This window comes from Rhinolophus sinicus, linkage group LG01 (assembly GCF_036562045.2).
Source record: "Rhinolophus sinicus isolate RSC01 linkage group LG01, ASM3656204v1, whole genome shotgun sequence".
NCBI classification, from domain to species: domain Eukaryota; kingdom Metazoa; phylum Chordata; class Mammalia; order Chiroptera; family Rhinolophidae; genus Rhinolophus; species Rhinolophus sinicus.
Genome location: NC_133751.1, coordinates 145345650 through 145467545, shown reverse-complemented (window position 1 = coordinate 145467545; position 121896 = coordinate 145345650). Strand labels below are relative to the sequence as shown.

General features: G+C 36.3%; 2 protein-coding genes across 2 annotated transcripts; one reads left to right on the top strand and one right to left on the bottom strand.

Annotated features, from left to right (window-relative positions):
- The first annotated feature begins 12769 nt into the window (after positions 1–12769).
- Positions 12770–18227, top strand: ERMN (ermin). The gene is made up of 3 exons (XM_019727179.2): positions 12770–13251; positions 13896–13988; positions 17225–18227. The coding sequence occupies exons 1-3, from the start codon at positions 13023–13025 to the stop codon at positions 17749–17751; spliced, it is 849 nt and encodes a 282-aa protein (XP_019582738.2). The 5' UTR covers positions 12770–13022; the 3' UTR covers positions 17752–18227.
- A 6629-nt stretch (positions 18228–24856) lies between these two features.
- GALNT5 (polypeptide N-acetylgalactosaminyltransferase 5) lies at positions 24857–66873 on the bottom strand. The gene is made up of 10 exons (XM_019727177.2): positions 64996–66873; positions 50685–50851; positions 48498–48617; positions 40966–41101; positions 40270–40389; positions 37922–38039; positions 36644–36967; positions 31992–32072; positions 28328–28489; positions 24857–25426 (listed from the first exon to the last, which is right to left on the bottom strand). The coding sequence occupies exons 1-10, from the start codon at positions 66447–66449 to the stop codon at positions 25286–25288; spliced, it is 2823 nt and encodes a 940-aa protein (XP_019582736.2). The 5' UTR covers positions 66450–66873; the 3' UTR covers positions 24857–25285.
- Between the last annotated feature and the right edge of the window lie 55023 nt (positions 66874–121896).

Here is a 121896-nt window from a genome sequence, read left to right as displayed (position 1 = left end):
TAACTGTGCTGATTCTTTCCTCAGCTATACTGTGTCTATTGAAGAGCCCATTAAAGGTATTCCTCATTTGTATTTCTATTCTTTTCTCTCTTTTGAAAAAAAAAATTATTCTTTTTCAGAGTTTCCATGTCTCTGCTTTGTCTCTCATCTGTTCTTGCATGTTACACACTTTTCCCATTAAAGCCCTTAACATACGCACATTAATGATGGATATTATATCATAAAATCCTTGTCTGTTTATTTCAATATATGTCATATCCGAGTCTTGTTCTGATGCTTTCTTTGTTTCTTCAGACTGTGGGCTTTTTGTTTTCTTCTTCATTATTTAAAGATGTTCAAAACAAGAATAGTCAAATGACTAGAGTAGATGCTATAGAGGAGATTCAACTATTAGACAGTAAATTTCATAGATTCAACTCAAAGATCCCTTCATCCCTGAGCATCTTTGGTTCTATGATCAAGAGGCAGGAACTCTCAGTAGTAATCCTGGCATTTCCATGAACTACTTATATACATTTTGTCAAGTTTATTCTTCTTTAGAGAAGAGAACTAGGTAAGTTAACTAGCAAGGTAAACTGCTGGTCAGTTAAACTATGAGTTGAGAACCTCTTCACTCCTCAGGACTACTAACTCAAAGAGAGACAAATAAAAACAGTTCAATATCATAGAGACGTACAGAATCACTCAAACCTAACTGAGGTCAGCCTATTTTTTTAAAAGTGTTTAAATGTCCCAATTTTCCTCAACTCAATACATAAACAAATGTTTTATTTATATATTAATGCCAGTTAATTTATTGAATAAAGAATCAGGAGAGGATAAGAAAGATTCAGTGACATACAGAGAAAGGATGAGAGAGAGCTGGAAAAAACAAGGGTAATTGGCAGAAAAAAAAGTTCTATTTTATTTCCTGACTCCTTTGCCTCTCTCATGCTTTAATTTCTACTTCATAAAACTCTTTTATGAGGTTCAAATTTTTTATCTATAAAAAATGGGATTTGAGTAAGATTTTTTATTTATTCATTCAACAAACATTTATGAAGTGCATGCTTGTTATCAGGCACCATGCTAGTTCTCTGTGTGTGATGCAAAGAGACAGTTCCTTGCTCACTCTAGGTTATCTAAGCCTATGTCAAGTCAGTGACAAGATGTCTGTGATCCTGGGCTGCTGGTATTACCTTGAAAGTTCATGACTAGACTCAGTCTGAAATGGTTTGCTTCAATCATCAAATGCTTGTGAAAGACTGTGAACACTGGAATGTTCCATCTGTACACATATTATTATTATCCAAAAGCCTGTGCAGAGAGCATGAGGGGTCAGATGTGAGAAAAGTAACAAATCAGTGTTGAACTGCCACCAATTTCCCCTTAAGAATGACTATGAGTTATGATTCCTGTCATTCTATTACTTGTTTTCCTCATCTCCCTCGGGATTTTGGATGGAAAAAGTGGCAAGTGACACCTTAAAATTGGTCACAAACGTCAGCCCTAAGCATACATTTTATATTCAGCTAGAGACTCTCACGAGAACATAGCCTGGGAGATTCTACCCATGAAATTATTTTTTAGTGTAGATGGTAAAAACTAGTTGTAATCTTCAGGCTTTTCAGTGCACATTAGCTCTTTCTCTCAAAACCAGCCTTGATAGATGTTACTAGGATTTCTTCATCCTTTCAGTCACTGTGAATCTTGACTTTTAGTAAGGATGGGTTGATTTTATCAGGCAGTTTGTTTTCTACATTAGAAATGCAAACAAGTGTAAAGGTTGTTGAAAGTTTATCCATGAACACAAGACTAAAGAATATTAAGAATGTGTGAAATTGAACACTGGGATATTGAATAGCAAAAGAAGTAGAGACCAACCTATTTAGAATAAACCTAAAAAAATATGATGGTTGAATGCATTAAAAGATGGCCTGTGACTACAATATTAGCCACCTTACTCCCCTGGGGTCTCCGTTAAATAGAAAAGCTGTCTGGGAAACTTGGGCTTTGCTTTCAAGGACAACTCTTTATTCCATGTGATTGGTTTTAATAGAGGGTGTTTAAGGGTCCTTGTGATTAAGGGCATAGGCTCTGGAGCCAGACTTCCTTGGTAGTGACTTTGATAAGTTACTTAAACTTTCTGTGCCTCAGTTTTCTTAGCTGTAAGATGATGACAACAAGAACACCTATCTCAAAGGACTGATGTGAAGACTGAAGGGCTATTAACAGCTCTTTGACCAATCTTGGTGCATAATGAGTGCTAGTGTTTGTTGATTATTGTTATCATTACTGTTATTCCCAGAAGTTTATTTGTCCTAAGGCTTTTAAGTTCTTAAGCAGTATGAATAATGAAAGAAAAGTTTTGTCCTCCAAGAGAGTTGCTACCCTTTATTGTCCCTTGTTTAGGTGTGTGCTGGAGGTTAGGAAGCATAGTATTGCTTATGAGAATGTGTACCAGAATCACGCTGGTTCTTCTTTATAGTGCATATTCCAGGCCTTGACCAAATCAGAATATCTGTAAGTATGGTCTAGAAACCTGTGTTTTAAATGAGGTGCCCAGAAGAATTGAGACCAATCCCTAACATTTAATTTGAAAAAACAACTGAGTAAAGCAAGCATAGCCTGCTTTTGCTAGTCACAGCAATGCGTACATTTCTAGAGCATATACTGGACACCAACCACTGAGCTCTCTGGATAGGGTCTTATTTAATCCTCAGAAGAGGCCTCTTAGAATAGCTTCCATCATGATTTCAGTTTTTCAGGTCAGGAATTGTGACTTTTATGGGTTCAATGATTTCTCCAAGACAGGCTAGTGAGGGGCCCACCTGGGTGGTGTGAGGTCTACCTGTCCTGAATCTGGTGTTCCTAAACAGGTCAAACAAGTCACATCCTGTCTGAGCACAGGCTCCTCCTCTGCTGAGGCTTTCGGTTTTGGCAAATCTGACCCAGAATATTCATCTTCAAATTAGTCAGGGCTGGCGTGGAAACCCCTCTACATGAAAAATGTATGAGCAAGTGAGTATTCTACTGAGAAGATCTGTCCAGTGAACAGCCAGGAGGACGGGTGAAGATCAGAACACTTCAAGAACAGTCTGCTGTAGGGCCATACAGCTGTGTTCACTTCATTTTCTAATTTAAACTCTGCCTATCTGCCAGTAGGTGGCGTCTTCTTAATTCACACCACAATTGTACACTGTAGGAAACCCAATATTTAGATCGTGAATCCCTAACATTTAATTTAAACAGATAAAAACAGATTTATAAAAGAAGGATGGAAAATGGATCAGGGATATGTTCACGTGAATTTTCCTGTCATATTCTAATGCCAGAAACCTTTAGTGCCAACTCAAAGCATATGTGCATAACACAGACCATGAATCAGGTGCTATGCTTACTCCTACAGAAGTACAAAAATGAATTACACAGTGCTTGCAAGGACCTGAAAATATATTCTTAAATTGCATTATTACTATTGCTCAGCTCTCACTATGTGTCAGGCACTGTACTATGTGATCCACATAAATTTTGTCATGCAATTTAATCTTTTAGACTCCCTGAGTTTCTGAAAATTAAGTAATTCGCCTAACTTCATATAGCTTTTCAAGGGGCAGAACTGAGAGTTGAATTGAAGTCTTTCAATTACAACATAAGGTTTTCTGGCAGTGAGGTTCGGCAATTGTACAAATAATAGTGCAAGGCAAAATAATGAGTTATCATTAAAACAACAAAAAGATCAATTGCTAAGGGGGCTAAAAGAAAAAGGCAAGTAGAACCTTTGGATAAAAGTGTCATGAGATACTTTGTAGAGGACATAATGTTTGAGATGGGGCTTGCTTGAAACGTGGCTCTGACTTTTGTAGAGGGAGTGAGGAGGATGCTAGGATGTGAGGAGGCAGGTATTTCAGACATGGGGGAAAGAATAAACCAAACATGCACATTGTGAAATCATGTCTCTATGGAAAAGGCCAAAAAAAAAAAAAAAAGAAAAAGAAAAAGTGGACATTTTTGGGTGATAAACCTGAAAAGTAGCTGGATCATGTAAGGCGTTTATACTTAATATGACAACAATGGAACAATGAGCAAAAGCTGAGTGTGTGTGTGTGTGTGTGTGTGTGTGTGTGTGTGATTGTGGCAAATAGAGAATCTTTTCAAAATTCATTTATTTGAACATGTATTATGAACCAGAAAATGTACTATGGGATTTACAATATTCTCTCAAATTGGAGGTAGGGGACAGAGGATTGGAGACTGGAGGTGGGAGATTGGTTTGAAGACTATTGACAATGGCCTATATGAACCATTTAAGAGCCTAAATTTACTTTATTGTGTAGACCTCATTGAGTGAGTGTGCTGCTCTGCTGCCCATGTTTCTCTGACTTGCACAGCACCTGAAGTACATTTCCTGTCTAACTTCAAGTACTTGGTGGTGAGTAAGCTAATAAAAAAATGGAGGTTTAAAGATATTGCTCCCCTCATCTAAAGGTCAGGAGTACAGCTGTCCAATATTCCTTTCTTGGATTCAACAGAAAGGCTTTACAAGAGATTTTAATATACCTGCAGATACATTTCGCTCACTGAGAGCATGTGAATTTTCCTGCTTTCCCCGAGACAAAGTTTCCTGAGCTAAATTATCAGAGGCATCTTAGGATAAATTGTATTTGTTCATGGTCACATCACTCTCATCTTCTTACAAAATCAACGACTTTTTTTTTCTTAAGGAAAAATGTGTTTAATTATTATGTTGCCTTTCTCCTCTTCTCTGAAAAACAACATGTGACCTTAAACTCCTAGTGACATTCAAAATAATTTTGGAGGAAGGCTGCTGACAGTGATTATTACTTTCATGCAGCTCTGCTTCTCCAGGAGGATTATAAAATGCTTTCAAATTACCAAAGAGTGCGTATGCATATACAGTTCAAAATTCTCTTTCTGTGGTTTTATAAACACCTGCACAAATTCCACTTCTATCTAGGTAACACTTATGAAGTCTCTGTGAACAGAGAAACAATTTTTTTTCCATTAAAATATGTTAAGGAAAATCCTACTGTATGTAAGAGAATTATAATTGCTTGGTTTAAAGCTCTCGAGAGCCCAGCCCATGGGGAACACTCCCTCATGTATCCAGGATAGTGTGTTTTTAAAATGATGGCCAAGAGAGTGAAATGATTTTATTTTGTGGGGCTCCTCCCTTTCTTACCTGTACCATTGCTCTGCAATGGTCTCATGAACGTGATTCATTCTCTACTGCATGGATTCATGTGAGAGATAGATCTATGGGTCAAGGTCTACAGAATCACCCTGTTATTTCGTACTCTAGGGTATACACTAGGGTAGCCATAGGCTTGTGCTCACACACTAATCCCAATCCAAGGTAAGGAGGGTGGAGCCATGGTACTCACCCAGGTGTGTGTTATTAGATGGAACAGATGCCACCGTTATTTGCAATGACCCCTACAATAAGCCATTCTAAAGGGTGCCAATGACTGAAGGTTTCCACCACCCTAGACTACAGAAGGGACAGGACTGAAGCCAAATTAGGTCTGAACCCCATGTATGTGTGCCAGTCTTGGGAACAGGCGTGTCACAGCCCAACATTGCCTCCTAGTGAGTAAACAAGAGCCTTTGGTGATTTAACTCCATCCATCTCAGAAGTCAAATTTCAGAGTTTGGCTTGGAAACAATCTATGTAGTTTCCCTGGATTAACTCATTTAGTATTTGCAAAATTCTAAGAGGAATAATATATGAGAATCTGCCTAGTATAGATGAGGGATCAGAGTCTCTTTGTATGGAGGCTATCTTAAGCTTTTTGTTGGTTTGTTCGTTCTACAGTCCTAAATTTCTATGCCCATCTTTCTGCTCAGTAGTGAACACTTGTTCCAGACTGGGGCAGTTGAAGGAGTCTATTCCCCTAGTCACAACAACTAGCTCAGGAATTTACCCATATCCCAAACTGGCCCAATGAGGGCCATCCCATGGACTTCAGCTAGAATTAATGGGAAAGAAATGCTCTAATTATAATTAGTAATTTTACATCACTAATTATCTTGGTAACACAAGATTAAGGTTGCCAGAGGAATACTTGCTATGGCCTAGGGAGAATTGCCTGGGAAAAAAGTCAATATACAGGAAAATAGAATGAGAGAGAGAGAGAGAGAGAGAGAGAGAGAGAGAGAGAGAGAACTTTCTGAAAGCCAGAATAATTCCCATGTCTGTGGAATTTGTTTTGAATGGAATATCTTTCACTTTCAACTAATGAAACATTTTATACCAAATAGACACCATGAGTGAGATGCAGATTATAGACCTTAATGTGGGATTGGATCACTGAAGAAGCAATCACAGTGAGAATATGCTCATCCGTGATTGTGAAGCTGACCACTGTTGCTATAAACCGTCCCCTTGAATCTTGATTCAGACCATTTCCTACTGAAAACTGAATTTTAGAGCACTTGGTAAGAAAAATATCAGGATGATGGAGGGTTTATAATTTTATTATAATTTTTAGGAAACTGCTACATTTTTCAGTCAAACTTGTACTGTTGGAAAGATGAGAGAGAAGAGAACACAATCTTATTATGAGCGGAAGAAAACAATCTTATTATGAGCAGTCTTTTTGGCCAGTAAGAAGCAATCTGAGATAGTTAAGATTCAAAAGTACATTATCACATAAATGTGGGAAACAGTGAATTTTCTGTCTTTAGCCAGTCAATGAAAATGAAAACAGAGAAGCAAGAAACTTAGTGTATTAATTTCCTATTACTGCTGTTACAAACTACCACAAATTTAGTGATTTAAAACAGTACACATTTATTCTGGAGGTTTGAAGTTTAAAATCAAATCAAGGCAGGGCTGTATTCCATTCAGAGGCTTCAAGGGAGAATCCGTTCCCACGTCTTTTTATGGTTTTACAGGTTGCTCATGTTTCTTAGTTCACGATCTCTTCCTTGTATCACTTCAACCTCTTGCTGTCAAGTCACATCTACTCCCTTGGACCTTCTTGCCTCCCTTTTATCAGGACTCTTCTCATTATTACAATAGATTTGATCCATAATCCAGGATAATTTTCCCGTTTTAAAATCCTTAATTTAATCACATCTGCATAGTCTCTTTTACCAGGTAAGGTAACAATTCTCAGGTTAGGGGAATTAGGACTTGGACACCTTTGGGGGTGGTCATGATTCAGCCTAAGACACTCAGCTGGAGATATGAGACCCAGAAAAAGACTGAACTCTCAGGTCCACCCAAGTACCTCCTAATATTTACCTTCCTCACAATCAAGATAACAAGGTTACCTGTAATATTGTTTAAATCCATAGATCCAAATAAGCATGAAGCCAACTCTGGACTTTCTGGTTAAATGATCTGTGTTAAATTCACAGAGTTTAAGATTCTTTGAATTGAGTTTCTGTAATCTGCAACCCACAGAGCCCTGAGTCATACACTTGCCTAGGGTCACAAACCAGCAGAACTAGGATTTTATTCCCGGTCATCTGATGCCTGAGTCCATCCTCTTCACCATTATAGCGGTCACTGATGATAATGCTCATTGATCCTCTATTTGAGGGGATCTCTTAATTCTTGGCTAGTGCTCTCCCTCCCCATCCCCCAACCCTTACTGTCTGGGCCACAGCAACTTACTTTGTGGCTTCTTTCGCAGTACACTCCCCTCTAATCCTCACCAAATTCTCAGCCTGTCTCTTCCAGTACTTTTTAAATGGTGTACAGTGACTCATTGGGAGGCTAGGCCCCAGATTCTAGGACCACAAAAAGGTATAGCTTTCCTGGGAGTATAAGAAACTCTTTGTCTTTAGAGAGACACTGGACAAGCCCACCCCGCCACCCCCAACTCACCTCCATGATTGGAAAGCATGCTTCTTGTTAGATGTAGTTGAATTTTCAAATTCTGTTACAGTAAGTTCTTAAAAGTCATGTGCTATCCATAGACTACATTCTTGGCTTCCTGAGAGAAACCATCCTTTATTTTGAGATCTTATATTGCTAAAATGACAGCTGTTGTTTCACACTTGGCATAAATATAAACATAAGGTACTAAGATAGCACAAGGTAATCAACTTAATCTAATTTATACCAGGTGGCAGGCAGTTACTGTTTTTTGAAGTAAAATACATGGGTACTGATTGATTTTATTGTTATAACATTTTATATTTCTGTAACAATTCATTTTTGCTGGGGTGTCCTTTCAATTTAAATGTTAATCCCTTAAGTGAACCAGTTCAGATTATTCTGTCTTTTCAGGGTCATTCAGTGTTGCACACCCTCTATTCCCTACAGAAGATTCTATGGGTATTTGGCGGGCTTTTGAGCTGAAAGTTTGCTTATGTTGCCACACTGGCTCGGAGAGGTGTTGAAAGTCCTGAGTTGTGAGGTTATTTGTTCACTTGACCAGTCTAAACTACATTTCCCAGAATTCTCTTTCCTCAATATTTTCAGAAAATAGAAAGGTGGACTAAAAGAGTGAGATTTGTAGGGCAGAATTGAAGCAGCAGCTATTTTATAGTTCACACACACTGTTGCTGATCTGCTGGCTCACTGCACAGGGCGGCACTGGGCCTCCAAGTGATCCACCTTCTCGTGGATCCTCCTTCAGTTCCTCTTGATTCCTGACTCATGATGAGAGGCCCAACTTCTCCTGGGGGATGCTCATACCACTAAGGTTAGAGGCAGTGAAAACTAACACAGGTTTCAGTTTGTCTTTGTATGTTACAGCTTGTTCTTGCCCCATACATCTGTTTTCCCTTCCAACTTCCTGCCCTATAGACTCAAGAGACACCTTACTTGACAATAGACTTATAGAGACAGTTAAAGCAGCACCCACAATATTGTAAGGTCAAATCCCTTCAGATAGATAGATAGATATAGATAAATAGATGATAGATAGATAGATAGATAGATAGATAGATAGATAGATAGATAGATGTGTCTATTAATAGTTCTCTTAGTGGTTCTATCTTTCTGTTTTAACCCTGATTGATACAATACGTCTGTCTCAACTATGGAAATCTCTGTTTATATATTGACTCCAAGCTGCCAGGATCAAAAACTGATCTTGTAAATTTATTTCTAGTTTTTAATCAGTGCTCATTGGCTGTCTGAACTGTAACATTAACTTGTGGCTTGTCTTTTTAGATATTATTAAAGGTCAAGTGCTTATGACTTTTCTCTAAATCTTGTTTCTGGACCTAATATAGCTTTAACATGAATCACTTGGCGTTTCACAAATGGAATGTGGATATTTACATGATTTTATTTTGATACTTTACATTCCCATGTGAAGATCTTATAATTATCATATTTTGTTATAGATTTGATAATGGCTACAATTATACAATGTCCTTTACTATTAAGAAAAATAGCTATGGAAAAAGACAACTAATCCAGTAAATCATCTGAAAAAAAAGGTCATGTTTCATGGAGTAGAGATTATGTAATAGTATTTGAATTAAGGATCATTAGTACAAATTATAACATACTTTAAAAGTAATAGGCTATTACAAACAATGGCAACTTACCTCTTTATGGATAAAATACCCCATGTTTTATTTATATAGTTGGATAGACTCATCTTGATGCTAAATGTATCTTGCGTTGGCAACTACTTGTAGAAAAAATAATACATGTTATAAACCGTTTACCTGACCTCCATTATTTTGTAGAACAGCATAAAAATACTGCTTTTTATAGAGGTGAACACAGTGGTTAGCTGATGCTGACGGAACTCTGGATCCTTTTTCTATCTTTCAAAATCCAAAATAATTCTAGTGACAGGAAAAAATGTCAAAGTATGGCGTGAGAAAGAAGATAATGATAATTTAAAAAATTAAACTCCTGTAGAAACGAAGCCAGAGGTATACATTGCAAGTTGCTATAGAGTCATAGAAATCTATGTGTAGGAGAGATAAATTAAACTCTCTAAACTCTGCTGTGCCCCTGAATTAAAATGCTTAGAAGTCTGAAGGGAACTGAGGGTGATTGAAGACAGGTCTTTGAGGCTAATGTGAGCGTTTCTACATTTGTATGTTTGTTGCTGGATATTTGGTAAGACTAGTGCCACTTCCTGCTCTTGAGTATCTCACAATCTAGTATGCCCCCATGTGTTCCTACTTTGGCCTTGGTTTCTGCTTCCTCCGATCTGATTCCATGCAATATTTTCTTCTTGCCCCAGATTTTGGGCTGTTCTCACTTCAGGTTGGTGGGGTTGACTGACCTGGCCTTCAAGCTCGAGATTCTGACGTTTGAATTAAGTGATTAATCCTGTCATTCCTAGTGGAAGGAGACCCCCTGGCCCTCCCAATCCTGTCCTCAGCAGCTGGTGTCTGTCTTGGGAAGGCCTTGATACCACCTCAGACACGCTGCTGACCTTTCCTGCCTATAACAAGTTATTGTACACCTTGCTGGCAAGGTGGTTAATTCATCAGGCTGGAACCCAGGGGGACCTATGTTTGGAGGAAACATCCCAGGGATGGCACTTGGTTTGATCTATGATGTAAACTATCATTAGTAGGCTTACTAGCTGTGTGACCTTGAACAAGTTCTTTAATCTTTCTGTGCTTTGCTTTTCTAGTCTGTGAAAAGGGGATAATAGCACCTACCTTACAGGGCTGTTATGAAGATCAAATGTGTTACTATTTGTGAAGCAATTTGAATAGTGCCTGGCATATAATAGGTGCTTTACAAATGTTTGTTAAAGAAATTAAGAACAAACAAATGAAGGGTAGCAGAATATGCCACCCCAAAATATATCTCTTTGGCCTAATGATTACAATGAGCCAATTATTTTTGAGAAACAATAGACACTGGAGAAGCTCTGAAAACAGAGCTGAGGATGTAGGGAAATTTCCCTTTTGTAGGAGAAATTGACATTTATAAAGAAAATCTCCGTTTGTAAGTGTGTCTCCCTCTCTGTACCAGGAAGAAAAGTATAACACTAAATCACAAGAGAATCTTACCAGTGGAGAAGGAACTCACTTAAATCTGCATAATAAATCAGCATAACAAATCTGCTTACCCTTGTTTACTGTGCTTTTCCTTATAACCCCTCACAAGGGGCCTCCCACCCACCATACACACCTTTCTTTCTTTTGTCTAAATACAGGGGGTATTTAAGTCCACAGCTTGGGCCATCTCAGGGAGTTACTAAGTTTACCTGGGTATATCCTATGTATAGTGGTACACATGTTAAAAAAAACATCTGTTCCTTTTGCTTTTGTCAATCTGTCTTTCATTATAGAGTCTCAGCCAAGAACTCAGAAGGGTAGAGTGAAAATTATTTTTCCTCTCCTACACCAACAAATAATTAGTATGTCGAGTAGTGAAGAGCTAGTGATGACGAGGGAGAAAATTCTAGGATGTATTAAAGATAGATGTCTTCCAAGTGCTTGAGAGAAGGTTGAGACCAGTGTTATTATTTGTCATTCCTGATATACACCTTAATGAACTCAGCCCTAGCTACAATTTTAAAGGTGATAAATTTACAATTGCTGTCTTACTTCTCTTCTTCTCTTTAGAAAAGATCTAAAATGTGTTATCTTGGGAGTAAACTTTATTCATTTATTTAATAATATATACATTTAATAATAATAATAAATAAATATATATTTATTTATATTGAGTACTTACCTAGTTCAAGGCAGATGCTACAAGGTGGGGACACATGTAATAAATTAACTAAGGTCCTTGCCCAGGTAAAGCTTAGATTCTAGTTGGTGAAAGAGACATTACACAGATATTATAATTATGCAATTACTTGTTTAATCACAACTGTGAAGAATATTCTAAAGGACAAAGATAATGTGTATCAGGATTCCTGTCTTAATCCTGTGGGTCAGGGAAGTGTCATTAAAAAAATGATCTTTCAGCCTCAGAGCTGAGGACGTAGAGGATCTGGTTAGGCCAGGGGTTTAGCCTTGTGGAAAAGAAAGGCATTTTGAGCAGGAAGCAGCATGGACAAAGGTTCTGGGTTCATTTTGTACCTGTGAGATCCAAAAAAGAAAAAGAATTGATATCTTCTTTAAAAAGCAATGTGTGGTAGGTAACAGATGTTTTACATAGTCACCTGTTTCTCCCAAGGGTAGACTGTGTTGGTCCTGTATAGTTTTACTAGCATGATGCAATATCAGTAGGGAATATAGAGAATAATTCTGATTGGGAGAGGCAAAGCTTCATGGAGGAAATTATATTAGGGTTTTAAAGGATGGATTGGGCTGCAATAGATGTAAGTCAACTAGAGGATAAGAAGCTATATACCAAATGCATTACTCTAAAACTAACGTTTTTGGTATTAGCAAGATGGCAGAATATTCTTTTTTGTTTTTTCTTAGGTTCCTTCTCTGGTCTCCTGAAAGCATACCATAGAATCTGCTGCCAGAACCACTTACAATAAAGTTGTCCTGTTTACAGGTTTTTGATAAGCTGTTTTTATTCTTTAATAAATAAGAAACGAAGCCATTGTCCCCTAAAAAATAGCTTAGGTTTTACTTGAACAAAATCTGTTTTGAAATGTTAAGCTGGTTATGCAGAACTAATATGCCTCAAGGTAGTCATTCTCTCTGGATTAAAGCTGTGGAACAATTGTGGCTCCTGTTACAAGGAAAATGACAAAGGGCCATTATGAAAAGGGACAAAAATCTCTTTTCCCAGAGGGGGACTGACAAGCTGAAAGTCCCCCTCTACAGGCTAACACAAAAGCCTGATTGCCTCAGATTGTTTGTTTATGTAAATCAAAATGCTGCCATTAATTCTGCAAGGAGGACGGCTAAGCAACAAAGAAGGTGGTGATTGGCCCGATTCTTGTTCATGGGCTGGTGGCAAATCTGACAAATCCTATTGCTTTTGTTCTAAGCTCTATCTGGGCACCTTTAGGGAAATAAGCTTGTTACTAAGTATTAAAGTCAATCATTTGTATTCTTAGAGTGGGAGTTGGAACTATAGGACTTGAAGACAAGAGAGCATATCTTACCAAAGATCTGTTCACTCACTTTCCCCAAAGCTCTCTCTAAATTGGACTCAAGTGTTCATCATGACAGATGTTCCAGGGACATTCAGTCAGGTTGAGTGTAATGGGGATACACCACCTGAAAATGGTCAACAACCAATCACTAAAGCCAGTGATGTGGATGACACCCCACCATTCTACCAGATAGAACCTAGTCTTGAAGATTTACCCACAGAAGGAAATCAGAAGAAAAGTGGAAAATTACAAGGGAACATGATGCTCAACTGGTCCATGGATAAGAAAAGTCTAAAAGGTAAAACATTTTTCTTCTCTTCAGTTTGCTTGATTTGATTTATAAACTCAGAATCTTTTGATAAACTTATGATAGGAATGAGCTCTATATCCTCCCACCCCTGTTCCTGCTCAAATGTGACCTCTTATTCTACTACAGAGCATAAAGACTAAACTTCTGCCTCGGGTCAAATACAGGCTTATTTATTTGATAGCTCTGTGACCACAGCGACATTCCTATTCTCCTAAAGACTTAGTTTTCTCAGTAGAAGAAAACGGAATAATAGTACCAACATTTGTAGGGTTGTTGCAAGGGTTACTAAGTAAATGTTGGTTAAATGTTAGCTACTGTTATTTATTATTATTATTATGGATAGCCTCTTTATCATTTGAGCAAAAGGAATTCAAAATTTCAACTTTTCCTCCTAAATATATATGAAAGTATCTGAATTCATGGTTCCATACCTTATATAGGTATTAAAGAAGAGTTACCATTATATTTATAAATAAAAGGAACCAATGAAAAATGAGCTGGGAGAGTGAGTTATTTTTAGTGATCATAATTAAACATCAAAGAATCTATCTAGTTAGAGTCTAAATTGATAATTTATTTAACCTTGAATTACTTAAATATTAAAATAGTAATCTTGTTGGTTTTTTTACCAGAAAAACCAGAAGAGAATCTCTTTATTGTTCATAAGGCTATCACAGATCTTTCTCTACAAGAAACAAGTGTTGATGAAATGACATTCAGAGAAGGTAAGAGGAATCTCTGTATTATACACAGAAATTATTTGACTGGATGTGGATGACAGTTTTTGCATGGGATGTGCTTGAGTGTGGTGTTGAAAGAGTTATTCAGGCAATGCCTTTAAATGCTCAAAGCTGCTATATATAGGCAAGTAAAGAAGTCGACTATTTGTGGGTTCCACCTTAGAAAGTACTCTAGAAGCTTCCAGAATGAGACTACATGGATTGGTGTAACTGATTGACACATTTTGACCTGACTATATATTTGCCTCTTAATAAGTTAGTCCACTGAATCAACTTTTCTTCTTGATTTATTGTCTCCAAATCTGTGCGATATGTAAATGTTTCAAAAATGGGTTTATTCTAAATGTTTACCATTGATATATAACTTAAAATAATCTTATAAATTTATTTGATCTATAAAAAAATTCTAGGCCTCTGACGCAAGCACAAAATGGTTACCAAATTCTTCTCAAAAAATCTCCCAGGTGATGAAGTTAATTTTTAATTGTGTTGTTTCAGAAAATGGGAGAATAAAACGAACACTGACTTTTAAGTGACTATATTATATTTCAAATAAACTCAAGAGACTAAGAGATGCACAATCTTTTAGACTTCTCCAAGGAGACATTATCATTCAAGTGATTTCCAAAGAAAGTGAAGGATAAAAATCAATTAATCATTTAATGCCTCTCTTGCAGCCATAAACATCTTATCTGAAAATTGAAGTCAACTTGTTAGACCTAAGCAATTTAGTTTAGTTAGGAGATTAACTGGAAAAATATTTAAGAGATTGTTGGTTGAAATATTAGAACATCACATAAAATAGTAGATATCAAGGAAGACATGAATATAATTGAATTTCCTGTGTGGTTCCACTTTGCCTTAACAACACTCAGGCTGTCTGCTGACCCTATGCAGTAGTCCACTGTGTAGACAGTTAAGGAAGACAATAGAAAGCAACAGCCATTGTCAGATTTCTTACAGTATCACAAATAATTTATAAGACTGAAGCCCCTATGAAATGAACTAACTAACCTCTTTGCCCTAGTCTTTCTGCTTCCAATGTAGCAAGCTCTCAGACGCAGGGGTCTCAATCTTCCATCTAGAGTCCCTTTCAAATTTCTAAATCAGGAAGTCCAATGGAGACAAGAGTTTTCTAGGATCTTTCTTTTTTTTCTTTTCTTTTCTTTTTCTTTCTTTCTTTCTTTCCTTTTTCTTTCTTTCTTTTATTTTTTTTTACCAAATAGAGAATGAGAGCAGTTTGGATTTCTAAAGTAGATGGTCTCAGGGTGAATTTTCCCTGAATGACTTCTGTTGTTTGGTGGAATGTATGTTTTCCTATAGTCTAGAGGTCCACATGTTGTTGTCTTGTACTTTTACAATGGCAAAGGGTCTCCAGAGAGAATACTCCTGGGTTGAAAAATAGGAAGATGTTAAAAATATTTAGGAAAAACTATAATTTAAATTCAAGAATTGATTTCATACATGAAAACTCCATACCCCAGTTATGAATATGAGCAAAAATATCCGTTTCTTTGGTTCTTGCAGAAAAAAAAAAAAGGAAACAAAATAAAGCTCAAGATGATAGCAAACATTCTAATACATATTAATTTATAATATAAAGTACATTGACTAGGCACCAATGACCTGATGGAAGCTGTGTACAACTATATAGAAGTGATAATCCATCTTTAGTTCTATTTCTTTTTGTAAGTTTACGATCTGATTCCTATAGTCGGGAAAATCAAAATAAAAAGAATGAAAAATCTTTGATTGAAATGAACTTGTGAGCATCTTTCAGTGAAAGTAGAAAATTGTGGAAGGGATGAACAAGGAGGAACATTATCTCTCACTCTAATTTAAGATTGTTATGGTGCTGAAAGGGAATAGAGAACCCAGGCCTGACAAGGGACACAACCCAGACAATATTTCTGAATCATGGGTATTACAGATTGAAGCTTCCTACAGAAGTCTTCTAGGGGTGAAATCCCAGAGAACAACCTCTTCTCTCTTATAATTAATTCCTTTTAGGGAGCTCAATAAATACTGTTGAGGATATGCTGTTACCATATTTCCCTGAAAATAAGACCTAGCTGGACAATCAGCTATAATGCATCTTTTGGAGCAAAAATTAATATAAGACCCCGGTATATAATTATATTTATATTTATATTTATATATATTATATTATATTATATTATATTATATTATATTATATTATATTATATTATATTATGGATATTATATATTATACATATTATATTATATTATAGTATAGTAAAATAAGACCGGGTCTAATATTAATTTTTGCTCCAAAAGATACATTAGAGCTAATTGTCCGGCTAGGTCTTATTTTTGGGGAAACACGGTATGATCTGTTTGCAAAGTGAAATTTGCAATGAATTAAGCCTTTTAAAAGTCACTACGTGGTACCAAACAATTTGAGTTAATTAATTGTCATTTGGGACATGTCTAAAACTGTAGGCTAATCTAGTACTATGTAGATATGATATTATTTTTAAATCTTGACTCTCTAGGAATTAGTGGCAGATATTAGTTTATATTGTGTGTACTGTGGTGGGCCTGGTGCTTTAGTTAGCCCAGCTCATGACTCCTGACCATCTGTGGTCCCCTGCTCCTCCTTCTACACATGATACTTTAGGACAATTTTGAAAAGCACGGTGACAAATACTGCCTGTGCTACTCTGAGCATGACCAGATGTGGAAGTCATTGTTGGAAGGAAGCCTTTTTTTCCTGTGAGATATTTTTATAATTTTCCTTGAGGAACGTGTGTGTGTGTGTGTGTGTGTGTGTGTGTGTGTGTAAAATATAGGTCCAAATATTTATTTTGTATATATCCACCCATGAGAGGCTAGACAAGATTTTAAGAAGTGTGTTTCAGGGAATACCAGTCTCTCTAGGTACTGTAGTCCACAACAACAAAAAATCCACAGTCAAATGAGGTTGAGTTGACTTTCTTGGAGATTTACAATATTCGTTAGCATTTTAAAGGCTTGGATAAATTCTGAAGAAGCTTACTTATCTGTGTTTACTGCAGTATTTTCCAAACTAATTTGATGGTGCAACCTACTTTATTGTGTAAAACATATTAGTAACCCACAGAATAATATCCCATAAAACATATGCAGGGGACTAATTGTCCAGACAAGTAATTTGGAGGATAACATCTGAGTATTTTGGAATCTCTGCACATCTCAACTACCAATTGATTTTGCTACAGGGCATCAGTGGGAGAGGATTCCTCTGAGCAGCAGTAACCAGGAAATAAGTAGACACAAGGAAAGGATTGCTGAACAACCTCTAGAAGAAAGAGAAGATGAGGGTAGGAAGAACAAAGCTTATCAGGCAACTGAGATTGAATGGTTGGGATTTCGAAAACCTAGCCAAGTTGATGTGTTGCATTCTAAAGATGACGAGGAGCAAGAGGTCTGGGATGAAGAAATTAACAATGATGATGATGATGACGACGATTGCAATGATGATGAAGATGAAGTTCGAGTGATAGAATTTAAGAAAAAAAATGAAAAGTGTTCTCACCTAAAAGAGGAAGGTGATGCAAGTGAGGACTCCGCACTGAGCAGCCCCAGTTCCCAACCTGTGACCCCTGATGAGCAGCCAACCTTCGGGAAGAAGAGTGATATCTCCAGAAGTTCCTATTCAAGATACAATACAATATCCTATCGGAAAATCAGGAAGGGGAATACCAAGCAAAGAATTGATGAATTCGAGTCTATGATGCATTTATAAACTAACTGAATCTGAGAAGTTTTCATGTCCACTAAAGCAAAAGCTAATTCTATTTTCCTGAGATGCATCTTTGTATGCCTTATCTGAGTTATCCCTTCTAAGGCTGTGGAAGCTTACTCTCTGTCTCACTGTAGAATAATGTGGAAATAACCCTAGACAGAATTCAGTCTGGTAACCTCAAATCAAAACCTTTAGATTGATTCTTGGACATTTACTTCCTAAAACTTCACTAATATGACATTATCGATAAGCACTAAACAGCCAGAACCCCTGGGGAATCTGGCATGATTTAGCTTTAGAAGGAGCAGAGCTGGGAAATGTAATCATGAAATGAAAGATACCTATTTGAAATCATTCCAATATTTCTTTTGGGGTCTTTCTTCCTGTACCTTGAGGGTGATAAAAAGTCTGTTGTTAAATCTTTCTTACTTTTAAACATGATTTTATAGAGTCTGTCAATAAACTTTTTAAAATACTCTGCCTTTCCTGTTATCTTCAAAAAAGATTTTAAGTGGTTTTCCTTGGCATTTACAGAGTGAAAATTCTGTATAGGCCTCCTTCCTTCGTGGTACCATCACTGAATTTTGTCACTAGGGGGGCTGAGCAATTGTCAGTCAGGAGAATTCTGTTTACTAAATGTTGGATTTATGCTCTCAAGATGAATTAAATCCATTGTGAGGTTGATGCAGGGAGGGGCTAGGAGATTGGTGGACAATGTATTGGATAGTTTTATTTCTGTGACTTCAAAGAAAATCTTGTCTAGCACAGTTAAAGTCATTAAGAATGAAAATGACAGCTTTAACACATTTTAAGAAACTGCCCCTATTATTACACTCTTTTATTAACAATATCTCAGAATAATTTTCTTTCCTTAGAAACCTGAGACAACTCTAATCATAACTGTATTAGTTACTATGAAAATGGAAATAATTATCTTAGAATATTTTCAAAGTAGATTGTGAGCTCATATTTTTAGTGAGAAAGCTCTGATAGTTGTTGGGAATATATAATTTACTGGACCTCAGCCCAAATGAAGATGCTTAAAATTGTGCTTGTGGAGTTTCACTCAAATCAATGTGTCAAATAACGTATTGAATATTTATGAAAAGGGAGAGTCTATATTTATATAGTCTTCATAGCTCCGTAATTTTTCATTTCTTGCTTCCATATATATTATCCTGAACTTTCTGTCACTACAGATAAACATTTTTTTGGCTGTGCAAATAAAAAGACAATTCTTTATTGTCTGAATGTAATACAGTCTTCATTGTACTATTCAACCCTTTGTTTATTTCTTTTTCATTTTGTAAAAATACCCTGGGTTAGCCTTTCTTAGATTATTGTTTATTTATGTGTAACAAATCCCACACATTCTTTCATTCTTCCTGGTCATGTGTTTCCATAGGATCATATACTATTATTTAGTATTTACAGGACTCAGTTTTGAATTTGAGATTTAAGTGATCCTTTTATTTTTTCAAACAGATATTTTGCAACCTGACCATCTAAAATTCTGCCACCCTTTATCTGTAGAACCTATAGATTTCATTCTTGACAATGCAAGTTTTCAGAATAAAGCCCGGGAAATCAGGTCTTTATTGATAAACTGAGGTAGAAGTTTGATGCACTAGGATAATTTGCTGTTTATGTAGATCATCTAAATCTTTCCATCTGGACAAACTTTTTATTCTTTTTTTTCCCCCTGGGTCACTGATGACCCCTACAATTTTCTGCTTAACTTCAAAGCACAGTATTGTGTTATCCATTATGGAATAGGACCATATTGTTAACCTACCATCAACAGAGTCTGTGCTTTGAATTATTCTGCAGAGGTTTGAATTCCTATGGAACTTGAGTAAGGTCAATGGTCTCTGGCCATGTGACGTGGTCAAGCAACTAGCTCTTATGGGGCACCAGCATACAGTAATCCTGGTCTTTTATTTACTTGGGTTAGTACTTTCAGTACATGTTCAATTGGAGAATGGACATTTAAGTTTTTCAAAGTGAAATAAAAGTCTTACCAAAAAAGAAAAAAGAAAAAAAGAAAAGAAAAGAAATATGTTTGACCATATGAGAAAGTCTTCTTTTAAAGCCTAAACTTTCATTGCTCTGTTTAAACAAAAGGTCTATAAAAAATAAGGTCAAAAGTTACAGCAAACATTTACCCATATTAAAATATCAGACAGTAACATAATAAATATGAATACCAAAACATGTACACAGCTCATGAAGCATGTGAAATGACTAGACCATACAATCAACATAATAAACACAATGACATGGGTAGAAATCAGAAGCAGAAACCACTCAGATACTTGTGAAACTCCAAATCAAATATGATGTCTCATAACTAACTGCCAATTTCAGGGAGTTTTGGAAATGAATGTAGAAAGTAATTTGAATTTTTACTTAGAAACTTAAAAATCAAGTGGTAACATATTTGATTCCTTCTTTATAATAACTTCAGTTGGTCAGAGGCAGAAACACTGGATACTAAAAAAAATTCAAATTGATACCAAATTCCTTTATATTCCATAGTTTTAATCTAGTTTTTCCATTAACAAATGTTTTCATGTAATCAAAAACAAAATTCACTAATTACTATTTTGACCTTTGACTTGTTTTAATGTCTGCTTCTTAGAGCTAATGTCCACTTCTTATAGTATAAAACTAGCAACATTTGGGCAGCTGTTTGAAGGAGAAAAATTAAGATATGTGCATAATCCTAACCTGAATAACAAGCATTTTGATTATTTAGAATTTGGTTACTCCTTTCAAATATGGCAAACAATACCCAGAGTGAAAATCCACCTGAGATACTTTTGTCCAGAAGACCAGGTGCAGACAAAGCTATGCATTTGAGAGTTAAAAATACACAAAAATATTTCTTAATTTTATTTGTAAGTAGAAACTCTTGGTTTTACTTTCTCCCAATTCGAAGCACAAAATATAGAGATTCATATTATACATATAAATGAATATATATGTATATAGGTATATACCCTTATATACCTATATACACATATATTTACAAAGACCTGTATGTTTTTGAATGGTCAAGTAAAGAAAATCTATTCATGCTATCAAAAATTTTAGCTTCAACATCTAATATAAAGATTTCACTCATATAGATATTTGTGACCAATATCCTTAAATGGGCAAATATCTACATCAATAATAAAATAGAAAGCCTCTGTTTTGAAAGAAATTATATGTTACTTATTTGATGATAACTATCAGCATTAGGAAATCAGCATATTAGAAGTTGCTCTATTTGTTGGAAAATGAGAATTTCATGCTTGTTTTTTCAAAGCAAAGACTCACATAAACTTGCAGAGACCCTAACTGGAAAGGTAACTATTAATCAAACCATTAGGTTGAAAACAGAGGCATTAAATCTGCTTAGTGAGATTTTTTTGTCTTTTTCCTTTCTTTTACACACAGGCACCACCAAAACCTGAAATACCATCCATTAAACCTCATCAGGTGTACATAATACTTTACATGGCTTATTCAAACCTGTTCATGAGATGGCTGTTTACCAAAAATAAGTATTTTCTACATTACCTTTGTTTAGTGTTCGTTTTCTCATTGCAAGACACTTTCACTTATAGCAATGGTTGAGTAACCTACGCAAAATTTGTTGCAAAAGCACTACAGTGACAATCTATATAATGAAGTGAAAGTTACAAGTCTTGGTTTGTGTTTTAAATTAAAGGATTCCTCAATTTTTTCACTTCCCATCTCTGTTCAAATTGAGAAATCTGTCAGCTTTGATTAATGGTTGGGGGAAAAAAAGAGTTGGTAATATTATTCACAGAAAAACAATCTCTCTATGTCTGCTTCTCACTCTTATATTTGTTCCAGGAAAAGGAAAAGAATGTATATGGCACTAAGTCAAGAAGATAGACCACTGCAAAGCATGTGGGGATAGTTATCCTTAAGCCTGCAGTTCAGTTGTTTAACTGAGAGGGGTGCAGCTTCTATTTCCTGTCTATACAACATCCAAGAGAGAAACCAAAGAAGTTTAACTCCACAATGAAGGGATTTTAACTGAGCTCACCGAGCTGATTGCCCTACATAAAAAAAACACACAAAAAAAACCCAAAAACAAACAAAAAAACAAAAACAAAAAAACACACAACTATATATATGAATCATGGCAGCATGATATAGTGAAAGAGACTCTTCTTTCCTTCCTTCCTTCCTTCCTTCCTTCCTTCCTTCCTTCCTTCCTTCCTTCCTTCCTTCCTTTCCTGCCACATATAATAGAAACTGGGTTTTATCTGTTTCTAGTTGGATAACGTTAGACAATCCCTCTCAGCCGTCCTCTTATCTGCATACTGAAGAAATTGAGACCCATCTCACTGAGTTGTGTATGACAGTGAGATAGAATGCAAAAAGTGCTGAGCACATTGTAGTTACTCAAAGATAATTAATTCCCATCTATTTTCCTTTTACTCCTTGTAATTTCCTTGTTTTTATCCAAGATATTGGGGCCTTCATCTGAGGCATAACTTCTTTCCTGTGTTTGAATATAGAAGTTAAATTAAAGATGTTAAAACAAATAAAGAAGGTGCTGTCTGGTGTACCTCAACCTCTTTTTCTTGCATGACAGCACCTTGAAAATCCTTCTAAGCCATTCAAGAAATCAAGGTTGACTGGGAAAATTGAATTCATACAGTATAATTGGAATCTCTGCTCCTCTACAATCCCTAAGGTGGTATTAGAAGCAAGGTGTTTTAATATCTAAGAGAATGTTTCCAAATTAGTGTGGTGAAGCTAACAGTACATTGTAATCATGGCACATGGTGGTTTTTGGCCCGGTGAATGACAGCTGATTGAATGTCAGCAAGCAAAATCGAGCAAATTTGATGCTGGTGATAAAACATGGTTGTACCAACAACAGCTGTGTCATCCTTTGTGGGGAGTAGGGTGGAAGCTCTGGGTAATTGTTGAAAAAGATTTAAAAAAATGTAAAACCAAAAGGCTCAGATGCATTCAGATGGGTTTGGTGAGTTAGTATTGATCAAATAAGCCCTGTAAAATATTATCAAAACTAAGCTTGTGTTTAAGGTAAGATGTATAGGCATTTTTTTTTTTTTTAAGAAAGGCAATAAGTTAAGATAATCCAGGGAAAACTCTGAAGTCCCCAATAACACAGCCCCCTACTGAAAAATTCAGGGCTGATAAGGACCCTAATGTGTCCCATGCAAGGGTTTCTCATTAGAATTACCAGAAGACCTTGTAGCATATATAACTGTGTTACTGTCTTCTGCAAACAAAATTTAGAGGGCAATGCTTAAAACAATGTTGGTAGTATATTTCACAATTAATCAATACTGTTAAGGTTAGGCCTATAAGATTCCTCACTAGTGATAAGTTACGTCTTCGTGTAACTGAGCAAATACATGCTAAAAGCTGTTTTTAAAATTCTACCCAAGAACAAACATGTGATGTATGAAAACAATCCTTTGTTATGTTGTTAATACAAATTCAAATATAGCTTCATGTAATAATTATTTCAAGGTAAAATCAGGAAGAGCGTGCACTGACCAGACTGTAGAAGGTTTTATTGAGGAAAACATTCACATTTCTTCCACTAATGTACCCGAAGTTAAGTGTATTCAAAACATATTTCTTCTTTTTCTGAACAAAGTTGAAGTTTTTGGTGGAAACTTTTGGGAAAATAACCTTACAAAATTTTTCAGTTACAGGAAGAATTGCAAGAGGCACCCAGCTTATTCAGTGTGGTCAGCAATTCAATTAGGCATTTGGCAACTGACTTGTGTTTTATCCTCCACATGGCTCTGTTTTGAAAAGAATGATCTCATTTTCTAATCATTCTCTTATCTCATCTTCAAAGTCAATTATTTGGAAAACAAACTTAAATGTGATGCAAATATGCAAAACTGTCTCTCCTTCCAATTTTCAGTTATTTCTCTGCTTGTGTGTAATTAATTGAGAGTTAAAAATAAATTTGAAATAGGAAGTCAGAACAAAAGATACCCACTTTTATCATCAGCTCAACTGAACAGGGTTTTTTTGTTTGTTTGTTTGTTTTTAATATTGTCAAGAGTGTAGCATGGTTATCCTCCAGAGACCCAAACTCAGCAAAAAGGTTTCTGCATCTCTTTCATAGAAATGCTGTGAAACAGATTTGTTTGGGGCAGTGGCCTGAGGCAACACAATGACTGTGTCTCTGAAGACGCAAATTCTGATCCTGATTGTCCCACGCACTGGGCTGGGAGTTTTAGGCAGGTGATGTGTCAATTTTCTTACTAAAATGAATGTAAAAGAGTTGGATTTCTAAGATCTCCTCTGATAGTCCCAATTATTGTCATACCTAATTAGGGACTTGATTTAGTTCAAAGAAATATTGGACCTTTCCCCACATTTACCAGTGTTGTCATTAGGTCCACATCTAGGACTTTATTAATTGTCCCCTTATAGAGGTGCCAGCTCCCCTTTCTTTTGGGGCCAAGTCTAGGGCAATTTTTTCTTACCTCTCTTCCACACAGTTGCTTACCTCATTCTTTTCCCTTTTCATTGTGTTTCCTTCACTTTATGTCTAGTTTGAAATCTTTAGAGCCCTTTTTTAACATACTTCATCCCTGTGAATGCTGCTAAATCAGGTAGTATTTTATGTTAAGGAACTTTTTTCAGTGCTCTATTTCTGCTTTATTCGTTTCAACGCCCCTTATTTAGTCCTGCGTTAGAGTATGTTTAATGATTAAATGTATTTTGGGTCACTACAGTGTGTTGTGATCAGCCTCTTTAATTTTGCCTTGTTTCTTTTTTAACCTCCACATACGTCTGTGACCATTTTTTTAAGTATAGTTTTAAAAGCACAGAATGAACTGAAACAATGTCCACATCTAGAACTGAACAAGCATTTGACGTCCTCACTTAAAAAAAAAAAATTCCACAGACTCAGTTTGGTAAAAAGTATTATGCAGTGACCTAGATCAAAACTCTGCCATCAAGGGGTATTATATCAATACTATTTCACATTGGAAGGTAAACGCGCATGTAGTCTGGAGGGATTTCACCAAGGTGAGGGCTGTGTGTTTACAAGGTTTCCTAGCCATAGGAACGCAAGCCATTTCTTTCTTTATTTTTATTTTTTTGGATGAAAAAGTACTAAAGAAAACACCAGGTGCACACTGATTTTAACCTACTTGGGGGCCAAAATAGCTGGTTATTATCAAACTCAATCATCATGAGCATCATTGTACTTCCCCAAGTACTTCTGTCTTCATTTTCAGGCACGGGGAACTTACAGGCTGAGTTTGAGCACAGGGCAGTCAGCAGGCAATTCAAAAGGCCACCTAGAGCTGCTGAAGGACTCCAGTCTGATGATGGACTGTTTCCCTGAGTTAACTTTTGATACCTGGAATATTGTGACTTTTCAAATCTTCCATTCAATGTTGTTAATTTTGAAAATTTAAACTACCCTGGGGAAATGCAGTCACCAAGTTCACTATCATTTTCACAGTGTCTAATGAGTTTACTAGATAACAACTGTTCCTCTTCATTCTTCAAAATACTTTTCAAATTTCCACTTTTGATATGGCTTCTTTGGGTCACAAGCAGCAACTTTCAGGGTCTTCTGAGACAAATTTCCTTCCAGGCATAACAACTGATGATAGTTTCCAAAAACAATGTGATTCACCTGGAGAGAAAGGGGATCTAGCAATGAGCCACAGACTGATTTTTGACAACTGAGTAAAGAAGTGGCAACCAATAAAAGAAAAGAGAGATGTTTATATTTTTGATTCTTTAGGAATTATCCTGAACTGAATGAATAACATACACAAAGGCTTTGGACTTTATTAAGTTTGTCTCTATCTCAAGCTAAATCCTCATACACAAAAGATAAATTTTCTGATCGTGTAGCTGATTACTACATTATTTAAAGAAAATAATTCCAGATGGCATTTACTATATTTGATGGATGATGGCTCCCTCACTGACGGTAAAGAAAAAACACACAAATAGTGAATTAGTTAATTTCTTAATTAAGTACATGACTTAGAATGCAAATTTGGAATATAAAGTGCTAGAAATGATGTATTTTATTTATGATCTCCCTCCCATAATCGGTGAGTACATAATTCCTGATGTCCAGAAAATTCAGATGTAATTAGGAAAAATATCAACGGTGTTTCAGATGTTCTATTATTACTTAATGTTCATTGATATCCTAGAAATGGTCAATAACCTACTTGCTCAGGGCTTTATAGTTTTTTCACTTATCAAACTTGCCAATTACCCAGGACTATGACAAAGATAATTATATATATATATATATGTAATACTTTTTAAAATTTTCAAATGTGTGACTTCATAATAATTTATTTTACAGATGCTGCTACAAAAACCCTTGTAGAACTTTGGAACTATGATGCTTGAGTATGTTCAAGGTTTTGTAAAGGAGTTGTCCTTGAGCAAATTCATTCTTGATTATCTGCAATGTTCGGCTGGTGGATTGTAAATAGGTAACTAAATAACTCGTCCCCAACCTAAGGACACTTGATGTAAGAACTAGTGGTGGAGGGGCATTCCATGACCCAAATCCTCAAAGCCACCTATGAAACTCTTTCCTTTTAGGTGGGCAAAATCCAGAACATTTGGGAAGGGCTGACCTAGAGAATATCTTTTAAATGCTGATTTAGAAATGTATAATTTTAATACTTCATTCATATCCAGGGTCAAGCTCACTATTACCCTTCCTCCTTCCATGAAGCTAACAACTCGTAATGCTTTCTAAAAGGAAAGACATACTTCTGACATTCCTAGTTTTATTCTCCATTTCTCTTGTTTTTAAGACTTACGTGTTTTGGGGGACTTAGAAGGTTTAGTGTGATAACTACCAAAATACTGCAAAAGGAAGAAAGAAAATTGTCAAGATATTCATCGCCATGAAATCTAGCAGTATGAAAAGGGGAACCCAAGACAGAAGGCAATTCTGTAACATGTTACAAAGTCACAAGCACAAACAAGGTAGGGAAACAGCTTTTTAATGTTTGCCTTCTTAATTACATCACATCCTTTACAAATCGGCTTACCATTTAGGGTGACCAAAATTGGGTCTATATAAAAATCAACTAACTAAGTCTTAAATTCTCAATGAGGACAACCCAGTTTGTAAATAAGCCTATGTGATTTAATAACTGCCTGCTCATTTCACCAGCCTGAAATCTTTTCCATTCTCAGATTTACTTCTGGAGGTAAGGACTGTGTTCTCATTCTCATATTCTCTCTTGCTCTCCTCTTTCGTTTCGCTCTTCCTCTCCCTCTCCCTCCTTTTCTTTCTTTCCTTCCCTCCCTCTGTCCTTTAGCACGGGGTTAAGGGAGTAGAAGGTAAGATGTAATTTATTTCATAGACGTTTATGGATTTCCCCAACACTATATAACATAAAATTAGCCCAGTATACACTAGTAATTCCTATTTTTTTCTGAATTACTCAATAATAAACTTTATCACTAAAGAGAAAATGTGTCCAGATGGAATTGAAATATAACAGAAAAGATCTAAAGGGAAAAAAGACTAGAGAATATGTGGCTCAGGCCCTCATTTTGACCCTGGGCAGGAAGAAAAATAACCTGAAGAGTATAGTCACTGGTTGTGCCTCAAAAAGATGGAGGCATTCCCAAGAAAAAGTGTGCTTACTTTGGAGCCATCTCTGAGCAAAATAATGGTCTCCATAAACTCAATGCACTTAGTGGATTGGTGGCTACCTCCTAATGAGACAGAAAATTTGGGAAGGCAGTCCTGACATTATTTCTGTTACCCTAAGATCCTATACAATGCTTATGACTTTGTACCTTGTTAAAATAGAATTAGGAAAAATCAAGAGGACTTTGAGTGAATAGGGTAGAACAGGGGTGTTCTGGTGATAAATATTAACCACTGGACCTCTGGAAAAACACCTCTTGATTTGTAGCATGGATGTAAATAATTCCATCAGGGCTGGTTTCAAATTACAAAGCAGTATCACTGAATGTGAAGTTGGCAAGAGCTGAATACAACTAGCTCCTACAACTGGTGGGAGCTGGCTTTAGTAACCCTGGAGAGCCCGGGTCTCTGGAAGCCAGAGGGCATGAAAAAATATCTCCTTGTATGGAAAGGAGGCAGAATGTGGAACCAGATTCACATTAAAATGCAGGGCTTATTGAAAACACTGCTTCTAGCATTCCCCATATATTGTCCCTATAAGCTTTTCTGGTAACTAATGAGAACAAATTCTAGGCTATAAGCCTGACTTTTGGCATTGTTAATTGACTAAAGCAAATGACTTTTGGAAACATAGATGATGATAGCAATATAACCAAGAGAATATGGTGACTTCCATTTAAAATAATTGATTTGAGATAAATTTTATAAAAGAAAAAAAAAGACTTGACCATTTATAAAGATATCTGTTTATCTCTGTATGAACTTTCACACTGCCTCTATTGTCACAAACACACTTAAAGCTTCTGATTGAGGAAGCTGACAATGAGGGTTTCATGTCACATTTAGTTGAAAGTTGGATCTGTGGTAAAGAAGAGGTATAAATATTTTGCTTACCAGTTCTGAATGAAAGACTGATGTTGATTTATGCAGCCATTTTAGCCTTTTGTTTCTGTTATCACAAGGGTGCAGCCTTAGGTCTCCCTTATCAGGGACGGGAAACAAGCACCATTCTCCATGTTTAATAAGTCTTAACCAGGTATAATTAAACTGTTGAAACTGTGGAAGAAATGAATAAGGAAAACATCACTTCAAGCAGCAAACACAAGCAAGGGCTTTATCAAACATTTTTGTTAGCAAAGGTTAAAAATATAGGCACTCCGGTTGGATGTTTTGTATTCAAATCCTGGTACTCCCACTTTCAATTCTGATGGCATAGCATATGATTTATCCTGTCCAATCTCATCTCATTTTTAAGTTGGATAGCAATAGTGTCTATCTCCGAGGATTGGATATTGACTGTCAGGTGTTTAGCACTCAGTAAGCCCTCAATAAATGTTAGTTGCAATGATACAAATGATTTAGTAAAGTTAGTACATAGCTACAAATGGAGGTCACTTCAGGTGTTCTGGATCCCCGACAACTGTGGTGCTTGGAGCATTGGAACATTCAAACCACCACAGGATTTTATCCTCGGGCCACTGGGGCTCCTGGCAGATCCAAGACATAGTCCTAAATTACCTTGGTGGAAATTATTATGCTTCTTTGTTTGAGACTATCTAGATAGACAATTGGACTCTTAGAGGTTTTGTTTCATTGTAGGAAAGGCTAACAGTCTTTCTTTGCTGATAGCACGAGGAATGAGGTTGCTGCTGTGTGAACATTCCCCAGTTCCTAGGAACTGTTCTTGGAGAAGTCCAGTTTCTGGGAGTTGCCAATGTCTAGGATAAATATCAATTCAGGTAATGGAATCATGTTTTCAACTTTTATAAATATTTTCTCCAGTTGTTTACAACTCAGTACTATCTGCCTGGTCAATTTATCCTAAGGCTCTCATCTGTGGGACATGTGTTGTTTTGCACCAATGTAAACATATTAGAAAAAAATAGACCACTGGTAAAAATCTGTCCAAATGCCTCTATGTAATGCATCATTTGTAATGTCACTGAGATTTAACTTAGATTATCAAGTACGTCATTGAGTTAGACCTCTCCACTGAAAGGGTATGCCTGGAGCATCCTCAGCATCACCTAGGAGCTAGTTGGAAATGCTGAGTCTCTGCCCCTCTGTGGATGTGTTGAATCAGAATCTGCATTGTAACAACCTCCCCAGGTGATTTGTGTGTATATCGAATTTTGAGAATGTGGAAGAGAAAAGGGTTTTTTTGAAAAAAATTTTTTTTAATTTAGTTTATTTATTTTTAATTAAAGTTTATTAGGGTGACAATTGTTAGTAAAGTTACATAGATTTCAGGTGTACAATTCTGTAATACATCATCTATAAATCCCATTGTGTGTTCACCACCCAGAGTCACTTCTCTTTCCATCACCATATTTTATTCCCCTTTACCCTCATCTGAAAAAAGGGTTCTGTGGAGAATAACACACAGGGTGATGCCATAAATTCTTAACAGGGCAGGTCATGGTGGATATTCACTCCCCAGGCAAATTTCTTATTTAGTAAAAGGCTTGTCTTTGCCTTAAGCAAGCCCTGTCCATTGCTTGTGTGTATTTAGGTTAACACAGCTTTGAAATGCCCCCTTTCAGATCCCTTCTTCTACCTGGTAATACAGGACCGGGCTTTCAGACCCCTTCTTCGAATGCAAGAGAGCATGTAAGTTGAACTATCCTGTAATTCAGTCTTTGCTTTGCTTTCTCCCACCCTTATGTAATCTTCTTTGCATTTACTTCTTAATTTCAAATGCATAAAACAAACTACAAAACTGTTATTCTCCAGAACATTTGAGATCTTATTCCCTGGCATATGTCATCAGTTGGGCTCAAATAAACTCATAACAATTTTCTACAGGTTTGGACATTTCTTAAATTGACAAGAAGCATGGATGTATGTCATAGCATGAGGAACTATACTTTGTAGCTACTAAGAGAAACTAGGTGTTACCTTGCAAAAGGATATCTCAACTTGTTGAAAAGTTAACTAGAGAAAATTTTAGGCAAGGAGAAAGATAGGGCTTGATGGTTCAATCCTAGGGTTTTATTCCTTTTGAGGTTTTTGTTTTGTTTTTAGATAAATGCTGTAGTCACTGGCTTGATGTTGTCTCATTAATTCTAGCAAGAATAAGTTAACTTCCTCCATGTTCCTTTACTTTTTATTACTCAAATAAACCACACAGAGAAGACGCTAAAACGGTGTAATAAGACAAAAAGGGAGATGGACATTTGTGGAAGGCAGGGACTGCATAATTTATACCTTTCTCTCCTAGTATCCTAGTATCCACTCGAGAGACTGTGGTTATTGAGACCAGACCTTGGATTTTCAGATAAAGTACTGGTTAATCAGGCACAGAAAGTCACTAAATGATGAGTCTTTAAGGATAGCATTATTTTATATTTTACTTTAATATAATTTGCACTAATTGTGGTTTTGTTTTACAATTTATTACTTTCTTTCTTCTTTGACTTGTTAACATGTGCCAGTTAATTCTTTCAATTGAGTTTTGACACTTTCTCTTTCCTCTATCTCCTCTCTTTCTTAATTAAGAAAAAGTTCCATTAGCCTCAAGTTTAAAATCCACAGCTGAATTATAGCAACAGAAATGACAAAATGCCTTCTCTTCTAGTATCAGCTTTGAATTAAGGGGTAGGGATGAGATGTGCTTGAAAATATAAACAATATCTCCAATTTGAAGCAAAGAAGCAAGATTTGGTAAGCGTATTATCATCAAAAAATAATTTCTCTACCAAAGAGTAGTCTACAATTTTAGGGGGCTCAATTCTACTTTTGAAGCGATGTTCCTATGAGTCTTATTTGGCAATCAAACTGGTAACTGAACGTACAGAATGCAAAGGGGTAGGGAACACGTGTAGCAGAGGAGATGCCATCACTCAGAGCTCACCGCCAGCGCTCGAGAGTCCCTGCTCCGTTCTCCCCAGCCTACTTCTTCCCCTAACCACTGTGTTCTGAGTCTGTGGGCATTTGCTGCAGGGTTTTTCACCATAGATCATGGATTATGCAATTTGCATTACCTCCTTAAGATGTAGAAGAATAGGGCAGGGGATAGGGAGGGTAAAATTTCTCCCTGAGATTAATTATTTAAAACTATGTTTTGTCTTTTTTCTTTATTATTTAATCTTCATATGTAATGCGTTATTTTTTCATTTTTTGTCTTTATTGTTATAGCAGTGAATGTTTCTGGAGCATAAGTGTTATGTATTTCTCTACATGCTTCATAGGTATTAGCTAATTTGATCCTCACGCCAGCTTTAGAGTAGGCACTATTATCAGTGCCATTTACCTAAGTGTTAAGAAACTTATAAAGTTAACACACATTTGTAAGTTATGGAGCCAGAACTATGTCCCTGGTGGGTTGACTTCAGGACCCACACCTTTTCTCCCTTAGTCACTGTCATTACATTGAGTGGTGGACTCTCTTACCGTCAACCTTATGATGATAGAGAAATTTAGAAATTCATGATTGTTTCTACAGGCAAAAATGAATTTCTCAAGTGAGTGATGAATGTGTCATACCTTACACCTCTCAACTACACCTGTACCATCACCTGCAGCTGCTATGAGAAAGAAAAACCCTAGCTCTGCATACCTTGCTGCTTCCGTCACAGTCTTCCAGAATGGCTGTGGTGTTTTTAACGGAAATGCATTTCCCCAAGGCCACGTTAATAAGCTAGGAAGCAAAATAGAAGATATGCATTAAGAAACAAATATTTTAAAGTAGAACAAGATATTCAGAAAGCACAGAATATAAACCTACAATAAGGTTAAAAGATAGTTAATAGCTTAGCAGTACTTAGCACTCTAAGATTTTACTGGTTGCTATCTCTAACAGAGACATAATGTAATCTTGCTAAAGTACAGCTTCAATCTGTCAATTTAGACCTGTGATTCAGGCACAGAGCTAACAAACAGAAGCTTTTAATTAACCCTTGCCTGGAATGCTGAATAGGGAATGAGCAAAAGGTGAAATGAAAAGCAGTTATTTTCTTGGCTCAGGTTTGTCTGATGCATACATTAAAAGTCAATGCACATATTTGCAATTTAATCAAACCAACGGTTCCAGGCTCTGTAGCCTGGTTGACCCTGCCAAGCTATTTGACTGCTTAGGCACTGATTCATAGATAAATTGAGTCCTTCAAGAACAGCAGATTATAGCTGATTCCCTGTCAGAATCTTCCTAATGACTCAGGCAAGCTACAATTCATTACAGGAAAGTCACGAAAGCTAATACAGAGCCAAGCTTAAAGGCACATCCTGGCAGGCCCCCAGGTTTTTAATGGATTTGCAGGGTCAAATATGGAGGCAGCTTTCTATAAGTCACTATTTAATGCAGAAAAATGTTCATTCCCTTGCCCTCTTTGACATCCTGGGCAGGGCTAACGAGATGGTGGGTTAATAGTGCAATTCTGACTTCTCGGATTTCTAAAGAGCTGTGCAGAGCCAAGTCTACACTTGGGAAAGCCTCCTGAGCTGGTAGACAGTGAAGTCTTAGTTGCCAGGGACACTATGAGTGCCCCTCTCTGTTCTGCGGTGCTGAACACAGAGGTCTAATTCTGGGGTGCTTATGATGCAGGCTGTGTAGCTCACACAGTTTCCAGCCTTCATAACATGGTGCTCAGTGCATTGGTCCCCATTTTTACATGCATAGCTTAGCTGGCAGTAAGGGGTATCTTCAGGGACCAGAAACGTAGGGGGTGGGGAACACCCTAAAAGCAAGTGGTTACACTACAAATATTGGTAAGAAGAGACCCATATTTTAAATGCAGGAGGAAAACTGGGGCATGGATAAACAAGAACGGTGGAATTACAGTTTCCCACATAAAGGTGGAAAACCAGAGTTAGTCTCTCAGTGGACTAGTGTACTGGGAAAAACAATTTACCCTTTAGCACAGGGAGACTACACAGAAGCTAGAGTCTCCCAGATATACAACCTTGCAGTGACCTTCATTTGGGTTTGGGACGTGAATTTACACTACTTGCATGGAGTACCAACCCTGACAGACCCTCATGCACTGAAACAACATAAAAATAGTACCAGGTTGGTTACTTCTGGGTGGCTGGAATGCAAAAACAATTCCAGAAGGATAGAATCTCTGTCAGAAATCCTCAGAGAAAGCTCTATTCACAATTTAAAATGACAAATATAGGAGGGGACCATCCACCATAGCAAATGGGAACAGTCAGAACACACAGAAAAAAATCAATCACCACAAATTTCAGAGGAGAGTTAACAGATGCAATAAGATAGAATAATCCTGGAGATTAAGGAAAGGAAATGGTACCTCACATGTTCTCTGGATCTTAACAGAGAAATATATAAACTCCTGTATTTGTAGATTATTTAGAAAATATTCTATTTTCAAATGGGTTTGGAAAACTCTGGCTTCAACAAAGCTGAACAGGTTGTCCTATTCCAAAACCTCTCAGAACCTTCAGTATATTAATGTTTAACTTGCTGTTCCAAGAAGGAATGCAGTACAAGTGTTTGCCATATATATTTGAACATGGACTCTTATTTTTTGGCAGCACAACTAATAACATTGCCCAGAACAATGTTTGGGAATCCCGGGTTCAAACGATTTCTCTGCATTTATTTCACATAGTCCTTTCTTCCAAACACTGAAAGGCATCAGAAGGAAAAAGAAAACTCTTCAATCCTTGCCTCCCCCTCCACTTCATCTGAAAATCTATTTTTCCTTCCGTTTTATCAGAGATTACTGGAGAAATCTCTAATAAAGGAACTGTTATTTATCTCATTATGAATGATTTTTCAAAATTGATTCTTTGTTTTTAAAGAATTTTATCCATGCTTTACTGTAAGCCATTTCAATCTTTATAAAAACAATCAGGTGTATATCAATTTTAAATTACCTGTTTTGAATTATTTTATTTTCCAATTTAGGAAGTGGGAGTATCCCACAACGTATCACAGAGTTCTTAAACATTATATTATATAGGCCATTTGCTAACAGTTTAGTCCAATATAAATACACATTATTGGTGAGGTTATTTTATTAATTCCAAGTATTTTTGGTTCAATAAGAAATGATTTGTTCTTATTAAAAAAAATATAACTTTACTGGATTTAAATTCCTAAGTGTATATGTTGAAAGAAAGGAAAAACGTGCAGCAAGTAACAAGAAGTTGTGGAGTTTATTTTCTTGGAGCTTCTCAAGATTGTCTATCCAAAATAATGGTTTCGTTAATCTGAATTTGAATTGCCTAGAGAAAGTTCCCTATTTTATTTTATTTTTTTAATGGCAATAATACTCCTTACCAGTTGCTTCAGAGGGGAGCAAATGACATCTTTATTAAAATTTGTCTGAGGAAGGCAACAAATAATAAAGTAGAAGGAAATAATTTGTTAAAAATCATTTAAAAATATTTTTTGTATTTTGATATATTATAGCTCAGGCATTAGAAGGCTGTTTCATTAAGGATAGCTCTTTAAAAATTTCAGTGAAGCTCCAACAAGTTAGCCTCAAACAGAAGGCAAAAGGTAGTTTTTTAGTTCCCTCTGGTGGTTAAAATTCAGTAATGCTCTTGCGAGATTTTTGTGTTGACAATAAAACATGGAGAGAATTTCTTTTCTTTTCCTGATTAAGAGAGAGAACTTAAAAATGTAAATTTATTTTTACAGACATGTTATTTGAACAATGTATATATCCAGGGTATTCTTCCTAATGAGTTACCTCAGATAAAATATCAGATTGAACCACCTGACGTTAGCTGCTATTCTGTTTTGACCTTTAACGATGGCAATTTTATAATACATTATGTTACATACAAATAGGTCACATATAGTTATTTATCAGTTGAATTTTATAAAAACAGAAAAAATTTTGGACTAGTTTCCGCTCTTTCACACTGTTCCAAGATCTCCCTATACCCAAGGAGAATGGCTTTACTAAGTCCTTGTCGTTAGGAGATTTGCTAGGCAGAGAGAGGTTGATTTGTACAATCCACTTTCTAGGGAGATTGAAATATGTTTGTTTAAAAAAGCAGGCTTACTGATGGTCAAGTCTGAGAATCTCTTGCATGAATAAAAAAATAATTCTGAAAGAAAATTAAACAATACTGGGAATATTTATAAATAAAAATTAAATGAGAAATAAAACAATAAAAGAAATTAAAAATATGCATGACTGGGGAAGAGCTCTAGGTCCAGGCTTAACTAACCATCTCTAAACCCAGTCTATGGTAAATGTCCTCATATCTTGCCATTCTATTCAAATTAATCCTCACTCCTAGAATGGGTTTGAAATGGCTTTCATCCAGGTTCTCCTCTTCCTTGATTTTGTTCTTAGCTTTGTACTTTATCTAACCTATTTAGCTTGGCTTTGTCCCTTTTGGTACATTACACTGCGCCCTAGAATTTCCTCTTATATTGTCCGACAATTTCTGTTATTTTCAACCCCTCTTTGAAATCTGTGAAATAATAATTAAATTATGTTATCCCATTGATTAACCCTACTCAATAACTTCCCATTGCATTCAGAACAAAGGAAGGAAGGAAATAAGAAGGGAGGGAGGGAAGGAGGGCAAGCAAAAAAGAAGTAAAGAGAGAGAGAGAGAGAGAGAGAGAGAGAGAGAGAGAGAGAGAAAACCGTTTAATTCTGCCTACAAGTGATATGACTCTTCCACCTCTTCCACCCTCTTCAACTTCATCTGATGCCCTTCTTCCCTCTTTCACATCCTGACAACAGTCATCTTCTTTCTAGTTCTTGAATGTCTCAGACGGTCATGTGTCTTAGAGTTTTTGCACAAGGGCATCCTCTGCCTGGGGCTCTCCACTTTAGAACTTGGCTGATTCTTCACCTTTCAGACCTAGCCTTCAAAGTCTCCCCGGGGTTCACCACTCTAACTTAAGCTTCCTCACTTGTAGCCAGTTCCCTAAAAGAGAGCTGTTATCTTTTTTATTTACACTTTACTTGCTTATTTCTTACCTTTCTTCCCTACTTAACTTTAAGCTCCACAAAGAAAGGAACAGTCCACTTCTGAAATACCGCCCAGTTTATTGATACTCAGTCGGTATTTGCCAAATTAATTAATGAACATGGCTACCTAGAAGCTTTTGTCAACTTTACTTATATTCAATCCTCAGCCATGTTTTGTCTCATCTGCACTTATCCTAGGTATTTATTTATAATGGAATAATTCATCCTTTCCCACACATTTTCAAAGCTGTTTTTGGAATTTTACTTTTATGGAGTCAGATGTTAAATAGCTGCTTGAACTTACCACACCACTAGCTCTCACAATGGGAGCCTTCAAGTCAGGAAAAACATTCTCCAAGTACCATTTGAAACTTTTACATTTTAGTTTCTTTCGAAGTTCCCGTTGCTGGGTGAGGTTTCCGACATCTAGCCCTTGGTCTATGAGGTGATCCCCGTGGCCATAGAAGAGCTCCTTATACTCATCAAGCCAGACCTCAGCAACCCGCACCAAGTTCCGTTCCACAGTCTTCATCCGGTCTTTGGGGAAGGAATACGGGTTGTCATTCCTGAATATGTGGCCCACTCTGGAACAAGGAATGATCTCAATTTCGCCACCACACATCCACACCTGGAATAGTTTGATGATAAGCATCAACTATCAAATCATTGTCCATAAACCATGGGCAATTAACAATGAATGACAAGAATCCATCTAATAACTCTCACCTTCCCCATCTGAAGTATTAGTCTCAACTTCTAAAATCTTTGTCAATATGAAACTAAAGTCAATGGGTTTATTTAGTTTTGTGTGTTTTGTATGTTGCTGTGGACCAATTAGTAAAATATTTTTTCTTCCTTCCCTCACCTGCAATGTAACTTTTTATTTTTCCTAAAGAAATTCTCACAGAATTCCAATAAATAAAATGAATTCCTGCTTTAGTTGAATCAGGGAAAGGAGTATGTATTTCCATTTCCCTGAACACAACTCAAAAACCATTCTTCTTGATCAGGAGCTCAAAGTAATACCTTTCCTCCTATACGTCACCCCACTCCATAGTAAAGCAGTTGTTTTTTGATGTTCTCCACTGTGGCTGTTGCTGTGGCTTTCTTAGCTATTAATCGATGATTGTGTAAATACCCAGAGTTGTATGCTATGTCTTCCTATGGCCTGTTGGTGGCCTGCCCTAGAGTTACTTTTTGTGCTTCTGTCCTGTGCTCTCCAAGATGACCCATAACTGAATGGTTTCATTACTTTCAATATATCAGACAAATGTTCCAGGAGAGTTATTTTATGTCAACTATGAATCCCACAGCATTTACATTGAATGGCAGACAATTATTTCCCGCATATTCAGATACAGAAACAGTGCTGTAAAATATTAGGAACTCCAATAAATTTCATGAGTGTTATTGATTCTTCCAAATTCAATCTTGGATATGAAAACATTAATCCAGAAGCCCTACAATTCCTGTGACATTTCCTCCCAGAGGCAGTCACATATCTGATTGTATTAGTAAAATGAAACGATTAAAAAAATGATAAACTCTTAATTACAAATAGAATTTGAGAAACACTTTATACCTTGAACGACAACTCCATATTTTCTCCACCCCAAACATCAAGCCCGGGGTCATATGTTCCAAGTTCAAAAAAGTAATTTTTATCAATTGAGAATAATCCACCTGCCATGACGGGGCACCTACAAAAAGAAAAGTTTGTTTTTTATACTTGCATGTCATGGGAGCTCAACTTTTAGTGTGGATCCCCTGTATAGTTTGTGATGGACTTGGGAGGTGTTTCAGAGTAACTACCAAGTGCCAGGAAGTCTTGGAATAGAGTCAAAATAGCACTTAAGTGACAAGTTCCCTGGTTCTTGGTGGCAGAGCTTGATTCGGGTCAGCAAAGATAGGGCCTGGAACTAGGATTCTCATTTGTCCTCTGCTCCCTGACACAGACTCTTTGGAGATGTTATTTTTAACAAACACTTATTTAGTGCTAAGGGAATACCAGGCACTGTTATAAGTAATACATATGTGTTAACTCAGACTTCTCAAAAATCCTGAGAGTGTGTACCATTAAGAAACTACAACACAGAGGTAAGAAACTTTCCCGGTATCCACCTGGGGTATAAACTTAGGTGTCCTTGCTTGACGCTGTGGTCTTTCATTGCACTATACTGACTCAACTACAGGCAAACTTACTGACAGCTTTTTATGTGGCAAATACTTTTTAAATCTCTCTCTCTCTCTCTCTCTCTCTCTCTCTCTCTCTCTATATATATATATATATATATATATATATATATATATACAGAGTATATAGAGTATCTATCTATCTATCTATCTATCTATCTATCTATCTATCTATCTATCTATCTATCTATAGAGAGAGATTATCTGATTTATTCTCAAAACAACCTAAGAGTTAGCTACTTTTATTAGTCTTAATGTAAAAATAAGGGAACAGAGACTTAAAGAGGTTAAGTAGCTTTTTAAATCTCCCACCACTTGTAAGTAGTAGAGCTGAGATTTAAACCCAAAGAGTCTGACTCTAGAGCCTTCCCTACTGTGATCGATCATGGGGGGAGAGAAAGTATGTTTGATTAGACAAAGTAGTAATCACTCCCATGGTGGTCACCACTGAGCCAGCTGAAAGCAGTTTCTGTGGAGAGCCTGCCTTCTCTTTAGGGTCTCCATCAATCTCAAGGGTAAAGTAATTCTTGCCCCACATCTATCTCCCTTCCTCCATCATTTATGTAAATATTCCCTCTGTATCCCAAATGTCCTTCCTAGATTATCCAGGATGCATGCTCTTCCTAACTTTATGTTGAATATAATCTGAACTAGCCACTACATTGATCCTCAAAATGGGAGTCTGAAAAATGCAAAGCAGTTCTTTAGGTGTACGATCAGAGCAAGAGTATTCAATTCACGCAGATCTGAATTTGAATGCCAATTGTTTCTTTTACTAGCTGGATATCCCCTGGAGAATTACTTAACTCTTTTAAGTCTCAATTTCCTCATCTTTATAATGGGAATACTACCACCTCTCTCCTAGGGTTATAGAGAGGGTTAAATGCATATTGCTTGATAAATGACAGTAATCCTAGTTCACTGGCTAGAAGTATCAATTCTGAAAGCATCACACCTGGTGAGGAAAGAGGTGTGTTTTATCGAGGGGTAAATTCAGGGAAAGCATGCTGTAATGTATAGTCTGGGCTCAGGCTTTCTCTTGGAGCTTGCTGGTTTGAGTCTATGTCAGTTCTTTCTCCAATGTGGAAAGCTCAGGACTCCCACCACTTTGGCTGAGGCTGGCTGCCTGCTGGTACCGCAGGTCTAGACTCTGGAGAAAGTGTTAGCAAGACTCCATTTTGGCTTCAGGACTAAGCTGTATTCTTCAGTCCAGCTTTTCTATCAATAAAGCCCTGATTTTAATTAATATCCAGCTTCAGAGTTTATTTATTAATTCATTCACAGAAGTTGGCATACCTCCCATGGAAGGGGTAAGACTAGACTGGAAACGAAAATCCTAACAGTAGCTATTATTATAATGATACTTTTGTTGTTATTATTTACTCTGTTAATTTTTATTCATGTTGATTTTAATATTATGTGTGTTTATATAGCATGTGTGCAGCACATTCAACTAGCTTAATGTTTCCTAGGTTGTAAATCCCAGAGAACAGGGATAGCGTTAATGAATTTCACTACAGTCGGGATGCAACTGACTGTGTAAACATAAGTTTTGGTAGTGGGAAACTAATTTCTCAGGAAAACTTTGTTTGCTTTTGGCCATCTATTACCATAGCTACAACTGTAATTCTTGATATTCTATGGAATGACAGGATATGCTTGTTTTGTGAAATTGCTTCCTATGCCTGTATAAAAAGAAACATGACTGCTTCCTAATCTTAAATTTCACACACTTACCTTATTATATCAGTTTCTTTAATTTTATTTTTTGCAACAATGTCTGGAGGAATTGTTCTCCAACCAAAGTTCATGGGCCACACAAAGATGCCTCTTTGAAAGTTGTCCACTGTCATGTAACTAATCCAGGAAAAAAAACAAAAGTGCTGCCTGAGGTCATACACATATACTGAATCGACCTGACACCATGTCTTGTTTAAATGAATGAAACAAGTGAGTAGGCAAATGATTTTAGATCAATACAAATTTTCAAATAACACTTCAAGAAAATTTATGAGGACAATTTTCAGTGACTAATTGGCTGGATTGCTGATTTTTAACTTATACTTTTATTAAAAAATGTTCTGGCCATTTTGGGGGTAAACAACTTATAAGCATATAATTTCCCACAAAAAATAACTAATTTTAAGGAAAACAAGTATTTTGGTGTTCGGCTGAATAGAAAGAGGAAAGAACTGCAAAATGAGTATTCGGATTTATTGGTACTAGGGTTAAGAATTTGTGATGATCAAATAAACAGATTGGCCTGATCTGATCCCAAGATATCTATCATATATTTCCATTTATTTAAATGAATAAACTGTGTATTTCTTTGATTTGCAAAAAAATGTACATATTAGGAGTATGACCAGTACTTTCTGTTGCTGCTGATTAAAGACTCACTTAAAAATATCGTGTGGAATATGACAATATTACCTCATATCCTTATCATTGATGACTTCAATTACTGGACAGGCTACTTTTTTTCTACTTAAATAAACTCTTTCCAGAAGAGGTTCCAACCAACCAATGTTACATTCCACGTGAGAATCTAAGAATGTCAACACATCACCTAGAGAGCCAGAAAAAAAATCATTTGAAAATGAGATAAAAGGTCTTAGGGATTGCTCCAGAAGTATGGTTGTAAAGGCCATAGTCTTTTCTTCTCACTGAATTTTCCTGATAGTTTCACTTTATAAGGAAATTAAAAATATATATATATAAGCAGTTGTGTTGTGCAAGTACCATTTATGTTTGGGGAAAATTGATAAGCCACTTAAATGGGCAGCCAAGACTCTGAAGGGAGTACTTAGTATTAGAGGTGGTTGCTTATGTCTCTTCTAAGGAGGTGGGTCTCATTAACTCTGAGGGTGGAGGATTGGGACTTTTTTCTGCAGAAAAACAGGAGGAGTTTGAAATTCCAAGTTTGGCCTTAGGAATGATGAAGAAGGAAATTTTCTCCACATAATAGGGGTGAAAAGAAACTAAACCAGCAAGAAATCATCAAGACTAGGAGGTAGTGTTAAAAGGATTACAGGGGAGGGGAGGGAAGATGGGGGTTGTTTAATAGGTCTAATTTTGAATTTTGTAAGATGAAAAGAGTTCTAGAGATAGCTTGTGAATATACAGTGTGAATATACTTCACAGTACTGAAATTCGTACTTATAAAGGGTTAAGATGGTGAATTTTATGTTATGTATGGCTTATACAATTAAAAAAGAGTGTGAGAGAAAAAAACTTGCAGGCCAAAAATATTTATTAATAATTTTTTAAATTAGTTTTGTGAAGTAACACTCACTGTCTTCCCCATGAAAATTTCAGTAGCATCTACATTGTTCCAAATAGTGTGTGTGTGTGTGTGTATATGTGTGTGTGTGTGTGTGTGTGTGTGTGTGTGTGTGTGTGCATGTGTGATTAATAACTGGATAAATCTGGCCCCTGGCCAAAATCCCATGTGTAATCTGTCAGACTCGACTATAGGCAATGACACAGGCTTTACCTGGCAGGCCTCATGAAGGAAAGCCCTTCCCACGCCAGCCTTGATGCACGCCAGTGCACGGCAGGCTCTGAAGGACGTTGCAGTCAAGGACTCAGGCCTTCCTTCCCCCCTAGCTGGACACCCTGTTATGTGTGTCTGCATTCCTAGACCTGGCTCTTCCATTTGGAGGCCTCCCTCTCAGGCCAAGACTTTATGGGAGATGGGTGAATCTTAAATACATTTTTCTGCATTCTGATGGAATATTCAGTACTTTTCCACTCCTAGCCCTGGCCCTTCTTCCTCACCCTGACTCCTGAGCCATAAAACAGAAAGCCTTTTATTCTGGACTCCTTCCACAGTGAGATTCATATCTGTTCTGATCCAGTGGCCCAGTGGCATTCCACAGGGGAAAATGGAACAGTGGGGGAGCCAGCACTTTCTTCTGTTTAGCTTCTTTACTTACACTATTGTAGTAAGTGATTCAAGACTTCACTGTACTTTTATTTTGGCTTATTGTTTTAATTGACACCTAGCTGCTTCCCTCAGCTCTTGACAAACCTATAATAGCATCACTTGTCATCTAGTAAGTGCTTATTCTATGCCAGCCACTGTTCTTATTCTATGTGGTTGTCTTCTTTAATCCTTACAATAAACCGGAAGGATAAATCTAAGTTTTATTCCCCTTTAAGAGGAAAGGAAACTGAGGAACAAAGAATTTAGATAATTGTTTTCAAGGCTGCACAGCTAAGTGGCAGCCTGATATTAGAAAATAGATAGTTCATTCCATAACCTGAATTTAAAAAAACAACAAAAAAAATGCCCAAAAGATGCAGAATTTTGAATATGGGAAGGCTTAACTTAAAGTAAAAGCAGAAGATAGCAGTAGGCAAAGAACAAGATGAAAATAGATATCTAGATGATGGATCTTTATTCACTGAAATCTGTAAACTACCTCTCAGTTAATGGAATTCAGTATCTTACTCCCTGATACTGACCAACATGGGCATTTTGCATGAAGCTAAAGAACCGATTTTAGCCAAGATCTTGAGAAGACTCTTTAGACAGAACCAGGCTGTGGTGGACAGAAGGCCTGCATCCCCTGCCAAGTCCCCGACTCTTGGAGACAGCAGTTACATCTCCTGATCATGCTGGGAGAGCCTTATTTTCAGGGAATTATAGATTGTTTGATAATGAAAGGTCATTATCTCCTAAGGGTGTCCTCTTGCGTCCTCTCCCTCTTTTTGGAAGGTTTACAGGAATCATCCAGGTATGTAGAGTATGTAAGCCTGGCCTGCTAAGGTCTCACTTAGAATATGCAAAACAGATGTATGGTACAGAATATGCAAAACAGAGTTTCCTTCGTCTCACCATACGTACTCCTATTCCATTCAGACCCAGAGTTACAAGACGAGTCACTGCTAGACCCTGCCCCAATCCCCACAGCAGGGTTAAAGGGGTCTGGATAGACTTCCTCAGTCCCCAGTGGCAGCAGAATGGGTCCCCAAACTTGCATTCGATTCCCACCAGGCCCAGACACCCACAAGGCTTCTTATTCACTTGTTGCCAGGACCCAAGGGTAGTAGCATCTGTCCAAAACAGGATGGAATTCTATGCTGTTTCATTTTGGGGGAGAAGAGAATTATCTCATGCATGAATGTCACTGGTCCACATTCAGACATTTTAGTTGTAAATAAGATCTCAGGAATCAGAGCAGGGAGTTGTGTAGCTGACTGTGAGTGGGATTTCTAATTGTTCTGGATATCATCTGTGGACATTTTACAGTTTCTCACTCAGAAGCTCAGAGGCATAGTGCAATGAATGTAGGATTGAAATCACACAGAACTGTCTTCATCCCAGCTCTACTGCTCTTAGCCGCATTGAATAAGCTACTTTTAACCTTTTTGAGATTTACTTATGGGGATATTTCTAATAACTACCTAATACCTAAATTCTTAATAAATGGTGAATATTATTTATGGTTTTCCCATGAGTGTTTAAGCTACCACTCAGAATAAGTAACCGAATCTGGATTGCCTCCTGGTAGGTTTTTCTGTTTCCAAAGAGTGACTCCTAGTAATGCTGGATTGTTTACAGATGAATTTCATTGATACCTCTATCTATCTATCTATCTATCTATCTATCTATCTATCTATCTATCTATCTCTGCCAACCCAGATCCTCTCATCGAGCCAAACAGCTTTGGCTCCTTTTTGAACATGGATCATAACTTATACTTAGCCGACCAGCTTGGGCTATTGCTTACAGCACCAATTAGTGCCAGAGTGTTGTGTTTAGGGCTCCTTGAGGGATGTGGACCTGGCTTGTCACTTAATTTTACATAATGACTTATAAGTGATGCTAAAAACCAACAACAAAAAATCAACACCGGTTTGAACTTTAGCAGAAACAAGTTGTAGGAATTTGCAGAAGGACCGTGGCCCTTCAGGAGGCCTCAGAGTTGGCCAGGAGTTAGATGGTACTTCTTGTCCACATACTTACAATTAGCCAACTGATTCTTTGGAATGTGAACAGCAATGTCAAGTATTTTGCTAAAGGCATGTCATGAAGGAAATGAGAATCTGCTCTCTGACTATGGAGTGTACTGCTGAACCTGACCAACTACAGGCTCCTCCTGGCAGGGCAATAAGTCGCTAAGTCCTGTCATTGGTAGCACGGGATCCAGGCAGTCAGGTTATTCTCTTGTACCTCAATGACTACACCTCTTCTTCTACTGCTTTCATATAGGGGACTTTCCCTAGAGAACCGTGACGTGGTCTACCCTTCAGAGTGTGAAATCCTACTTGGTCTCTCTAACTCCTCATTCACACTAAACAACTGATTGGATCTGAGCCTTTTGACTGAATCAGATTCAGATGAAGAACCTATCATGCTCTGGAAATGAATGTGTAGTGGACATTACTAGTGGTCAGAGAGTCGTTGACTTGCCCTTATTATTTTGTAGAAGACTCTTTCAGACTTTCAGAGAGCCTGATAATAATTGGGACAGAAATGGGGCCTCCCGATTCTGCGTGTCTTTGAATGTCCCATCTCATCCTTGCCTGTAGCTACCTTTCCCTTTTCTCTGAATTCTAAAGTGCAAATCTATAGGGAACAATAGCTGTTAAAGCCTGTCAGATTCTGATTCTGGATTCAGGTTCTTATCTTTAATCTGCTTTGCTGGGCTAAGGCATTCTAGAGCAAATGTCTGCACTGGTATCTTTGCTGATCTCTGATTACAGAGACTCCTTAGACCCAGAGAAGTTTCCTGTCTCTGCTCTACTTGTGAGGCCTGGAGCACACCCACGGTGGGGTTGAGAGGACTCACAAAGCTGTCCGCTCCCTTCAATGCCAGCCCTGAATGGTCCCTGAAATTATGTCCTCGGCTAAAGCTGATATAAGATCCTGTATCCCCTTGTATTCCCCACAGGGGCCAGGCACAAGATATATTCATATATCCTTAGACAAGGCTGTTACTACCCCATCCAGTCACACCTTTCTGATTCTTTCCAAATTCAGGCCCTCCACTACTTACACTACTCAACGCATGGGCCGTAGACCTGACTGCTAATGTGCTCAAGGGTGTTAATGAATGACTGAGGAACACATTTACTTTTTTATTATACATTTGAATTTACTTATTGAAAGGAATTAGTTTACAGTTGTAACTATAAGTAGTTGAGCAGGCCATTTAGGCAACTGCTTTGATCACGTTCATAACACCCTATCTGAAGACAGCCTCCCATGTTGTGTAACAGTTTACACTATTATGGAGATCACGACCAGTGTGCTTTGTGCTCTATGCAGGAAGAAAGAAGTTTTTTATAAGCAGCACATTTTTGTCCTGTATTCACCAGCTTTCTCTATAAGGATGTTTAATTTTCATCTCAAACTTACATGGACAAAATGAGAAGTCAGTTGCAATCCAAATATTCTGGTTATGGCCTCACCACCCACCAATTTTTTTAGATTCCAATCCTAGGATTTTTTTTTTTTTTTGACTCCTCTCATTTATTACTATCTTCATATCTTATCTGATGGCAAGTCTTGTAAACTCCATGTCCACAGTGTATTCTAAATCTGAGCCCTCCCTCCCTTTGTCTTAGTGCCTCCCTGATGCTTGGACAACTATAATAACCTTCTAATTGTTCTCCTTATTTCCTCTCTCATCTCCCTAATAGTCATTCTCTACAAAGTGACCAGAGTGAACTTTCAAAAGTAAATCCGACAATTTTACGCTCCTCTTTAATGTCCTTCATTGGCTTCACATTAAACCAGGAATAATGCCTACACTCCTTAAATGATGTATACAGCTTTACAAAAGTCTGCCTTTGCCTTTCTTTCCCAATGAGTCCCCTACCACTCAGTCTGTGGTCAGTCTCTATCAGCTATAATAAACGTCTTTCTTTAACTAAAATATACAGAGCTTGTTTCATTTGCTGGGAATGTTCTTCAGCTTTAAAGTTACCTACTTGGATTATTTCTTGACTATCCTATTTTTGCATCATTTGTGGATAATTACTTTCCAAAGGAAATTAAATGTAGAATTTCATTTATTTTTTCTGAATGCTGTCCATCATTAAAAGTCTTAGTTGTTACTGCAATGCCAATTTTGGAGTCATATATTTGTTGCCAATTAAGAATTTCCATTATAGAGAGGAAATTTTTTAGCAAATTAATAAGCTAAGAAAAGTTCCAAATTTTGGGCCTAGTTATAAGGAAATGAAACTCAACTGAGCAGATAATTCACCATCAGCACAGGCTTGAATCTAAGCTGGTGAGGTGTACTGCAATGCCATAGCTTATAGGAACAAATTGGTGGTTAACTGTTTAGAGGCAGCAAAATCCAGTAAATAAAAGTACGGATTCTGGAGCAAAGGTTTCTGCGTTCTAATCCTGGCTCTACCACTTACTAGCTAGGAGAATTTGGGCAAGTCATAACCGCATGTGCCTCTGTATTCTCATTTGTAAAATGAAGAAATGATTGTACCTACCTCATAGAGTTATTGTGAGGATTATATCAATTAGTATAGAAAGTGTTTAGAATGGTACCTGGTGTATAAGTTCATGGGGTACAGGTCCTTCCATAGAAGAATGTGAAAATGAACCAAATGGTTGATGTTATTTTTAGAATATTCACAGACAGAAAAGATTTGCCTTCTCCCATTCACCCTCTAACTCCCACACACACTAAAAAGAGATGGGGGAAAGAAGGCAAATTGCTCTTTGAGGAGACAGAAATGGTTGTAGGAAGAACAGACCTAAGTTAGGGAAGAGAGAGTTAAAAAATTATGAAGTCTTAAAATACTCATGAGTTTAGGTCAAAAAAGTCCCAGGCTTGAAGGGACTTCTCATGGTGGTCAAATCTGAGAAAATTTGAGCACCAAAATAATAATAATAAATAATAATAATAGTAAAAATAACACTTAATTTTCTAAAGTCACAAATCCATAGTGATGGGGGCCTGAAAGGGGAATACAAAGGAGAGAGAGAGAGAGAGAGAGAGATATTTCTTTATAAGTGGATGCCAGCTAGTAAAAGAATAGATGATAGAAAAACCAATTTTGCAGCACTTGGTGTGACAATTGATCCAAGCAATGATCATCAATGGATGCCAAACTATTGGTTAAAATATGAGGAAAACGGAATATTCAACATTGATCAAAGTATTACCCCACATTACTTCTCACTGCCAAAGGAAAACCCTAGCTGTCAACATCTTAACCAAGTGCTCAAAAATAGTATCTTCAACAGTGGCACAACCTGACATCATGTGCCTTTTGATTTAAAGCAATTAGAAGTATACAATTCCCATAGCCTATGAAGTAGAATTCTATGTAAGTATCTATGTCAAAACATTTATCCTGTAAGTAACATGAAGAAACAGTAAGAAATTTTCAGAATGTGGTCAAGTATGCAAAACAAATGGCCTATACTCTTAAGAAAAGTAAAAGAAAAACAAACATGCACAAAAATGAAGAAAAAAATAAATCAATGGTTAAGTAAATAACGTGTGGAGTTGTCTATTCTACATTGAGAGACTAAGACCAAACAACCAAATGCAATGTACAAAACTTAGTTAGATCTCAAACTTCAAACAAAACAAAACAAAACAAAAAGCTATAAAACTATTCTGGGAACAATGAGAAAATTTGAAAACAGCATATATTAGGTGATATTAGATATGAAAGTTATGCTTATGTAGGAGAATCTCTATTCTTCAGAGATGTACACTAAGGTACTTACGAGTGTAGTGTCATGGGAATCTGTAAGTTCCTTTTGAAAAGTTCAGAAAAAAACGTGTGTATATATATGAACATGTGTCTGTGTATGTGTGATAAAGCACATATTACAAAAAGTTAAAAATTGGTGGAATTAAATGACAGCTATATGGGTATGCATTGTACTATTATTTCAGACCTGATGCATATTTGAAAAAAAAAATTAACTGAAACAAAAATGTAACCGAAACAAAAGATTAGCAGCTTCTTACCTGTTGCAATCTCTGCCCCTGCCAGTCTGGCTCTTATTAAGCCGTGTCTCTCTTTGAGGTGAAGAATCCGAACTTTTGGGAACTGAGACATGTATTTATCCAAATTATCTTTTAGGTAATCTATATCAGAGTTTAAGGATAGACAAGAAAACACTTAATTGACTAGATCTGGATAATACCAGAAGTAGTGCCTTCTCGATGTCAAACTCCAAAAACTATGATTTAAAAAAAGCATTAAAAATTTTTAATTAAGTTAACAAATAATATATTAGTTTCAGGTGTACAACATAGTGATTAGACATTTATATAACTTACATAGTGATCACCCCATAAGTCTAGTACCCACCTGGCAGCATACATATTTAGTACAATATTATTGACTATATTCCCTGTGCTGTACTTTACACCCCCCATGGCTATTTTGTAACTACCAGTTTGTACTTATTAATCTCTTCACATTTTTCACTCCAATCCCCAACCTTCCTCCCCTCTGGCAACTAACAATTTGTTCTCTCTATGACTCTGTTTCTACTTTTTTGTTGTTCATTTATTTTGCTTTTCTAAGATTCCACATATAAGTAAAATCATATGGTAATTGTCCTTCTCTGACTTATTTCACTTAGCGTAGCACCCATGTTGTCATAAACAAAATTTTATTTCTTGGGCCATGATTTTATTTTCTGATATGATTTTCTTAGATGAATTTTTGTCTGGGTTCAATACTCTAAGCTGTCTGTTTTCTTAAATCCCAAGCCTTCTTTTCAGTGTTGCCCAATTACACAGAAATGGGTTCACCTTTTCTGCATATTTGTCAGTACAGGAGCAAATTTATCTTGAAATAAAAGAAAGTGAAGTTTTTGCCCAACTTTCCCCCTTTGCAAAACCCTTTCTAAAATCCAGGGAAAAGGCTAAGCATTGCATGCAAATTGAAAAAAAAATGCAAAAGAAAGATATTGTAACTGCAATTGGTTAAGAACATTGTCACTTCCTACTGTGACATCCCCCCTTCATCACAACCTACCCTCTCTTGTTGAATGGCCAAAGAGGGATCCAGGTAAAGGAACATTTTTTTTGTGTGTGGTTTTATGGGGCATATTGATATGGTTTTCAGTTGCTTCTATGTGCAATTAAGCTATTGACAGCTATCTCAGATAGGAATGGCTTTTAGGAATACTGCTGCTCAGTTTCCTACTAATTTTGTGTTGTTTTTCTTAAAGAGACCCCATAGAAGCTTCAAGTTCCACAAAATTTGGGTATGCCATTTTTAAAGGGACTATTATCTGCTTGGTAACTTCATACTATTTCTGTTTATGCTTTCTAGGCTACTTCTTAAAGTTTTCACTAGTTTTCCTCACGCACCTCAATACTTCTGGAGCTCAGTGTGATTCTGGTCAGAATTCTGAGGCTGAGGAAAGTGGCTGTGATTGTGGTCGTGATCAAGGAAAAGCTGTTCTATTAAGGTTGCCACCTGTTTGCTATTTTCTAAAATTTTTGAAAGTAGGTTGCGTTTTGGGAATTCATAAGGTAGTAGTCATCAGAAGTCTGACAGTCAGGGGACCACTTACATACACAAATTCTTTGACAATCCAAAGACAGATTCTCCTCTGTAATAAACAAAACACATGTAAAGACCTACCATGGCAGATTCTCTTTGAACTCTGTGAGAATCTCATCTCTCTAGTCCCATTTGCAATTTCTCTTCACAGTACTTAACTGGACACATAATATGCTTTGCTCTTGAGGAAGAAGCCATAGGCCTTCCATTTCTTTGTTTTCCACAGAATCTAACCTCTAGTTAGAAGAAAGGCATCCAGTTAATTGTGGGGTCTTTGCTTATTAGAACCCATGAATAGGTATTTATGCAATCATAGAAGACATCTTCTGGTTTTTGGAACTTCAAAGTGCCCATCTCCAAGGAGCTATAGTTAGAAACGCTCACTCTTACATGGCAGGGACGCCACAGCTGAAAGGAAGCTTGAGGTGGCTAGCTGAACAGGGCCCTGGATGACAGAGCTGACTTTCTGTGTTCCACACATGCTTCGACTTTAGCCTCTAAAGCACACATGGAACAATGATTTGGCATTTGTAAAATGGTTATGCTGTACCAAATTACCCTGGAATTTTGCCATCCATTCATACTGCTATGGCCTCACATCAAATTTGATTTCTCAGAAGTGGTTTTCTTACCTTTGGTGCTAAAGTCATCCACCAGCAGAATCTCCTTGATGAGATGTGGAGGAGAGCGATTGAGTACGCTGTGAACAGACCTCAGGAGAGTGGACCACACCTCATCCACAAAGCATATGATGACACTGGTGGTTGGCAGGTTATTGTGAACTAGCTGTTGTGCACACCTGGGCCAGAACACAAGCAGAGCACAAGCGATGTGCTAATAAGATCCACAAGATAGTTTTAGAAGGTACAGACTGTGATTGTGTGTATATATACATTCTATCTTATCTATCGATCCATCTACCTATACATGTCAATTATGATTTTATCATGTGCTGTTTCTTGGGGAGGGGTGTAAGCAAAATAAAAGAGCAGAGGCAGAAAAGCCAGTAACAGTTATTGCTATAAAAGGACCAGCAATGCAAAACAAGAACTTCCTGTGGAGGCATCACACTGTCGTGGAAAGGACATGGACTTCTCAGGTGGTTAGTCACTATTCTGAACCCCATCACTAGTATTTCTTGGATCTTTATTCATTGATACCTTATTTAATCTCTCTGTGTCTCAGTGTCCTCATCTATACAATGAGGTAATGGTTCTTATTGAACTATAATAAGTTTTACATCCTAGTGAGAATGCACATAAAATGCCTACCACAGTTTCTGGCACAGGAATTGACCAAATGGGAGCTTTTGTTATCCTAATTAGATTATATAACACAAGAGAACATTCTTTTTGAATTATTTAATGCTACCAAGTAGTTTTCGATTGCCCTTCCAACTGGCCTTCTGCCAAGTGCCAAATGAAATATTATTTCTTCCACTCTGCATGTAAATATATTTATGGAGATCATATATATATATATATATACACCAAATAATTAAACTCTTCAGCATCTGTTTAAGGATTCTTCGCTGAGACTCTCTCTGCTACAGAGTAGCCACAGTTAAAATCACTTTGCTGGCATAGAAATGCGAAGAAGGCTACTGTGGGAATTGGTATTCAGGTGGGTTGTAATTTTTCTTTCTTAATGCCCTGCAGTGAATACAGCCTCATTGCTGGCATTTTTCCATCTCCTTCCTGTTACTCTTCACAGGATGGTACCCAGTGGAACCAGTCTTGCCTTCCTTCAATACAGCTACTGTTAGTAATATAATAATTAAGTCATAAGTAAATACTATAGGCCCTCTGAATTATTTCAATTTAAACCTTAAAATTTGGGTATGCCAACAGCATCTCCTCCTCTTTTTATAGATGAATAATTTAAATCATGGGGAGACTAGTCCATGATTATACTGTTAGTAAATGGCAGAGTTGGGACTCAAACTCTGGTCCAAGTCCAGCTCCAGAAATAAACATTCAGGAAGTCTTAAGCCCACAAGAATAAAAGCAGCTAGCAGTAGATGTGATGTTCTGTGGGGAGCAGGTTCTTCTGCCAGGTAATATAGTTATACTTTACTTAGTTCATAAATAAGAAATAGATATGACTAAAAGCCATAGTAAAACCACATTTTTACAAGACTTTATAGTTGGTAAAGTACTATTATGTACATGATTAAATTCAATCTTTGTAACAAATGCTTGAGATACATATTATTATACGCTTCTTCAAACAGAGATAACTGAAGCTTGAGAAGTTAAGTGGCTTACCCAACATTATTCATCTAGAAAGGATGTACTGTTGGTCCTTGAAAAATGCAGAGATTAGAGGGATGACCCCAGTACAGTGGGAAAGCTGTGTATAACTTTGAGTCTACAGTCTGCCCTTCACATCTATCATGGTCTGAAAACAGTATTTTCTATCTGTAGTTGGGAATCTGCAGTTAGGAATGCAAAAATACTGTTTTCAATCCTCAGTTAGTTGAATCTATGGATGTGAAACCCAAGTATATGAAGAGCCAAATGTATTTATTGAAAACAACAACAACAAAATGCATATTCAGTGGGTCCTCACAATTCAAACCTGTCTTGTTCAAGAGTCAACTTTTTTTAGAGAGAGAGATGACACATCTGTTATGTCTCTGAATGGGTGAGTGCCCTCTCTACCTGTCAACAAAAGGTTGGTTTACTTTTGACTAACAGAATTATTGAAGTAAAGGAATACATTTTTAAAAAAACTATATCTGGAGCTTCTTTGAAGTTTAGAAATTTACACATTGAAGACCATGAAAGTGTTAATTAGTGATATCGAATTATGAATTCTAATATTGAAACTCAATTATGAAAAAGAAAAAGTAAGTAGAAAAAGAGAGGAAAGAATATGAAGTGAAGTATTTCTAAACATTAAATAAAATATGATAGTATTTATCAACAATTTTAGCAATTGAAAATAATTTTGGTACTAGAAAAATTTTAACTCCAGAATTTTTTTTTTTTTTTTTTTTTACAAAGTAAAGTATTTCTTATGTGAGAGACCAATTCTCAGCATCTCTAATGTGACCATCAAAGACCAGAAGTGATAAGATTAAAGTTCCCCAAGCAGGGAATGGGTGGGGCTAGAGTACAATGAATTTAGAGTAAAAGGTGATGGTGGAGTGGAGACTATTTTGTAGACTATTTTGGGAGAAAACCTAGAAAGAAAAGAGGATAGCTAGGGGGGATGTCAGCCCCATTCCCACTCCCTCTCCCCAGTAAGAAGGTACAGAATCATATTTATGGGTTTCCAGGAAGCTATACATAGAGTTGAAAGTTGAAAGCATCAGTGATTTGATAGGATTATTGGTGGAGCAAGCTCTCTCCTTGCATAAATCAACCTTAGAGTGGCAGCATTTAACTCAATTGATCGGTCTTGTCTCCCTGAGTAAGTCTCTCTCTCTCTCTCTCTCTCTCTCTCTCTCTCTCTCTCTCTCTTTAAATTTTTCTGTCCCATGAAACACTGCCCTCTTCTGGTTTTCACCCATCACTCACAGGCTTTCCCCTTTTAGTCTCCTTCTCAGCTTTTCCCTCTTCTTCTTAATCTCTAAACAGAAGATTCTCAGAACTGAGTCCTGGTTTTTGTTTCTTCTATGTACTGTCACTGTATGATCTCATCTATGCCCACAGCTTTAAATATTATATCTTCCAAATTTATATTCTGGTCATATTTCTCTCCTGAGTTTCAGACTCATATATCCAACCAAATACTTGACATCTCCTCTGGTTGCCTCACAGCATCTTACACATGACAGTGTGAAATGGAAATCTTGATTTCACTTTACCTACCTAACCAGTTCCTTTGCATTTTCCCTCTTAATTAATGGCATCATCACCTACCTTGCTGTAGAAATATAAATGTTTTCCTAGATTCACCCTCTTCCTGACTGTCATAAAACTGATCTCTCATTAACTTCTGCCCACTGTATTGCCAAAATATATCTCAACTCCAACTTTTCACCTCCACCATTGCCACCCCTGGTTTAGGAGCTTTCCTCATCTTTCTCCAGGATTATTGTTGAAATGTGTTGACTAGACTCTTTATTCCCACTCTTCACCGCATACACACACTCTCTTGTTTAAAATCCTTCAGTGATTCCTGTGGGATAAAGTAGGAAAAAAAAGAAAAGAAAAGAAATCCAAAAATTTACCATAGCCTAAAGGACCCAGTGTGACATCGCCCCTGGCCATCTCCCAACTTCTTGTGGGCCATCCCACTATCCCCTCCCATACTTCATCTAGCCACATTGGCCTTGTTTCAGTTTCTTAAAAGATGTTAAACTCCTTCCAGTTTTGTTGTTTCTTTAACTTCTAAAACTACTTCCACCCCCATCCCCAGACTTTCATTGTTGGCTTCTTCTGTTCATTTAGGTCTTAGTTTCAATAGTGCCTCCAAAGAGAAACCTTCTCTGACTACTCAGTCAAAATTTAGCTATTGAAATTTAGAATTTCTTCCTCTTTTTTATAGTCACCTGTATTTCTGCCATAGCAATTATTTATTGATTTTATTTCCTTATGTTCTGCATCCATAATTTCCCAAGGGCAGAGCAAATTTGCCTTACTACAGTGCCACAGCTTCTAGCATACATGCACATAACAAATATTTAATAAAAATGTATTCAGTGGATGAATGAATGGAGATGGAATGGAGCTTAAATCAAAAGCTTAAATGGTGGAAAAAGAGATTGTTTCCTTTGAGAAAGGAAGAAAAAAGTGGTAATGTGTACAAATACATTTATGTGTCTGGGATGAGAAGTTGAAAGAATTTGTAGCTCATACTGGAGGAAAGGTTATTTGCTAATATAATAGGGTAGGGGCTTGACGAGAATGGAGAATATCTGGGACAGACAGTATGAGCAATGGGAGACAGTACTAGCTAACTACACATAAAAACATTTTTAAGCACTTTCTTGAATTTGAAGATCCCAAAATTTTAGTCAGAATACAAGTGTGATTTGCTAGACCAGTGTTTGGCATCTTGGGTGTAGGAAGAGATAGAGTAGATTGTTGTATTATTCCAAGTCTAGGGGTCATCATAGCAAATGACATAGAAAGAAAAGTGGTAGAGGAATTTGAGGGTACTGGTGTAAAATGGTTAAATGTTTAATCATGGATTTAGATTGGGAAAGGGGAAGTAAAGCTAAGAGGAGGTTAATAGCCTGAGTGAAATGGAAGGTGCTAACTTCCTATGACTTTCTCTTCTCTAACTTTAGAATGTAAATGAATGGGAAATGCACATTTCACACATAAATATTCTTTACAACATTTGGTACTGAAAAAATAAATCAGTTCTAAAAAGGAAGGGTCAGCTGCACAAATTCTGCATGAGCCATCTGAACCAACAAGCCTAGCTGTGAAATCCTGAAAATTGTTTTATGGTTGAAATTTGGTTGATTTTAGAAATATCTAGTTTCAAATGAATATACATTGAGAAGAGTTAACCAAGCTGGCTAATACTGATGATTATAACTCAGTAGGTTTTGGGTCTCTTTTAGAAGGAAATTCAAGAAGTGTCATAATGTTATCCAGCCTGAAATTGGAGGTAACAAAAGCACCCAGAAATGTGAGAGATTTGGGAAAGGTACCTTCACTCACCAACTATCTGATCCTCCATTCCCCCCAGCCTGTTATGGTGACTTAATTTCACCATTAGAAATCCATGTGGATAAATTATGAAGGATTCCATTAGATTCTAACATCCCAGGACATAAGTAGTACTTCTGCTAATTATTGACAAACATATTGGAGACGTACTTAAGGAATCACATTGAAGAAGACCCTGTGGAAGATAACGTACATCACACTGGTGTCAGGAAAGAGGAGCAGCAGTCAAGGAAATGTGAGAGGTCTCAAGTATGAAGTTTCCATGTGCCTTGGCTTGGCTGGCCGAGATGTCAGGCCACTCTCACATTTATAGTTCCCTATTTCCTGCACTACCAAACAGGTTAGAGATGTTTCCAGATGTCTAGAAAAACAGCATGCTGTGCTGTTCAAAGGCACAGTGGGTCAGATCAGAAAGGCTTTCAGAATTATTAACTCTTGCACCATTTTTACATATTGACAGTCATCTAGTTTTCACAGGTTGTAAAAACTATTCCAAGTTATCCTACCCTGACCCAACTGAAGTAAACTTCCCTTATTTCACTTTTCCCTTGGAAACCTTGCTTTCTGCTACACTGGAGGAGTCACAGCTTAAAGACTAACTTAAATGCAAAATATTGCTGGGTTGGTAATCTTTTTTAGAGAATAGTAAATCATATGTTTATTCCATATGCCCATTCCTTACAAAAATTAGGTATTTAGAGTCTATAGGCCCCAAACAATCCTTAAAAATTAACCCAATCTATTTTGTTTGGGGGAAGTCTAGACTTAGATTACTGTAGCCAGCCCAACTACAGAAACAAATGGGGACCTTAATATGGGGGTTTCACTGTCCTGCACACAGTTGATACACTACTGTGGTGGGACAGAAAGACTCTGGACTTGAGAAAGATGATGAGGGACTGAGTTTTTAGTCCTTTCTGACTTTGATTTGGCTGCATGACCATGGGAAATCACGTAACTTGCCAGAACCCTAATTCCCTCACTTTTAGGATGAGGATTTCAGTGCCTTCTTCACAAAACATCTGTGAAGGTTTGATGAGATAATGGTTATAAAAACACATTGTAAGCTCCATAGGGGGAAAAAACTCATGTGAGGACCTATGATTATCCACAATGCAAATAAATACATTTTGACTGGGTGCACTGCCCTTTTCCTAGGCAGTTCTTTAGTCCAAATCTATCAGTGGCTCATCATTTATCAAGAGACTCAGAAAGTGATGTGTTTCACCTTCTTGGCTTGTGTGTGCTGAATGCTCAGCCACTAACTTGATTTGAATGTAGGCTATCAAATAAAGAAGGTTTCAAATCAGAAGATTGAGGGAATGATAACATTCTCCCACTTCTATGAATTTTTCATTTTATTCCAAGACAGTCAAAATGTACTATGTAGGTCAAGTCTCACTCTTCTCAGGTTTGAACAGAAGGTCAAGGAGAATATTTTCTCCACTTCTATTTGCAATTCAACTACTCCTCCTTTTAAGCCTTTAGGGGCCTTCACTCCCCAGGCTCTGGTATCTTCAGGAGGATCAGAAGGAGAATTGCGCATCTGGCTGAAGAGCTCTGTCTGGAATTTTATGATTTTCTTTAAGACCTTAGAATTACTGGGGCTTCTTTTCCTCTCACTGATAAGAAGGTATAGTTATACTGAAATTTTACTTTTATGTTTTGTTATTTCTAAGATAGAATTGCCTGACTACTAATTTAAGAGATTTCAGTCACACTCACCACCTCTGCTTGAAAATGCCTTAGCCAGCTGAAGCTGTGCTTCCTGAGGTAACTGTATAGCCATCAAAGCCACTGGACTCAGGCTTACAACTAGAAACCAAAATTCACCCCTTTAACAATAGTCTGTTTTGAGCAGGCAGCTGTCAGAGTGAAATTGGAATGGGAGGGTGGAGAGCAAGAGGTGGCGTGATGTGGCAGAAATAGGTCTAGGTGGACGTTAGGGCACCTTGGGGGTAGAGTTCTGTCTCTCCTGAACTGTAAGACCTTGGGCAAGTCACTTCCCTCCTTGGACTTCTCTGTTACAGAAGGGACTGGATTAGATTGCTTTTGAAGCTCCAGTCTACTATTAATGATCTGTGATTCTCTATTCAGCTTTAGCCTCATTCATCCATAAGGGCTTTACTTCCTTCAGGGTCATGCGACCTTTGAGAAAAGGTAAATTAAATCGTTCTCTCTGTGTTTTTAAGTCTTTCGACATTTGTCCACTGGCCCTTAGAAGAACCTGAGTAATGGGAACTCTATTTACAACTATGGTTTCATTTCTACCCCCACTGTTCTCCCCCACCCCATGTCGGATTTCTCTCAGTTTCTCAATGGATTATTCTTTGTATTCTCTTTCCCCACTTCTCTAACTGCCTACCCTTCAGGTCACAACTCAAACACTTCTGCCCTCTGTCAGGCCAGGTTTGGCCTTTCTCTTGCTTACTCCAGTAGTACCGTGTTTCCCCCAAAATAAGACCGGGTCTTATATTAAGATTTGCTCCAAAAGACATATTAGGGCTTATGTTCAGGGGATGTCATCCTGAAAAATCATGCTAGGGCTTATTTTTCGGTTAGGCCTGATTTTCGGGGAAATACGGTAAGTACCCTGTGACTCTGTATAATGTTTGCTCTACTCTTTGAAAGCAGGAACAATGCTTAGGTGTTAGGTTGCATAGTAGGAGCCCAGAGATATTTGCGCATTACTGAGCTGTCATTGTTGGGCAGTTTTAAAGAATCATCTTTGTTTAGTGCTGTATAGAAAAGGATTTCCTATAAATTTTCTCTCTGATGAGATACCTAACATGCAAAAGTATTTCCCCTCATATACCTCTGACCCACGTATAAGAAAGAAAGATGCTTTAATTTCTGCTAAAGTCATATGATTATAAAGAAACAAAAGGAGGAGGAGCTGAGTCCTACAAAAAAAACAAAACAAAAAACAACAACAACAACAACGGTGGACTTAGATGTCAGGAAATTTTCTTTCAAATCCCAAATCTGCTTTGGGTTTGTTGGACAGCAGATATATCATTTGTCTTTCATTCCTCATCTGTAAATCATATGAGAGGTAGTACGTCTTTCATAGTGTTGCTGTGAGGATTGGCAAGAATCAAAACACAGAAACACATAGAAACACACACACACACACACACACACACACACACACACACACACACACACACACACACACTGCTACCTGGAACATAAATAAGCACTTTTGTTGGTTTGAGGCTCAGCAAGGGAGAGATTTCCCTTATTCATAGAGTCTTGGCAAACCCAGGAGAGGTGGTGGTGATGGTGGTCACAGTGAGAGAAGAGTGACTGGGGTCTAGGAAAGAACCAGCTGATGTAACAGAATTGTTACTGAGTGAGGAAGAATCAGAAGACTAAGGGTTGGGTCCCAACCTTGCCATCGGGGCCCTTGGGCAAGTTAACTTTCCCTGGGTTTTTTTCCTCACCTGTTTATAAGGAGAGGTAACTTTTTATCAATCTGACATGACTATTGTCAGGATCAAACGAGATGACATAAGTGAAGGATGAAAGATCCCAGCTGCCTGGCATGGTGTGCCCAGCTCATGATAGTTAATGAGCAAATAGCTCGGGAATGAAATGGCCTGCCAGCTTCTGAATTATCTGCTACAATCTGAAACCTCAGCTGCCTCTTTAAGTCTCAGTTTCTGTCCCGATAAAGCTGAAACAATGATATTCCCTGCCCTGAGGAATGGTTTTAAGGATCAAACAAGAAGTCAAGTCATAAAGGCCCTTACAAATGCTAAGTTTTTCAGGATTGCTCCTTCTTACACATGTCTATATCCCAACATTTTAGAAGCAGTGCCAATTTAGAAGATAATTTAATTTGGAATAATACAGACTTTTTTTTATTTGTTTGTTTTTTAATAAACATAGAGGGAACTCAACCAAGCTCCTTTCATTTTGAAAGCAAACAAAACAGAGCTTCTAAACATTGCTATTTTCCCCGACTTTTCTGACCCACGAGTAAAAACTGTTTCCCTCTTGAGAGGCTCTGCTCTGAATGGGTTAGACAGAATAACCTAACAGGAAACGTTTTTTTCTGGGACAAGAGTACCCATGGCAATATTATGGCAAGAAGCTGATAAAATATGGCTGATGGTTAAATTGGGTCCTTGATTAGATGTGTAAAAAAGAAGTGAAAACAGGTTTGAATTCCTGCATTTACTAATTACTCTCTCCCAGAAATGTTTCTAGGTCTTTGGCAGTATTTAGGAGAAAAAGTCACTGATTTTCTTGAACATTTCTCCATTTTACATCAGTTAGGCACTGTTTAACCGTCTTCTCTTTGAATTAGTGTTTTACATTCCTCTCCTTTGGTCATCTTCCTCCTTATTATTCCCCTAGTCATGGGGAAAGTGTAATAGACAAAAGTATCAAAAGGCTCTGTAATCTTCTTTTGGCCATATTTATTTTAACCTTTATTATGTTATGTTCTGGCCTGCACATGTTAACAAATTCTGCTGTTTATTTCCTGCTCTCCTATATGACTTTTCAGTGAACTAGTGCACTGTGCTTAACACAGCAGACACAACTGCACACAAATGTGTATAGGTACCTATGTACACACACACACACACAGACACACACACACACACACACACCATGCACACTTCAAAAGCACCATGGCATTGTGTTCATCGATAGGGGTAAAAGTGTAAATAACCCATTTAAATCCATCTTGTGAGATTTGTTTTGTCCCCTGCCCCTGTTTGGTTTTTCAGGGAAGTCATAGCTTTGCCAGTCAATTTTAGATAATGTTCTCCAGTCACTACTAGTCACACAAGCAGTTTCATCTCATCAATTAAAATATTCATCCCATGTAAAAATAAAAGAATTTGAACTTCATTTAACTTTAAAATTACTTTTCTCCCAACCTGATAAACTTTCAGAGGCCTGAAGTTTGGAAGGATGTGTGGCCAGTGTATTTTCTCTCTCCTAACTGCTCCTCCTACTCCAGTAAGTCATTGGTTATAGTTTTTGACCTCACAAGGGATGGGAAGGGAGGGGAGAGATGGTTCCAGAAAGGGTTTTCTTCCCCCACAGTAATTTAGACTCATTTGTGGCAAATGCATGGTGCTATCTTTTGCTTTTTATACTTGCCAAAAGAAAACTCTTTAGCTGTGTAGGAAGGAATCAAATTATTGGTTGACAACAGTCCCAGCTCTGAGCTGAGAATAAAGAACAATTTTTAATCATTTTATTGAGGGGCTTGCCAGAATTCTGTAGGAAAAGCAAGCGTTAAACAATCAAGTAAAGTCAGGACAACACCGCACTAGTAAAAGAGCATGCTGCAAATCTTATTGTACTTTAAAAATGAAATACTGGCAGCAATTTTTTTTTTTTTGAGTCATTTTTCTCTAAATACAGATTCAGGAAGTGCACTCTTAAAATAAATTCATTTTTGGAGTTTCATCTTAACTATAGTTGCAGGCAAAAGACAGACTTTTTTAATAGAATTGTCCTGCATTTTCAGTACACAGGACCATGTTTAACAACACCTGTGTGTATATTTACTATCGTTGACTAAAATACACTTTAATAATTAACAGCAAGAACTATAAGGATTAGCTTTTCATAAAGAAATGATTAAATATGAAACTTCAAAATGGCTGTCAAAACAGCATTTGATTGTAAACATACTTGATAGGCAAAAACTCTAGGCAAAAATGAAATTGTATTTTACTTTCTGACATTCTTATAAGTAAAATAAGGATATTTTCTCCCGTGACACTCAAAACATTAAAATTAAAATCAAAACAATACCAAAAACATCCACTAAATAATAAATGTGGATTAATGAATGCATCAATAATGTTAGAGCAGGATATATTTACCTTTAACTTGATACTAACGTATTTCATATAGTCAAAATGAAAAATTAGGGAGTCATTATTAATTCATAAAAGGACTCATTACAAGCTTCATTTGAATAGTTACTTCTCATTTAATTTTAAAAATAGTATCAATTTTTAAAAAATCATTTTAGAAAACATCTTTTAAAACAATATTGTGTAAACTTGTATCTTTTGAGTGCACAACACTGCTCAGTGCTAAGGGAGTACAAACTGAAGTAAAAGACAGTTTTCTTCAGAAGCTTATAATTTCACAGAGCAGGCAAAATAGATTCTCAAGGCTCTAGTTAGTGGAGAGCACAAAACAAGGAGTGTGTTAGTAACCACAAGAGCATTAAGGGTCATTGGAATTTAGAGGTCACAGTCAAATCATGGTCCAGTGGGAGGTAAGCTACAGCTCGGTGTTGAGCAGAATTAGATTAAGATGTATGGGGGGGATATGGTGTGGACCATGGAAGGTAAGGATAGAGGGAGGCTATGGGAAGGGACCAGTTAATCAAAACATCAGTGGATAGTAATGGGCATAATATGTAGAAAAAGGTAAGAAGACTAACTTTCCTCCGGATGAGGGCCCACATCTGAGAGGATGTCACACGCAGAAAGCTATAGCTACACTTCAAGGGACAGAAACATGGGTGGCACTAAATCGGACAGTGAGAAAAATTCTGATAACAGAAAGGAGTTCAATTCTTATGCTTTTTGGAAAAGGCCATAATTGTATCTGAGCATCTTAGAGATGGTTCTTTGGGACTCAGGAAAAAACGAGGGAAGAGCAGGTTTGGAAGAGAGTCTCATTTTGGAACTTGAGCAGGTGAGCTTGTCCTGCTCGTCTCCTCTCCTGCTCAAGGCCAACCTAGCATATCAGTTAAATCATCCTTAAGAAAATATTAATTAGTAACTAGTTATCTTTATTGAGGGGAATTGAATTTAAATGAACACACTAGAAAATCTATGATTTTTTAAATTCTTTTTTGTGTGGGTGGGAGTTTCAAGCCATATTCAATATGCAGTTAAGATGTGCCAGGAACTGTGTTAATTTATAGTGATGGAATCGGGAAAAAAATATAAAAATGGAGATATTACCCAGAACTCTTAAAATGTAAAGATTTCAGTGAGCTGCAACTGTAGCTAATTTTAAGGCCCGTCCTCCTCTGTTCTCTCTCTCTCTCTCTCTCTCTCTCTCTCTCTCTCTCTCTCTCTCTCCCCCACTTTCTTATTATATTCTAGAACATTTTTCCTCTGTTACTTTCAAATTTTATTATCTTAGACCATCTTAATGTATGTGTATTCTTATAAGCCATCTCATATACTTTTTGAGCAAGGAAGAACATGAATAAAATCAAAGTAAGAAAACTTCACCCCAAATCCTGCCAACCTGATGAATCAAATGTTTCTCATTTGTAGTCCCTTCCAACTTGTATCTGTATGAATACATAGTTTGTTCATATTTGTAGTCAGAGTGAGTGAAATAAAAAAAATATTTATCCTCTTTCAAGGAAAGAGGCACAAAGGAAATTTTCAAGGAAAAATGGCACAAAAGTGCTGTAAATACTTCAGGGGTCCCACACATAGGATCCCTGGTGGCTTGTCACCTGCATCCTCTTGGTGGAGTAGAGCATCAGGTCGGCAGCTTGCCGAGACAGCGACTATGTTTAGCCAAGGTGGATTATGTGATAAGAGGGAGGAGGCCTGGCCGTATGCTATCTGACTCATCCTCTCGAGCACACGTGTCAGTTTCTCCTATAGTCGGGACAGTGTCCTTCATAAAACAGAGCAGGACTATAAAAGCAACTTTCCTAGGCTGCAACCCGTAACGTCCACAGACCAAAATTCAGAAACGAACAAGTTCTGGGAGTCATCAAGCCTTCAATAAATCACATGCATAATAACATCATTATTACTTGCTTTTGGCCCTCACATAATTGCCCTTTCTCTGGTTTGGAACTGTAGCTCACGCTCCTGTGCAGTGTTTGATTCTTCCCCAGGCTCCACAGCCGTCCGCTGAGGCTACAAGAGGAATGTTAAAATGAAGCTGCTTTAACTACTACTTCATTCCCTCGAATTTTGTGTTCAGAGGTGATATATATATATATATATATATATATATATATATATATATATATATATATATATATATATATATCATGTATATGTGATAGGTAATGCACAGAATTTCATATCAGAGCTGGTCCAATATAATTTTCAGGATCCATGGCGGAGGGTGGGAGGGCAGTAATCAGCAAGAGATGGGAGCTAAATGCACAGCATATTTCTGAGCATGGATTTTACTTATTTCTCTACGATTACTGGCTCTATGACCATGGATAATTTAATTTTCCAGGGCCTCAATTTCTTTATCTTGATTTTGGGTACATGTGTGTTCTCCTCAAGATTGGTGAGTTTCCCCAGGGTGAGGAACACAGCTGGCACAGTGCTCGGTCTAAGCAGGCAATTAGAGCAAGGCTGAGGCATTGACCAATGGCTGAGAGAACTGAAATGGGCTCCTTATAGGTGACATTGCAGTGGAGAGGCTCCACCTGCTAATATGAATACAGGCCTACCAAGATCTGCCTTCTTCTAGTAACACTGATGACCTGGATCACAAAATGAGTTTTCTACAGAGGCCAAACAAAGCCATTGTTTACACACCACGTGTGCTAAGCTGATTCTTGACATTATCTAATTCCAACTTCCAGGCAAACATTGTTTGGCTCAGGGAACCGAATATCAAGGCATGCATGGAGCTGTATATCAACTAAAGGATAGTGAGCACACGGCTACACAGCACCCTCACTTATGAGTGGGCTAAAAAGAGCTGGAAACTCACCTGTATTTGAACCAGATCACATAATTGTGATTTGATCGACCTTCTGGTGATGTAGTTGTAGAAATTTAATTCCTAAAGCTGCCCAATGAGCTTTCATGAATCAGTGCTTCAAGGAATTAAATTACTCACAATTAGGAAGAATTTTGCTAGTTAAGATATGATGCTAGGGAAGCCTAGAAGGTTTTTCCTCTGTGCTCCATTCCCAAATATATCCCTGATAAACTTGCTAACAATGAAAAGTTCCAAAACTGGGAATTCACTTCACTGTGACTGTTTAATGGAATTACAATTTAAACTCTATCGTTCATACATACCTTGTTAGAAATCAAGTCCATCTAGTCATTTTTATGTTTTCAATAGAGGAAAGGAAATGGAACACAAGCTAATAGGGGCGAGGGCCAAAGTCTCAGAGAAATAAGTATAGGAAGATAACACAGTTGGTATGCTGATATTGGAATTTTTCTCTATGTGGGTGGTAGATTATTTGGACTGTGTCTAATGATTAATGTTGCTTTAGTTCTGCAGGTGATCATAAAATTACGTAGAAATATGTCTCTATCTCAGAACCAGAATACTTGGGGTTGAGAAAAGACAGAGAAATGGATCTTACCCAGCTGGTCTTGTGTCTTCAATGGCTCTGTCCACTGGGATCAAATCACTGAGGTAGACGTTGAAGTTTCCTTCTTTCCATCTTCTTTCTGCCTCCTTCTCCTTTCCATGGGGAACGACTACAGGACGTCCAAACTGACCTGGAGCTTTGGGGTCCCTTGGAGAAACTGTCATATCAATGCTTAACACCTGGTGCATTTTGGGGTCTTCAGGTAAAAGGGCTTTTGTATGACTTTGGTTGAGTTCTTCAGCCTGGGCCTTGCCAGTTAAGTTGCCTCTTGCTGGTTCTAGCCCCTCAGCTAAGACTTGATTAGCTTGAGACACTGTTGCTCTCTGTAGAACAAGTGAAGAGAAAGATGCCCCGCTTCTATTCCTGGAAATGTATTTCCCTTGGCTTTCACCCAATATTATAGGAAATATACTTTTGCTTTTAGGATTGGGGACCTCTTTGGTGTCTCTCTTTAGCTCCTCCTCCTTGGTTATAATCACAACATGGCTTTCAGAGAAATTGAGTTTCTTCCCACTGGCCACTTTGGCTCCACCATCCTTTGGCAAGCTTCCCAACTGTGTCTCATTAATAGATTGCTTCTTTAAGCCATTTAAATTGGCAATGAACTTGGAAAAGGGAAGGCTTTTACTGGCTTTGTGTTTATATGCATTTAGCTCTTTGCTCTGATTCTCAGTTTTATTTAAGGCGATGGCTTCCCTAGGTTTTGGCACTGGCAGGCTGGCAGGGTGAATCCTCCCATTTGCTACTGCCTGTGATTGCTGCTTTGATCTGTTAGTATTAAGCCTGATGGTCACATTCAGGTTCCTTTCAGCTGCTCGTTTTGATGTGTCACTGCTGTGACTATGACTCTTCTGGGCCTCCTGGTTTATACCAACAGGCCCTGTGTGTACAGATATTTTGGGCAATGGAGTTCCTCTTTCTGCTATGAATGGGGTTTTCTGAGTCCCCTGAGTTATTTTTTGCTTTGGTATCACAGAGCGAGAATAAGCTTCAGGTTTGAAGTCTCGCTCCTCTGTCATCTGCTTGGTAAAAGTCACTGAGAAAGTCTGCATATGTACAGGACGCCACAAAGGTGCAACCTTAACACTTCCCAGGGCATTCTGCATTTTTCTTTCCCTCTGGGTTTGGTCCAAATCATCTTCATCCTTGAGCATACTCTCCCCAGTCTTTCTAAAGTTCTCCTTGCCCCATACGCCCTTCCCATGTCCCCTCAGTGGGGGCTTCATTTCTTTTATGTTGCTGTAAACGATCTTCATTTGGTCTGGCTGAACTCTGAACCCTGTTCGCTCCCTTCTGACAATGTCTTCCTTGAAGACCCTAGTGTTGATCTCACTGAATGAGAGGCGGAGAGCTGCCATGTCAAAGAGCAGCCAGATGACAGAAGCTACAAATATAAATGCCAGGACTCGCCCACTTCCTCGGAAAAACTTTCGGATCTTGTTCATGGTACAAAGGCTTCCCTTGCAGCCTGCCCTCCCTTTGAGTCTGCTTACCTTGAGTGGAGAGGGGGCTGAAGTAGTAGTAGTAGCAGCAGCAGCAGCAGCAGCAGCAGAATTGCCAGAAAGCGGCCCCCTCCCCTGAACACAGCAGGAAACAGCAGTCCAAGGGGAAAGCTCAGTTCCTACAGCTTGTCAGTCTCTGCCTGCGTGGCATTTCATAGCAGAGCATCTGTGCCTGCTCGCTGGCCCCTGGCTAAACCCTGCTAAACACTGTCCTTAGGTCACTCTGGGAGCAGTCGATTCCAGCCACCAGACAGTTAAACATATCACTTGTCTTGTCTCCGGGAGCCTGTGTCCACCTTCCTACCAGCCCAAGAAAAGGTGGGGGCCGGGCTGGAACTGCTGCTTCTCTCCTCCCAGTTCTCAGTCTGCACGCTGTAACTCAACACCACTTCTCATAAGGAAAACATTTCAAGCCATTACCCAGAAAACTTCATTCAACTCTCACCTTCCATGTTATGTGAGAGTGAGTGTGTTTTCAGGGCAATTAAAGGGAAAGAAAGCTATCTCATTTGGAGAGCATGTGTTCCTGGTTTGTAACCCCACCTACCCCATTCGTGCTCATTAACCCTGTTGTACCAGGTCTCTGAAGGATCTGCCTGTGCAATTAATCAGCAACCTTAACGTTTCAGCTTGAAGAGGTAGCAGCTTAAAGAAGGGGGTTTAGCATAACCTCAATACCAGAGGTGGAGGTGTAATTATCCAGAAGTCTTCTTTGAGGGGGTATTAAAATGTTTTCTTTTGTATATCAACTGTTTTCTAAACTAGTTTATTTTTATTATTTCATTTAATAGATGCAAATTTAACTTATCATATTGATATAAAGGTTTCTAAGCACTTATTCTCAGTACTTGTGTCATCATACACTGTCACAGTTTGCCGATGGCACCAGGACTGGGACCTGAGTGTGTGTGGCTTTACCTTAGACTCACTCAGAAGTCTCCCCACTTTCTGATTAATGGATGGGGGAAGAGGGCAGAAATGGCAGTTGGTTTGGTATTGTGTTTGGAAGAAGCTTCCCAAGTCTTTCTGATGTACAGCCAAAGTTGAAAAACACTGGTCTAGAGTGAAATACCCGACTATTATTATTATTGTTATTTTTGGTTTTTGAACACGGCCCCATAATTTTTGTGAAATTCCCTTCCAGACAGAGTAAAACTTAACGAAAACTACATATTCCCAGGACAAGTGAATCAGAATCTGCATTTCAACATCACCTAAGATAAACATTGTCCATAAAATTTGAGAAGTACTGCCCCAGAACACTGTTTTCTGAGGGGCTCTGAGTGCTCTGCAGACAGTGATGCCACTCTGCGTTAGGAGGGTTATGGCATTCCTGCTTTGAGATAAACCTAGGTTCCCAAAAGCAGGGGAAAGGGAAAGGAAAGATTCTGAATTCCTTATACTTATGCATTGCCTTCTGCAGCATCTGGCCTTTCAGTTTGTATTTTACCCCAAGAGAAGGAACCCTGATAAATGCAGCTATGGTAACTTGTTTCTTGAATCCCTGATTCTCCTATTTATCGACTGCCTGCTCACTCTGGTTTGGAATATCCACATGGATGGCGGTATTGATAGCTCAGCCCCTTCTGTCATGCATCGCTGCCTCGATTCACCCATCTTTTCAATATATGTTGAGTGTGTTCCCTGGCTCAGGCCCTGTGTTGGGTGTTAAGGGATATTGAGTAAAGGGATATAGTTCTTGTTTTTGAAATCTCACAGTCTATTCATGGACACAGACAGGTAGGCACATATTTAGTGCACAATAAGTGACATGAGAGAATAATATCCTGGATTCTATGGGAATGTAGCTTTGTTTTGGGATGCAGGGATGAATTTTGAAGAAGCTATTCTTAGACTTGAGGGATGAATAAGAACATAATTTTCTCTGCTCACATTGTGGTCCAAGAAATATTAGTTGGATGGTGAAAGGCAGATATATTGGCCAAAGCATAGAAGTGAAGAGGGAATATAGTACCTAATGGGAAGCATAAGTTTCTGATGACCAGAATGATTGGAAACACAGGCTTTGGTGTTAGTTTGCATGTGTGTGTGTGCACCCAATATGTCCCAAACACTTTGCTAAGCTCTTTCCATTGAGTATGTCATTCAATCTTCACAACAACCCAATGAGGAAGATACAGTTATAACTATCACTTTGAAAACAAGGAAACAAAAGCCTAGAGAGGTGAAGCAACATGAATTAGTGATTAGAAGAGTTGGATCTCGAATAAATGACTGTACGAGGTTACAGTCCATGTGCTTAAATACCACACAGTACTGCTTCTCTAGCTGTATAACTTTGCAAGTTAGTTAGTTTTATGTGTTTACTCAGCAATAAAAAAAAACAAATAATTTCTGCCTTGCAGATTGATGTGAAGATTGGACAGCACAATTCAAAGTTTTTGTTATATTGAATGCATGATAGTCACTGTCACTAATATTGTGGCTGATACTTTGTGGTGAAAGGAGTGTGGGGTGCAAGTAGGAGGCCATATACCAGCTTCTCACAAAAATCAAACAGAAGGCTGAGGATTAACATGATTTTAGCACTGGGGCAAGAAGTATATCTGAGATTTTTTTTTCTTGATGTTCCTATGTCTTTTTTATTATGTATTCAGTCAATGAACAATTGTCCACTATGAATTAACTACATGGCCCAAACATGAAATAGATGACATTGTTTTTGCCATGAATGATCTTAAAACTCCACCAAATAGAACACCTTCAGCACAAAGCACAACACAAATATTTAGGATCCACGTTCTGAAATAAAGTGAGAATTTTTTTTTTTTAAGTATCAGGGGTAAGTGGTTTGCATTATGCTATTATTTTAAATATGAAAATAGAATGCTTTGAAAATGTTTTACTATACAATATTTAAGTTTTGTCCAACTGCTGGTCCACCCCAAATGGCAGCTGGGATTACAAAACTCTTGTTAGAATAGTTAACACTTGTTACATCCTTACCATGCTTGATAGCTTTGAAAGACTGCATGAAAAATATCCTGAGTCTTCTATATTCATTTGATCTAAGAACAGTGATTTATTTATCTCTTTCTCTGGTCTGTCCTTACTAATAAAAACATAACTTGCTTGAGAAAAGTGTTAAGAAAAATAGAGTCTTGGCCTATCTATCTTGGGTAAAGTTACTGATTACCTCTGGCTTACGCTTTAGTGTTAGCTGACATAGAATTCAGAATAAGACAAGAAGAGTACATAAGGGCAGAAAGAAACATTAAGTCCCCTACAAAAGGAAGAATGGATTGATATTTAGACCTGGTCTAAAATACTGATTTGGCCATTAATACAGATGACCATGGATATGTCACATATGAAAGAGCTCCTCTAAAGGTCTCCTCCCTACCTTTTCTCCATCTTTCCCCTGGTGAGTCTATGACAATCCATGTGGATAACAGAAGTTGGATATAAGCAACACTGCAGACTCAACATTATGGATCCTTAGGGACCCAGTAACAATTTCTGGTGGCCCTCAGCATGTCTCCTCTTTTTACTCTCTTGTCTGGACATGTAATATTCAGATCAATGACAAAGTATGGCTAGAAAAGAATAGAAAACAAAGAAATTAAGAATTTTACTATTAGTAGAAGTCATCACACACATTATCCAATAGATGACTTTTAATATAGGTAAATCACGCTCTTTTTAAATTTTAGGTGTATTAATTTCCATGTTACCAGCAGAAAATTAAATATATTGGTGAGTTGGCTATTTAAGGTACTTCTAACTGTCATCCCAAATGTAGCTTTGGCTGGTAAATTTCTCAAGAATCTGCACAAACTTAGTTGGAGTGGATAACAGCCTAAATATCTAGTTATGAACTGATCCCTGGGAGGCTCTCGCAGGGGTTATTCTAATTCTCATTCTGAGTCTACCTGTGTAGTAAAAATTAAAAATACATATTTTAGTTTCTTCTTCTGTAAAATGGGTATATTAGCAGGAGGACATAACCTTTACTCTACTTGGTTGCTGTAAGAATATCATATTAACAGCAACCATTCGTTGAGAATTTACTGAGTGTTTGCCACTAGATTCTCCCAGACTAGATCATAAACTGTCCAGCAGGGCAGCTCTATGTATAATTAGAGTGGGATCTGTACCCTTGCCACTACTTCCATGGCATATAGTTCTGAAATATCTTCACTGTTAATCAGTAGGAGTTCAATAAACATGTTTCTATTTCTATCTTCACATTTCCCCAACAGAATTTTACAAGTATTGGTTTCCTTTCTGTGACTTAGCACCGGAAGTTACTCTCTCAGGGTATTTGAAAGTTTCTTGATTATGTGGGTGTAGTCTAAGTAACTAATGGCTATATTCTTTTATGATATTTACTCAACAGCTTACCATAATTATAAGGATATAAAGGAAAACTATAATTAAACATATATTTTTACAGAGAATAATGATAATCTATAGATGCATCACTGAATTTTAATTAGTTTTAAATTTGAGGGTTCCAGTTAAAGACAAAGTAGGATGAGGAAGTGATTCATTTGGGAAATTTGAATGGGAAATCTGAGTAAATATTAAATATCCATTGTTCTTTCTTATTTTAATATGGTCATTTTGTTTCCTTCAGAAATTTTTTTGAGAAAAAGACAAGTTGTATTCAACAGGATAACACTATTCTGCGAACAAAACCCACACACAAAAAGAGAAGGTTGAAATCATAATTTAAAGGCTGGAGTTATAGAAAAATTCATCAGTAGAATACAAATATAAATGGAAATCTTATTTCACTTTAACAAGTTCTTCCACTGAAGATGAATGAATATAAATCAGGCAGTCATTTAAGCATTGGTGTATGTCCCTTTTTTTTATAATTTTTGGAAGCTGGTTAAGAAATGACCTCACTCCTTAAGGCCCAGAGAATGAGGGCTGCTGTGACCTTCCCTTAGATATTTGTTCCTGGAAAGAGTTCCCCATATTAGTGGCTGTAAATCATAATTAATTAAGCTTGAATTTAAAGAAAGCAAGGCCTCTACCCTTGAAAGATAATACACTGTGCTTAGACTTTAGTTTTCATTGATACTTGCATATTGGAGCTGAGCCAACATTTGTGCTTTATAGGTCTCGGGCCAATTTTAAGTTTTTAATATTTTATTTTGATTTGTAAAAATTTCATAAAGTTAAATGTAAAACATTAATTGAGTATCTACTTTGGACAAAGAACTGTGCTAGTTATCAGAAGGAAGAAAATGAGAAGATTCTTAAAAAACAAGTTGTCAATGAGCCCAACACCTGTAGCTCAAATACAAAGTTAACAGCCATTGGTATTGGTTAATTATAAATTCAGGGCTAAAACAAGAAAATAGCTCAGAGAGACTCTGATAAAGGCTTCACTAACTCAGACAGGAAAGGTAGGGGGAACAATGATAGTCTGAGAGAAAAGAGAAGTTCAAATTTAAACATGTCAGGTTTGTAATATATGTGGATTACCATGTACGAGGCTCTGGGAAAACAAAGAAACTGAAGTTCACAGCTTAGTGTATTGTTTCCAGTTTTTTTGTACATCAAAAAATTTCATGGGGATGGATTTTTAAAATATAGATTCCCATGTTCTACTCTCAGAGATTCTGAGGTTGAACACAGGGCCCAGGAATCTAGATTTTTAACTAGGCTATTAGATGATTCTGATACAGGTGGACTGAGAACCACACTTTGAGGCTCATTGGTTCAGTGGCAGAGGAAAACATATTCATATTAAAATGGAAAAGTGAAACACACAACTAATTTATTGAAATGATTGGAAAGGCCTCCTGGTGGTGATGACTGAATTATCCTATGTCTAGGGAGGGGGAATTTAGGAAAAGCATTCTAACAAAGGGAAGAACAGGCTCAAAGCACTGAGGAAGGAAGACATGACAATGACATGAATGAATAATCACAATTTCATATCACTAGATTTTAGAGTGCATTGCCAAACAATGAGGCACAGATTGTTGGAGGGACCTGGACTGTGAACGGCCCATTGTTCAGGTTAGGATTTAGAAATTTTATCTTTCAAGAAATACAAGCCTTTGAACCTTTTTGAAAAAAATTATTGGGGTGACATTGATTAGTAAAATTATATAAGAGTCAAGCGTACATCATCTATATATTGCATTGTGTGTTCACCACCCAGTCAGTTCTCCTTCCATCAGCATATATTTATTTGAACCCCCCTTCTCCCTCTTCTACCATCCTCCCTCCCCCCTTATAATCTGGTAACCACTAAACTATTGTCTGTGTCTATGAGTTTTTGTTTCTTTGTGTGTTTGTTGCTTTCAGTTTTACATCCCACATATGAGTGAAGTCATATGGTTCTCGATTTTTCCTGTCTGACTTATTAAAGTTGGAGTGTGACACTCACATTTTTGAAGAGAGAGCTGGTGGCCATGTGGAGACTGGATCGGTAGGAGGCAAGCTGCAGGCTGGGAGCCCAAATAGGATGAACACCACCTGTTCATGGTCTTTCTTTCGATCAGTGTAATCAGACATGGAATAAAATCTAAACTTTAATTGTAGGTATTATATTAATCTATGTAAGAGTTATTTTTCTAGATCCAGTGAGAAGACTGAAAGCAAGATCATTTCCTACTAAAAGAATGAGCCCTATTAAAGACACAAGTGATTAAAATATAGATAAGGTACAAATATAAGTGCCTCTCCTTCTCTTTAAAAGCCTAGGGTATGTTTAACTTTTAAGGAACTGCAAAAATATTTTCTGAGGCACTTGTACCATTTCATATTCCCACAAACAACTGGTTGTTCCATATCTTCACCGACACTTGGCTTTTTAATTTTTGTCATTCTTGTGGCTATATAGTGGTATCTATTTGTGGTTTTAAAATTATATTCCCCTAAGGCCTTATGATTTTGAGCAAATTTTCATGTGCATATTAGTTCTCTACATATATATATTTGAAGAAGGGTCTATTGAAACATTTTGTCCATTTTTTAAAAGATTTTTATTAAAATATAGCTAACATACAATATTATGTTAGTTTTAGGTGTAGACCATAGTTATTCAACATTTATATATAATACCTAAAAAAGTGATCACCATGATAAGTCCAGTAACCATCTGACCCCATACTATGCTGTCACAATATTACTGACTATATTCCCTATGACATATATTACATCCCCATGATTTACTTGTTTTATACCTGGAAATCTGGACCTCTTATTCCCCTTCACCTTTCGCACCCTTTAAAATATTTTCAATTACAGTTGACATTCAATATTATTTTATGTTAACTTCTGGTGTACAACATAGTGGTTAGACATTTGTATAATTTAAGAAGTTATCCCCTTGATCAATCTAGTACCCACCTGGCACTGTACATAGTTGTTATGAAATTATTGCCTATATTCCCTATGCTTTACTTCACATTCTCATGACTATTTTGAAACTACCAATTTGTATTTCTTAATCCCTTCACCTTTTTCACCCTGTCCCCCAACCCCTTCCATCTATCACCCTGATAAATCTAGTACCCATCTGACACCATACATAGTTATTACAATATTATTGACTATATTCCTTATGCTATACCCTACATCCCCATGACTACTTTGGAACAACCAATTTGTACTTCTTAAGCCCTTCCCCCTTTTCACAGATAACCCCCAACCCCCCTCCCTTCTGGCAACCATCAAAATATTCTCTGTATCTATGAGTTTGTTTCTGTGTTGTTTGTTTACTTTGTTCTTTAGATTTCACATACCCATTGCATCTAACACTCCATTCAGAACAATACCCTCCAGGTCCATCCAGGCCACTGCAGATAGCAAGAACCCATTCCCCTTCATGGATGAGCAATATTCCATTGTATATATGTGCCACCTCCTCTTTATCCATTCTTCTATCAATAGACACTCAGGCTGCCTCCATATCTTGGCAATTGTAAATAATGCTGCAATGAACATGTGGCTCACAGGTCTCTCAAAGTAGCATTTTGAGTTTCTTTAGATAAGTACCCAGAAGTGGGGTAACTAGGTCCTATTTGTCTCTTGTTATAGCCTTTGTTTTAAAGTCTATTTTACCTAAGTATTGCTACCCCAGGTTTTTTATTTGTTTGTTTCTATTTTAATGAAATATCTTTTTCCATCCCTTTTCATCTGTGTCTTTCAAGTTGAAGTGATTCTCTTGCAGGTAGTAGCATATGTGAGGGTTTTGTTTTCTTATCCATTCAGCCCCGCCATGTCTTTTGATTAGAGCATTTAATCCATTTACATTGAAAGTAATTGTTGATAGAGATGTAGCTATTGCCATTTTATTATTCATAATTTTGATCTTCTATTTTTCTCTACCATCTTAAAGAAGTCCCTCTAATATTCCTTGTCATTCTGGCTTGGTGGTGATGAACTACTTTAGCTTTTTCTTGTCTGGGAAGCTCTTTATCTGTCCTTTGATTTTAAATGATAGTCTTGCTGGGTAGACTACCCATGGTTGTAAGTCCTTGCTTTTCATTACATTGAATATTTTGTGCCAATCCCTTCTGGCCTACAAAGTTTCTGTTGAGAAATCAGTTGACAATTTTATGGGGGCTCCCTTATAAGTTACTAGTTGCCTTTCTTTTTCTCCTTTTAGGATTCTCTCTTTGTCTTTAACCCTTGCCATTTTAATTATAATGTGTCTTTTTGTGGGCCTGTTTGGGTTCCTCTTGTTTGGGACTCTGTCAGCTTCCTGGACTTGTCTATCTATTTCCTTCACCAGGTTAGGACAGTTTGTAGTCATTATTTCTTCAAATAGGTTGTCAATCCCTTGCTTTCTCTCCTCTCCTTCTGGTACACCTGTGATGCGAATGTTGTTACACTTGGTGTTGGCCCAGAGGTCTCTTAAATTATCCTCATTTTTTTTCTTGGATTCTTTTTGTTGTTCTGATTGGGTTTCTTCAGATAAATTTTGGGCTACCTTGTCTTCCAAATTGCTGATTCAATCCTCTGCTTCATCTAGTCTGCTGGTGATTCATTCTAGAGCATTCTTCATTTTAGTTATTGTATGCTTCTCTTCTTTCTGGTTTCTTTTTATGGCTTCTATGTCCTTTTCTGTGCTTGCTATCTCTTTGTTGAATTTCTCATTAAGTTCCTTGAGCATCCTTATAACCATTGTTTTGAACTGTGTATCTAGTAGGTTGCTTGCCTCCATTTTGTTGAGTTCTTCTTTTGGAGTTTTCTCCTGTTCTTTCATTTGAAATGTATTTCTTTGTCTCCTCATTTCAGCTGCTTCTCTGTGTTTGTTTCTATGTATTAGGTAGATCTGCTATGTCTTCCAGTCTTGGCTGGGTGGCATTATATAGTAGGTGCCTTGTGGGGTCCTGGCACAGTCTCCCTCGTCACCTGCTCCAGGTGCTCCAAGAATGTCCCTTGTGTGGTTTTGTGTGTGCCCTCCTGTTGTAGTTGAGTCTTGATTGCTATTGGCATGTAATTGGGTGGGATTGACCCTCAGGCTGATTGGTTATGGGGTTTGACCATATCCACAGCTTAAAGCCTGTTATGTGGTGGGCTTATCCCATTGAGTGGGATTTGCCCCAGTGGGCTCAAGTGCCTGTTGAAACCTCACTTTGGCTTAGCTGCTTGTGAGGCTAATTGGGCAGTGCTCTGCTGTGTTTGGAAACCAATCTCCACTTATGTTGGTTCTGGGGAATCTTGGGAGGGTCACTGGTGTAAGCCCAGGTCACTTAATGCCTGTGACCAGCTGGGAACTACCTAGTAGGAGCTACAAAGCAATCCAAGGTTCTTCACTGCCTGTGCTAAACCTGGATATGTGTGGGAGAGGCCATACTGTGAACTGAGGATGTCTGCCACCAGTACCAGGCCTGGGGTAGCTCCACAAAAATCTTGGACACCCTGAGTCCTTTTGCAACCTGCCAGCTCCCTTAAAGTTCAGCCACTGGTATCCATATTGGGTGAGGCAGGGTCTAAGGGAGTCACTAGAGTGGGAAGAGTTGTGGTTACCAAGTTAATGTAGATTCTAGTTTGCTGCCAGTGCTGAGCCTGGGGCTTCTTAGCAAAAGTCTCAGAGCACATTGAGGCCAGTAGCAGCCTGTCTGGGGCCAGCTGGACGCTGATAGTTTCCACAAAAGAGTGCAATGTGGGCAGAGCTCATGGAGAAAGTGCCTCCAGTGCTGGGGGAGTTTGGTGGGGTGGGGTCCCAGTGAGTCAGCAAGGTGGAGCAGCGGAGCTTACCAGGCCAGTTAGATTTAGATTTGGTCTCTTGGGGGAGGGCTCAATTCAGGAAAGATGGTGTTCATTTGCCAGCTGCGGAAGAGGAGGACGTCACACAGGGAAAATTGTGACTGTTCTCCTGCCCTAGCTCCAAATCCACACACCTCAGTCTGCCTTCTATATGCCTCTCATGCCTCTCGAATCACCGTCTCTATGCTGGAGCCCAGGTGAGTGCCTGCTAATGAGAGAATCTGTGCGTGGTCCCCTTAAGAGGACGTCTGGGTTTTCTGCAGCCCTCTGTCCTGGTCAGTTGGAATCCTCACTGTTTTTCCCAGCCAGATATTGTGGTAGCTCCTCTTCCCATCACCAGTACTCTGGGTTTGGGAGCCTAATGTGAGGCTGGGGTTTCTTTCTCTTTTGGAAGGAACCTCCATGGCAAATATGTCCCTCCAGATTCTCAACCACCACATGCAGGTGTGGGTCTGACTCGTTCTGTCTCCAGCCCTCCTAGCAGTTTCGTAGTTGCTTCCTCTTAATATCCTTATTTATAAAACTTCTGTTCAGCTAGACTTCAGAGGGTTCTCTAGGTTGACTGTTCTATAATGTTGTTGTAATTTTAATGTGTACATGGAAAGAAGCAGGCACAGTGTTTACCTCACCATCTTGGATCTCTCCACATTTTGCCCATTTTGCATTTGTTTTCTTATCATTTAGAGGCACAAAAAAATATTTTAGGGATGATAGATAAGTCTATTATGTTGATCCTGGTGATGTCAAAATGTATCAAATTGTACACCTTAAAAACATAGTTTAATATATGTCTATTACAATTCAATAAAACTTTTTTTTTTTTTTTTTTTTTTTGACTCAGGGAAGAATAAAGGTAATTCCTGGACAAAAAGACAAGTTCAGTATTACATTTTTTTTACCACTGCAGGTAGCAAAAATGTGGGTAGAGCCATTATTATACCTAAGGTCCCCAAGAAAGTGTTCCTAGCTCTCTGGTCCTAAGAGGAAACTGCAGTTCTGTCAGTGGGTCTCAGCAAGGGCAGAGCAGGATCTCCTGATTTGCGTCATGTTGCCTCAGGCTGTCTGAGAGGGCATGCCATTGTGTTCTTCCTTGTATGGGTCCAGCTGAATGCACTTCTGATTCTTGATGCCTGGGTACAAAGTACCCATAGACTCTTTTAACATATTTAATAGAAGCCAATTGCAAACTTAGAATTCAAGTGTAACATTGCATCTAACTTAAAATTGAGTTGAAAAATATCTATAATAAAAATCTATAGGCTTCAATTATAGTCTTTTTTGAAGAAAATATTTATAAAATATGGTATTTGTGGGTTATCTTGGGGATGGGGACTTCAGGCCCCAGGCCCAGGGTGGACATTGTGCAGGGAACCCTCTCCAAGGACAATGCTTAGGGCTTTAGCAGTTTAAGGAGGGTGAGAGTGGATGGGGTGTGTGTGGAGGAACTCAATGCTCAGATGGGTTTGGTGATCAATTAGAATGTCTTACTGAGTGAGACAGGGAATATAGAACAAACTAAGGAAGTACAGAACAAACTTAAGATTTCTGTGTGGGTAACGGGGTGAATATTTTTATCCAGTGGTTCTCCAACTTCAGCATGCACCAGAATCACCCAGAGGACTACTGGATCCCACTACTCAAGTTTCTGATTGAGTAGGTTTGAAATGGAGTCCAAGAATTTGCACTTACAATAAGTTTCCTAATGAGGGTAAAGGTGCTAATCTGGGGACAACACTTTGAGACACATTGGCTTTTGCTGAGAATGAGGAGCCTAGAGGAGAAATAAATTTATGGAAGATAGTGATGGTTTTGATTGTGGTCATGTGGAGTTTGCACTGCCAAGGGAATATATTTGATTAAAGATATCCTTTGTCAAAAAACAAAAACAAAAAATTGGCTTGGATTTTCATTTTAATTTATTAATTTAATTTAATTAATTAATTTAATATTAATTTTTGCTCCAAAAGACACATTAGAGCTGATGGTCCAGCTAGGTCTCATTTTTGGGGAAACACAGTAATAAGAAAGACACTGAGAAAGAACAGTAAGAGAGAGTGGGAAGACTGGTAAGGAATAACGTCATGAAAATCCAGGGAGGAAAGAATGGAGGATGTTCAACAGGATCTGATGTTTTTAAGAAGTTAAGCAAAATATATTCTTAAAATTGTCCTTTAGATTTTCCAGTTAAAAGTTCGTTGGTGGCCTTTAAATGATTTTTTAAACTGAGGTGAAATGCATATAACATAAAATTAACTATTTTAAAGTAAACAATTCAATGTGCTTTAACACATTCACAATATTGTACAACCACCACCTGTAACTACTTTCAAAATTTTCCCAAAAGGAACCCCCATACTCATTAAAACATCAATTCCCATGCTCCCTTCTTCCCAGTCCCTGGCAACCCAATCTGCTCTCTGTCTCTATGGATTTACCGCTTCTGGATATGTATATAAATGGAACCATATAATAGGTGAGATTTCCAGTCTTGCTTCTTTCGCACAGTATAATGTTTTCAAGGTTTATCTACTTTGTAGCATGTGTTAGTACTCCATTCCTTTTTATGGATAAATAATATTCCATTGCATATTTATACCACAATGTGTTTATCCACTCATCTATTGTTGAACATTTGGGTTGTTTCCACTTATTGTCTATTGGGAATAAAGTTGCTATAAACATGCCTGTACATACATTTGTGTGCGTGCCTGTTTTTAATTCTTTTGGATATATACCGAGGAGTGAAATTGCTGGATCATGTGGCAATCCTGCTTCACTTTTTGAGAAACTTCCAAATTGTTTTCCACAGAGGCTGAACCATTTTATATTCCCACTAACAATTATAAGGGCTCCAATTTCTCTACATACTTGCCAACACTTGTCATTTTTCATTTTAAAAATTATTATTATAGCCATCCTCGTGGTTATGAAGTGATATCTCATTGTGGTTCTGAATTGAATTTCTGTAATGACTAATGTTGAACATCTTTTCATGTTTGTTGGTCTTTTGCTATCTTCTTTGAAGAAATATCTATTCAAGGTCTTTGCCTATTTTAAAAATTAGGTTGTTAGTCTTTTCTGTTGTTGAGTTGTAAGTGTTCTTTTTTTAATTCTGGATATTAGACTCTTATTAGATATATTATTTTTACATATTTTCTTCCCATTGTGTAGGTTGTCTTTTCACTTCCTTGATAATGTTCTTTGACATACAAAAGCTTTTAAATTTGATAAAGTACAACTTGCCTATTTTTTTCCTTTTCTTGCCTGTGCTTTCAATGTCAAATGTAAGCATCCTTTGGAAAAACCAGAGTCATTCGTATTTACTCCCATATTTTTCTTGAATTTTATGATTTTAGCACTTATATTTAGGTCATTGATCCATTTTGTGTTAATTTTTGTGTATGGTGTTAAGTGAATCATTTAAAAAAGAGTTGTGAGGGTGAAAAGAGACACTGAATAGAAGGAACATAGGTTTTCTTTTAAAAATTTTGGTTATCTCTTATACATGTGTTTTTCCTTGTTTACTCTCTTACCCTTAACTAGATTTTAGGTCCTGTGAAGGCAAAAACTACATTTATTTTATTCATCATTATATTCTTAGAGCCTAACACCAATCAATATTACTTTTCACTATGTTCCATGCACCAAAAAAAACAAAAATGATTAAACCAGAGGAGGTTCTATCCTTATTTAGTTCACACTGTAGTGGGGTTACATAACTTAATAAACAGACAAAGAGTGTAATTTTAGATAGCAATGCATTCTAGAAAGAGAAATAAAAGGGACTAGGGAGATAAAAATTGAGTATAATTAGAGAAGCCTCTATCTGAGCAGAAACCTAAATCAAGTGAAAGAATGAACTATGAAAAAATCTGGGAGAAGAGATAGATTCCAGATGGAGAAAACAGAGAGAGCCAAGACCTGAAACTGAAAACAAGCCTGGCATTTTGGGGATTGGTAGGAATGTGAATGTAGCTGGAGTACCATGAGTGAGAACGAGAGTGGAAAGAGATGAATTCAGAGAGGTAGGCAGCGGCCACATTTCATAGCTAGTTTATTGTATAAACGATTGTATTGGTTGAAAGAGTGGGCTAACATTCATAACATTACATAGATTACCTTAAAGGGGTCTTTTCTTAAAAACTACTTTGTGAAATAGGTGCTAATATCCCCATTTTATAGGTAAGAAACCTAAGGCATAGTGAGGTTAAGTAATCTGCCAAAGTCACTCAGCCACTCAAATAGTGTTGGGTCCAGGATATAAACCCAGGTAGTCTTGGGTCCAGTACACCAGTGTTTCACAATCTTTTTGTTGTTGTTTATTATGAAACACCACTGCCTAGAAGAAAAAATTAAATTAAAACTCTCTCAAAAAAGAGAGGAATTAAATACTAAGAAATACCATTTTGTCAAGTAGAGTAGAACTTTGGAAGGTCAGAAACCATTGTAATATTTTAGAATTTTTTGTACCTCCTCCCCAAACTAATTTTTACTCCCTCAAGGGAAACATCACCTCATTAATAAAAATGCATACATTACACTATAATACATAGTTTCATAGTGAATCCATATCTTATAAATAAAGTGTGTCTCTCATAAATAAGTGCTTTTATTGTATAATTTTCTTACAGAGCAATCAAAGGGATAAGTCAGTAGTTTAATGAGACTACTTTTTATCTGAGGATGGAGAAACCTGAATATTTTTGAAGACTAAGGCATAGAGGTGATAAGATTGAAGATAAAGAGTGAATAAGACCTTATCAGATTAAAGTGAGGTCTAGGAGGAGACAGGAAATGGGTTTAAGAACAAAGGTGGATTATTTAATTCATTTTGGAAACCACTTGGAGTACTTTCATTTTGACATTGTACTTGTTCCAGGGCAGATAAGGATAAATGTAGATGAAAGGAAGGGAAAGTTTAGGGAGTTTGTGTCCCATGGCTGCCAATTGTTTTAGATAAGTATAAGGCAGACACTGAAGAGTTGGGGGATGGGGGGTGGGAAGGGGATCAATGTGCTTGGTAAAGGTTGGAATCAGTTGTTATGAAGAAAAAGAAATACTGGTAACTCAGAACAAGGACTGTCAGAAAGCTTGGAGAGTCCTGCTGACACTTAAACCAATGCCTCTAATCTGGGGTAAAATACATCAAGTGACAATAGAACAAAGTAGGGATCTGGATAGTCCCACAACATTCATGAGGCAAAGTGAAAAAGGGGGATTGGGAAGCAGATATGGAGTAATGATTTCTGACCAGCATGGTGGGGAGCGGAATGTCATGGAACTCCTCTTGTAGGAAGTGGGAATCCTTGGATCTTGAAGCACTAGTAGAACTTCTACAGGTTAGATTAGGAAGTAAGGACTTAGGTTTTTTGTTGTTATTGTTGTTGTTGTTGCTGTTGCTTTTGGTAGAAGAAGGCATTCTTTAATGACCACAGACATATAGGGGCTTTATCCTTTGAAAAAACTATTATTAATGATATAAAAATCTTTTGTCTGTCTCTTTTGGCAGAAACTGAATTAATCTTTAGCTTCTCTCTGACATCACTCAGTGAAAAGTTTCAATGACTCACAAGCTAGGCTTGACTTATGAGAACAAAGGCCTGGGGAAATCTCTTTAGGGCTTGGCCAGAGCGAAATTGTCAGGTGAAGTGAAAGTTTGCTGCCCAACCCTCTACCCTGGCCCCCAAGGAGCTCCGCCTGTCTAACATGGGACACCACTGTGAAATTCCAGGTATTACACCAATAATATCCTCAGAACATGTCCTGACTCCTCTTTCTCTTCTCATCTGGGCTACTCTGAAACCATCATATTCACTCCATGACCTCCCTTTTAGCAAAGAGAAGACAAGTAAGAGTAGAAAAAGAAGTGTTGTGGGAGGGGCAGACAGCAGGAGCTGTGGCGGGCATTTGAAAGCACTTTTCATGGCTGTGAACAAGTGGATGAAATGAAAGGCTTTCCAAAAGAGCTAGATGCTTCTTCATGTCCTCACAAACACCACCAACTCAATTTCTATCCCCTGGAGAAAGATAAAACTAACTTTCTGTGAGATGAAATGATGACAATAACTTTGGATCCAATTACATTATCATAACCTGGAAATAATCTTTCCATTTGAGGCTTGCTGAAGAGCTGAACTATGAAACTCAAATAACAAGCATGAGAAATGAAAGAGATTTGAACTCAGGGCCCTTGGGACATTTCCCTTAGTATTAAACAGGGATTTTTATTTTGCTCTCTGAAAATAGGGTAGGAAACGGACAAGAGGTAAACTAACTCAGAAATTATAGAAGCAATACCTAATTGGAAATGGAACTAAAAGAGGAAAAGAAAAATGGGTTCCGATTAATGTTAGGCTTGCAGTTATTGTAGAATTTGAATTTGTTTACATTATCACATATTTGTAGAGTTACGCAGCTCTCTGATGTGGAGTGTCTAAGTGTTTGCCTTACTCTTGGGTGCTAAGGATTAACTCACTTCTCACGACCAGGCACACAGGAGACAGGAGTATGCAAGCATCCACTCATGGCCGAGCTAAGAAATGTAAACACAGCTTTAAAGCACCTGCCTTCTTTCCACAGGGATGCAATAAGCCTGAAAGTAGATAAACTCTCCCCATGAATTGGGGCTGGATTGGAGCCATGCAAAGAAGAAACACTTGAGAGAGAAGGAAAGATGAACAATGTGTATATTTTACACATGTGCATACTTATGTGTCTATGTATTTATATGCAAACACACAAACTCCACATGTGGCTTATGTTTATGTGTACATAGTCATATTTATACACATATGTATGCACATAGTTCACAGAGTACACCCAAACAAATACCAGATATGCTGATTTTGAGCTCTGTAAGCAAAAGATTATTATGGAGAGAGACATGAAATGGCTTTTGAGGACATTGGTCATACTACTAGGTATACTGCTTTATGGAGGGCATATCATATGTTTTGCATATATTTATTTTGGGTAAAAGGATACATAATGACTGCTTCAAAATTTTGGATATCATATGAAAAAAGGATTTAACTAATTCTGTATGGTTCTAGAGAATAGAAGTGAGGCCGAGACAGCAGATTTCTGTTCTAAATGAGAACAACTTTCTAATAAAGAGATGTGTATTCCTTCTAAAAGTAGATAATGATCTGCCTGCTCTTGGAAATGAAATGTGGCAGAGGCTGCATGGCCATCTGTCATGAAAGTTATAGGGGGCGTTCTTCCATTTGGTGAGGGCTTGGACTAGAATCATTTGTTGCACCATCTCCATTCTAAAATTCAGTGGTTCTCTCAAATACATAAACACATGTTGAGGGAAGTCAAGTCAGATAATGGTTTTGGCTTTCTGACTGCTTATATGTTATCAGTAAGTGACTTATGAGCAGCTAACTCCTATCTCAATAAACCCTAGAGATAACAATTTTTCTGTCTTCTATTTGATTTCTGTTCTCCTTAATTCTTTTCCTATCCTTTATTTTCTGTTCTCTTTTCCTTATTTTTTTTTTTTTTTTTTTTTTTAATTCTGCCTGTGCTCTCTAGACGTAAGGGATGGAGTGAAGGTAATATTGTTGAGAAAGTAAAATGAGGAAGAAAACTGTTTAACTCAGTTAACTCTTATTTTCACTTCAAATCCTGGCTGTGTATGAGTATGTGAATATGTGTATGTATATTGGAATGTGTGTGTGTGTGTGTGTGTGTGTGTGTGTGTGTGTGTAGACCCTCAGTGAGTGGTGGTATTTCATGGAGTACTTTTTTTTTATTTTTATTTTTTATTTTATTAAATTTATTGGGGTGACAATTGTTAGTAAAATTACATAGATTTCAGGTGTACAATTCTGTATTACATCACCTATAAATCCCATTGTGTGTTCACCACCCAGAGTCAGTTCTCCTTCCATCACCATATATTTGATCCCTCATGGAGTACTTTTAACCTTGATAATTCTTTTCCCAAATGGAAGTTTGGAAGAGTTGGGGGTTGGGAACCACTTCTGATTGTCACAGTGCCTGGGGACTGCTACTGGAATTTAATGGGAGAAGGGAAGGAATGCTCAATGTCCTGCAATGTGTGGGACAGTCCCACCCAATCAAGTCTTATGCCACCCCAAATGATAATAATGCCATATTGAGGCACACTAGATGAAGGCTTTGTAGATACACTACCTGGGTTTGAATCTTGGTTCTGTCGTTTTCAGCCCTGTGATCTAGAACAAGTACTTGAATCTCTCTGGGCTTTTGTTTTCTCATCTGTAATATGAAGGGTAAGAAGGGCACCTACCTCACAGTATTGTTGGGAAGCTTAAATGAATTAATAAGCCAAATATACAGAGGAGTACAGACAATAAAACACACCAAGTTTCAGCTACAATTTTTATTTTTCTGAAATGGCTGGAAATGGGTATTTGGATTCATTTTCCATGTTGACTATATGAGAGTGTCTATATACTTTAACCAGTAAGTTAAAGTATATTAGGTTTGAGGGAACTAGAACACAATAAATCAACACTTACAAAGTGTGGTCTATGGACCCCTTGAAGTTGTGAAGCTGCTGTGATATCACCACGGACATATATGTGCAGTAAGCATTAAGAAGATAAAATAAGTGTGACTTTCTGTTCCTCTCATATGCAAATATACACCCAACTCTTTCCCTAACACACACACACACACACACACACACACACACACACACACACACACACACAGTTGTAATTAATAAAATAGACATTCATTTAAAGTCCTAGAAGTTTTGTCAGTATGTATTTGCTCAATAGGTGGATATAAAAATACATTTACAATATGGAATTTTGAAAAAGTTGTTTCTTTAATTAATTATACTTGAAAAGGTTATGATTTATACAATAGAACGTTCTGAATCATATACTAATGATGAAAAACATTTTATTTTTTTAAAGTGACTCTGAAGGCATTTTAAGATTTGCCACATTCCAAGGTCATAATCATGGACGTTCACAATAATTCTGTCATAAGTCAGTTCTAGAAGGCACATTTGATTAAGCAAAATCTGTTAAAACACTGTAATGCCATAGAAATTGCTTTTAGAAAAAAAATATCTGACATTAGCTTCTTTACCTTTCATTTTAATCTATTTTATGAAATCAGAGTCAAGATTCTTCATAGTGGTATCCTTTCATATGATGAACAATATTTCCGATTGATTTTGTCCTATCTGTTTAAATAATTTCCCTTTCCCATTTTGACCAACTCATTTGGAGGGAACACAAGTACATATGACAATATGTGGACCAAACTGTATGATTCCCCATAATATGACTATTGTATTTTTCTACGAATGTACAAGAGGTGTTAAAACTTTCTGCCCGTCCTGGAAACATTTGTTGATCTACCTCTGGCACAGGTACCTGTATGTACTGGATGCCCCAAATTCCATGGACAGAAGGGAGATATTTTATACTTTATTAAAATATGCATACTCACCCATATTTCATTATTTGTTATAAGGATTAAATGACTTATAAATACTTAGAGAAGCACAGACAGATAAAGCACATTTAGTATATATCAGCTGCAATTTTGGTTTTTCTGAAATGGCTGGAAATGGGCTATTTGGGTTCACCTTACATGTTGAGTATATATGAAGTCTGTATGCTTTGACCAGTTTTTAGGGAACTGGAACATGAACCCATATGCAACAATTTCCATGGAGAGGATAGAGATATCTCATAATTGATGAAAATAGGAGTACTTCATGTACCACTCTGGTACAACATCTTGATAGCTGGGGCGGGGGCGTGCCTGTGTGGGGCAAGGGGTACAGTCTACGGGAAACTCTGTACTTTCTGCTCGGTTTTTCTGTGAAAATAAAACGGCTCTAAATTTGACTTTATTGTCGATTAAGCTCTCGAAATACTCTTGGCATTAAGATTGGGATTGAAAAACAATAATAATAAAAATATTTGAATAATTCAGGATCCATAATACCATACCCTTAAATTACTTCTTTTCCTTCATGTGTACCTCTACCCAACCCCATGGGGGGTTACAGAATTTGACTTTATGCGGAATTGCATTTACTGGTTTGTGTTTGTCTGCCTCTGAGGAAGCCCAGCCTAGAAAGGAAAGCCGACATGCAGTCTTCTGCATGGCTGTAAGATTGGCCGGCTCAGGGAATTGGTGGTTAGTCTGAAGGTCTCCTCGTTCACTAGTTTATGTGGCTGTGATCTGAGTATCATTTGCTCTGTTTTCTTTCATCTTTACTGTTCTGTTTGTTTGTGTTTTTGTGCATTAAATGTTTAATTACATTAAAAACAATGTGACTATTCACTCGTTATTAATTTTTTAGCAAAGAAACAGAAACATGAAATAGAGAACCCCATGTACAAAAATAAATTCTCTGTAGGGAGACAGCCTGGCATAGTAAAGAGCACACAGAGTTTGAGACCACCAAGTCTCAAATTTATATCTCAGCTCTGCCATTTTCTTGTGATGGGATGTAGGCACCCCTGTATCCTCATGGATCTTCAGTTTCCTCACGTGAGAGATGTGAATTTTTATGCCTATTTGTGAAAACAGGAGGAGGGTAAAGGTAAAAATAATTATGTGGAGGATAAAAACACCTAGCTCTGTGTCTGGTACATAGTAGATGCTTATTAAATGCTAAGGTAGCATTCATGGCAGTTGCTATTGTTTTTCTGTTGAAATTTTTGATAAGTGTGTTATTTTAAAGTATTGCCATTTGTTTTCAGTTATGACACTATAGATTGGCATCTGCCACAGTAACAAAAACAACAAAATGATCGGAGACTAGGCTCCACAATTTGCTATTAAGTTGGTGCAAGAGTAATTGAGGTTTAAAAGGATAAAAACAGTTGCAAAAACCGCCAAGTACTTTTACACCAACCAAATATATAGTAAGTAGGCAAAAGCCTACAGTCGCAGACAATATTGGCTACATACTTTAGGGACAAGATAAAGAATACTACCTCATGTGACTGAAATGTACACAAAATTCTTTAGCATACATGAGATTAATATGTGCTTGAAAGTTTCTAAGAACTAACCCATGTTGGATTGTGATTAAATGTAGGTAACGAATGAGCTTTAGGTGTATGTATGCATGTGTGTGTATATATATACATGCACCTTATAATCAGTAGGAGCCAGATTAAAGTGTAATAAAATATACGATAAACCAGGACATTATAAATTTATTTATCATTATTTATTCCTCAACGTTATGTGATAAGTATTATGTCACATGCTGAAAGTGAGGGTGTGGAAATTTATAAGACGCAGTCCTTAAAAATCAAGTTTCTTAGGCTAAGAAACTAGCATTTATAACACAGATAAATTATAAATACTATGGAGAATTTTATGCCACAGCTAATATATGTACAAAGAAGGACATCTAGTTAACTTGGAAGGGTCAGGGAAAATAACCGTAGAGATGAGTAATAAAGATGGAATAATAGCTGTCAAGAAAGATAAGGGTATTGGGTAATTCCAGTTAGAAGGAACAGTGTGTGCAAAGGCTCAGAGACTTGAGGAGCATGTGGCACATACGGTAGGTCAGGGAAAGTGCAGGAAATAAGGCTGAAGTGGGAAGCAGGGACCAGATCATGACGCTGTTTATACGGGATACAAAGATGCAAAAGAAGAGACACAACAAACAAGGAGCAGGGAGAAATATCTCAGTTGCCCCTGTAGGTTAGTGAGCTAAACTCTTCAGGGTCCTACATTACTTGGGTTTTTATGACACGTATTCTCTTGCAGGTATTTTTTCCCTGTCCTGACTCTGCTCCTTAAGGGAATCACATACGTTGTGGTCACACTGATCACTGATACTATGGAGCACTTTTGTCCTTTATATGGAGGACATAGGAGTACTTAGGAGTGGAGTTTTGGGTAGAAAAACAAAGGAGCTTATAATAATATTGTGTAATATGGTAAAAAAAAATCTGTTAGTGAGCTTACCAGAACCAGAGCCTATTTTACACAGTGATACTGTCCCTCTTTACCCAGGAAACCATATCCCTGTTTCGGTAGCTAGCTTGCTTCCCCTACTTGTTACATTCATTTCAGGAATTAAGAGCCTTTATGATAACTTAAGACCCCCCTTCTGCCTCCTGTGATTTCTCACTTGAGCCTGTTCTTACAGGATTGGGTCCCACATGCTGATGTCCCCCATGTCTCTCAACCTTCTATGACAATTGCCAACCAAAATTGTCCTGTATACCTAGTGACTAGATCGTTTGACCAATTGATGTACTCTCAGGTATTAATGGCTTCTCTTGGCTCAAGAGCTTCACTTTCCCCAAGAAAAGTATGCTGAATGTCTTCACCATTATATTCCCATTGCCCCACCTTTCTTGCCTACGCCCAATTTATGCTCTTTGACAATATTTCATGTAATTTGAAAATCAATTTTGTATAAAACTTTTTTTTAAAAGCGGTTTAGGTTCACATCAAAATTAAAAGGAAAGTACAGAGGTTTATCACATACCCCCAGCCTCAACTCATGCATGACCTCCCCCATTACCAGCACCCCCCACCAGAGTGCTGCATTTGTTGTAAGCAGAAAACCTACACTGACACACTGTAATTGCCCAGAGCCCATAGTTTACATTACAGTTCACTCTTGGTGTTGTACGTTCTATGGGTTTGGACAGCTATATAATGACATGTATCCACCATTGTAGTATCATACAGCCTTTTAATATTACAAAATCATATTTTAACTGCCATAAACATCCTCTGTGCTCCACCTATTCATCCTGTCCCTCCAACCATCTCCTGGTAATGTTTGATCTTTTTACTGTCTCCATACTTTTGCCATTTTTAGAATGCCATATTGTTGGAATAATATGTAGCATTTTTAGATTGTCTTCTTCCACTTAGTAATATGCATATGAGGTTGTTCCACGTCTTTTCATGGCTCATTAGCTAATTTTTTAGTGCTGAATAATATTCCATTGTCTGGATGTACCACAGTTTATTTTTTCATCTACTGAAGGACATCTTGGTTGCTTCCAAGTCTTGGCAATTGTGAATAAAGCTGTAATACAAAAATCTGTGTGCAGGTTTTTGTATGGATGAAAATCATTTAAATCATTTTCGAACTTTTTCCTTTTTTTTTTTTTTTTTAAAGCAACACCATTGAAATAAATGAAGAATTGGGAAAAAGCAATACCTTTATTTTCAAAGGCTACTTTCATGTTGAAACTGAAGATAGGCCTCCTTAGTTGGAATGGCACATATTAGGCTGACCTGGAATTTGAGTAGAGGGGTCTTTGGGCCCTTCTTAAACCACTCAACCCAAAGAAGTCACAATTTTGCTACATTGAGGAATTTTCTTGCTAAAATTCAATGGTTCTCACTCTTTTCAGTTTCAGAGATTGCTATAAATTTTAGTGGTTTACCTAAAATAATTGTAAGAGCCATGATCACAATTGCACTGCTCAAAGCAGCAGTTTACTTTAGTCTGATAATATTCTAATATATATTGAACAGGAACTATAATTACTGAACTCTTGACTTTGTCACCATTCAAACCCCATTTTCCTGTCAGACGCAACATGTACCGTCTCGACCATGTTTTCATATATTCTCACCAGGTAAAGTTATTCGAGGAAATACTTTGTATGGCAGACACCACTATTTTTAGTTGAGAATGGTGCCCTTGGAGTTGTGCAATACTACAGCTTTGCATGGTGGGTAAGAACACAATATTTGCTTGACTGTTACTCCATTCTTCCTTAACTTGTACATGTCATTATCTCCTCATACATCCTGTTCCGCTCAATGTTCTATCTGCCATGCCCCAATAACATTGTTCATCTTAACTAGAATAAAGTGAGCTCTCCTTGTTCTTAGCTCAGGGCCAGTCTCAGCATGGAGTTCTAGGGGTTGAGTAGGATGGGTGGAGAGCACCATGACTATATACCCTTTCTTAATTTTGTCCTGATTACATGCTTTCATTTGTAGCAAAGTAAATTTTACATGTAGGTTAAAAGTCACCCATAATTACTTTTTAAATCTTTTGAACACTGTGACCCTCCTTGTAGTCAATTTATACATACGTATTCATACAATTTATTAGCATAACCACTAAAGATCATAAGGCCTTCAAATTGAGAGACTTGATCTCTCTTTCTTTGTTCCCTTTCTGTTACATAAAATTTTGGGTCACCATTTTGATTTCCTTTCATTCATTAGCTGGAGGAGCTTCCTGGTCACATAGAATAATTTGTGTTGTTCTAATATTGTCATTATTTTGAAGAGTCTCTTAAAACTTCAATGAGAAACACCTCATCTTTGAGTGTTTAAAATATAGTTCTTCATGCTATTTTAAAGTTGGAGAAGTATAGATTTAACTAATCAATTTGTCCAAACAAAGATGACATTTTTTCAAGGGAGGAAATGCTGTTCGAATAGCTAGAAATATGTGTGTATTTGTAGAGAAACTCAGTCTATAGTACTTGCAGTGGGAAGCTAGTAGAAAATGATTTGGCCAGGCTAATAGAAATAATTTTCAGGGTTCAGGCCACAACTCAAAGTTTAAAAGTAGACGGTTGTCTTTGGGATTCTTTGTGAGAAACTATGTAAGATTAGCTGTTCAGCTGAGATGTGTGAAATAACAGATGTCATGTTTTCAAAAAACTACTTCCAGTTTCGTCCATCTCTTTTAAAAATGATAATTTTTTAAATGAAAAGAGAGTCAAATAATAACTAATTGCTGTTGAAAATTTAATTTAGAGATCTTTATGATTGGCAGAAATGCACATTTCCCTTTCTTTTTAAAGAGAGTTTTACAGCAATATCTTGAGAATCTTTCTTCCTACTTTTCATTTCACATTTGTTCATTCAGAGTGTCCAGGTGCTTCACATGGTGCTATATGTTTTGGATACTGAAATAAAACAAATTTTTGTCCCAGCTATCCAAAAGTTCTCTAATAGTAGGATAAAGGAGACATTTAAAAATACCTAAATAAGTATCAGTGATACTGGGCATCAATGGGTTCAGTAGAACCATTAAGAAAGGAGAGGAGGATTGTGTCTGAATATTTGACTTTATCTTTCTGCTTCCTCTTTAACAAGGGCTTCTTTATCATCCTTGATTGTGAATTGTCCATAGGCTGAAACTTATTCTTTTTCCAGATTTCTGCTCTGGCACTCTGAATCCTGGCTTCCAGTACATCATTCTCTATTATCTATTGCCCAAAGCTTAGCTAGACATTAGCACATGGAATGCAGTGGTCTAGTTATCATTTGTTTAACCAATATCCAATTAAAAAAACTATTGAACGGACTGAATTTATGAATTAAATTACAAAAAGAAATATGGAATACTAGGGAAGAGTAAAAGCTTTGGGGAAAATATACACTTCTAAGAAATAGTTACTTTCCCATTGCTAATTTCCCATTCATAGAGCATGAACCCTGAGATGAGGTGATTTAGTTTTGATTTGAATTCTGGCTATGATACTTTGCAATTGAGTGACTTTGGGTAAGTTGTCATGGGGCTTTTGTGAAGAAGAAATAAGATAATGTATGCAAAGAATATAGCACACCACTAGTCGTATAGTAAACGCTCAGTAATGATGGGCTACTATAATTTCCTGATTGACACCATCATAATCTTGTTCCTGCTGCTAAAAGATGGTTGTTATGCTTAGGGATAAACTCAGGGGGGCTACTTAGGTGTTATGATTTCACAGACCATTGAAAGAAACATGTCAGAAATATTCTCCCACAAGTCTATGATATCTTAAAGTTATAATAATTGTGTTTCAATAAATTAACTCTAAATGGAAACTTTCCCCATGCTTAGTATTCTAATCTATTAACATCCTTATACATATGCAGAGGAAAAAGAAGATTGGTTTGAGACCCAAGGTGTCTCCTCCATCCTCCTCTGACATATTGATAAAGATCACTGGAGCCTGGGGAAGAGAATCCAAAAAGATACCAAGGGCAAACTTCACCTATTTCAGTTTTATGGAAAGATGATATCTTTGCCTCTGCTTTTTCACATTGTAGGTATTACATCTAACCCAAGAAACCAAAGGTATGAACAAACATACTATTTATATGGCTTTCCAGTTCCCTAATATGTATGTTTTCTCAAATTTTGAGGAGGATGATTCAGCCTGTGGAAATGTATTGCCTAAGAATCTATTCATTAGTCTTTTACATACTATAGGTACTGGGTGATGGTGAGTAAGCTATATCAGACCCAACTCCTGCTGAGAAAAATGAGAAAATGTGAATAAAATGTAAAAGGGAAACATTCACTTGAATTCTTTAGAACTCTAACAAGATAGGGAGAAATCTGGGAAGGATGTGTGAAAAATGCAAGTGGGGCTGGGGTGGGGGTGGAGGGCAGTGGGGCAGGGCTTAGAGATGATATTTCCTTGGGAGTGTATTTGCTAATTTTAGGGAGAAGAAGTCTTATATCTTTCAAAAGAATAAAAACAAAGTATGATACCGGATTACATTGCAGTAGAGCTAGAAATCAGTCAGACTGATAACCAGAAAACCCTCATATATTTGGAAATTTAGAAGCATAACTTCAAGTAACCTATGGGTAAAAAAAAAAAGAAACCATGATGAAAAATAGGAAATACATAAATAAATAGTGGTAAATATAGTACACATTAAAATTTGTACTATTTATCAGAAAAGAAGAATGGCTGAAAATAAGGAGGCAAGCATTAATCTCACAAAAATAGTTAAAGACAGCAAGTTAAACCCAATGAAAATAAGAGGCAGTAAGTAATAAAATAAAAGCAGAAAATAATGTAATAAAAACACTCATAAAAGAGAGATTGACAAGTTAGCTTTTTGGAAAGACTAATAAAATGGATAAATGTTGGTAAGGACAATCAAAAGAAATAAGAAAGCACAGATAACCAATATAGCAAGATGGGGAAAAAAATGACGATATAATGTGTCCTTCAGAAATAAAAAATGTCAAGAGGATATAATGAACAAATATATAGTAATAAATTTGAATACTGATAAATTCCTAAAAATGCAAAACTTACCAAAACTGATACAAGAAAAATATGAATAATCTTTTGATCGTTAAAGATATTGAATCCTGAATTGAAAAGATAATTATACTCAAACCAACAAACAAAACCCAATCTGCCACAAAGAATACTCCCAACCCTCTTGTTAACTTTGATGAATTCTACCCAAAGTTTAAAAAGAAGTACATCAATTTAGATAAATTCTACCAGAAAATAAAGAAGGAACACTCCGTAACTTGTATTAGGTGGCAAGTATAACCTTGACACTAAAACCTCATAAAGATATTATGAGTAAGGAAATTTATAAGAAGCCAGTTTTACTCATGATCAGAGATATAAAAACCTTAAAGTATTAGCAAACTCAATATAACAATACCCAAAAAAGGATACATTATGATTAAGTTAGGTCTGTTCTAGGAATGCAAAATTAGTTTATCATTAAAAAGTCAGTGTATTTCACAAATTAACAAAGGAGAACAATCATGTGTTCATCTCAATAGATGGAGAAAAAGCTTATGATAGAATTCAGTTCTTATTCATTATCATACGTCTTAGCAAGCTACGAATACAAGGGGACTCAATTTGAAAAAGGATATCTATTTTAAAAATCCAGAAATACCATCCTTAATGGGGAAAGCTGAAAGCTTTCTTTTTGATGCGGGGAATGGAAAAATATGGCTGAATATTCACTTCAATTCAAATTGTCTTGAAGAGCTTACCCAATGTTGTAAGTCAAGAAAAAAGAGCTGTGAGAATTGGGAAAGAAGAAATACAATTGCCATTATACTTCAGATGATATGATTGCATGCATTAAAATTCTGAGGCATCTATAGATAAATTATTACAATTTATAAGTTAATTTATCAAAATTGTTGTATAAGAGGTCAACTGAAAAAATATCAATTGCGTTCACATATATTACACATTATAGAAACTGATATAAACTTTAATGATCAATGTTAGCTAACTCGCCTAGCTAAATGCGAAATTTTAGAATTTTGCCTCAGAAGTGGAATTAGTTTTAATCCAACTGAATCTGTGGAAGAATTATATCCCAAATGTCTTTAAAATTCTCTAAAGTTTGTTTTTTACAGTCTTTTTGCAGCAGAATACTGTAGGTATAGTGATAGTTATTTAAAGAATAACTTCAAATAAAAAGTTATTTGAAGAATAAGCCAATTTTTTGATCTGGACATATCAATATTGGTGTAACTTCTTCCAAGATAGCAATGACCAGCAAAGTCTCATGCTGTAAAAGCCATCATCAATAGTTAAATGGGATTTTGTTCTGTTACATTTTCTTGCTGCTTTCTTCCCAAGTGTCAGCATCTCCTCGTGAGCTGCCTCTCTCTTTCCAAGCATTCCCTGTGGTGAACCCAAATGTTGTTTATCAGATGGGTGTAATTCAACCCACTAAATTACATCCTTGCCAATGGGATTCGTGCTATGAATCCAACCCCCTCTACCTAGTGACATACGCATGTTGTTTTCAAAATCTGCGTCATGAAGATCTGTAGGCAGATGTAGGTGGTACCTAACAGATGCAAACTTTTTATTTTTATTTTTTTGAGTCTTTCCTTTGTCATTTGGAAACAATAGTAGAAAAGTAATCATTCCTTAGTTACAAAGGATTTAGACAGAGAGTCAGTTATTGGGGCTCTCCCTCAATCCTTTCCTGCCTTCTGTACCTTGCCAGACCTTGGGAAAGAAAAGAAACCATATAAGCCTTGCATTCTGCAGCTTATTTTAGTTCACTCATGTCTTGTGTTTTTATAGCTGGACCACACTTACCTACCACACATACCTAACTAGCAATAAAGACAGGAAGGCAAGAGACGCCTGAATGGAATCTGGAATTATAGCATTTACTTCCACTGTTATATTAATTTAAAATACAGTTAATATTATTTGTTTCTAACACTGAAACATTTTAAAACTGATTTCTAGAACTCAGAAAATATAAAGATGTTTTAATTACTTAGCAACTCTCTGTAGGTTTAGTGGACATATGAGAAATATGAGAAAAGAAAACGAAAATACTATGATAATAAAGAATTTATTTTTTAAAATCTCTTCTCTTACCAGGAAGAACAGGAAACTCCCTATATTTAGAGGTTGGAAAGATCCTGGGTTTAGTTTAATCATGAGTTAAACAAAACAAAACAACTTGAAATACATGACCTATGTTTCCTGTTAATTTTCCCAAACTGATGAATCTAGGGTGAATTTCAAGATTATTTGAAAACTTTTTTTTCAGTTGGATATTTCAAGTATTGTTTTCAAAAGTTATCATTAATAGTATTTTAAATAAACTTAAAAGACTTTGAAAACAAGAAGATGTGACTTATTATATCTAAACAAGAACATCTTAGAAATCAAAATTGTGACATTTGAGGAGGATTTAAACTTGGCAGAATTGTGTCTATAAAAGGAACAGTAGATTTTGAAAGTATTGGAAGCCATGTGGCTCATAACGAAAGACTTCACCACTTGACCAAATCACTTTTTTAAATTCAAAACCTTTCCCCCTCTTCTAAACAATGTACATTGTGATCTCTATCTTCCTATTTTTAGATTTGGAACTGAATACCAAGTTAGCTTCAGAAGTGTTACTTTTAATTTTTATTTAAAAATGTCATATTTGTATTATTTTTTCATTTATTCAGTGGGTGCACTATATTAAATAAGGAAGGCTATTTATAGAAAGGAGAGATTCACATTTAGTGTTTTGATTTACCCTGGCATAAATCCCAACCTTTTCACTGTCAGTGGATGAGTGAGGATAGCCACTTCTGCTGGGTCCTTGCCTGTTAGTTGTAATAGTCTACCAATTTGGGACTGTTAACCATAATATTTTCTAGGGGCCTTCCTCAATATCTGCTTTCAAAAGGCCAAGTTATTATTTTAAATATCTCCACTTGCTAACATTAAATCAAGGTCCTATTTTATTAAGTTAAAAATGACTTAGGGCTTTCATGCATTTTCTTCTTTCCTTTCACTGCACAGCCTTCAGAGCCATATCAGACACAGAATATTGGTAATACAAAATGTGCCAGAATGCTCCAGCACATGATTTTTGGTGCTATTTTAAGCATAAACCTGTTTCTGCAGCACAGTCCATCATGGATTTTTTCCAAGACTTGTATTTTAGAATTGGTAATAATCCATCATCTGAAATTCATTCTAAATATTTGGAATTTGTAAACTCCATTGTCAAGTGGTCATCTGCCCCTTGTCCAGGCATGTTTTACCAGAAGGTTATGGTCATAGTGTGGTAAACTCTCAATTTTTCAGAGCCTCCCCCCATTCCCTGACACAGCAAGGAGCTCTGTCTAATCTCCTTTACTTCCTGACCCCAAGGCAACACCTCACTTAGCCACTTCTACTGGTGCTCCTCAACCCAGAAGGCAGCCATCTTGGATAGAATCCCATGGACTCCCTTCAAGCCCAGCTACTTTAAGTGATGACCATTTGGCCTAAGGCGATCTAGCCTTTCCAAGCACACCAACTGCTGAAAGGAAAGGTTTATCTCACAGCTGACTGTCTCCTCTGACATTTCACCCAGGTCCTTGCTTTCAAAATCTTCCAAGCAGGAAGCAGATGTCAATATTTTGGTCCATCTACATTCCTGGTCTCCATGGGACACTTTACAAACTCTTCAAACACTTCATTACCTCACTCACTTCTGATTCCTGAAGATCTCCTTAGTTTAGCAAATATTCATCTGGAAAGTTAAATGACTGTCTGAATGGCAGGCACTCCAGTCTTTCCTTGCTTGTGGGTGGGGAGCAACTCCTTTCTCATTTTTATAGGGTAAAGGAAATGAATGGCACAGCGCTTTCTATTTGATCAGCTGTTTCAATGCCCCTTTTTCATTTATTTTCTACTCTGTATAGGAAGGAAGTGAGTCATTGTGATTAATAACGTCATTAGATTTTTTCTGTCATCTTTTAGTTTATAGTCTAGCATACATGTATTCAGTATATTTTTGCAGAAGGTGAATGTACTTATTGCTTACTATTTTCATTATTGGAGCTTTAGTAGAGTTTTTAAGACAATAGGAAAAGTCCCCTCATCCTGTTGCATCACCTTATAGAGTAATCAGCAGGTTATTGAAACTTGTGGTTGGCAATCTTTATGGTTTTGAAAAATGTTAAAAATTCTTATTAAGTAAACATTAACTTTGTATTCACATACTTCTGATTAAATTTCTGCATACTTAATCTTGTGAAGTGGTTAAATGCAGGTGAAAAAAATATATATTTTTTTCCATTTCCCCATTCCATGTGCCTTTCACTTTGGCAGAACAAGATAACTTGCCTCCTATTGATGCAAAATATAAATTGGAGTTGAACTTGCTCTAATTCACAATGGCCTTGAAATTGGAACTCCATGTATTTTTTTCTCTATAGAGTGAGAAGGATAGCTGTCTGGGCTCCTGTGACTAGGATTTCTTCCTCCTCCTTCCCCTCCTCCTCCTCTTCTGCCTCCTCCTCCTCCTCCTCCTCCTCTTCTTCCTCCTCCTCCTCCTCTTCCTGGAGCTGTAGCAAAGGATTTCTACCAGAGGTAACCCATGGAGTCAAAAGCCAGAAGATCATCCAAGCTAGGTTCACTGGAAAACTGAAGCTCAAATACCAGAATTAGAAATAAAGTCAAGAGTCACAGATCCAGAAGACTGGGGCTCAGTTAACATGAAATGATTGGAGATAGATTGGGAATAAATAAGAGGAGGTTCATGATAAAAGCCATAAGCCCTGGTAGATGTTTAAGGCTTGCTCTAGGGGTTTGTGATATATATCACATTGTTTTAAAGAGTCAGAGATAACCATGATTGAAATAGATAAATTTTTCTTATTTAAGTGTCACTTGTGGTGGAAACCCAAGATGTCTATGAAAATGAAACTTCAAAGTTCCTTGTATTTCTCCAAGGCTGTTAGGCTACATATTAAACTCCTGGCAATTTCTTATTTACGGTAACACAAACCAACCTATTTTAAACATATGATGCTCTTTGGCAAAACAACAATAATATTATAATATGACAAACCTCAAAGTGTTGAGGAGACAAATTTTAGTCTATAATCTGAAACCAAGTTATGAACCAGGGAATAAATGAAAAAGCCCTCTAAATGATAAACAACAGTACAGAGCTTGCTCCAGAGAAGAGATTAGTACACGTTCAAAACCTTACCCAAATAATTGAACAAAGAGTAAGGTAGCACATGAAAAGCACTAACATATTAACGACCATGAGAAATAACAGCTGATTTCAAAAGAAGGAAAGAGGACTCCTCATGTAAATGACAAACAAATTAAGGACAATTTGTGGAGAAGGAGGAGACCTCCATGCCTTGTGAGTTCCTTCCTTCCTTCCTTCCTTCCTTCCTTCCTTCCTTCCTTCCTTCCTCCCTCCCTCCCTCCCTCCCTCCCTCCCTCCCTCCCTTCCTTCCTTCCTTCACTTCTTTTGACATAAGAAAGAAAATTTGTCTTTCCCTATGGCCTATCTACAATCTCTTTAATTGGGGCATGGTATATAATTTTAGTTCTATCATTGAGTTATTGAAAAAATGCTGGGTTGTGATTAGTGTGCTTTTCTTTTGATATGTAAGCACTTGATGTAAGAGTGAATTTTGCTTAGGATGAAATGCAAGATAAAAACAATGGCTTTAGTTTATTTTTAAGAAGTGAAATTAATATGGACATAATTGATGAAGTAATTTACTGATGAAGTAATTTCAGTGAATCCTAGTCTGGGTGGAATTATTCTACTCTGAGTTGAAGAAGGCAGTATTTTCAGTTCTACTGCCTCTTTGACTTAGGGGATTTTCAACCTGTTTATTTTTATTAAGCCATGGAGTATCTATTATAAAATGGAACATATTTACACAACAAAAAACAGGCATGTTTAAAGAATGTCAGACTACTTTATAGTATCATTTTGAGTTTAACTTTCCTAGTATGGCTCCCAATTCCTTTTCATCATTATCTCAAGAATTTAGTTCCTGTGTTTTGAATTATTTTTATTCTTCTTCTGTGGGTTATTTAAATTCTGTATTCTTTCAACCCTTGTTCCAAACTCAATTATATTAATATGTATTTCTTTATTTTTATAAGTGATAATATTAAGCAGAGCTTAAGAGGCAATTTTTTCATGAGATGTATGTGTAGGTGTTCTCAATAGTTTCATTTTAAATTATTTGGTCAGAAAAGGACAAATGTAATCTGTAAATTGGTGTGTGGAACAGGGAAGTATTGATGAACAATTGGTGAGCTTGGTACAGACAATACTAGTTATATCTCTAATCAAGTTGCTGTATAACTTAATGGTCATACTTTGATTTTTATGATGTTAACATTTGAATGAGCTGACTGAGTAAAGCAGATTGCCCTCCTGCATGTAGGTTGGCCTCATCGAATTCATGAAGTTCAGGATAGAATAAAAGGCTGAGTAAGAACACATTCTTTCTCTCTGGCTGTCTTCAAGTTTGGATATTGGTCTCCTCCCTGCCTTCACACTTGAACTTCTACTAGAACTTATACCATCAGCTCTCTTGCTTCTCAAGCCTGCAGACTCAACTAGAACTATACCATCAGCTCTCCTGGGTTTGGACTTCTTAGCCTCCATAGTCAATTCCTTATAATACATTTTTACACACACACACAGAGAGAGAGAGAGAGAGAGAGAGAGAGAGAGAGAGAGAGACATCCTATTGGTTCTGTTTCTCTGGAAAACCTTGCTTAATACAAAATAAATTTAACAAATTTTAAAATGTCAAATATGGGCAAACATGACACTTTAGCATCCTCGAAAGTCCCGTATAAAGGAGTCTGCAAGCACTCACCAGTACTTGTCCATGGGCCCTAACCAGGTGCTCATGAGTAACATTGGAGGCATGGTAGGAGATCTGAGAGAAAGTTCTTGATGTTGCAAGCGTGTGGATGGTGACTGGCTGCTACTGAGGGAAAGGTGAAATGTCCGGCCCTGTTATGAATCCTTTTTTCACATGAGAAAAAAAGTGTCTGCCATTGGGAGTGGGGTAGGTGACTTTGCATTGCCTCACCCCTGATACCGGGCAAAGTTTGGTTGCCACTGGGGTAAAAGGAGGAGGAAAAAGTTGTCTACTAGGGAATGCAATAGGAAACTTACTTGAGCCCAGAATCTTGCACTGATAACAGGCAGAGTTCTAATATAGAACAGAGCCAAGAAACTCAATTTTTCACAAGATATTCCACAGATACAAGGGAGATTTGGGCTGTCATGATGAGAGGAGGAATGCTAAGAAGGCTAGAACAAGAGACTGAAAAATCCCCATGTGCCCATATAAGTCTTGCACTTAGTAACAAGCTAAAGAAGGTAGTCTATCTGGGGGAAGGGAAAGATGCTGGAGAGAGATTCTCTCTGTGGCACAGGTATGCAGAGTCTGGTGAAAGGTGAGAATGGATCAGAAATGCTGATAAAAACCCTCTAGCACTCTAGGCTCACACTAAGCCCGTGGTATTAGTAGTCTACTGCTGGAGACCTTTGAAGTCTATGGTGAACTAAAGGTTATTAAAGCAACAATCAAATCCAACTGAGTTCAAGTACTGCTTAGATTGACCCAACTGTAACACTAATGAACTGATAGAAGAAGAAATGTGCCTATTTTCTGTTGTATATTTACCTCAATTTTTTAATACAAAATGTTGGTATTTGATTGAATATTATACAATACACAAAAAAGCAGCAACAAGAAAAAATAAAAATAATCCATTAGCAAGAGATAGTCAACAGAATCAAATCAAGTTGTGACCCAGGTCATGGAACATTAGTTTAAATCCTTTGAAATAGCTATATTAAATGCATTAATGGGTGTAGTACAAAAGATGAACACATCAAAAACAGGTGGGAAATTTCGGTAGGCATAGGAGATTTAAAAAAATAATCTAATGTGAATGCAAGAAATTGAAAAGATACTAACAGAGAAGAAAAAATAATTTTATGGGTTTATTAGTAGTCTAGACATAGCAGTAGGAAAAGTTGGTGAAATCTAAGTTAGAACAATAAAAATTACTCATTTGAAACAAAAGAGAAAAAAAAGCAAAGAAACAAAACAAGAATGGAGTATCCAGTAGCTATAATTTAACATCTATGTTTACAGTTTTATGAGAAGATAGAGACTATAACACAGAATAAATATTCTGTGGTAAAGAGATAATGAGCAAATTTTTCTGAAATAAATGAAAGAGACCAAACAGCAGATGAAAGAAACAGAGAATCTCAAGCATGATAAATTAAAAGCAAAAACATATTTAGGCACATTGTAGCCAAACTTCTAAAAACCAAATATAAAGAGAAAATTTTGAAAACATCTATAGAAAAAAAGAAATATTACATACAGAAGACCAAAGACAAGAGAGAAGAATGACAACAGGTTTCTCATCAAAGGCTGAACAAGGTAGAGGGTAACAGATTAGCATCTTTAAAGTACTGAAAAAAAAGCCGTTAACCCGTAATTTTCTACAAAGCAAAAATAGCTTTCAATAATGGAAGTAAATAGAAGACTTGTTCAGCAAGTAATGGATGAGACAATTCTTTGGCAATGAATTCGTATTATAAGAAATGTTAAAGAAAATTTTTAGGCAGAAGGAATATAATACAAGCTGAATTGTCGGATCTATAAGATTGAATAATGCTGTGAATGATAAACATATGAGGATATAAAACATCTTTTCTTTTTAGAAAACACTTAAAAAGATAATTGTTCACATATATGTAAATCAAACTACTATGCTGCGTGCCTTCAACTTATATGGTGATGTATATCAATTATTTCTGAATAAAACTGAAAAAATAATTGAGTTTCAAAAACAAAAATCATAATACTGTGCTGTGGTATTTATAATGTAATTAGGAGTAAAACATGAAAACAATAGCACAAGGAATTAGTACAAGAAAATGATGTTGTGTGATTCTTACAACATGTTGAAGTGATATAATTTTGGCAGGTAAGTTGTGAGAAGTTAAATATGTATATTGTAAACAATAGAGAAAACACTAAAAAGTAAAACAAAAAGCTATAACTAATAGGGCAAGAGAGGAGATAAAATTTAACCAGAAAAAACAGTCATTTAACTCAAAAGGAAGACAGGAAAAAATACAGAATATATAGCACATTTAGAAAACAAATAGTAAAAAGGTAGATTTAAATTTAACTATATTGGTAATAATATTAAATATAAATGGTGCAAACATGTCAGTTAAAAGCTAGGTATGTCAAATAGGATTAACAAGAGCAAGTTCAAGTATAACTTTCTACAATAAACTCACTTCATATACATATAAAGATATAGATTCAAAGAAAAGTGATGGGAATATATTTAAACACTAATCAAATGAAGCTGAAGCCAGTGCATTAGCATTAGAACAAGTAGACTTCAGAACAAGAAATATTACAAGAGACAAAGGGACATTACATAATGATAAAGAGATTATTTAGTCCAGGAGCTATATCAATCCTAAATATGTATTCTTCAAATAATAGAATGTAATATATATGAAGAAAAAAACCTGATAGAACTGAAAGGATAAAGAAACAAATCCACAGTGATAGTTGGAGAATTAAAAATTCCTCTCTTTATAAATAATACATGTAGACAAAAAAATCAGGAAGACTTGGGCAATGCTATTAACCATCTTTACCACACTGACATTTATAGACTGGTCCAATGAACAATAGCAAAACATACATCCTTTTAAGTGAACATAGAAAATTAAAGAAGAGAAAAGATTTCCTGGGCCATTGAAAATGCCACAAATGCTGAAGATTTGAAATCATTCCAAATATGATGTTCAGACCAAAATAAAACCAAATTAAAATTTAATATCAGAAAGATAGCTGGAAAATCCCTAAATATTTGGAAATTAAACAATGCTTTCAAATATCCCATAAATCAAAAAATAAATCAACGGGAAATTATAAAATATTTTGACGTGAATGAAAATGAAAATATGACATGTTAAATTTTGGGGAATGCAGCCAAAGAACTCCTAATTTACAAATTATAGCATTATATGCTTATATTAGAAAAAAAGGCAATGACTTTTTTTGGATATAACATCAAACGCTCAAGAGACAAAAGAAAAAATCAGTAAGTGGAACTACATCAAACTAAAAACCTTCTGCACAACAAGAGGAATGATCAAGATGAAAAAACAGCCAGTGGGATGGAAGAAAATACTTGCAAGTCATATATTTGATAAAGGGTTAATATCCAAAATTTATAAAGGATGTATATAACTCAATAGCAAAAATAAAAATAAATAAATAAATAGATAAATAAATAAATAAATAAATAAATAAATAAATAAATAAACAATATGATTTAAAAATGGACAGAGGACCCGAATAGACTTTTTTTCCCCAAAGAATATATACAAATGGCAACAAGTACATGACAAGGTGGTCAACATCACTTATCATCAGGAAAATGCAAATCAAAACCACGATGAGATATGCTCTCAGATCTGCTGGAACAGCTATTATCAAAAAGACAAGAGATAACAAATGTTGACAAGGATGAGGAGTAAGCAGAACCCTGGTGCACCATTGATGGGAATGTATATTAGTACAGCCAATATTGAAAATAGTATGGAGGTTCTTAAAAATATAAAAAATAGAACTACCACATGATCCAGCAATCCCACTTCTGGGTATATACCTGAAAAAGATAAAATTACTTCCTTGAAAAGATAGCTGTACAGTCACGTTCATTGCAGCATTATTCCCAATAGTAAAGAAATGGAAATAAGTGAAGTGTCTATCGACAGATGAATGAATTTATATATATATATATATATATATATATATATATATATGAATATTATTTAGCCATAAAAAGAAGGAAATCCTGCCATTTGCGACAATATGGATGGAACTTGAGGGCATTATGCTAAGTGAAATAAGTCAGACAGAGAAAGAGAAATATTATATAATTTCACTTATATATGAAATCTAAAAAAACTAAGCTCACAAAAGCAGAAAGTAGAATGTAGTTGCCAGGGGCTTGTAGGTGAGGGAAATGGGGAAATATTGGTCAAAGGATACAAACTTTCAGTTACAAGATAAATTTACAGGCTCTAATGTACATCATGGTGACTATAGTTAACAATATTGTATTGTATATTTCACAGTTTTTATGAGAGTGGAGGTTTAATGTTCTCACCATAACAAAAACAAAATGTTCATGTGAGATAAAGAACTTGTTAAAAAACCTTATTTTGATAAGGTTTTTTTGTGATAAGCATTTATTGTGATAAGCATTTTGTAATGTATATATGTGTCAGTTTATAATATTGTACATCTTAAACTTACACAATGTTAAATGTCAATTATATTGCAATAAAGCTGAATAAAAAAGAATAAAGCTAAATCTAATGAGCTAAGCTTCAGCTTAAGACTCTATATAAACAAGAGTAGCTTAAATGTAAACAAACAGAAGGAAGGAAATAATAAATATAAGAGCAAAATCAATGAAATAGAAAAAAAGACAGTTAATAGAGAAAATTAATAAAACCAAAAACTGGTTCTTGAAAAGATTAATAAAATTAATAAGCATTTAGCCACATTGACTAAGGAAAAAGGAGAGAACGTAGAAATTTCCAGTATCAGGAATGAAAAAGGTTACATTACTACAGACTCTATAGACTTTAAGAATAAGAAAATAATATGCACAATTTTTATGGTTTTAAACTTGACAAGTTAGATAAAAGGGAAAATTTTCTTAAAAGATAGAAATAACCAAACCTCACTCAAGAAGTAGTATGTAATCTGAATAGTCCTATATCTACTAAAGATATTGAATTGATCGTATCTATTGTTAACAATATTTCAACAAAGGAATTTCCAACCCCACTTAACTTCATGGATAAAGTCTATCAAACATTTAAGGAAGAAATGATACCAACCTTTTACAAATTCCTCAAGAAAAATAAGAGAGGATATACTTCTCAAATCATTTTATCAAGTTAATATTATCTTGATACAAAAACTATACAAAACATTACAAGATAAGAAATTACAGACAAATATTTCTCATAAGTGTATACAGAAAAATGCTTAATAATATAGTAGTAAATAAAATCTAGCAATAGAGTAAATAATAGTGCATCATTACCAACCTGGATTTATCTCAGCAATACAAGATTGGTTGAACATTTAAACACCAACCAATGCACTTCACGATGTTAAAAGACTAAAAAAAGATATATTCATAACATTGTGTTAACAGATATGGAAAAAATTAAAAATCAACACACAAGAATCAATTGTATTTTCATGTTAGAGCCACCGATTGGAGTAAAAAAAATACTATTTATAATGGCACAAAAATCCATGAAATATTTAGGAATAAAATTTTAGAAAGATATATGCAAGACTATTGTACTGAAAACCATGCAACATTATTGATAGAAATTAAGGAAGACATAAATAACTGGAGAGCAAAACTGTGTTTATGAATCAGAAAGCTCAATATTTATAAAATGTCAATTATCCCCTAATCAATCTATCAAAATTCCAACAGGCTTTTTAAGAATAGAAACTGATAAGCTGATTCACAAACTTATATGGAAATCAAAAGGATCTATGTTACCCAAAACAATTTCAAATATCCAAAAATTTGGAGGATTCACACTACCTGATTTCTTAACTTACTATAAAATTACCCTAAACAACAGTGTAGTATTGATTTAAGGATAGACACATTGAACAATGGAACATTCGAGACTAGAAACAGACCCACATATATATGGTCAATTAGTTTTTTATAAAGGTAGCAGGGTAACTTACTGGAGAATGAATATGCTTTTTAACATATGAGATTGAAACAATTGGGATCTAGATGCAAAATAATGAAATTCAACAGTTAATTCAGACTATTGTCAGAAAAAGGGCTCAAAATTGATTATAAACCTAAATATAAGATCGAAAACTAGAATAATTTCCATAAGAAAAAATAGGAGAAAATATTTTCTACCTCAAGTTTGGCAGAAATTTCCTAGGACACATGCAAACGAAGCATGAATCATAAAAAGAAAACAAATTGATAATGCAGGCTATATGACTTTAAAAATTTAATTGCTTATTGTGACCCTCACTTTTCTTACCTATAAACTGATAATAATCCTACTGTAATAAGTTTGTAGTGAAGATTATGTAAAGATTATGTAAAGCATTTAGTAGCTGCTTGAATTAGTAGAATCTATTTGTAATTATTATTTTTATTAGTAGAAATATTAGCAGTGATATCTAAAGCAAGACAATTCTCTTCAAGAATTTTCTTGCTTGTAAAGCATTATCTTTTCAATAGGACATACTTAGATGTATTTAAACAGTTCCCACAAAGATCAGAAAGAAAATTATACTAGACCTTAGTATTAAACTTGTTCCCTTTTATTTACTTGTTGTCATAGGTGAGGACGTGGCCATTGGGAAACAACTCGAGTGAATTTGAAATCCATTTCTCCCCATCTCTTTTCTTCCCTCTCCCTGACTTTCTCAAATATATCAAATGGATGGATTTAGATTTCTTTGGTAACTTCTTGTAGTTAGTCAATGAGGACTAATTTATATTAAGTAAATACTAATAGTTTTACAAACAGGATTATGGGCGATACTAATTTACGTGTGTGTGTGTGTGTGTGTGTGTGTGTGTGTGTGTTTTCCTACCAGAATTCATTCTCTTGTTATGACAAAACCCTGAACAACAACGTATAGGTGGGCATGATTGACATGAAATGTATAACCACATAACATGATATTAGGGATTGACTTTAGAGAATAAATTTTTTTTTGTTTTTAGAAATATGCCCTGTGTTAAGCCATTGGTGAACACTTTGTCAAATCAGTGACCCAATCTTTCTTTTCTTCACTTAAAGAGCCTAATGGACTAACAGCATTTTTATTTTGGCTCCTGTTGATTATGACTCTAACAAGTGAACAGAAGGGCTTACTTTTTAGAAATTCTGGTGAACAGCTTGCTGCAAGTTTAATGAAAACAAGTTTTTATTCAGACCAAGCTTGTCAATCTTGGTACATGAGGTGACAATAGACAAAGGACTTCATGGGTTCTTGGAAGTGAGGCTAGACCAAAAGAAAGAGTATTTATTTTGGGGGCACCTACAGGTTTTTGTTTGAAGACTGCATTTCTGCTGATGACTTTTGGGGAATTGATCGATTTATGTGATCTTTAAACTAGAGAACTTGTCAAAATGTAGCATGAAATTTATATGATTTTCTGTTTAAAGTGATCATTTGAAAGATTTTACATATAGTCTCAATTTTTATGATTATATTAAGTGTTTGGAGAAAGAATCAGATTAGAACATAGTATCATTGCCACTATAACAAATCACTGATTGTAGAACAAGGGGAAACTAAATGTGAATATAAAAGTTCAAAATAACTTAATACCTGGCCTTTTACCACTTGCATTTCTAGATAATTGAAAACTAAGGGAAGTTTCAGAGAAGGACCACAAAGACAGTTCTTGTCAAAAAAGCCTATCAGGAAAAGTTAAATGTATGACAGCAGTTATTCTAGAGCAAGAAGGTCAAGGTGATTTCATTTTTAAAATTTTTGAAAGTCACTATTCTTCTATAGCCGGGAGTGTTTTTGCCCTGTCCCCTCACCGCTGGACATTTGGCAATGTCAAGAGGATATTTTTGGTTGTCACAATTGTGCAGGGAGGTTTTCTATTGGCATCTAGTGGGTAGAGGCCAGACATGCTGCTAAACATCCTACAATACACAGGATAACCTACCACAACAAAGAATTATTAATCCCAAAGTGCCAATAATGCCAAAGCTGAAAAACCCTTATCTACAGTTTGATAATTTACTTGTCTTTAAAGCACAGGTGTGTTAGATTTAGCCTATTCATTAATAGAAATATTTCCTACAAATTAAGAACTATTTAACTTGATCAGGGTTTTCAGGAAGTTATTTAAACATCTTGACTATCTGTGAACATTAGATAATACTTCCCTCTTTAGATTGTTCTAAAGACTACTTCCAGAGGCAGGGAAAATGAAGTAGATTGTCTCATGATTTTGTATCATAAATGGAAGTCTTGTTTGGTAATAAAATGTTTTTGTCAAGCACAAAAGTAGGATACATTATATCTACTATTCATAATAAAACAGATATATACAGAAAAAGTGAAGCGAAGAGATGTTATGATACAATCTCAAGTGTACTTGACCAGGCAGTGCCACTAGCATTTTGAATATAGTTGTTTTAAATCCTAAAATGTTCTAATCTCACTATAACCTTCTATGAACTGCTTTGCATACGCATGGCAAATTGTTCTAAAGATACAATAATAAAAGATGATTATGAGTTTTTAAAAGTTTTATGTGTCTGATTGCACAGTAAGGACATGGACTGTATTATATATTCTTGCATTTACCAGAATGTCATATAGTTTGAATCATATAGTATGTAACCTTTCCAGATTGTCTTCTTTCATTTAATAATATGCTTTTAAGGTTCCTCCATGTCTTTTCATGTCTTAATAGCTCATTATTTTTTAGTACTGATACATCCATTGTCTGGATTACCACAGTTTATTTATTTATTCACCTACTAAAGCAAAATTTGGCTGCTTCAAAACTTGGCAAGTACGAATAAAGCTGCTATTAACATCCATGTTCAGGTATTTGTGTGGACATAAGTTTTCAGCTCCTTTAGATAAATACTAAGGAGTGAAATTGCTGGATCATATGGTAAGGGTATATTTAGTTTTGAAGAAACCTCCAAACTGTCTTCCAAAGTGGCTGTATCATTTGTTTTCCCACCGGCAATGAATGAGATTCCTCTTGCTCCGTATCCCTGTCAGCATTTGGTGTGGTCAGTGTTTTGAATTTTGGCCATTACCATAGGTGTGTAGTGATAGTACAGTTTAATTGGTATTTTAATTGGCATTTTCCTAATATGATGTTGAAAATCTTTTCATATGCTTAATTGATATTTTTGGTGAGATATCTGTTCAGTTATCTTGCCCATTTTTTAATTGGATTGTTCACTTTTTTATTGAGTTTAAGAATTCTTTGTATATTTTGGATAAAGTCCTTTATCAGATGAACCTTATACAAATATTTTCAACCAGTCTGTGGCTTCTCCTCTCATTCACTTGACATTTTCTTTCACAGAGAAGAAGTTTGCAGTTTTAATGACGTACAGCATACCAATTATTTCTTTCATGGAACATGACTTTTGTGTTGTATCTAAAATTTTATTGTAAAACCCAAGGTCATCTAGGTTTTACCCTATGTTATATTTTAGGACTTTTATACTTTTGCATTTTACATATAGGTCCGTGATACATTCTGAGTTAATTTTTGTTAGGTGTGTATGGTCTGTGGCTACATTCTTTTTTTTTTTGGCATGTGGGTATCCAGAACAATTTGTTGAAAAGCCTATCCTTGTGCCATTGTATTGCCACTGCTCCTTCGTCAATAATTATTTGACTATATTCATGTGGGTTTATTTCTCTTCTCTTTTCTGTTTCATTGATCTATTTGTCTTTTCTTTCACCAATACTACTATAGCTTTACAATAAGTCTTAAAGTCAAGTACTCTAAGCGCTCTAACTTTGTTCCTCTCCTTTAAAGTAGTTGTTCTGAGTCTTTTGCCTCTTTCTGTAAAGCTTAGAATCAGTTCATTAATATCCACAAATTAACTTGCTTGTGTTTTCATTGGGTTTACATTGAATTGATTTAGTCCTTCGTTGATATCTCTTATCATGGTTTTGTAGTTTTTGTCATAAAGATCTTCTACATATTTTGTTAGATTTATACCTAAGTATTGCATTTTGATGGTGCTAATATAACTTTTTTTTTTTCAAATTCCAATTGTTCATTCCTGGTGTATAGAAAATTGATTGACTTTTGTACATTAGCCTATAATCTGCAATTTTGCTGTAATTTACTAGCTCTAGGAGTTTTTTTTTCCTTTGCTTCTTTCAGATTTTCTACATAGATGACCATGAACAAAGACAGTTTGATTTCCTCCTTCTTAATTTGTATACCTTTTATTTGTTTTTCTTGTCTGCTGGTGGTAACTAGTTCTTCCAGCATGATGTTGAAAAGCAGTGGTGAGAAAAGACCTTCTTGTCTTGTTCCTGATAGTAACAAGAAAGCTTCGAGTTTCTAACCATTAAAAATATGATGTTAACTGTAAGTTTTTTGCAGATGTTCTTTATCAAGTTGAACAAGTTCCTCTCTATTTCTAAGTTTGTTGAGAGTTTTTATCCTGAATGGGCGTTGGATTTTTTCAAATGCTTTTTCTGTCTCTATTGATATGATTATGTGATTTTTCTTCTTTAGCGTGTTGTGTGATGAATTCCATTGATTGATTTTCGACTGTTAATCAGCCATGCATACCTGGGATAAATCTAATTTGCTTGTAGTGTATAATTTAATTTATGCATTGTTGGATTTGATTTCCTAATATTTTGATGAGGATTTTTGTATCAATGTTTATGAGAAATATAGGTCTTCAATCTTCTTTTCTTGTAATGTATTTGTCTGATTTTGGTATTAGGTAATGCTGGCCTCATAGAATGTCAGGAAGTATTTTCTCTGTTTCTATATTCTGGAAGATATTACAGAGAATTGTTATATTTTGTTTCTTAAAGATTTGGTAGAATTCACCATTGAATCCATCAGGATCTGGGCTTTCAGTTTTGAAGGTTATTAATTATCAATTCAATTTCTTTAATAGGTATAGATAGTTAGATTTTCTATTTCTTCTTGTGTGAGTTTTGGCAAATTGTGTTTTCAAGGAATTGGTTTAGCTCATCTAGTTTACATATGCGTTTGCACAGAGCTGGTCATAGTATTTCTTTATTATTTTCATGAATGTGGGATTTATATTGATGTCCCTTCTTTTATTTCTGGTATCAGTAATTTGTGTTCTCTCTCTCTCTCTCTCTCTCTCTCTCTCTCTCTCTCTCTTTCTTGTTAGACTGGCTAGAGGCTTATCAATTTTATTGACCTTTTCAAATAAGAAGCTTTTGGATTTGTTGATTTTCTTCCCCATTGATTTCCGCTTTTAATTTTATTAAATTCTGCTCTAACTTGAGTTATCTCTTCTGTTTCCTTTGGTTTAGTTTGCTCTTATTTCTCTAGTTTCCTAATGTGGAAGCTTACATTATTGATTTTATGTCTTTCGCCTTTTTTCACATATGCATTCAATACTATAAATTTTCCTCTAAACAATGCTTTCTCTGCATTCCACAAATGTTGATAGGTTCAATTTTCATTTTAATTTATTTCAACTGTTTAAAAATTTTCTTGGAATTCTTTTACTTATTTCTAATAGAAAAGTATGCTGTTTAATATCCAGGTACTTTGGCATTTTTCAGCTATCTTTCTATTATTGATTTCTAGTTCAGTTACACTGTGATCTGAAAATAGATATTGCATGATTTCTATTTTTAAAAATTTGTTAACATGTACTTTATGGCCCAGAATGTGGTCTATCTTGGTGAATGTCCTATGTGACCTATGTGTATAGTAGGTCCTTAAATAACATTGTTTTGTTCCACATTGTTTCTTTATAACATTAATGAGATGCCACAGGAACTTAACTATTGTTTATGTCAATTAGCCTATGGTAAAATTGTTTTTGTTATATGTTGGTTATGTTAAAGTCATAGAAGCTATCCATGACATTAAATGAGGACTCATTGTAATTTGTCATTGCTGGATGAGTAGTCTAAGATGTAAATTATAATCAGGTAATTGATGGTGCTGTTGAACTCGACTATGTCCTCACTGATTTTCTGCCTTCAGCTCTGTATGTTTATGATAGAGAGGTGTTAATGTCTACAACTATGACAGTGAATTCATTCATTTCTCCTTGCAATTCTAATAGCTTTCACCTCATATATTTTGATATTGTGATGTTATGTGCATGCACATTATGAATTGTTATGTCTGCTTGGAGTATTGATTCCTTTATCATTATGTAATACCCATCTTTATCACTGATATCTTTCCTTGTTCTGAAACTTGCTCTGTCTGGAATTAATATAGCTATTTCTGCTTTCTTTTGATTAGGTTAGCATAGTATATCTTTCTCTGTCCATTTACTTTAAATCTATATTTGTCTTATATTTAAAGTGGGTTCCTTGTAGAAAACATCTAGTTGGATCTTGTTTTTTGATCCTCTCTGACAATCTCTCTCTTTCATTTGGTGTACTTAGACCACTAATATTTAAAATGATTATTTATATAGTTGGATTAATATTTACCATACTTGTTACTATTTTCTATTTGTTTGCTCTTGTTCTTAGTTTATATTTTGCCTTCTACTTTTTCCTGCCTTTCATGGTTTAAATTGAGCATTTTATATAATCTCATTTCTCTCCTTTCTTAGCATATCAGTTAAACTTCTTTATTAACCTTTCTTTTTTTTAGTGGTTGCCAAAGAGTTTACAATATACTATTACAACTAATCCAAATCCGCTTTCAAATAAGACTGTACCACTTTACTGATAACGAAATATTCCTAATTCCTTCTTCCCATTGCTTGTATCATTGCTGCCATCATTTATTTCACTTATAAATAAGCATATGTGTGTATAAATATATTCAAATAGATTGTTGCTAATATTATTTTGAACAAACTATTATCTGTTAGAACAATGAACACAAACTGAAACTTTTATTTTACTTCCATTAATTCATTTTCCAGTGTTTTCCTTTCTTTATGTAGATGTGAGTTTCTGACCCATATTATTTTCTTTCTCTTTGAAGACCTTCTTTTTTCATTTCTTGTAGGGCAAGTCTACAACTTCTTTTGTGATAATAGCACTGTGATTAGGTGTAAAAAATAGAAACTTTTTTTTTAGAAGCATCTATTAAAGTATTTTGTAAATGTAATGAAATTATTTTTGGGGGTAGCTTATAATAAACCAGAAGTGTAGGAGAGAAAAATAGAAAAGTATCTTAAAGTTTATTTAGTCTAAAATTTCATTTTATTGATAAAGGGACAAACTCAGAGAGGCTAAGGAGCTTATCCATCAAGGTTAAGTGCAGTTAATGGCTCAGCTGAAACTAAAATTAATTACTGATTTCATTTCCTGTACTTAAAAAAAACCAAACAGATAGAAGGTTTTAAATATCTCTTTATAATCTCAATTGCATTACTTTGTTTAAACAAAAATTAAGAAAAATAAAAAAATAACCTCTACCTGAATAATGATAAAACTTTAAAAAATTAAATTATGAACTGGCATTTTACTTAAGTTGAATGAATTTCTCACAACTGTTAGAAGGGCTATTGTCAACAAGACAACTAATAACAAGTGTTGGAGAGGCTCTGGAGAAAAAGGAACCCTCATACACTGCTGGTGGGAATGTAAACTGCTACAGCTACTATGGAAAATAGTATAGAGGTTCCTCAAAAAATTAAGAATAAAATTACCATACAACACAGCAATCCCTCTTCTGGGTATCTATCCCCAAAAATCTGAAAACATTTATCCATAAAGATGTATGTACCCCTATGTTCATTACAGCATTATTCACAGTGGCAAAGACATGGAAACAACCAAAGTGTCCTTTGATAGATGATTGGATAAAGAAGATGTGGTACATATATATACCACGGAGTATTACTCGGCCATAAGAAAAGATGAAATGCTGCCACTTGTGACAATATGGATGGATCTTGAGATTACTACACAGAGAAATAAGTCAGACAGAAAAAGTAAAGTGCCATATGATTTCACTCATATGTGTGATATAAAATTGAAAGCAACACATGAACAAGACAAACAAACAAGCAAGAACTTGTAGACACAGACAACAGTTTATTGGTTACTAGAGGGTAAAGGGAGAAAGGAGGAGTTAGAAGATGGTAAACAGGTCAACTATATGTTGATGGAAGGAGAATTGACTTTGAGTAGTGAACATACAATGCAATATATAGATGATGTACGAGGTCAGACAATTAAGTTTGCGAACTTGCTGCAACGACATTGCTAACATTTTTTGATATCAGAGGGATTATTCATTATGAATTTGTACCATTGGACAAACAGCTAACCAAGTTTACTATTTGGAAGTGTTAAATAGGCTGTGTGAAAAAGTTAGACAACCTGAACTTTTCGCCAACAATTTATGGCTCTTGCATCAAGACAATGCACTGTCTGTGAGGGAGCGTTTAGCCAGTAAACAAATAACTGTATTAAAACACCCTCCCCACTCATCTATCTGGCCCCAATGACTTCTTTCTTTACCCAAACATAAAGGAAATATTGAAAGGAAGACATTTTGATGACATTCAGGACATCAAGAGTAATAATGATGACAGCTCTGATGGCCATTCCAGAAAAAGAGTTCTAAAATTGCTTTGAAGGGTGGACTAGGTGCTGGTATTGGTGTATAGCTTCCCAAGGAGAGTATTTTGAAGGTGACTATAGTGATATTTAGCAATGAGGTATGTAGCACTTTTTCTAGGATAAGTTTGTGAACTTAAGCATCAGACCTCCTATGCCAACGATATCTATAGGGTGGAAATACATATAATAGTGTATACTTTACACATATTGATAGCCATATAAATTGGAAATTGATTTATTATTTTGTTCATTTCTAGATTTAAGAAAGTGGTGGTGAATGTTAATGTTGCTGATTAAATTTAAAAGTGTATCATGTTTGAACTGTGATGACACCAAAATCTGAGGAAATATTCTTTTACTATTTGAAAATAATTAGTCAATTCAGCAAAATTGTCACTCATTCATTGATGAATGAATGAAATCTCCTTCATATGTCTCATTTTTTTCACTTTTATCTTACTTATTAATATACGGTGATGGAAGGAGATAAATATCAATAGATAATAGATAATAGATAAAATGTCAATGTACATTCATGTTATAACTACACTTATTTCTTAGTTGCAACCGTAGATTGACTACAAATAGAAGAGATGGACAAAAATCAATGAAAGCAATCTGTGAGAATCAGTTGGCTATATAAAATTTATAATAAGTATTATTGCATATTTTATCATTATTTAAACATGATAAGATGTTTAACATCCAGTGTAATATCTACTACATAGATGGTCATTGTGGATGTTACTTTTAAGTGTGTCTATGTAGTGAAGGAGAAATTGAGAAGAGGAGCTGGATTTATCAGGAAAAATTTTTAGAATAAGTGTGTTTTGTGCTAGATTTTGAAGAAGTGGGGTTATGAATTAAAATAATCTAAGACGGATAGCTATGACACAGAGAATTCACTGATGTTCAATTTTGTCTTCTTTGTTTAATTATATTGCCTATCATCTTTAGCTTAAATAGGCTGGTTTCTCTCGCTAGAATCTCAGGGAGTGTTTTAAATATATAGATTCTTGGGCTTTAGCACCAATGTACCAAATCAGAATCTCTAGGGATTGGAAATGCATCCCTGGTATTTTTGGTGAAGCCAGACCATCTATACCTGAGGGCTGGATTTAAAAACTACGAGAAAATAAGGAGGGTGGACCCCGAGTTCTTGATGTAAATTCTGCTTCTGTTTTTTCCTAGCTCTGTGAACTTGGGAAAGTGACTTTGGTTATCCCACCTCTGATAGAGGAGCAATGATAAATTAGTAATGAATTTGCAATGTATAAGACAGATGATATTGTTAAAAGAGAAAAATATCCTTGGTTATGTGTCCGATATTCTTTTTTTTTTAAATTCTGTCAACATATCTATTGTTGTTTGTCTCTTTATTATCTTGTCCCCTGTTCTTTTTTTCCATTGAATAAAATTTGCCATATACAAATACTAATATTTTTAAAACTTAATTTGTATTAATTCTATGAGAAAATATGCCACTTTCTACTGGACAGATAATTGATTATACTCCTAATTTAAAAAAATCTATAGGCAGGGTTTCATTAATAAAATACAAAGACTAAATTTTCTGTTTATTAAAAGGTATATGGTGGGGCCGGCCCGGTGGCTCAGGCGGTTAGAGCTCCATGCTCCTAACTCCGAAGGCTGCCGGTTCGATTTCCACATGGGCCAGTGGGCTCTCAACCACAAGGTTGCCGGTTCAATTCCTCGAGTCCTGCAAGGGATAGTGGGCAGCGCCCCCTGCAACTAAGATTGAACACGGCACCTTGAGCTGAGCTGCCTCCCACATGGCTCAGTTGGTTGGAGCCTGTCCTCTCAACCACAAGGTTGCCGGTTCGACTCCCGCAAGGGATGGTGGGCTGCAACCCCTGCAACTAGCAACGGCAACTGGACCTGGCAACTAAGACTGAAAGGACAACAACTTGACTTGAAAAAAAAGTCCTGGAAGTACACACTGTTCCCCAATAAAGTCCTGTTCCCCTTCCCCAATAAAATCTTTAAAAAAATTATATATATATATACATATATATACATACATATATATATATATATATATATATATATATATATATATATGTATGTATGTATATATATGTATATATATATGCATATATATATATATATATATATATATATATATGGTGATACAAAGAGAATTGACTCTGGGTGGTGAACACAATATGATATACAGATGATGTATTACAGAATTGTACACTTGAAATCTATGTAACTTTATTAACATTTGTCACCCCAATAAACTTTAATCAAGAAAAAGTATAATTCTATTTTTATTTCAAATTTGACTAAGGAATTTCAATTTCATATGGTTATTATGCACTGGGATTTATAATCTTGAATCATATCTGCATACAAATGTGTTAAAGATATATTCAATTCTAAATTGTATTAAGTCAGCTAGCCATCTGTTTTAGAGAAAGTTACCAAGTACAAAAAATTAAACTTGACAAATATTTCGTAAAAAGTATGTGTGAAAAAAAAAGTTATTTATGACTCAGATTGGCTTGTGATGAAGTACTTTTTCTTTATAGCCACAAGATGGTGCTTTTGCACTCTGTATTTTCATCAAGAAAGCAAAATATCTTTAAAATGGTTGACAAAAGACTTTAATTTTATAAGAATCATTAGAGTTCAAAGTGCTTGTTATCATTTCCCAAAAAACACTCCTCACTATACCCTTGGGAAAGAAATGTTAATATAAAAGTTTGAATGAAAGACATTTTTTTAAATCCATAGGGACAATTCACTTTATCTGTTTGTAAGTAGGACTGTGACTTTGACTATATTTGTTATTTCTGTTCATAACTGAGGAAAGTCCCTCCAAGTAATCAACATCTGTATGTTACTACGTAATCCCCAACATATCATATACCCATTTATTAAGATGCCCAAACTGGAGCTTGTGAAATGCCAGTCACAGTAAATTGTTCTGTAAATGTTGTTGGGTTTAAAAGTGAAAAGGTATAAAGAGAGAATCCTCTAAAAATAAAACGGTTGTGCTTCGTATCCAAAATATCTTAACTTTCTTTTCCCTGTGTGCCATTGTTTCATTCTTCTTTTGCTCTTTTATTCTAAAAGGACTTCTTTGCTTGTTCCATATTGAGTTTATTCTTTTCACATGACAGTCATGGACATCTTAAGATTTGGGAGTTGGAGAGCCTGTCAGTATCCTTCCTTCAACCTCTGATCCAAAGAAGGAATTCTTTGTATGTCATCTCTTGATCATCTAACTGTTGTCCTGTCAACAAGAATCTTTCTGTGATGACTTTTTTCTTCTTTTTGTCAAAAGCTCTGCTCATTTTTGTTTGTTTGTTTGCTTTTTAAAAAAATCTGCTAACTTCATTTCAGACTTTATGTCTGAGAGTTTCATGAGGATCAAATATCTCATATCACATTTGGGGACAGAGTTCCAGAAAGCAGTTTCCAGGCTCTTGGCCTCACGTGGAAAAGTGCTGGCTCAGTTATTAGATGGCCATCAGCTATAATCAGATGGCCATCCTCTGTGGCTAATGGCTAACCGGTAACAGCTGATGGCCACACAGTCACAGGGGATGGCCATCATGGCCATGTAATAACTGAGCCAGCACCATTCCACGTGAGGATGAGAGCCTGGAAACTGATCTCTGGGACTCTGTCCCCACACTTCTATAGTTTTACTATATCTTGCCTTTCAAACTATAAGCCACTAGAGCAATTGATGTTTCCAAAGAGAGTCACCATCTACTTGCCTGCTAGGGCTTTTGGAGACATCGTATCACAAGTTTTTTTCATGAAGATTTCAGGAAACTAGTTAGAATTATAAAAGCAATTCACCCAGAGTTTTCACCCAAGAAGGGCTATGCTTTCATCTGATTTCAAATTTCAACTTCAAACCGTTTAGAAGGTTTTTGTTCCACCTCCTCAGCCTTTTGCCTGGTGCCCCAATGGCAGTACATAAGCATGGATGCTGTCTCTATGAAGCACAGTCTTCTTTCCATTCAAGAATCATTATTTTATATTCTTAAAGAAAAACAATTCACTTGCACATCTCAATTTCTTGCATATCGTAAGTTCTTTCAAGCCTTTGTGAGTGAATGAGGGTATGGATTAAAGGGGACTGAACCAGAGGGAGGGCAAAGGAGGAAGAGGTGGGGTTATCTAATTTACATGGAGGCAGCAAGGAGACAACTGCATAAAGGACTCACCTTTGTGAGTAGCTCCCTGTCTTAAGCAGCTACTTATAGTGTCCCAAATTCTCCAGAATAATTTTGTTTTATCTTTTGTTAAGACCACCTCTACAAAGCAACTGATTTTCCTGTTCCCAAGGGTTGAGACAGGTTTTCCTGTTGCTATATATTAAAAATGTATCAACTCATGTGGTTTCCGTGTAGTACCAAGGACTCCTTAGTAATATAAAAGTGGAGTAGAAGATAGAGTTACAATTTCTGACTCAAGGATTACCTTACCTCTCTGTGATTACCACCATCTTGAGTGACATTATTTCTTGAATTCTCTACTTCTAAAAGAAAATTAAACAGTCAGAGCACTCCTGTCTGGAAGAAAGGCTGTTTTAGGGGGGATGTTAGTAAAGGAAACTTTGATTTGTGATCTGCATGCATTTCAAGTTGGTATGCCTAAACTGCATAAATTATTTAGGGTGCCATGTCAATGAGAGGGACACTTCCATGCCTTGATGCTTGAGGGGACAAAAGAGCTATTTGTCACACATTGCTGAGGTAAATATTATTAAGATGATTTTTCTCTTCCAAGTCTTCCATGCCCATTGTTCTGTCAAATTGAGAAAAGAATATCTGCCATACTATAAAATATATTTTTATGAATGGCACATTATATTTCTGTGGGAAAGTATACTGCATTCTTCTCTTCATGAGCATATGAGGTGTTTTTGATATGAAATGAAAGAGTGATTCTCAGTACGGTATCACCCAGAGCTACACCTGTTACTTATCTAAGCTCCATTAGGCTCCAGTGTGACTAAGCAAAAAAGCACCCGACCTAATTAGATTTTTTATGTTTTTTTCTAACATCAAAGTCTGTGTCATAACTATACTTGCCTTTTTCTTTTCTTCCTCAAGTTACTTCAAGTGGCCCAGTTTATCGTTTGCAAACTCTAAGGATGCCTACTATCTGGGAAAGTATTGAATGGCCTTTCTTATCCAGTTGAAAGCATGGAGGAGGAAACATTTCCAGGTGGTCCTTCCCACCCATCTCTAACTTGGGTAAACTAACCATTTATAAGTCATTTAGTTTTCAAGTATTATCGCCTGGCCAAATTTAATAGCATGAAGGAAGAAGACAACCAACACCTGAGAAATCTTTTCCTTTGCTAAGGACGGGGATAGGTGATAAGAAGCCGTCCTTGTGTTTTGAAGCCACAGACAGGTTCAAATAATGCTGAACAAGCGGGACAGGATCTTGAATCAATCAATATTTGAGGACGTCCCTGTGGTACCAGTATTCAATTTGATGAAGAGGAAAGCTGGCCCGGGAATTTAGAGGTACAGTGGGACAAGTGAGAGGGCTGGGGATGCCTGCAGGCAGGAGAGTGTGCCATTGATGGCTCACCACTCAAGTGTCACATCTTTCAAGTCCTACGTAAAAATCTAGCAACAGGTCACTTTTTTGTAATATATTGTGACCATTGACATGAATTCAAATTGCACTTTTTCTAACATCTGACCAAGTTTGTCAGAGGATAATTATTTACCATTCTGATGAGTCTGGGCGGTCCGCTAATTAATTCTTCAATGGGATGCTTGCCATCCTTGTTCCTTACTACTGCATACTGAGTGTTGTGCATCACCGGCACTGGCACAAGGCCCACCTTAATGATTATACACGTTGAACGTTTGGTGCCAAGTGCTGTTTAATTCAGTGTCTCTGAGGTCAAGGAGGAAAGGCTTCTGCTGTGCTATGTATTTACAATTTTTAGAAAAAGAATAGTGAAAATGTGGTTTTACATTTAAATAATTCCTAGCCCAGTAAATATTGCAAACTAATCACAACTAGGTACAAATGTATTAACAAATCTGCAAATTAGTATTAAATGCATTGATTGGACTGAGAATTTGGTAACATATTTAACGTTGCTCTCAGTAAACATGATCACAACACTTAAGAAATTATCTGTGACTCTTTCCAGACAAGGACATAGGAAACAAATAAATGAAGTGCAAGGTCATAACACCTTACTAATAATGAAAATAAATGAGAAATCAAGTGAACATATTTTAAGCAAGTCTTTCTTAAAAGATGGTGCTGAAAATGATATGAATCAGATTTGCCTACTAGCACAGGGCTAATTAAAATATGTTTAATTGATAAAGATTGTTGATTAGTTATGTTTTCTTGTAATCTCTGCTAGAAAGCTCAGACCTGGAGGTATATTATTCAGTTTCATTTTCAATACACTGCCTTTTTAAAAATTCCAACTTATATTATTTTATGTTAAACTGCATTGGGGATGCAAGTTATGAGCAATATTTCACTTAGGACAGACACCCAATTAAGTTGACCTTGTCATTAAGAGAATCATGTGTTTCATTGCTGAATTTAAAGCTTTGATAATCATTTTAATGGTGCTTCAAAATGACCAGAAATCTCTAGCAATAGGGATTACAAATTCTCACATTTCCCCAGGCAAATAAAGGACAAGACAGGCCACCTAGTCATGTTCCAAAAGGCTTTTTCCCTTTTTTATCAGATAAGTATTTATGGCAGACAAGCTACCTCTAGGCTTTATCGATGATGATGATA

Bases quoted from the DNA above. Each gene is read 5' to 3' on its own strand.
- ERMN (XM_019727179.2), top strand. From the start codon at position 13,023: ATGACAGATGTTCCAGGGACATTCAGTCAGGTTGAGTGTAATGGGGAT. The intron at 13,252-13,895 runs GTAAAACATTTT...TTTTTTTACCAG, and splicing joins GGATAAGAAAAGTCTAAAAG to AAAAACCAGAAGAGAATCTC. The intron at 13,989-17,224 runs GTAAGAGGAATC...ATTTTGCTACAG, and splicing joins TGAAATGACATTCAGAGAAG to GGCATCAGTGGGAGAGGATT.
- GALNT5 (XM_019727177.2), bottom strand. From the start codon at position 66,449: ATGAACAAGATCCGAAAGTTTTTCCGAGGAAGTGGGCGAGTCCTGGCA. The intron at 32,073-36,643 runs GTAAGTTCAAGC...TTTGCTTCCTAG, and splicing joins TTGTGAGAGCTAGTGGTGTG to CTTATTAACGTGGCCTTGGG. The intron at 25,427-28,327 runs GTAAGCAAAATA...CTTTCTCTCCAG, and splicing joins CAGTCTTTCATTCAGAACTG to GTGAATCACATTGTTTTTGG.